The sequence below is a fragment of the Hippoglossus stenolepis genome, chromosome 20, assembly GCF_022539355.2.
Source record: "Hippoglossus stenolepis isolate QCI-W04-F060 chromosome 20, HSTE1.2, whole genome shotgun sequence".
NCBI lineage: Eukaryota > Metazoa > Chordata > Actinopteri > Pleuronectiformes > Pleuronectidae > Hippoglossus > Hippoglossus stenolepis.
In genome coordinates, this window is record NC_061502.1 from 5,248,696 (window position 1) to 5,392,874 (window position 144,179).

Below are 144,179 nucleotides of genomic sequence, written 5' to 3' on the forward strand. Positions count from 1 at the left end.
ACCAGCCACAGCAAAAGCCACCATAAGGTCATACTAGACCAAAGTATCCAAACCCACTTTATTGTGATGAATTGATTAATTCCTTTTTTTGTTTTATTTGAAAGAGGAAGAATGTGTAACTTCCTCCTTAAAAAGTTACAAGATCGTACTTTCTCTTCAGGAAAAGGGGTTTACTCGTATGGGTATGGACTGGAATGTGTTGGAAAATGAGTATGTTTTCACGTTTCTTTTACTTTTTCACTTAAATATGATTCGTGATGTGCTTTTCAATACTTCTGTAGGTCTTTATGGCTGCATTTGTCAATTATGTATGTACTGCAGAGAGGAACTATGGGAGACACGCGGTTGTTTTACAAGCATGCTGACAGCTTTCAAAACCAGCAGATATTTCCTCTTTTCAGAGGGAGAGGTCTCAGAGCTGCAGAGCAACTCCTCTGCTCAACGTTTTCACTGTTTTAACTTTGCACATCTATCACAGCACATTCAGTCATGTATCAGTGTATGTGACAAGTCCACATTTAGACTAATGAACACATGAGACTCACGACTATTATAGCTTTTACTGCCTTTATAAATGTTTGCATGTTCAAACATTCTGCTGTCAATTAGTTCACTCATTCCTTTTTTAGCACTGCAGTGAGTTTGTCTTGCTTTGACTTTTAGCTTAAACTAATCCTAGCTAAAGAAATGTTTTATATACAAGCAGACAGGAGATCTCTTTCAGTATGTAAACAACCTGATAAACTGCAGGGCTTTTGGAAAATTCACACAAACACTCTCAGCAGTGATTAAACTCAAGGTGAGGATGGAAAATTAAAACATTTGCACACATGCTGTATATGCTCCCAATCGGCCGATGCTTACCTTTTCATATTGTAATAATAGCATCGCATAATGATGTCATCATTATGTCATTTATAGCACATGATGATGGCTGATTGGTTAATCTAAATAAGGGGACCGTGGTGACAACAATACCCTGTTTGGATAAAAATCTACACCAACAGCAACTTTTGCTTGAGCACGCACACCCACACCATGTAATGTGATCCTGTGTGTGTTTTGCAGATTGGACGTTTGCAAATTGTGTATCATGAACAAAAGTGCAAAATGTTTGACACAACTCAGGAGGAAGTGTTATAACAATACAACAGAGTCGGCTGGAAGACACAGTGGAAAGATACAAAAAATCAGCTTGGAAAGCAAAGCAATAGGCCTGAAAGACGAAAACAAAATAAGGGACTTGCAGAGAGCCTAATGCAGCCCTGCAAAAAAACAAAATTACAGATCAGCTTGGCCTCGCCTCACATTTCTGGAACCACAAAAGATGATTTCCCGTTTATCTAAATGGGTAGAAAGAGAAGAGTTGAGGCATAATTTGAATCCATATTTCATCCGACTTTAACAGTTTTTTTTCCTGACTTGACATCTGTGCGGTGTCACAATCACAAGTCTTGTGATTCATTATTGTGTGTGTGTGTGTGTGTGTGTGTGTGTGTGTGTGTGTGTGTGTGTGTGTGTGTCATGCTGGGTTAGAGGTTATGATGTGCGCACACTGCGCGTCGGAGTCAGCGTCTGTCAGTGTGTGATGTATGGGTGGACGTGTGCGTTTGTCCACATTTTTAGCACTGACATTCCAGGTTTATTGTATGAACATGTAGACAGGAAGCTCTGCGGGGCATTTTCCCATCGTCCCCCTGATGAGCTTCGCTGCGACTGAGACAGAGGACAGTGATGGCAGCGCGAGGCAGGAGGAGAAGTAGCTCAGAGTCAAACACTGAAATGTAAGAACTCAGGTAGAATGCAAGCAGCGTATGTAACACATTCATAAGAAATACTAACTCAGAGCAGATGTGAACCTGTTGGTTAAGGTGAAGGCAGCGATATGAAAACACACCGTTTCAGCACAGATCCTTTTCAACAATGGTAAGGGTCAGTGACCAGTGGATAAGCACCGAGAGCAGACTTTATTCATTACTCAGAATTGCTTACGTCGACAATACATCATTTCACATCATCGCCTCGCTTGCCAGCCATGCTCGTACTTGTCCTTGCCTCTCAATCAAAAGGTTTTATTAAATACAGTATCTGCCTCAAGCCTTCTCTAATATGTTTTCAATAAGTGGAAACACTGGAATTTAGACCATCCCTCCTATCTCCCTTGAAGCAACTGTAATTATCTCGAGAACTTTACCCCGTTTTCTTCGCTGAACATCTTCCAACCTCGCAGGATGGCATGTTGTGCAAACACACGTTCTCAGGGCATAACCGTTGCACATAAACCTCATTAATTAGCACTGTGCCACAGAGGAGGTTAATATTTGATCAAGCGCAACCTTGGAGTTGATGTAAAAATACGCTGCCAAGCCGAATCACAGTTAATTACAGTGCCGAGGACCTCACAGAGCCGCTTTTGTTGTGTGACAGGAGTTTACGCAATCAGTCAGAAATGCAAAAGGTGAGTTTCCCTCAGGCATAGTCTCTGACAGCTTCAACTCTCACTGCTATCAAAATACATTGGCTTTTCCTGAGTGTGCGCCAGCGGCTAAACACAAGGCAAAGTCGCCCAGACTCCTGCATGAAACATTATACAATAGCCAATAAATTTTGAACCTAAGCCTTGGCCTTAAAACCTTAACGCATAAATGTAAAACGAGCTCACTTGTCAGGAAACACCCTTTTAGCACCGGCGGGATGGAGTGGGTGGGTGGGAAGGGGTTGTTGAAGTCAATCAAACAGCCTTGCCAAGGATCAGGCCCTCTCTGAAGAGGAAAACAGTTGGTCTGCTTAGTGTTCATTAATAAGTGGGTCAGTCATTCGAATGCTGTAGGGCTGTGCTGATGTCTACTTTAGTCAAATCAGCGACATACAGTAACCAAGCATCCCTGTCAGATGAGATCAGCCACACCTTCATTGAACTGACGCGTCATGTTCCAGATATAATAGTTTACAGCCTACGCTATATTTAATAACAATTTCACATTCACATACCAACAGAAATTGCAGCACATGTAAGATATTGAAGTTGCACAGAAATAAAACGTGTAGTACAGAGTCAAAGGAGGTTGCCCTTGAGTGAGTGTTTAGTGTAGTCCCAGAATTTGGTGCTTGTGGTTGAATAACACAATTTTTATATTGTATAACTATTTGGACTGTTCATTCATTGCTTTTATATAACTATTTCACCGCTGTTTATCCTCTGCTTTGAGATAATCACTTTTCAACTCTTTATTAAGCTGGTTATTTCAGCAGCATTCAACTGTTTAATTACGCCTGTTAACTGCCATGCAATATTTAGCCATGCCATTCCAGATTCATACCAGCTTATGTTCTCATAACAGACTATATATGCATATATATGTCAATATATCATACATAATGCACAAATACAGTTTACACCATCATGTAATCACCTTGTGCTACTGCACTTTACATCTGTCATGAAAGGTGTATGTAGTATTTACATATACTCTGCCATTATTTAATTGTTATTTAATCTACTTTTAAACTTTCCCTCGTCTACCTCTTTCTGACTATCTGCTGCTTTAATGAGTATATTTCCCTGGTGTGGGATCAATAAGGTTTATCTTAATTTATCTTTTCTTATCTCATCTCATCTTGAAATAGTTTTCTAGGGTAACTTCCAACTGTCCGTCCTCTCTGTTTAAACTATAGATCAGTGATTTGTAGCTGTCTCTCTGTTTGTGACTCTGTTGCTGACTAGCTTTGCGAACATGGCTTCCAGGCTTTGGGAGGTGGGACATATCGGCAGGTGCATCAAACCAATTCCAAACACTATTTGGATGTGTTTTTTCTCCTAAAGACAAATATTCCAATCACTGTATTTTCTGAATTAATTTCTGTCTAATAGAGTTACTCAACAGTATTTCCATGTGGCCTTTGGCAGCTTCACCCCCTGGGGTACCCCCGGTTGGGAATCAGTAATCGCTCCACCAACTGAGCAAACACAACCTGATTCCTAGCTTCGCCCTCCGGGAAAAATCGGTGTACGGCACTGACATCGGTAACAATAGCTTCGTGCCACATGCTCGGTGAACATGACACCACTGATTGGTTTATTAGACGCAGCCGTCTTTTAAGAGTCTAATATGGGAGTGGTGCAGTCGTATACCGCCACAGGGCAGCGTTCACTATGTGTGAACAGCAACAATAAATCAGCTGCCAGCTCTTTATCTCTGCACTGCCGCAGCAGTTAACAGGATTGGAGAGTGACAAATTCCATGCGGCATAATTACATCAATCTGATTACAAATTATGTTAATCCTATTACAAAAAAATAGTGATAATGGAATAGAATGGCCGTACTTTATGATATTCATTTGTTATATTTGAAGAGCTCAAGGCAAATTGATTGTAATCTCTCATGGTTGCAAATATTGACAAAACTGTTTCGAAGATAATCTGGAAATTGTTTAATCTTTTTGCCTTTTATCGTCCGTTTTCTGTTCAAACCTCGCCCAGATAAACTTAATACGACTCCCCTCAGCTGATATAATCTAATAATCATGGTTCCACGTAATGCTTTAGCAGGTACTAGTACTGAATTTCATTCTGAGAGTGACCTTGCCCTGTTTGAGCCCAGCAGCTGCTCAGTCTGTCAGGCTTCTCTCTCCGTGTGCCACAGCAGCAGCTGAGGAGCCATTTTGAGGCCTGATGCATTCAACAGCTGGTGGTGCCAAGCCCAGGGTGGGCGTAGGAGGGGGCAGCGCAGGGTTGTCTGTCTGTCGAGCCGTGGAAACACGGGAGGCGGAGCATGTCGGACGACAGGCACACAGCCAAAGGGCGAAACGATGTTCGCTGGAGGAACAGGAACGGCCCTTCACTGGCGTTGCTCCTCCCAGACCCAGGCCTGACCAAAAATCACTTTTAAACATATAGCTATAAACATCCCATCACTGAAAGTCCTGTGTAATGCATGCCATGGGAACGCTGCGTGTAGCCCAAACGCTGCCTGACTCAGGGACCAAAAATCTGGTTGGTTCACAACACTGTTCCCACCGTGGGCCAGGTATGTGTGTGTGTGTGCGTGTAGACATGGTGAGACAGTGCTTTGCTGGATTTTTGAGACATGAGCTTGACTTTACGACAGCGGGGAAAAAAAGTGGTGGATGGTATCCCAGTTTTCTTCTGATCCCAGGATGTGTTTACATGAAATCCACCTTAGTGGTGTCAGGTAAAGGAAAAATCTCTGCCGCTTTCAGTGTTTACAGATACGGGAAGAGGATGTGAGCGAGGGAGTCGTTTAGCCAATGACCTTTGTCTTGAAATATCTCAAACCTCCAGTTTCACTTCACTGCAACTCGCTCGCTCTGTAATGACGATACTCATCCACAGCCAGATGTTCTTCTCCGGTGCTGTTAGGATTGCTGCGGTGGGCACAGAGCATCGGTTTGGTTAAAGTAAAGAAGACAGTGTACACCACATGAAGGTGGAGTTTCCTGTAAAGTTGTTTTCCTCAGATGGAAATCGTCCTGCATCTCTGAAGTGACGCTCAGGGAAAGATTTCACCCGGCTTTCATGTTTCGCTCAATCACACAACCTGCTGTGTGCGTTAGAAAGATTCTCTCTCTCCTTTAAAAATTATTCGCTCTGTGTACCATCTGTGTGTATATATGCGTGTGTGTGTGTGTGTGTGAGTCCACAGAGATGACAAGACAGCTGAACAAATGAAGAAAGACATAAACATTTAGACAGGCCTCACCAGGTGGATGGTGACGTGTATCCAGGCAGCACTGGGCCGAATCACACTGTAACATACAGTTTGACGCAGATTTCTCAGGATATTCTTCTTCGAGCCCGAATTAAGGATTTTGAGGAAAATTCGGTCATAAGGAGTAGAGGCCATCAAAACAATTTCAAGCAGTTTTTGTAGACCATGTTTATCTTTCAAAAATCAAATACAAAGTTTACAGCCATGATTTTGTAGCATGTCCATCTGTGTGGTTGTCGGGGTTCAGGGCACAGATGCCCTTGTGGCAAATGTAATCGACTGTCATGCACACAGATAGGCATGCATCTGCCGTGCATACACACCAATTTACACACACGCACACATCTGTTTTATCTGCTCTGTTGTTACGTTGTATTAACACAAATTTAAAAGCTTAACCAGTGACAGATGCTGCAAATTAACTTCTGTTTGACACCTCATTCACACATGTTGCATCACTCTCACAATCTGTATTGTCCCTGTTAAATGAGCTAACATTAAGATAAGAATCTCGGGTCTAAGGGTTATTTCCTGTGTCCCACTTTCATTTCTGTTGATATATCAGAACTTTGTACATGACAAATAACTGCTTGCATCAGGGGTCATGGTGATATTGCGACATCAAAGTCCAACAAGTAAGGATATGTGAGCAGTCAGCCAAACAGAGAGATTTAAACAAGCTACAGTTAGTCACATCATCTAAGTGACTTTATTTGATGGTACATAGGATCCGAAATGTGAAGAAAAAAGGCCTCTTAACAGCAAGCATTTGATTTATAGTGGGAAATGCAGCATGCGTTGCTTGTAACTTTAACCATCTATTCATGTCTCCCAGTGAGCCATGACACAAAGTTTGTTTCCATTCACCTGATTTATGTGTATTTCTGCGGTGTGAACAGAAAACCCAGAGTGAAAAAAGCAGAAATCTGAAATCAAAATATCACAAAACTAATTTTACACTCTGTGGCAGAGGTGGAGAAGCTGATGCCTCAGTATAAACGATATGTGCAAATAAGTGCCATGGAAACAAACACTTAATGCTTGAAACTACTGACTGTACATAAAGATGGACGACATGAGAGCTCCAAAAAGTGAGGCCAAATCATCTTGATTGCCTCCTGGTGGCTGGCTGCGGTATAGTTCATAAGCCCCACCTCCTCTATGTTAGTGAATGGGACACCAACATAAACTTAAAGCAAAAATCTAAATAAATTCATTTGAGGTAGTTCTCATCACACTGATATGTGTTCAAGTGCTCAACCTTTCAATACGTTTTGTTTTTATTGTGATGATATAAAATTAGGATGAAATGAGCTGGGACTGACTCGCGGTTGGTGAAGTCCATGTATCGGTGGGACCTCGATACTCCTGCTCCACAAAACAATCACTAATGACATCAAAAACACGAGGAAGGAGCATGTGGAGACGTGTCGTCCATCTTATATGCTTAAAATGAATTGCATGATCTTGCCGTGCCTTCCTTCTCTGCAATGGTTTGTTGTCTTCCACCAACTATTTATTTCGATGAACCAACTCCTATTATTCACATAATTTCAGTAAATTGAATATTCTTTTACCAGTTTTCTGAGAAATATGACTCAGTTCCCTCTACATTTAGAAGGAAACCTGCCTGGTGTGGTTTCTCTTCAAAAGAAATGTGACTAAACTGTGTTGCCTGGGCCTTCAAACTTCCTTTTCGTGATGTTACCACGTTCCCAGAACCCTAGCAATTAATTTACTGAATACAATGTTATTATTACAGATAGAAATATCAGGATTCTGTGCAAGTCTTTCAAAAAAAACGACTCTACAGTGCAGATTTTCTCCACAGATACACGGACTACACACTTAACTATGCTTTTGTGCGTATGGACATCCGGACATCAGAAAGTTTACACCTCTTCCGCCGCAAACTAAAAACACACCTCTTCCGACTATACCTTGAATAATATTTTACAAATAAACAATTTAGTAGCACTTAAATGGCACTTACTTATAGCACTTTGTAGTTTTGCTTTTTTGAAGAAATTGTACTTTCTTGATTCTTGTTGTTCTGGGTTTGTACCCTCATGGTTGAATGCACTTATTGTAACTCGTTTTGGATAAAAGCGTCAGCTAAATGAAATGTAATAAAAAAAATGAAATGTAATAATGACAGATATGGATACCACATGTGTCATGAGTCATAGCCAACAAGTAAAACACAATTTCACATCAAGCGCGGCATGATAGGCGATATTCACTTTGAAGGTGTTGTATATACAGTGGGTTTTGTTATAGCTCCATTTACATGTAACTTACATGGAGGGAGAGGACATATCTAGCAGATAAGGGAAGAATAATGAGTCCACTAGAAGCTAGTTGGAGCCAAGGTCTGACTCCCCTTCTCTCTAATCAGTGTGTCAAACCAAACAGTGAGTGTTGGACCTACAGAATCTATTTCAGAGTACCTATTGCATGTATCACCCAATTACTCCTATGATGAAATGATTAAATCCTAAATGCGGTTACAGATATTTTTTCCAACTATGCATCTTCAACATTTACCCCCTCCGTTTTTCCGATGATTCACAGCAATTAACCGGCTAAAAGGAGTTGGACAAACGCAGCTGCCTTATCCTTAGTTGACACATCATACAGCTCCCCTGGTGCACCCTAGGTGTGCCAATGAATATTTCAGCCACTCAAAATGGATATTGCTCCGCAGTCAGACGTGCTGGCATAGACTGCGGTGCTACAGGTGGGGCATTAGTGCCAGGCACGCTCAGAGCTCAGGGGTAATATATCGGCATCATGGGTTTGGGTCATTTCATTTTTTTTAGGGGCTGATAAGGGAACGTCGCATGTGGAAGATTTAGCTGCAGGTAACAGGGGCATATTTCAGTTGGTGTCCGGGTGGCACTGGACCTAACTGGAATCTAATTGTCTAATTGTCCCCTGAGGTGCCCCCTCAGTTTAAAAAAATAATTACTTGCTAACATCTGTATCAATTTAAAAAAAAATTGTTTTGTTTATTTCCTATGTTTTTTGAACAATACTAGTGTGGCTTTGCTCAAAGTCATAGAGCAAACTGTAAACAAGGAATGACATGAATCTGCATCTTACTAAATCAAGAAGTGTGCATGGATGTTGGACATATAATTGGTCAATCTGTGTGAATTGTGGCCCTGTCATGGCCCCCAATTTATAAAAATCCTAGATCCACCACTGGTATGTACAGAGGACATTGAAGAGAATGTGGTTGATTTTCTCCGCCACCACAAATAAACTCAACTCTAATTAACGGATGGAGCACCATTTGACATTGGTAGCGTTTTTGATAGTGTGCCATCTCTTGCATAATGTCAACACATATTGCTGTGCATTTACATGTTGAGCTAAATTGCTTCATCTAAATATAGATGTTTTCTCCTTTGATGGAGCCCTCAAAATCACACCCATTCACTCACCTGCTCATGTATGATTAACACACTGTGTGGCATAATGAACATTCTAACGCTGACTTAGCTTTCAGGTTTCTCCGATTCTGGCTTCAGCTGCTCATGTGACATCCAGAGGGTTTTAGGCAATGGAGTCCTCACATGTCTCATCAAAATATAAACTCCTCTTACACTGTATTTCAGCTGAGAACTCGCTTCCCACAATTATAAAGCTGAGCACAGGAATTGCCTTTAACCAGTCACTGTACAAATACTTTGACGTAAGCCACGCATGAAAGAGCTGAATTCTTCCCCCAGCAGTATTTAATGAAAGAGAATGCACAAAGAGGAAACGTGACACTGTGCTTTTATATAAACCCCCGAAATCTATGCAGGCTTAACAAGTGATAACATTGGACTTGGTAAACTGTGTAGCCAGGATCTTATAAGGATGTGCAAAGCACAGCAGCTATTATTTAGACATGAGAGGCACATTATCCTTGGCTGCGGGCTCTGAATTTGCAAGAGGCACTTTGACTGCAGCTACAAAGGGGATATGGGCCCTAATCAGGGTTTTACTCATCCCTTTCACTCTTATTCATGACAATACATCTTATCGTCGAGTATCCATCCCCTTTCATGTCTCCCCTCAGGGACCGAACCAGCATCATAAGTGATATTCCATGCATCAAGTGTAGTTCTGCCAATTTATTTTCCATAAGACTCTGTCAGTCAGGCTCAAAAGTCATAAGCCAGTAGTGCTGGGAAAGACATTTGCAAAAATAAATAAGTCCTCCTTTCTGACACCACAAATGTGTGTATATGACTGCTGTCGCCATGGTAACGCTTGTCAGCATCGTTGTCACCCGTGTCGTCATGGCAGTGTGATGTTAACACTGTATTTGCTGCGGTTGTCACAGACTGTGGTGTGGGAACTCCTGCAGGGGTGTGGCAAACATCTGACTCAGCTACTGTTTGGGCAGAGGACCAGGAAGCAATAGAGGAATAGACAAAGTATTTAAAAAATATAAATATATTTTTTTATCTTTGTAATTTAATTTGTTTTAAAAGCATGTAGTTAAACAGTTTTACTGAAGGAAGGTTTTATTTTTAACCAAGTTAGGAGTGTGGCTCTGGGGAGGACTCTGGCGTGGTCGCCCTGACTGAAATATCTCATCAACTGTTGGATAGCTTGCCAGAAGGTGTTAGTCAGACATTCATTGCTTCCTCGAGGATTGAGTTCTAGTGACGTTGGTGATCTCCAGATTTTTCACCCTGCCAAAACTTTGGTCCCTATAGCCTCTACAAATACAGCATTAAGTTTATATGTGTGGTAATAGATTAATTACTATGATAGTTTCTCCACATTTTCAAATTGCCTACAGGATGAATTGCAATCCCTTTGCCAGGATTATGCATGTTTTACTGTACTTTGGTGAATAACCTAGTGCTTGCAACACTAATGACATCCCCACAGCTACAGCTATGCTTTGTACTAATTAGCAAATGTTAGCATGCTAACACACTAAACTAATGGGGGAAATGCTAAACATTACACCTGCTTTGCATCAGCAAATGATGGAAAGCAGCGGATGTTAGCATTTAAGTCAAAGCACAATTGGACATGAGTACAGACTCAGAGGGCTGTTAGCATGTCTGTAGGATCTTGAAGTGAATGGGAGATGAAGAGGTGTTAACAGACAAGTCCTCCACTGACAATGGGAGTAGGTGGAAGAATATGTCAGACATTTTTCTTTTCTTCACCTTCCTATTTGTTCAGTTCAGTCTGTTTCTGTCTCCTGGGGGAAACAGACCTGAGCCTGGAAACACATCTGGGATTGGACTGGACTGGTGTGGATTGGGCGCTGGAGAGAATCACCACTGTTTTCTTTTTCAGTAGCGTGCCCTGAACAGGTTTACACTGTAGCCGTGACATATGCTCTACCCAGGAAACGGGCTTCACGTTTCAGAGCACATCAAGCTTTGGTGACTTATGGACTATGTAAGCCAGTGTGAAGGTGCATTGTCGGCAACTTTTTACAAATAAAGACGGGGCAAAAGGGGGGGGGGGAAGACGGAAAGAAAAACATTCTCCAGGGGCCCCCGTGGATCAGGGGACTGGCGGGTTTCAGTCCTGTCACAGGGGCCTCTGTGTTCCAGGTGTTGCTTTTTAATTGGCAATTCCGTGAGCAATAAAGCATTTCACTTACTTTCGCTTGTAAAGTGCTTTCATTCCATCTCCAAATGATGTAATTACCCCGCCGTCCCAGGCGAGAGGGCGGCAGGAGAGGCGAGGCGTTTGGTCTCAGTGCGGCTCGCACTCTCAGCGAGAAGCCTGGTGAAGGGTTTCATCGGGTATGTTTTCATTTAGGAATCCAAACACCATAAACCGAGGCCATCGTTTGCACAATAAACGTACACTTTAATTTTATTTAGCTCTTTCCCTGCTCTGTGTGTGTCTAATATTTATGAAAACAAAAAAAAGATGATATATAGGTTGAGTGTTGTCTTTGATGTATGAGGGTCAGCGAGGGACATTTGTTCCTTGTTCCTGGACACAGATGGCGATAGATTTTGTTTTTACAGAATTAATCTTGTGTTGCCTTTCACAAAGCCGCAAGAGAATATTTTTGTTTTCATCACAGTTGGAGATTGACTTCTTTAAAAGATTGTGACTCAGTGCTTTTGTACATTTTCGCTTTGCCTCTAACTAGCTTGTTAATGACTAGCAGATACAGAGCCAGAACAAATAAGTCTTAAATCCTCACTGTTCTTCACCCTTCTACAGGGGATTTTTTAAAAGATAAGAGAGGTTTACAGTTACAAATATGCTAAGGAAGTCAGCTAACCCATGCCGTGATGTTATCATTTGAAATTTAATGGGAAGGGGAGATTTTAAGAAAGCTTATTTTCCTGTTTATGTGGTGTGGAATTCCTTGTGTTACACAGAAAGGTCAAAACCAATGCCAAGTGTCTGTCAGTCGAGCCTGTGGAGACGTGTAACACTAACCTGAAGTCATTTGACTAAAGCGGATGTCATGATCCACCTGAGGATTGTAAAACCCTTAAGAACAAGGTCAGCTTGTGGCACAGAGCAAGCTCTGAAATCAAAAAATCATTTGATCAACATCGCCTACCGATGAAGGTGAGAAACGTCAAATTCCACTGAAGCTGCATGACCAAATAACTCAGCATGGATGTAAAAACACACAGGAGAAAGTCAAAGGGAAAACATTCTTTTCGCATAAGCCCTACCTGGCAACGCTTTTACATATCAGACCTCCCCAGTGCCTGTCAGTACTCCAGCAGTGGCAACATTGCCAAAAAACACAAAAACAAGCTGTTCGCTATCACTGCCGTTCCCATGGGAACAGGCCCGCAGAGGGTGTGCCCGCGCCGACACTCATCTGCACAAACAAAATGCAAGCCTACTCCCCAGCATGCTACGCAAACCAGGAGAGGGGGGGGAGTGCAGCCCCCACACCAGACCAACCCCTGCCTCTTCCTCCAAGAACCAGGGCCTCATGCAGAACCCTGCTATCAGTGTAAGTGATTTGCTGGCCCTGCTTGTGAAAAGTGCCACAAGGGGAAAAAGGATCAAGATTCCTGAGACGCTGGGCCTGCAGTGCTCATTCGCACACTTCCTCCCCTTAATAAAGACCACACATTCCCAGCGGCTGGAGCAGAGCTGCAGTCCCAAGCCAGTCACGCCCGCAGAGGATAATGGGGGAGAGCTACGCGGCTGAGTCGACTGGCAAAATAATAAACAAATAATCACCAGGCCGCTTCAATCAGCCCGAGTTATTTTTGTTGCGCTGCTGAGGGAAAGTCAGTTTAATGACGCTGTCTTTAAAAAGCATCACTTTGTTCTCTTTGGCAATTGAATTGTGTTTTTAAGTTTGCCAACAGTGGAGTACAACCCCACTGCTCACACCTGCCACATGTGGCACAAACACTGTATTATCAGTATAGATTGTAGCCACAATATTATGGCAGCGAATGCACCACCAAGTCTCAGTGATTGCTAAGGTTTGTATATCCATATACAAACGGCTACAGCTCTACAGGATATAAACGTTCAAATTGTGACTATGAACTAAAGGCTTTTTGTTGCCATGGCTTCAATTTACAGATATATGAGAGTAAAAGAAAAGTGGCAATCCTAATTAATAAACTGATTCACCATAAAACTACACGGCCTTAAAGTGTTAATTCACCCATATTGCATAAAACAACATAATGTATACACGTTTGGATATTTCTGATGCTGAGGCATGTGCCTGCACTCTTGTATGATGGAGGTTAATCTTATTGTGGTTCTCTAAGTACTGAAAAATTACATTTGAAAACATTTAATAGCAACACCCGTTCCCAAGAGAAACGGTGGCCCTTTAATTCTAGATAATCCACAAAACACATCATCAGCGGTTTTCTTTGGAAGAAAAGTAGTTTCTACCAAATAATAGTCTCTAAGAAAACTGTTAACAACGTGTTTAAGACTGGTTGGAGGCAAGGAAATAATCTTAACAGCTGCCAGACTTTTAGATCCACCTAGTAAAAATGAATACAGTCTGATATAATCACCGTGAAATAAACCCAACGTCCATTGAGGTCATGGTGTTCAGTTTTCTGGGAACCAGAATGAACAAAGACATGTGTTGAGTCACCTTCAAGATCATTTTGTAGACTGTAGTTTGTGATGAATCAGGAAAAAATTGATGACACGGCTTTGGCTGCAGATGAATGTCATTATTTTTAATGATGTCAGTGTTGGTCCTAATTTCTTGAGGGAGATTGCTTCATTCTTAAGGATTGTAGGCAGCAACATTTATTGGGAACCAAACTCATTTTCCTAAAGTTTAAATTAAAAGCAGTAAAGTTTTGAGATGTGCGGTCGACTTCAAAACTGCCCAAATCATGTTCAGAACAAAAAAGTTGTTTCAAATGAGAGGAAGTAAACAGGATTTTAGAGGAATTTGCATGTTTTGCATTAGTAAGGACTAATGTTAAATGTCACTGAGTCACAATCACATGAAGTAAAATCATGAAACGAACGACTGCGGTGAGGAAATGAAAACATGTGGAACACTAATCAAATTTAAAATCTTCCTACTGAGCCTGGGTTACATTATCAGAATAACTTAGTACGAGGATTCTGACAAGTCTGATAGGGGTTTTGTTTGTTTGCTTTTCTTGCTTATGTTCTTATTTAGTTTTTAACATTTTTCCAAATAAAGCTGATAAATCAAATGTATGTTAGTTGTTTTGTACCCAAGGTATTTCACCCCATTGGTATTAATGAAGAAATGTAAAACTCTATATTAGCTTAACAAAGTTGTTTTAGATTCAAAGGAAAACAAATCAAACAACCACAGACATCGGTAAAAGCTCTAACCACACAAATGGAGACTGTCACTAAAGAAAACAACTTAATGAAAGGAACTATTGGACTCACAGTCAAAGAGCCAGTGTTAGTGGAAGGCGCTCAGTGGTTTCTACAGAGTTTTCTTGGCAGTGCTCCACACAACAAGAAACTTTGTGAAGAGCAGTATGGCTGCTGTCGCTAACAGGAGCTAGCTAATGTTAGCTAGTTTTACAATGAAAGTTGAGGGGGCAGGCAGTGCTTTAATGAAGACAGAAGTGGGAAATGAAAATAGATATTTTTCAGAAAATGAACTCTGTGAATCATAAATAATTCCTCACTGAGAATCGTTAGCTGTCGCTCAGATTGAGCAACCTCGTCCTTATGTCTGCCCGATCAGAACCATTCAGAAAATCTTTCTTGGCTTCCTATTCTGTTTTTCTTGTAGGTTATTAAAGACGCTGACACATTCTTGCCTTTATTTAAAGCCTATTCTTCTTTAACTATATTTTATGTTATTTTTTTCATTTTATTTCTGTTTTATCAAGATTGTAAAGCAGATGGTAACAATCCATTTTCAACATATATTATGCAAATAAAATTATTATTATTCCTGTGGTTATGGTCACTCTATTTATTTTGTGTTTTGACTGTATAATTCAAATTCATAGCAGTGTCAGGGCTGCTAAAATGTGAAAACAGCAACTCCACAAAACATTAAAAAAAAGTCTTTGTTTCCCAGAGGGAAACACCCCTCTCTCTAAGTGAGCAATAAATCTGGTACTTAAGAGAAGGTTGTCCATGTGAGTGTGTGTATTTGAGCGTGTAAATGTACTCAGTGTCCTCAAGTCCACAGCCTCTAGAGCTGTCAGATGTTGTCTGGCCCTGCAACATCCGTAACCCATGACCCCTGTAACTCCTGTTTTGTTCTCGGCACTCCAGGACCCTCAGATATCCCTCTACTGGAACTCCCCCAGATGACAGACACCGTTCTCCTCTCCATTCCTCCACACTACCCCAGTAGCCTTTGACCTCCCCGGCACCTCTGCCTCTCCGCTCGGCCGGCCTCGCATTCCAGTAAAGGAGCTGAAACCTGAGCCCCCGGTGAGCTCATCGCCGGGCCGTGGAATCAAGAGTTAAATGATACCAAAAAACCGAGAGGGGAGAGAATACGCAGACAGAAGGGGGAGAGGCAGCCGTTGGTGCGGGACAGGTCTGGAACTGGTTCTATGTGTGCGCTTGCCCGGGACTCCTCGGGGGTAAAGTTACACCAGAGAGAGCAAGGAGGAAGAGGAAGGAGAAACTGCTGGCGTCTTTGAATTATCTCTGCTTTTGTCTGTCTCTCCGCGGCCTGGCTGAGTGGTGCCTGCAGTTTCCTCTTGACACACTCCAGCGAGCCCGCCGACCTCCATCCGCGCTTTCAAGTTAACGAGCCCCGATGGTCTCGTCCTCGTGTCTGAGAGCCGGGCTGGGATGGGAGCGTAACGCTGCGAGGTCGCACTCTGCAGTCTCTCTGAGTCTCTGTTCTCCTCCGACCCTGCCATGACCACCAACTGTCCAAAGATGGTAAGTGTCCCTCTTTAAACAGTGTGTGTGCATGTGTGTGTAGTCTGGTGATTCTATGGCTATTCTGTCCGTACGTTACCAGTAAAGGTAGAGAAAGACAAATCTTTACCCTGAATGTCACATCTCAGCATCATTGTAATTCATGTCTCATATTGTGATGAGCACCATTAAGATGCTTAATCACTGCAAACATAATTAAACCAATCAGCGTCTCTCTCAAGCTGAGTTCGGAGGATGACTGCACTAAGTCGGAAAAAAAGGAGCTTTTTAGCCAAGAGCATCTCCAGCTGAAAGTAAAGATGAACTTTTAAAAGTTTTAAGAGAGCCATTAGATAAACCTTTCATTCATGCATTATTCATGGCTGCCGTGTTTCTTTCTAGTTCACTGCCTGTTGTTCGCCGTGTCTCTCCCTGACCTCATGCTCTTGTCTTGTCAACCTCTGGGGTGACAAATCCCTCTGAAGCAAACTTTTAAGCAGGGTTGATGATTTTAATGGGTGCCCTACAGGAGACACTAAATAAAAGGTTGAGTACACACAAACCCAATTTTTTTTTAAATAACCGCTCACTGCTGGTTTATTTTAAAAATTCAGAGCAGGGTAAGAGCCAGTTGTACTCTCTGAAATCTGCAAGCTGCTCTTCCTTCCTCCAGCAGAAAGTAGTTTAAAATAATTGTGAGCGTTTGCAGCAATAACTTTGTGGAAACGTCTGAGGTGAAACACTACCAATTATCTCTTTCGCAATGGACTCATTATTTAAATGGGTGTGAAGTGCTCCAGTGCTCCTCACAGGTAAACACAATATAAATATTAAAAGAAAATGACATCTCTACGATGAGAAACATTTTATTATCGTTATGCTGAGGCAAGCTTCCCTGAATGCACTCCATTTAAAAACAGGTTAAACTGAACACACTGCCAGCACACTAAATACTAACTACACCATGACTGTCAATGGATGCGATTAATGAGGAAACATTAGAGAGAATAACAGTACATAACTCACCAACATCACCATATAACCTCCAACATTAAATTATACAAATAAATGCAGTTATTTACTTTATAAAATAAGTATCATTTTTGTTGGTGTAGTTGTAGTTAATGTTTTATTTCCCTTGGTGAAATGTCAGATTTCTTTCCCAAAATGAGCCATTATAGTTTACAAATAGCCTTCAAATCATCAGATCAACAGAGGACATTTATTTTTTCAATTATCTAATTAGCTTTCACATCATCTCCATGGCAACAAGTTGCTTTAAGGTTCTACACAGACTCTGTTTGGTTGTTTTAACAGTGGAGTCATCCTGTTGTGGCTGATAGATCAATTCATGATTAAATAATTTTTTGTAAAAAACATTAGCATCACATGGTCGAATCATTTTATTCATAGAAGGACAGAAGTACAAAAATTCCCCACCATGATTAAAAGTGCTGTACTCAAGGTCTAAGTAAAAGCATTATCTAAACGCATTGAAAGTGTAAAGTTCTCATTATGAAGGTGGAATGGCCAGTATCATTTCTACACCCCATTGTTAAGTAACAAATACTTATTAGTACTGAGTAATAAGTAAGCAGCGTTTTATTGTTGCAGCTAATTGAGGCGAAGCTATTGTAATCATTTCAAGCAGAACACCACCCAGCTGCTTTTCTGACGTATAAATAAAAGACCTCAACGTGGCTCATGTGAAACTGTCACAGACGATTTTATTTTTGACATTCACAATTTTCTGCTTTAACAGTCCAAATGAATAATTGGTTACTGAAAGGAATCATTTCCAGATTCATTGACAAGGAAATATTTTTTTAGTTGTGGCACTGATTTTGAAGAGCATCCCATAGTTTGCTTAGAGAATCTTCATCCATACACCAACAAGTAACCATAGTTGCAGAATAAATGTCGTAGAGTAGAGTTGCAGGAGCCAGTCGAAGGTGACCTTTACGGATCTTTTCGGACTCACTACAACTTTCATGCGACGTGATTCATTCATCGGTTCTGAAAATGTGTCACTAATGTGTCAGCGCAGGTGACAGCTCAACATGCAGCTTCTGGAGCGTAGGTGCTGAAAGTAAACTCTTTCACCTATAATTGCTTTGGGCGACAGGCATGTAGTCAAAAATGGTTTGTATAGAGGGACATGAATGAATGTATTTGACAGCTGGAATGTGTTTTTGTACAGTGCAGGGGGAGGAGAGAGAGGCAAGGCTCTGTTTCAAACTCCATTTTAAACCATTTAGTATAGCAAGAATTATATTGTTATTTTGGCAGTCAGAATGACTCACTATATTTATATATACATATATATATATATATATGAATTAGGGTATCATAAGAATAAAAACACTGAGGTTGAGGTTTTTAATTATCAACCTGTTCTCTTAAATTACTTTCTTCTTTGGGCTCACTGACAGTACAATAGAATTGATCAGCGCCCTGGCAGGATATTGAATCAACCCTCAACAAGCCTGGTCTTATCGTACTACAGAGTCAGCTGACCGCAGTAGCTAACTTAGGGCATGAATCAGACGTTGTCTGGCGCTGGACATGGCCCGGGGGCACAGCTCAGATATGCGGCAAGGTAGCAAGAGGGGAGCGTTAAGAAAGAGAGCGTGAGGAGAGCATTGAGAGAGAAAGAGATCCGAGGGGGAGAAAGAAAGAGAGAGGGAGAGCGGACCACAGGCTGGTGCTCTGGCCAACTGGGAGATGTAGGACAAGGAGAAGCTTGTTCTTGCACTGTCGCACCTTTCTCCGGGCATGTAGCGGGAGGACATGGCCTCTCGTGGATGAAAGAAAAATAGATTCAAATACCAGAGGATAATGTGATTACAGGCAAATAGGAGAATGAAGGTTAATTGGAGTTAAGTGTCCATATAAAAAAGAGCCTATATATATACAACTGCAAGTCAACCTATACTCTGCCAGCAGGCCGTGAATTCTTTCTACTGCCCTTAAAATAAACACATAAGTCAATAGTTTAGAAAGAATGTTGTAAATGTATATTTTCTAAAGATAATACCTGGACATTTGAGGACCAATCATTCGATTATAGTCAATGGCTTAGACATATGGAATAGAATAACATGAGGACCAGTGTAAAAAAACATTATGCTGCTGTAGTGACCTCACTCCAAGTGTCTCACGTTTCTGGAGGTCGAACTGAACGACGCAGCGCAGTCCGTGATAAATCCCTCCTATAGCTGTTTTCATCAAACACTCGTAATCTTCCGCCTGTGTCCATTCGTGTCGTTTTTATGTGGGACAGACGAGCCTCCAAATGGGTCAAAAATACTTCACCTAAACAGTTCAGCCTTGATCTGGAAAACTCAGACTAAAGCTTTAACATGGGAGAAAAAAAAAGAAGACTTCCTCTTCATACTTCAGTTCCCAGGCTGCTTGTTCTGGCGAGTACACTGACATTCACGCCGTAACGGTAAATCCGAATGAATCAGTGAGCATTTACTGGTTCCTTTGATTGTTCTTTACGGAGAGGCATAAAAGGCCAATCACAGCCATGATTACTGTTGCAACAATGTTCAGAAAAAAAACCGCAATTCAAACTACTTAAGGATGAGGAAACAACCATAAACATTGAGAGCAGCCATTTAAATCTGGCTCTCGCGCCCTCGTGGAACAGACACGGCCACGCTGTGAATAACAGATTGCATTATCACAGTGGCATGTGATTGGGAAGGTTTTAAGTAAAGTATGCTTTTCAATTTGAGTGATGTGAAACATGACTGGAACATGCTACTGCTGAGTCAAATACAAATCTATGTGTACAAATCTATTTGTACAAATCTATTTGTATTTCAAATTACAAGTATAAATCTATTTGTATTTCAAATTACAAATACAAATCTATTTGTATTTCATATTCTGCCGTGAGTGCTCCCTACATTGGTGTTCCCCTCAGGCTTATTGATGCATTATGTGTGTGTGTGTGTGTGCTCCAGGAATTACTCATATTGTGGGAACCTAAATCTATTTACACAGTCTCATTATGGAGATTTGTCTTCCTTATGGGGACAAAAAGCTAGTCCCTGTAACGTGAATTATTACATTTTAAGGTGAAGACATATTTTAAGGTTAGGTGTATTTAAGATTGGGTTTAAACTAAGCTTAGGGTTAGAGTTAGGCAAGTAGTAATTATGGTGGAGGTTCAAGTAAATTCCTCTGAAATCAATGTACGTTGATGTAATGTCCTCTGAAGACATGGAGACATGACTGTGTGTGTTTATGGGTTTGCAATAAAAATAGGACTTCGTACTGTATACTACTTTAGAGACCATTAAAAAAAATGTAATTTCCTTCATAGGCAGTACATTCAATGACTCTATGACCCACTACATTATGTCACCAAGTTGTATGCACAGCAGTCCAGGCGAGCCAGTCAAGCAGGCACGTGGCAAGATCTCTGCTGCCCAACTGATTTCCTATTGGTTCCCCGTAAAACATGATCAAGATTTAATCAACTTTTGAAACCTTCTCTCTGCAATTTGAATGTCATGGGCCTGAGTGGATCATCAGTGAGTCATTTTGGAATGTTTAGTTTCCCTGTTTCAAAGCTTTACAATGCTGTCTGGGTCAGAGTGTGTCACATGATGCAATACCTGTTGTGGCCACCACATCCAAACCACCTAGGCTAACCGGCCTCCACTTTCTGAGTGGAGCTACTTAGCTTAGCTTTTTTACTATCAGTGTCACTTAACAGCACAATCTCAAACACTTTAAAATTATAAAGAGACCTATCATATGTCTTAAATCGTTTTGTAGGCTATGCGGAGCCATGACATGCTCCAGTCAGGCGTGTACCACAGATGACAGCGCGTCTCCTTGTGATACCGACGCTCAAATGTCAGTCAACAGCTGCCATGGAAAACACCCAGCCAGCTCAGGCTTGAAGTTGTTGCTGCAAATGTCACGAGACGATTTATCGTCCTTCGAAACCAATGTAAACGTGCACTATAGCTGCACCATCGTGACAGTTTATGTGTGTTTCCATAAAAAGTGGGAAGAATCCAAATTTTTTTCGTGTGGCTTTGAACGATTTTAAAAATAGCTTCTGTATTATAATTTGAAATCACATAATTATTTTGTATTCCGCTTCATGAGAAAATGTAAACAGCTCCGTGCCATTTTGTGGAGCACAGGGCTGAGGAGGCTGACGCACAAGTTTTATGGCCTGTAAGCGGGGGCCAGTCTTGTTTGCTTTGGAGCCGTCTGAAAGCAGCCGAAAAAGCATCTGCGAATGCCAGAGAAAGCGGCTGCCAGCAGGCGTACAGCACACAACACACAGAGCCCCGCTCCTTGATTTTATGCCTCAACCGCACTGAACTTTTAACGGGCCTCACGCTGGTGACGCAGTTTGGACCCAGCCACCCCCCGCCGTCACCTCTGCCCTCGTCCTCCCTTCCTTATCGTGGATTTTACGTTCACACCTCGTAAAAAACTGAATTTGTTGCTGAAGGTTGATCTTCGGGACAGGGGATGGTTGTCGTCGTTTGCAAGCGGCGTTGCATTTGGTGTTCAGACTCCGAAAAGACATTGTGAAGCTAACGTCTTTTCTCGGTTTTGGTAACGACATTGCTCGACTGGCACTGACTTGTTGACAGCAGGATACATACTAGATGAAGAACGGAGACCCACACTTTGACACCACAGCCGTGCAGGCAGCCTCAGACACCTGGAAGGTTCATATACTGTACAATTTCAATGTACTTCCAGCTTCTTTTCTACTCCACTACATTCCTGAGGGACATATTGTCCTTCCCACTCCTACTACTTAAATTTGATAGGCGCAGTTGCTTTTCAGATTAAGATCCTAACCATTTGGGATGTAACAAAAACAGCAGTGTCCAGATGGAGCTCTTTGTTGTGTTTCAGGTATCAGTCTGTTGTTAGCACTCACACCAGAGATGGTTTTTGACAGTTTCATTATTTGACTGTTAAAAGTGAATAAAATGTTTGTAGCAAAAACATTTTAATATCTTGTCCATACACTAAGAATCACTATATAATTATTATGTGTATGCAGTTGAATTTCCCATATATATGAATGAATAGAATTGTTACATATTATAATACATCTGTGACCGTTTAAAAGTAAAAGTAAATAATAAGTAAATACTACAACAAAGAAAGAAAGAAGTTATTATAATAATAATATAATAATAAACTTTATTGATATAGCACTTTTTAAAAACAGAGTTTACAAAGTGCTTTGACAACAAAGCAATAAAAGTAAATTAAAACTTGAATACGAAAAAGCAGTAAAATGACAATAAAAATACGTGAACAAGCAAAAAAAAAAGCTAAACAATAAAATCACAGTATCACAAGAGAGCAAGTCTATAAAAGTGGGTTTTAAGAAGTGATTTATAAGAAGTCACTGACTCTGTGAGCCTTATCTCCTCAGGTAGGCCGTTCCAAAGCCGAGGGGCCCAAATGGCAAAGGTACAGTACCGTGCTGCGAACGGATCGGGTCCAGTCTACATCCAGGACATGGTCAAACGTTACACCCCAGCCCGTTCACTGTGCTCTGCTTCGGCCAATCGGCTTGTTGCTCCCTCACTGCGAGCTAAACACTCATCAAAATCACGACTGTTTGCTGTCCTGGCTCCTAAATGGTGGAATGAGCTCCCCATTGACATCCGGACATCAGAAAGTTTACACATCTTCCGCCGCAAACTAAAAACACACCTCTTCCGACTATACCTTGAATAATATTTTTAAACTAACAATTTAGTAGCACTTAAATGGCACTTACTTATATCACTTTGTAGTTTTGCTTTTTTGAAGAAATTGTACTTTCTCTATTCTTGTTGTTCTGGGTTTGTACCCTCATGGTTGAATGCACTTATTGTAAGTCGCTTTGGATAAAAGCGTCAGCTAAATGAAATGTAATGTAATGTAATGTAATGTACAGTCACCTTTTGTTTTCAACCTCGACTTTGGAACTATAAAAGTGATGACTAATTACTTTATTTATCACCTTTGGAATGGAGAGATGTCACAAACAGTTAATCCTGTTTTTGTGAACAACCAGTAAATCAGAGACTGTAGAAACCTGCAGTAGATCAAAAATGTGGGCAGGAGCCTGAACATATAGAACCTAAAAGGTGATCACATGGACTTCTAATTGGATTCTGAAATTAATTATTACTACTCACAACCATATTAGCTTTGTCTCAATTCGCATCCTACGGAAGCCGCATTTGTAAACCAATTACGTCACAGCAGCAAGACTAGGCTGTCCCTATTCAAAGGCTCCTCTAAATACAAATGGTTTCTTCCATCGCCGAGCAACGGAAGCTCCACCAGGTGGATCCTCCTTGGCCCAACTTATCCCATGATTCATTGCGCTTCAGTGACAAACTGTTTTTTAAGGAGGTAATGGCGCCAAAAATCGGGGGAAATACATCCAAAGAATTTACTTCTAAATGTTAGTCCTCAACTGAACAGCGATCGTTACACATGTTAATAACACGTCTATTCTACGTTTTTTTGAAGAACATTTCCCTCCGTAGCTTTGTTGCTAGGCGACGGATGTAAAGGCTGGAGAAGCTGGTGACGCAACAGGTAGACGAGACTGCTTCAATTCTCAAGCTGAGAAGAAACTGGGAAGACATTTTGTGAAAGTTACCGGACAATAAATTAAAAAATATATACACTAGAATAGCTCTCAGCAGAGCACATTGCGCTGCCAAGGCCCAATAACCTCCTTAAATGCATTCAAGCTGCACCAAACTTCACACACTTAAATATATCGCTCCCTTAAATATGCAGGATTTTTTTTCATCAAGATCCATGAATTATTCTCTCGGAATACAGTGAAAATGTTGAACAATGCCAAATCTTACAACGTTAAAGACTTGGTAGATTAGCCCACTGCACCATATTTCAGTGAGTTCTTTACCTGACCCATATCACATCATTCCACCAACTTTAGGGGAATTCCATCAAGGATTTTTTGGTAGTGATACTGGCCAAAGTTAATGCAGTATTTTGTTGGTGGTATAACCCAGTGATTGTGTATATGGCATTGGGTTAACCTATGTTAGGCAAACACTGGGTTGAACAACATCATTGTATACATAAACATGTAAAAATTATAATTAACCCAAGTAACTGTCATTCATAATAATACTTATTTTTCTGCAAAACCACTCCTTTTACTTTCAACACTTAAAGTACCTTTACCTGATAGTATTTATTATACTTGCTCTAAATAGGTATTTCAGTTCAGGGCTTTATATCTTTATGCAGTTGCACTGGTACTATACGATCAGAGTATCTCTTCCACCGCTGCGTGTCAGTCACTGCCAGATGTGATGTCACCATCATGTGTTCTGTGTTACGCTCTGCGAGTGACGCAGAGGACAGTTTGCAATCTGATTTTAGTGGCTAGGCCTAAGTCATTTAAAATTTAATTTGAGTCAGATTTCAAACCACCTACAGTATGACTTCTACATGTTTGCTGCCATCCACACATGATAAAAGCAATCTGATTCCAATCTGGATACGCCAAGAATCTGATGTAGGCTGCCAGTCTGAACCCGAGGGCCCGTCTTTAGCCATATTCTCCATTCTACTCTTCTTTTTTTTTAAAGAAAAAAAATCATTTCTACCTTCTGCAAGGCTTTTTTCACTTTTTCTCTCACCAGACGTTGTGACATCATCCCTCAGTTAAGCTTCTGCAATACCCAAACCCATGACTTAGAGACGGATCACAGGCCTCGTCAACACAACACACCAGCTCCTCTTCCAAACTAAACATCACTCAGACATCATGCAACTCCCCGGCCCTCCTGCCATTGCTCACCTTAAAGTTTTCCTTTATTAAACTTTCGTACCCGCAGTCAAATCCACAGAATAATATAATGAAATGAAATATTCCACTCACACGGGAAACAAATTTAATCATTTTGTTCATATGTGCTGCTTTAACACTCGCTGGCACATGACTCACTCTGAGTGAAACTGTTGTGAACGTGTCTTTCCAGGCTGAGACTTCGCTGGCCGTCCTGCTTTCAGTCAGACAGGCTCAGTTGACGTCCAGGCTTTGACAGCACTCACTGGAGAGTGTGAACCTGTGGGTGTGTGTGTGTGTGTGTGTGTGTTGAATTATCTTTGGCTGTGTGTCTTTTTGTTAGTATACAATCCTTTCACCTGTCTTCACAAATAGTCTTTTTTTCCTCACCTATGCATTGCCTTCTCCTTGTTGTTTTATTGTACGGCTGTGATGACTTTCACTACTGGCTCCTCTGCACCATTATTTTCCTATTTGCATGTCACTTGCTGAGTTAGCTCATGTTGTCAGCCGCCTGCTGAGTGATGCATCCCCCTCCATCTCAAAAGCTGCACAGTAATTGCAAGATAATTGTTTGTCCACTAATGCAGCCAGGCAAAACCCTATTTTCATATTATGTCTGTTGAAACCTTGTCAAAACAGAACACCGTCTTAAAAAAAAAAAATTAGACATCTGAGATCTGTGGCAAAATATTGTCACAATCCCCCCCCAAAAAAAACCAATTATTCAAATAATCTGGACGATATGGAAACAGGGAGGAATAATGTCTCCCAGGTGGCGTACAGTTTTCACTTTGTTGTAAGAAAAATAAGCTTTCTTGACTTAACACAGCCTCCGGCGAACATCCAGCTCAGCCACATTCCACTTTCACATGACCTTCTCACAGACCTGCCCCCGAGCGAGAGCCGCACCGTCCGTCCCTGACCACACCTCCATTTGACTGGCCTAGATAATTCAAGGCCTGCTTATCTTTTTCCTCTTCTTCTGCCTCCTCCTCCTCCTCCTCCTCCTCCTCCTTCTCGTCCTTCTCCTCCTCCTCATTGTTTACAAGTTTGACTCAACTCCAGAGATGCACCCTGCTTGTAAATCCCACTGATGTATATTTACAGGTTTGTTTTACAAGGACAGATACAGCCCCCTCTCCAACACTCCAAGCCTTTGAAATTTATCAAAGTGTTGAGGTCGAGTCGGGCAGTGTTGGGTCTGTCTGTAGCAGGTTTGTACACACAGATGTTCTGTTCTGACAGTGCTAATGTCAGGAATCAATCAACTACTGCTGGATTCCTCTCCTGGCATTGATTAAACCCCTACAACCCACCTCTGTTGCTTAAAATTACACATTAAGGAGGGGGTTTGCCATGAAAAAATAATTCCTTGGGATCTAATGCCACACCATTGCTTTAGCTAATATTTGAGCATCTCTGAATATGCAGATCAGCCCCGCCTCTCTCTCCAACCAGCCCTCGGCGCCTCGCCTGCAGCTCTGCTCAACAAACACACACCTCTGCTTGTTTGCTGTTTGCTAGCTGCCGCACACTTCACAACTGCAAGTGGTAATACAGGAGTAAGAAGAGTGAATTGAGCAGATTGTAGAGTCGCCTATAAGTTGATTTATGAGAATAGTTATGTGCTTTATGTTGCATTCAGTGGGGCAGCCCCCACCCTCTGGAACTTCCTCCTGGCAGAGATCTGTAAGGACCCGTCTCTGGACACTTCAATTCTTACCTGGTTCGAAATCCCCAACTTTCTACTTTTCATTTACCTAACTCTCTAAAGTGGTCTTGGGGACCTGGAAGGGCATTATATAAATTAAAGTTATTAAAATATTGGAAACGTAACAGTAATAGATTACATGAGCCTTTGGTGTGACAATCATCACCGGTAATAATGATTTAACTAATGTTACATAAAACTTGGTCCTGATCACCTGCTCTGACTCAGCCAACATAACTTGTAAAATACCGGTTCTCAGCTACACCTGGTTTCTGCTCCGATAGTCTTCTAATAAATTATACCCAACCCGCAAGTTGCCAGGGTAGATTCCGTAGGAATGTAACCTATGAAACCATGGAAGTCTGAATCTGGTATTTCGATACTGTCATTGGTTCACTGCCGTTTCGTAAATGGACTGCATTTAGAACAGTTCTTAGTCTTAACGGCCAATTAAAGTGTGCTACACTACGAGTCACGTTCACTCATTCACACACACATTCACACAGTGCTTCACACATATTCCAAGCTTCTCTATCACATATCATCCTCATGTCAATTCTAGCCACTGATGGCGCTTTTCTGCAATTTTGCATTTTCTGCAGTTTACAGATTGCAGAATCTCATCGTCATCGTAATCGGTGGGAACTTGACATTTTATGATTGAAATGGTTAAAAAAATTCATTATTAATAGTTTACTGGTTAATGTAAATGATAATTATCCACAAACCTATGATGGAGACTGACTGCACAAGCAACACTCCTTCAATTCTAAACTTCCTGAACTCAGTTTCTCTTCATTTACTGAGTAACACGGGGAAAGCTGTGAAGCTATGGTTCTAAAACAGGAAATAAAATTGGCTTTTGTAAATGAGTGTGTGTGTGTGTGTATGAAAGAGTCGGGGAGACAGAGCCACGCATCACTTTAAAATCCCCAATAACCTTGGAGAGAGACAGGGCATCTGTTTGAGAATCCCACATCAAACGAGACGGCGTGTCAGCGGAGGGTTATGCATATATTTCCCTTGTTCTTCGCATCCAGCAGGAACGGTCGGCCGTACAGGGGGAAACTGATGAGTGGAAGGAGATATCCCACTGTTTTGATCAAGACCAGAGTGTGGACAGAGAAAACCAAACGGAGGAGATACATGAGCAAATACGTAGATACGGCGTCAAAACAACTATTACGGAAAAGCAAATCAATTATGTTATCTGGGTTCACTTCTCTGTTCTGGTTCCGCGGCAGTTACAGGGAGAGATGTTGTTTCCCTGCGAGGGCATCTGGAGGAGATTAGGGTCCAACCTGACACTGCAGCCCCGCTGAAACATGACTCAGGGATGAATGGAGGCTTTTAGACCAGTGTCTGTCTTCCCACACATTGTTCTGCTATTCTTTATTTTTCCTTCACCCTATAAAACACGCATGGCGTTATCTGATACCCACATGCTCAGCGAGCAAACAAGGTTCTGCCAATCTCGTTCTCCGCTGCCTCTTTTTTCCTAAACAAGCCTTTATTAGCACTTTCCACATAAGGTGTGTTTTACAAACGCAAAAACACAAGATTTCCTTTGAAGGAACAAGATGTAACTAATGATAATTTAAATTTCAAATCAGATGTTTGTGCAGACGACACATCATTGGGATGAGAATGTAATTTGTAAGGTCCCAGAATACAGTTTCTCTTGTATAAGCATTGAACCAGACTATAAGAGGGAACGTGAGGGAACGTGAGGGAATGTAACAGAATAACACAAGTTTAGACACAGCCAAGACCAAATTACCTGCAGAAAGTCCATATTCAGAGGCCTTGTTTTGATACAGTCTACATCGCTGTGGGTTCAACTCCCTTTAGATTTGGCCTGCGTTTCCACTTGTGGCTCAGATGGGGCCCTCCGACGGCCTTTATCCAGTTACGTCTGGGCCCCGGGCGCTCTGGGGAGCTCACATTTGCTCTCGTGTTATGGGGGCAGAGGGCGACTAATGCATGTCACTGATGCCACCTGCAGTCAGAGAAAACAGAGCTGACTGCCACTCAGTTGGACACTAATGCAGCAGAAAGAGGAGCAAGCTTAGAGCATTAGGAGGACTCTGTTACTACATCAACTGACCAAGGTCAGTTAGCTACGGATACATATATCTGTGTGTGTGTGTGTGTGTGTGGATCACAGTTTAGGTTTAAGGATAGGTTCAGGTTTGGTTAGGTTTAGTCTAGGTTAAGTTAGGTGTTGGGTTAGCTTTAGGTTACAGTTAGCTTTAGGTATAGGTGTAGGTTAGGTGTAGGGTTAGGTTTCAGTTAAGGTAAGGTTTAGAGTTGGCTTTTGGTTAAGGTTAGTATAAGCCTAGGTTTAAGGTTTACCAAGTAGTAACTATGGTTAAGGTTAGAATAATTCTCCAGGAAATACATTTAAGTGTGTGTGTGTCAAAAATTGTAATGATTTCCTGTATGCTCTACACTGCAGGTAGACCTGTGTATTTCTCCCTGAAACCTCTGTTGTTGCCTCTATAATTGCCAGACTAGATGCTGTCACTGTTGTCAATTGCATTTGTATTTTTCATTGTGTGAAAATAATGCGAGCAAGGGCAGCAACTTGACACGTTAACATATAGGCATATCTGCTGTCTTTCTTTTCTTGCTGAGCCTGACAAATATTTTCTGTGGCCACTGTGTGTGTGTCTGTGTGTGAGAAAAATCCAGCAATTGTACATTGTTTCCATTTCCTCAGCTAGTCAAAGGGAAGACTTTGTGCTGCTGTGCTGTTGGAGAGCGTGTGACTGTCCCTGCATGGGTTTCAATTTCAAAGCCCTCAGCACCTCAGCGACGCAATTGCTTCCTACTGCAATTTATTACAGGCAAATTGAGAGATTCCGTGGCTTGATTCCGTTTGTGTTGGCTCTGAATGTTGAGGTCGGTTACTTACACTCCTCCTCTCCATCTCCTGTACATGGCCGGAGCTGTGACTCGACCCCCATCTGGGTTTGTGAGAGCAGAAGTTGTTGTAACCAAGTCCCCGGGAAAGAGAAAAGAGAGAGAAAATAGGAATAGCTGCGTTTTCAAAGCAAAGCAGGAGGATGGCAGCGGTCCATTAGTTGACCCCCAGGCGAGCTCTCTCGAGGCATATAGGCTTACCCGCGTCAAAGCATAGGAATATGCGCCGGGCAGCATCAAAGCGGAGCACCGGGGGCAGCTGATAGCTCGTGGTGACATTGTGCTGTGGGACAGAAAACTGTCCGCCATCATTACCGCGGATCCCTCACATCATCTATTTATAATCAATTTTCCATTCTGAAGCATGTTACATATCTGTCTCCCATATGGTGTTGGATAAAGAAAAGGAGACGGGGATGTGGAGAGGAGAGGGGAAACTGGGAGCTGGTGGAGTAATGCAAACGCAGGAGGGAAATTATACAACAGGGACTGTTCACATAAATGGACCAAGACGCGTAAAAGTAGCAGCGGTTTAGTGAGGGCACTTCTTTAAAACCAGAGCGCAGATGAGGAATAAAACCACTCAATTCCTACTGGGTCACACTTCAGAATGGTGCCTTCTTAAATGAACTAGTAAACTGTGCAAAGCCGCATCATTATACGGGACAAAATGCACTCATTTACAATATATGCAGCCAGTCTGTGAGTAACGGTTTTTTCTGCTGCATCCATCCTACTCGTATTTATTATCAGGGGACATTTTAAACTCTGATTATTCTGAGTATCATTTTACACTCTTTTTTTTTTTTGTGAGCTCTGAAAACGCACTCATGAGTGGAATTTGTTTTGCTTTGGTTAAATGTCAAAGGAGACCACACTGTCGACGGAAGAATGCTGCGAAGACGCACGTATTTGTATGCCCAGATGAAAAACAGAGATGTGTGAAAGTGTGTGTGTGTGTTTGTTGACTCCCCTCCTGAAGATGAACTGCAGCATCTTTGATGGGGGTGATGAACCCACGTTGCAGTGACATTGCGAGTGTGTGCCCGTGTGTGCCTGCGCTGTTATGATTTGTCTCCGACACGCTGACGTGCTGGAGGAAATGGAGTTTAGCTGGTGCCCGTCTCTGTGACAGGGAAATGTGACCAAACACGGAGACAATGGAGGTCAAGTGCTCCTTGTTTTCCCTGCATCCTAATACCCAACTCCCATTCAGGGACACGTGGGTGAGTTTCCTGGCCTTGTGGAGCAATTTTACACCAACCCACCCCCCCTCCCTTCTGTGACGACAGTATGAGCCTGGAAGTGTGACCGGTTTCAGAATTAATGCAGGTTAAAGGAAATTAATTTTGGGATTGACCCTTTTTTGTTAATTTCTGTAAATAAATCCCATTTTTTTCCTGCTGCTTCAAGTCCACGGACACCATGAGACATTTGGTCCAAAGTGGGATTACCGTGCCCTCAGAGGCTTGTAGCTTTTAATACACGTTGAAGTAATAATACGTGACATTTGCTGTAAACATTTCTGCTCTGTTTTGCATATTATTTGCATACATAATTATTCTGCTTCACTGATGTAAACATGGTAAGAGAAGAAGGTCTCACTAGAGTGATTCGTTCTACTACCTATTAGAAAAATTACAGAAACACGTACAACTTTCCCTTATAATACAATTACATGGTCTTACAATAATTACTTCATATTTGTAGCTAAGAACATACTCAAGTCTATTGTTTAAGTTATGTTTCAAGCCAAAAAAAGACTATGCTGGTTCAAATGTGAGGATTTGAAACTTTTCTTTGTCTAAAGAACTGAATGTTTTATCAAAGACAGAACAATGAATCAATAAAGACTCATTGATAGTTCTTTTCATCTGTCAAATCCAATTTTCTTACATAGAATTATAAGTATTAGCCCTACACATTCATTATTCAGAAATGTGACTAAAACTGTGTGACCATAATATATAAGATCAAATATAAAAGAATATTCTATAATCTGTTCTGTCAGTGGCCGCTTCTCCCAGGCAGCTGGAGTTGTGTCATAGATTATCATGGAGGATGACGAGCAACACGTTCCAAACTGCTCCGAACCAAATGTTTGTCGACACCTCCGTTTTTTCAAGAGTGACGGACAATTTGACAAGACGCAGGCAATTTGCTAAATATGTCGTACTTGCTGCTGTAAAGTGTAGAAACAGGCCCGCTGCTCGAGTTGTTGAGTTCGCCAGCATGCGGAGTGTAACAGGAGACGGAGAACAGGAAAAGAGCGGCTGATTTCAGGCAAAGTCCAGGCCTGGAGTCATTTGATCTTTTTTGTACTAAAGGACTTGTGGAAATGCCTGTTGTGAAAGGGTATATATTTTTTTAGAAGTCAAAAAGAAACAAGATGCACATTTTTTGGGGGTTTATTCATGATTTTCTGTTTCCCTAAGAAGAAAAAAAGAATTCAAATCAAACTATCTGTACCTAATTTAATTGCATACCGTCAAATTCATTGGCATCGCTTAGTATCATGTTGAATTGCATCGTGTTGAATCGATTCATGTTGGACTGCACTGCATCGTAACACTGGTGAATCGAGTTGTGTCCAATTATATATTGTATAGTTGCATCTGTATGGTATCGTTGGAAATATGATCAATTCAAAGTGTACTGCTAAGGGGTCAGTGATGGAAAATGGAAAATTAATAATCAATATTATTTACCACTGTGAACTGTACTCATAACTCACACATATAGTATGTAAAGTATGTAACTAAAAATAGGAAATAATTATACAAAACTCCATATTGCACTCATTTGATTGATTGACAAGTGATCTCAGGGGTATTGGAATGTGAAAACAGCAGCTTATCTTCAAAGATGGTTCTAAAATAAACATACAGAGACAGATGTAACATTATTATTAGGAATATTATATCAAACATCCGACTGACAGGCATTGTCAATGCAACACCATAGCTCACCCTTTGATAGCTGTCACATCTGGGTCGTTTTGAGACCAAATTTAAAGCAAAGAGAACTTGGAAGAAACATTGTCCTAAAATGAATCACTGAACATTTCTGCTCTGTTAACCCAACTGGCAATCTAAAGAACAGACAGGTCTGTAATAAGGAAAGTTGCACAGAATGAAAAGAGAAAGAAATAACAGACAAACTTTCAATAAGCTTGAAAATAATTGAAATTATTAACCCTAAAAGAGGCTCCCATTCGCGACTAATGTTTCCATGGCAATGCAGCATTGCCGCAGGTGCAAAATGTCAAAAGAGAAAATTTAGAGAGAATAATGAATAATGTATGTAAGTCTAGTAAAACTGGATTACCAGAAGTTAATCACTGAACCTGGCAGAATCACGACTTCCACCTTGATTCACCTTTCTGAAGAATATTAGAAAGCTCTGAGGTTACTTAATAACGCAGGACAGCTTCACCGCTAATTACTCAATTAAAGGGGATCATTAATATTTTTGACACGGCACTCATTATTCAGGGATCACATTTGCATTAACATCGTAAAACCTGACAAACTGACAAAGGACGTTTTCCTTTGAATCTCTCCCGCAGGACTATAATAGGTTTTGGTTCGGAATGTTCAAAAGGTATCATGAAAGGCAGCGATAAGTAAACCTAATAAACGTGATCAAGCTTTCAAATGTTCTGCCCGACGCAATGTTTGACTCTTCAGAGATTTGAGTGTAAAGGCAGGGGGAAAAAATCAAATCAGCATGGACTCCCATCTGCTAACACTCGGCACGGCTATGCTTCCTGGACTTAGAGGCCCCGATCGCTCTGCCTATACTCTAGAATTATGGGACTGGTTGGTGAGTAGTTGTGTCGAGTTGAAAGGTCCTTGGCAAGAGGCCTTGGGCACCACTGGAAGACTATCAGAGTGCAGAGTCATTAGAAATCCCTCATTCTCACTCCGCTGTGTAAACGGCCCGGCGGCCTCCATCTGAACGCGTCCCGAGGAAGGATCACCTCTTGTCGGGCTGAAATTGGATCGTGCACAGAGGAGGGGAGCAGTGGGAGCTAAGAGGGGCCAAAAAATAAGTCATGTGTTCCTATTTATTGACTCGGCTGCAGAGATCACTAAACTGTTTCAGGGGAGAATAAAGTTTAGGGAGTTTTTCCCATAAGCACAACAGACATTAGGGGAGTGAGGAGTTGACTTCATAAAAGCCTTAAATGACTATGGAGAAAAGAACTCGATTGGAATTGTAATTAAACCAATATAAGGTTGACAATTGATTTATTTGTTTGTTTGCTTAACTCACATAGTACCCACATGAGAGACGTTCAGCTCAGTATCAGAACTGAAGCTGATTCACTCTGAACTTCAATTATTCTACTCTTTATAATAGTTGTTTTAGAATTAGAATCAATTACAATGCTGCATATCTCTATACAGATATTAAACGTATTATATTAGAGTATCTGAGTTTAATTCCAACACTTGAGCTTGTGTCTTTCCTTGAACCGAATGTTGCTTTAATTAATTATAAATATTAATATCTCATCATCCTGAAAGCAGTTCGAGGTGACTAGAGGAAATAAGAAAAGTCTCATTCACTGAAGGAAATAAAGTTCATAACTGATTCACTTTAATACCTTTACCCTCACAATTAGAACTGAGAAATGTCCTGGATACCACCTCTGCTGAATAATTCACTTACAGTCATTTTGATCCATTTTGACCCGTGTTGGTCAAAGTGTTACGATAAAATAAAAATGACATATCAATCATTGCAAAAACTGTTGCGTTACTAAATTTACTTTTGTTAATTTAAATACTGCAACAGTTTAGCAAGCAGCTTATCTATAGCCTGGAGATGTATTACCTGACCATCGAAAGCTAACGTTAGCTTAGCTCCTGTGAATATAGTACTTATAGCTAGCATTAGCTTAGCTCCAGTGACAGTGGTGACGGCGGGTAACGTTAGCTTAGCTCCAGTGACAGACATGCTGACAGCTAATCAATCCTTGAACTGTAATGTTTGACAGAATTTTAAATTGTGTAGCCTTAGATTCAATTTCTAATTGTGTAGTCATATAATATATGTTGTGATTTAGCACTAATACGAATACAATTGAATTGAATCATAGTCCGATGCAAATAATAGTATGTAAGTTTAATACTTATACTGACTAGAAAATAAAAATGTTGTCAGAAAATGTGTAACATGCAGAAAAGATGTCGCACACATTAAATTAGATTTGTTGTCATGGTAATATCGTAACAAGTTGTATTGTCAATATAGGCGACATGTCAATGAAAAACTATTCAGTTTCCCTATATGTTGCTCGAAGAAGAGCGGCCTTGCCAGAAGTGGAGGACGGCAATTCTCTATTTAATTCAATTCAATCCGGCTTTATTCATATAGCCACAAATCACAACATACATTATCCCAGGGCACTTTACAGAGGAAGGTCGAGCCCTTACAATATTGTTTAGTACCACTAAGGGATAAGAGGGATGTGGGTATGACAAATATCATCTTTTGTCTAAAGCACAAATTACATTTAAGTTGTAAAACAGAAACACAGCACTGTTTTTACCACAGGGAAAACAACACTGGTCTACCAGCTCCCAGAAACCAGGCTCCTGCTCAAAAAAGTGATATTTTTGCAGATTGTCTAATTCAATCCATCATTTTAGCCTCACTCGTGTATTTTGTCTTACGTAATTTTACTTTATCGCAATAACTGTGCTTGTAATCGTATCAAACTCTTTTCCGTCCTCGAATCGTTTTACTGCAAGTACTGTGACTGTGTAAGTGCTCAGTAATGGAAGAAGTGAAAATAGTCTGTCGTTAAACATGATAATGAGCTGTATGATTGGGTCACATCTGGAAAAAAAACCATGTGTTATTCAATAATGATAGAGTGTGATAGTCAAGGCAGCCGTAAGCTTCACGTTCTGCGAGCTGCTTTTAATGGATTTCTGAAAACAACGGGATCTTGTGACTTGTGGGATGTAAGGCAGAAAGCTGCAGCTGCACAGATGCAGCAGAAGATTGTGGCGAAACACACGGCAGAGCTTTTACACAGTTCCAGCAAGAATAGCGCGTTAGGTGGGGGGGGGGTATTAATGCCTTGCCTCCACACAGACCTGTACCCTTTGTTTGGTTACGTGACACAGAGTGTGAGTAATGCGGCACTTGGCCTTGGTGCTGCATTAGGATGGAAGCTGTATTTTACAGACGCTTTGTATGTTCGTGTGTATTTGAGCTGTGTGTGTGCACGCAGCGGCACAGGCTAGAAAAATCAAGGCTTTTTGCTGGTCGACTTGCAGTGGAAGTATGGAGAGGTGTGTGGGGGGAAAGCAACAGAGAGAACAGGAGAGACAAGTGCCTAATGCTGTTTGTAATTAAATTCTGTCAAAAAGCCTTTTCATTTAGGTGGGCCACGTTGAGAGATTAGCAGAGGAGTGGATGGCTGGGCACTGCTTTGTGCTTCACCCCACAGTCTGCAGGAGCGGCAGCCAAGGAGGTGACGGTGCCTTTCTCGCTTCCTGCTTTTACTACCATTACTCCTATCTGCCATTATGAACTGTGATCTCAGATTTCCTGTGTTCTCATCCTCCTTTCCGTTCTCCTGCCCGCGACTCTCTCGTCATCCTCACACACAAATATAGCTGTTACAACCGATTTACCGCACACCCCCCATAAAACATCCCCATAGCGAGACATGTTAGAATCTTTCATCTAATCCACGGGAGATTTTTTTTTAGCCTGACCTCGGCCTTTAAGGCAGTGCCTCCTCCCAGGCTTAAGTAAGTACCACCCTAAAATGTCAAGCCAGCTGAGCAGTGCGGCCTTAAAGCTGCACCACACGTTTTAGCCTCTTACAGCTCGTTGTTTTGGCTTTGAAAAACCACAGCTTATGCTGTTTGGGTTCAAGTCTCGCTGCTCTTCTCAGCCTTGTTTCCAGTAGCAGCACACAGCTGTTTTCAGTGAGAAGTCGGTGATAAACCCAACATGCTCAACCTGCCCAGCACCAAATTGCATACAGATACAGCTACAGTGGCTAGCTGCTGAGCACGGTGACGCATTTAACAGCTAAACAAATAGATATTTCACTCAGGAGTTGTGAGAAAGCAGATATTGAATATTGTGTGAGTGAATATTGGACTTACATTCACCAGGTGGTCAGAAACCTGACTCTAAATGAATGCTTATGGAGGCTGGATGTGTAAATAGGCACCTGTTTGCTGTCATCAACTTTATAGAGTGATAATAAGATAGTATCAGGATTACAGTTTGTTGCGCCGCACCCAAAAAAAATCAGGTGATGCAGGTTTGAAGGAAAATAATATTTAATTCTTTGCCCTGTTGTAAGAATGTAGACAATGATCACCTCATTAGTTCAGAGAAGACTCACTCATAAACAGTTACTTGCCAATAAACCTGAAGTTTGTTTTCACCGACATGTCATTAAGTGAAATGATACAAACTAATCAACATAAATGTTCAATGTCAAGCAAATAATTTGGTGGTAATGGTTCAAAATTACAATTCTTAATAGATCCACCTCATGTAACATGGTTTTGCCTGCTTTACTTGACATTACCTGAGCCACTTTTAATAAAATAAAGTATCTTTGTCAGTATCAAAAGAAATACTAGTACCCCTAGTAGTCCTAATCCTGAATAACACTAAATATACTGAGGGAACAGTATTCCGGCCACCTACCAAGACACCTCTATACTACTAACATAAACACACACACACACACACAAATCTCATGTATCTCTTTCTTTCCGCACCCTTTCTTTTACCCGTCCTGTTTTTCTTGGGTAATTCCTCCTGGTTGAAAGATTCAGTTTCCTCTTTCAAACAATAATAAGTGTGTGTGTGTGGTTGTGTGTGTCTGTTTGTGTGTGATGCTGCAATGAGAATCTCTAAGGGCATTCTTGATGTCAACACTGCCTTTGTACCCGAAGGTTATGAGTGTGTGTGTATGTGTGTGTGTCTTTCTGTCCATCTTTGTGCGTTTATTGGTCCCTGAGACATGTTTATGTGCATGTCTTTTGGTTAGTGAATGTGTTTGCATTTGTGTGCTTGTGTTTGTCTGTTAGTGAATTGTGTGTAGATGTGTGTCTGTCTCTGAGTTTATTGGACTCTTTGATGTTTGCATTTCTGTCTCTCTGTCTGAGTCTGTTGATGTGTCTGTGAGTCTGTTAATGTTTCTGGGTGTGTGTGTGTGTGTGTGTGTGTGTGTGTGTGTGTGTACAGCAGGAATAAAGCGCCCCATTGATAAGAACAAGTTCTTCTTGTTAACGTATCAGTAGAGTTGGTCCTGAGCCAGCGCTGAAGTCCCAGGGGCGTATTTCAATACAACCCCCGCTATGACACGGCAGTTACTATTCTGCAGCCCCAGACACACACACATACACACCGGGGTAGATAGCCCGGGAACGAAACATGTGTTAACACTCTCTTTCCAAGAGATACATTGAAGAGGACATTGAGCAATGTTTCGTCTTACATCTCTCTAGCGGCCGCCTCCTCTGCAGTCGTCTAAAATGCTTCCATGTGCAGTCTCCGCATTCCTACTACGTTTTCTGAGGCATTTCGAGACTCACCCCGAAGATACCCGACACCCAGGGGAAAGCAGATAGTCATGAGAAATACCTGCGAGCTCTGAACAGTTTTAAATAACAAGAGAGGGAATTTTTGCCATTCCCTTGGACTTCTTTTTATTATTATTTTTGCACATGTGCCAGCTATTGTTGTCCTGCTCTTATACACCAGGGAGATGGAGCCAAGGTTGTTTTATGACAGTCGTAATCGCCACCCCTGGCGGCTGCATAGGGGCATCATCTCCAATCGGCTGTTGCGGGGCAGCACCTCGTTGTCAAATAAAAGTGTCTGGATGAAGGTCGGTGGGAGAACAAAGAGGTTCAGTGTGCAGAATAAGCACCTACAAACCTCACTGTTCCAGCATGTGCATGCTCCACGTCTGGTCTGTGTGTTTAACCACTGCAGACCACTGTGAACGCTGGGTGTGTGCTCGCCAAACTGGTCTGCTCACTCATTCCTTGACAGCGGGGACTATCACAGTAAATCTGTGCAGGACCACACAATTAATCACAACAGTGCGTCGAACAAGTGGCTCGGCTTGACAAATGCGTGTGGGCAGTGCGCGCTGGGAGCCACACCATCGCATTTAGTGTAAGAATCACATACATTAGGCTATTTAATGAAAAACAAAATAGGTCCACGTTTGAACATAAGGCCACTGCACATGTGAATGCTCTCGTGAAGCTCCGTGTCGCAGACATCTGTTTTCTGTAGATAGATCAGGAAATGTGAGGGGATGAACACAACCACAGCGACAGAGAGGGGTTTAGTCTGCTGCATCTGAATTTAGCGTCATCATCCTCCTCCAACCATTTGAAGTGCAATCACATAGAACATTTGCATGAACTGATTTACTGACATGCCCCCTCAACCCAGAATGTAATGTGGAAATTCAAGAAGCGGGATTTAAAGGGCACAAACGCGCTTTTAGAGACAAGCGGGGACTTTTATTTTCCAGATGGCTTTGATAGCGATCACAGCAGTGTCACCACCAAAGCATGCTTTCCATTATTACGATTGTTTAAAAGCTTTAGCCCCTAAAGTTAATGCAAAGTGACAAATCCAAAAAGGTTCAGACAAAGAAGTGGGCAGGTCTTACAAATGGAATTGTCCCCATGGGCAAACCACATAATATTCATATCAAACCTGATACATCTACCACTTGGATTTCTAACCATGCAATCAAGGGCTCTGCCAAGTTAGTGAATACACCCTGATCAGTCAGACGATAAGAGGGGACCAACAGGGCACCGTGGCTTTGTGAGAGGCTGCGTTCTCGTCAGCTATCAGACGTCTTGAGGCAGCACTGAGTATTAGCTCATAGGCTGCAAACGCCTCCTGTGTTGCAGAACCCCCCAAAATCTCTTCTGACAGGAACAAAATAATCTCACAAGTTCAGCCTGGTCTCTCTTTAATGGTCTTCTCAGCTGTTGGAAAAGACCATTTTGAGTTGTGATATCTTGCTGAAAAATTACCTTTTCATGTGGCATCCATCCAGGACATTAGGGGCAGAAAATTCTTTTCTCCTAGTTGAGCGTGTTTATTCTAGAGTTCCCATATCATATTTAAGGGATGTCAATGTTAATCCATCAGTCCACCACTTTGACGGAAACTGATAGGTCTCAGCAACACATTCATGGTCCCCACAGGTTAAATAGTACTCTTTTTCCCCCCTGACAATGACTCCATGGAACTTGGTGCAGGAAATCGTGTTCCTTTTGACTAGAAATGTAATAAGTGTCCCTATCGCAGATCTTTCCTCCTGAATCATCACCAGGCAAAAAGATCAGATTGTATGAATAAATTCCTGAAAAAGTGATGAATTTCCCATCAGCTTTACATTCAGTGCTAGTTAGCTTGTCAGTATGCCACGCTCAGACATTGGACCTAGTAAACATCATACGCTACCATGTTGACGTGTTAGCGTGCTAAACAAAGATAGTGGACATGGAAAACATTGTACCTGTTAATCATCAGCGTGTTTGTCATCACATTAGTGTGCTGACATTAGCATTTAGCTAAACACACCTACACCTATAGTCTCTATTCGCTTGCATGGCTGTTTCTTTGTTTGATTTAGTTTTTAAATTCTTACTACACAGCAAATCTCACTTAAACCTCTCACCTCTTACCCTAAAAAATAAAACTAGTTTTACAAAAGCTGCACTGCATATTGTGTGACTTCTTCATGTGGTTACATTCATAAAAATAAATGTCCTGTTATTCACTGAAACTAAAAAAGAAATCATATTGTGTTCAGGTTGTCAAAGGTGTCATTTTATAAAAAAATAGAAATATTTAGTGAATGCTCAAAATTACGATACTGTGGAGCCAGTTGAAACAGAAATTATGATTTTTTTTTTCTGTTTTCTTAGTAAAAACCATTACCGGGTTAAAATAAACAACAGTAGTTCAAGATTCAACAAGACAAACGTGTGTTACAACCCACGCTGTGTTGACATGACAACCTGATGGAGCTCCCTGGCCTGACACTGTTGTTAATGTCTCATAGGTCAACATTCATCACTCTAATATATGACCTCCTTGTGGACGACGATGGCGACTTTTCACTATGTCTCCTTCCTTCTAGTGCTGTTATTCTGGGCAGTGGGTCTTATAAATAACTAATAAAGACCGAAGCTATGACACATTCATCTTAATGCTAGGTGGCATCAGGAACAGGTGCGCCGGCTCATTCCTACCTTTTGTACGACAACGCAATTAATCTGCTTTGTGCCAAGTTAAGAGTAAAGAGTGGACTGTGGGGGGAGACAAATGAAAAACCAAAAAGGAAAGTCATGAATTTTACAGTGAACCGAGACCAGCGAACACCTGACCTTGGCTACTTTTGCACTTTCTTCTTCTTCCTCTCTCTCGTTCGTGTTGACTTCCTCTAAAAATATACAAGGGAATGGGCATTGATTGAAGTCATCTGTTCCCGAAATAGAAAAACAAAGGCGGAAAGGTGAGGCTTGCGTGCGCTGGAGAGGGGAAATGTGTGCAGATATTAGCCATATGTGATTCATTTGCAACAGCATGCTTCAATTAATCTGGGCAGGGTGGCAGGCGCCAGGGTTGGGCCCCATGCCACCTGAGCGAGAGAGGAAGAGCGATCAGCTGCCGGGTGAGGGACGAGCAAGGAAAACAGATCTCTCTGAATTGATATGCTTTATATTATTGCTCACACCAAAATCGTTCCCTTCACTTTCCTCCTCCTTTCCCGTCTTCCGCTCTGAGCGCCTTTGTTCTCGCTCTTAAATGGAACGTAAAGACGAGGCCAACAAAGGCTGAACACGGCGCTCTGATTCATCAGGCGTCCCTGAAGCCCCCGCGGAGGGAGCTGTAATTCTCATGCAGGCTTCCACCTAGAGAAACCCCCAGGATGTTTTGTGAGACTGTTCTCAAACTGGGGCGGCACGCTGTGGCAGCAAGTGAAAGCAAAAGAGGAGGGGTGGGAGGGAGGGAGGACAAACTGGCGAGGGGGCAAAAACCACAGTGACCAGATGGAACCGCAGATTGTTTTAAAGGGGCTACTGCCTCAGCAAAACCATATGGGGCAAAAATGTAATATATCGAAATCTCATTTATGTTCTTCACGACATGGTGAGCAGCACTGGAGGATCTTGTAAACAAAAGATAAAGTACTCACGCTGTCAACACGTGATGGAAGCACAAAAAAAAAGACAGAGATACACAGCTGCCTCTTCTGCATCTGCACATCTCCGGGGCATGTTGTCGTTGGAAGTTTTATTTCAACTTGTGAGCAATATTCCAAAATAAGAGCAACGGAACACATGCCAGGCTTCACTACCATAAAGTATTAAGTTACATTAAAAGCTTGCCAAGGGTAATGCTGTGATTGTTTTAGAAAAAAAGGTTGTTGATGATGAATTAACCACAGGAGAGCAATGCATATTAAGACACAGCGTAAAATAATATTAAATTACGACACTAAATAGGAGAAGGCAAGCAATGGCAAAGGATTAAACAGTGTAGCTTAGCACTGTCTGACAGCGCTATTATATTTTTAGTCCTTGTTTTTCTGAGCTGTTTCACCTGGCTTCCGATGTAATCTGGATTTACCCAAATTCCTGCCTCATGCATCAGGGGGATTTTTCACATTGAAAAGACGAGGGGAGGGCTGCAATAGATAATGAGAGGCCCTTTCAAACATCCACTACAATGTATGCCTGCAGACATACTGCAAGCTAAAATGTCTCTTTGCTTCCCAGGCAATTAAAACTTTCCTCCAGGAATAAAGATTGGCGCAGTACTTAATCTGAAAGTGAAGACACAGGAGTATAGGAATAGAGTGAAAGTGAAGAACGTCCTCCCACCCCCCCACTGTGTGTGTGTGTGTGTGTGTGTGTGTGTGTGTGCGTGCACGCGCCTTTGTCTTTTCTGGATAATCTGTAATAATAATAATCATCTCCTCTTCGCTTTATACAGTGTTAAGTCAATAAGCTTTACAGTTATATCGGCCTATATACAAAATTTCATTATATGCACGATATTGTAATTATCTCTGATTAAAATACAGTAATTAACAAGTGTCTCAGGTCATGTGAGCGTAAATTGTTGTGAGACATTCACTCCACTCAGCACTAATTTGAAATTGTGCAATAATAAATCAGCTGCGGGGAGAAGCTGTCAGAGAGGGAAAGGTTCAGGGGACCGTGGTGTTTTGGTGTTTCAGGGCTCAGTTAATTAGTTGGAGGGGAAAGCCGAACATAAACACAGATTGTCATTCAAGCACAGGAAGAGGCTTTAAATAGCTGTCTGCAGCTGCGAGCTCCTGATCAGATCAAGGTGCTGGACGGTCACATGGAGCGGTACACGGACAGGATGTAGTTTCCAGTATGGCGTGCATTACACTTTGTGGTTTTTGTTTATTTGCAAAGACATAATGGATATTTTTAAGTTGCGGGTAATTTGAAGATGTTATTATTACACAACCTGTTTCTCAGTTATTGTGTTCTTTTATATCCTCATTTTTGTGTAATCCGCCAATTATTTTTAATTAACTGTAAAACATGGAAGACTCTATAAGAAATGAACTTGTATTTTCTCTAGCTTAAATTTATGTGAAATAACATTAAAAACCTGAGTTTGGTGGTATCCGCTGGTAAAGCCCCCCGTACACCCCCCTGAAGGAACTTTTCTAGGAGCCCAGGAACCGTTTTTTACGATTTGACTTTCAACTGAAGGAACCAGAAAATAGACGTGGTTCAGTGTAGCAAATAAAAACTTCATGGTGTCATTAAATAATAATTACTTTACACAATTTAGAGTTAAGAATATTTCATGTTAATTACTTGTATGTGTCAAAACAGGTTTTATCATTACTATAAAACATGTGTAATTGTGTTTTAATTGTTTTTATAACTAATTTAACAAAAGAGTTTAGCACAGGACTTTCTGAGCTCTTTTTACGTGACTTTTGAGATGAAGTGCGAAGCAGCAGAGGCTGAGCTTGAGCCCAGTGGACGGGTCAAACTCAAAAACAAAAAGTGTTCCATTTACGATTCCCATAATGCAACATTTAGGGAATCTCAGGCAAAGTATTATAGGCTACTCTTAATGACAAGTAAACTGATCCTTGTGTAAAATCAGTAGGGGTCCCTTTAATATAACCCACAAGTCATATATCAAAAGAAAAAGAAAAAATATAGTGACATTAATTGGTCGACATTTTACATGATATAATGTATGCCACAACATTTTGTCTTTGCTGTTAAACACATAGAGCAGTGGCTCCCAGTCTTTACTGCTTGCTCTTATAAAAAAAAGCAGTGTCTACTCATAGACAACGAAATGCAGAAATTGTATTTTCTTAATTACCATTGCTTTATTTAGAAAAGATCCAGCATGGAGAAGTGAAAATATAACGTTTTTTTTAGCGACTAATCAGACAAAGTTAGAGGAAGTTAAGTTAAGTAAATGTAATTTTGTGTTTTCAAATCGAGGGGTCGTGGCCTCTCGGATTCATCTCATGACCCCTCATGGTGGGTCCGACCCCAGGTTGGGAACCTTTGAACTAAAGCCTATTCAGCAGTAAACGAAAGCTGTTGTTCTTGGTCAGCAGAAGAACATGTAGTTTAAGACTGATGAGACAGTTTTTTTGCTTTTAATACCTTATCCAGGAATGTGCAGTCTTACCTGAGGTGGTGTGGTAACTGTTCTATTTACAGATTTAAAGTGATTGTTGTTTTACCCCTCACATCCACAATTGAAACTGTTAACACTCTGACAGTGCAGATTAATCTTACATGCTAAGTCATAACATACCTTTGCCCACATGTGTCTGAATGAGTGATAGGAGTATTCATCATGGATCCACGATGATGAGCTCTGAATCAGGGTCTGGATGTATGTTTGTTCAGTCGCTGCTTTAATGACTCATGGATCTACAGTATTTGTACAGTTTATCCTGGGAGGCAGGAATGGCCCTGAGCCCCCGTCCACCCACCCAGAAGACTTCCTCTTTGCTCGAGTCAGGAGGGGAAATTTAGCCCAGATGTGACTTCAAACAAAAGAAAAGCTGCAGGGATCTGAGGTGGGATCAGGCCCATCTTTCGCGTGACCCTGAGACCTGCTTCTTCCTGGCATCTGTCTATTTTTCTCCTTTTCTGTTCTGTGTCTGATGATCTCTTGTAAGTTGCTGTCTCGCGGGTCCTTTTACTTTTCCTCCTCGACAGCACAGCTGTTTTCAGCAAGCAGCGCAGCATCAGTTTTACTTGGGTTGTGTAGTTGCCCAACATTGTGTGCATGAAACGATATTAGATCCTGTGGAACAACACATTTTCACCAAACAAGGTGAAAAGCAGGAATTTGTAAAGTTATCAGAAAACACCCACTTAAACCTTTTTAGCACTTCACAGTTTTCTGCCTCGTGTTGTATCTTTCTCTGATTATTCTCATATCTGACCGACTGAAGACAACACTACGACACAACTCTATTTCCAGGAAAAACTTCAGTGAAGATTTAGCCGAAAAACGTTTAGCTGTAAATTAATTAAACAATAGGTTTTTAGAGATAAAACAGCAGAATGAAAAATTCAAGGACTTCTTTCTTGTCCTAGATGAACACACGGGAAGGAACATATTTCCGTAATTGTGTTTGAAATGCAAATGTTGATGACGTTTGTTCTAATTTGAAGAATCAGGACATTGCCACTCTCACTTTTCCCTCATCTTCGCTTGGCCATATGTGTAAAAAAACGAATTGTTGATTTAAGTGTAAATGACTGTAAACTGTAATGGCTCATGACACAGGCTCTTTTTGTGCCTCAAATGCTTTACCATTATGTTTGAGACACAGGGTCCAATTTAAAGAAAAAGTTAAAAAAAAAAATGTAAGCGCTATTTGAAAGTTGTTTACAAAAATCCTCCGTCATCTAGTGATTAAAAATAATGATCTATTGGTTACACAATAAAATGCAATTTTACTTTCCCAATATGTTTCTGTGTTTCCTAAAGCAGTGCTCTTTTTGTGAAACACAAGCAAAATATGAATTTTGTATTAAATATAGAATGTTTTTTAAAAAATGCATCAGTGTAATCAAATATAACTAACACTATTATAATTTTTTTTTCTTGGTTCATGTTGTAAAAATAAATGAATTTACTTCTACCAGCCTAAATGCTAAGACATTTAAGTTTAGCATCTGCAGGTATTGGGTTGTAAACCAAAGTACAATTTAATTCCAATAGTAATGAATACATAAATACATATACATAAGCAGGGGCCCCTTACATGCAGCAATTGCATCTGGTTTAACCGATCTTCACTTTTTTGTGAAAAAAAAGTGCCGGCACCAATTTGATTAACGCAACAGGAAGTCAGCCATTTTGGATTTTGTGCCCATTTTGGCTGTTTTACACGTTGTGTATTTTAACAAACTTCTCCTAGAGCTTTTATCAGATTAACTTCAACTTTCGGTGAGTGTCATCTTAACAAGATGGAGAATAAAACTAAATCAAATTGTGAGTTTTCGTCACATGGTGTGACCGTGGCGTGGCATCCAATTTTGATGAATCACCATCAAAACAAGAGGGTGTTTAGCAGAGCTGGATATTGAGGTCAGCACTGCAAGTCTTTTCCTGTACCAGCAATTCAAAGAGCTCCAGATTTTGATTAAGCAGATTCTCTTTCTCCTGTCTGAGTTCTGATTCCTGCTCACTTGCCTCTAGAATTATAGTGTCATCTGCCACCTTTTTCTCATTTTTCATTGTCGCCACTTCCTCACTGGTCTCCTAATAGTCATCGTACAAGATGAACATTTCTTTCATCTTCTGTAGTTCTTGTCTGCTCTGCTCTTCTCTTCATTCTCCTTTGCCCTCAGTTCTGCAAGGTACAGCAGAAAATGTTTCAGCTGTTGGTCATTCATCGCGTGTGCCGTTATGGTCTTTTCCTCGATATACTGCACTGTTGAGTTTAGGAGAGCTGGATTCCAAGACACACCCTGGATTCCAGCTAAATCCTGTAGAACATAGTCTAGGTCCTAAGCATCAGAGATTTCAGCCAGAAAAGAAGCTAGCTGAACAGATCTATTAGTCTGTATGTATTGATAGTGATCAATACACCTACTGCCAAAAGGAGGTAAGCCTCGTTTTTACAACTTTAATTCGATTTACATACAATTTTCACTGTGTGGTCTACACTTGATTGCGTGGACCGTAATGCGTGATTAGTGGGCGTGGTCCAGCGTCGGGTGACAGACGCAGGAAGTGACGTGTTTATCCTTCCTGCGATGCACAAAACACACGCAACACGGAGCCATTTCGCCCGGTCCCTGTTCACCCTCCACCGCAGCCGCATCATGTCCTGAGATCGCAAGTGCTCGGGCCCGCACAGTGCTGCTCGCCGCCCTAGTTCTGGATTATGTTTCTTCTTTTATTTTTATTTCTTAATTTGTTTTCCCCTTTTAATTTCAATGAAGGTACTTCTTATCTTATCTTATCCTAAAACAGCTAACGTGAGGCGCAACTTGAAAAACGCTTTTTAAAATCGTCTTTATTGTGCAACAGACCGAATACTTCTTTTCATCCAGATGGTTTCGCGAGTCTTTGAAGATTATGGAAAAAGCAGCAGTAAGTGTTGTTAAATGACTTCCTGGGTTTTACACCAGGTATTTATTTTTCAGACAATCAGACACTCTGCTATGAGACTGGAATGTAATGATGATGAATGAGGCTCAAATGGGGCCACACTTGACCATAATATACTTGAAGGGATGCATTAAATGTCACAGGCTGATGGGGTTAAATCAAATATGATTTTTCCAAGTGTGAATTGCTCCTCTAAGCTGTATTATTTGTTATAGCACATGTCAGCACAAAATGGCCACCACATATCTTAACAATTGCTAAGCAGTTGTCGGAGGTATTAAATCTCGGGATGCCGTGGCAGCCACATGTCAAAAACAGCAATAATCCACAATCCTCTCGTCCTGTCCTCTTTTGAGCCATTTCAAACCTCCCTATCTCCTTTCTTCTGTCGCTCGCCCCTTCTTTCTCCCCCTGCACTCCTCCGCTTGCTTCTCTCTACCCCCCCATCCATCCCTCCCTCCCTCAGCAGAACTACAGGGGCTTGCTTGTTGTCAACTTAGTGTTTTTACAGCCTGGCATTAGCACAGGGCAGCATTCAGTCAGGACCCTGCATTCACTTTGCCTTCCACTATAATTCACATGCTCATGTGAGAGTGCCGCCTTCGCTACTACTCACCGAATGACCCTGATTGAGCATCGTTGGCCTTTTGACAGCTCCACAGACCATTTCACACTTCCTATAAAAAACTTCGAGCCTTACAACAACCTCTTTTATACATTTTTATTTGTCACATATAACAGCGCACATGACAACAGCATGGATCTGATGAAGCGCCGCCGTAGTGAGTTTTCCTACTGGAGGGTCAGGACGATTTGTTCGACTTTAACAAGCAGGGAAGGTGGGGAGGTAAATGTTGTTTACTCTAACGCTACCATCATTTGGGAGACACCAAATGATGAAACAATAATTGTGTTGTGTGTAGTGCACAGACTGTATACGCTACTGTATTTTCCAGTGTCTGTCAGCCACGATATGCTTGCACAGAGAGCAATAAAAAAAAAATCTGAAGGTGGAGGGAAAAATGAATTTTAGGTCTAGTGGGGCTCAGGAGCTGGTGCAATCCTCTTGACTCCCCCGTCTCTCCCCCACTCTCACTCCTCGAGTAAAACACACAGTACGCTCTTGGCTGACTGGTTTCCTCGGCTGTGAAAACGCGTTCTCTTCTGGGAGCCATGCTGTATTAGATGCATGTAGATTGATAATCGACGGGGGTAAACATAATTACATCGCCTTAGAAATTAATGAACGCATTGATCGCCCACTCTAAACATAATAAGCATATTTTTCTTTAAGCCACCGAACTCTCAGGCGACGGGCCTGATTATATCATGCTTTCACAATTTGCAATATTGTTTCCCACAGTTAGTTCTTTCAAAGATGTTGCCAATAGTTGCGGGCTGGATTTTAAACACTGATGTTGTTGGCATCTTTGAAGTGCCTTTCAGTGTCCAGATGAAAATTCATGCAGGGAGAAATGTGATAAGCTAATGATGTCTCCAGAGACTGGAGTGAATATAACCATGGGATAAACATTTCTGCATATCTGAGTGGACTTTTTCCCCATACCCTCCTTCAGCATAGTTTGGGGTCTTGAACAGCAGCAGATGGACAGAGGAGGCTTTGATGTGTTCTGGGGTCATGTGTATCTGCAGCGTTATCAAGGTACACAAGCGTGTAGAGTAAATATACCACGCCAGAAACTCTGGGAAGGTCTCTGGGCAAGGCAGAGAAGGGGAATTTCCACTTTAGAGAGGGTGTAGGCTGAAATATTTCTCTGCAATTATGCACTGTGGACCTCAGATATGTACAATATATCCTCACCAAAATTACACGCTGGTTTAAAAACACGATCATTTTTCCAGTTTGTATTGATATTTAAATAATTCAAGCCCAAAAAACTGGATACCATGTACATTTCTTATAAACAGGCATATTTCAGGGATTATGAATTTGGTAACCGTAGAGCTTTCCTGCAGCAAGGAAGGAAGTGAAGCCTTGAAAGTTAATGCGAACTATACCTACAGGTGCCTCTGTGTTGTTCTTATAAAACCTCAGTGTGAAGAAAGGCAGCGTTGGAGCAAACTGTGTTATTATGCCCGCAATGCATAATTAGGACAATATTGTACTGCATGAAGTAATTCTGTAGTTCTTCAGAATGGTGAGGGAAAAAACGAGCTACAAAGAGAGACAATCTGCTGCTTCCTCCTACAGCAAGATAAAGACACAGACAGTGGTCTTGAAGCCACATGAAGAGCCGCTCAGGTTACATCCAAACCACTGTGTTTTAATTTTTCAAACTGAAGCAATTTCTGTTCTCATTCAGTTTTAATCCCCGTCCATACAAACGCGCCTGAAGGCATGCACATCCTGCCGGACACAGGAATGTCGCAGATTGCTCGAATAATAGCTTGTGTCATACGCATGTTGTTTTATTGTAAAATGCAGAACAACCGTTAGCGAAGAGAAAAGGGTCAGCAATGCGTGTAATTGATCATCCATGTTGTGTTCAACATCGGTAACTGAGGCTAATGCAGATTTTTTCTTCTTCCGTAAATTGGTCATGGGATTGGAGCCTGACCAATCAGCAAAGGCTAAATTGTGACGGAAAAGATCCAATCAGCAAGCGGTTGTGAACGTCTACGTCATCGTTTCCAAACATCTCTGTTTATGTCTGTCAAGACTAAAACGTGGCCCCAGAGTTTTCAAACTAAAACAGGGCGAGCAGCGTTTACAAACGTTTTAGAATCTTTAAAACTGAGGAGTGGTGTGGACGTCAGGCGTATCCGTAGCAGAGTTGATGTGGTGTCAAACGAAAATGTAGTAATGTGGATGTAGCCTCCATCTCCAGGCCTAAACCTCACGGAGCTGTTTGAATAAACTGGACAGAAGGTGAAAGCAAAGCAAAGTAGCAGTGCAGCACATTTGTGGGAACTTCTGCACCAGTGTTGAGACAAACCTTCTGAGCCATGCTTCATTCTCATAGTGGAAAAAAACGTCAGTGTGTTCAGCTGCTGAATAATAACATTCCATGATCCCTTGTTTATAAAATCACCAACTGTTTATTTGTTCTATGGTTTAATTTCCGAAACACTGAGACAGTGAATCATGTAAATTTAAATAACAGCTAGAAAAATTGAGGAACTCTACATTTTGCACGAGAGGCAAGAGGAAGGCGCATTACAGATAGTTCACTATTCCACTTTCAGAAGCTGAGATTTAATTGAGCTTCATTTTAAAGTACTTTTCGATGAAGTACAATCAGTTTTTTCTCTCTATTTTACATCTCACTACTGCTCCGTTATTTTTTCAGACAACAATGAGCAAATCAAATTAACACGCAGGATAATAGCTTGAGCATATTTGCCTATAGGCCCATTGAAAAGTGTCATTTTATCCCCATTCGTGTGCCAGGAAGAGACATTCCGGAGCGCTGCACCAACAGCAAAACATGTCCATCAAGGAGACAATAAGAATAGGCCGTTTCCTCTAAATTCACTCAATCAATAATTCATGCCGTGCACAGAAGCTTGATTTATGAAGGAATTAAATGTTGTGGACTGGGCCTCGCATCGGCCGTCCATCTCAGGGACGTTGCGGCTGAAATTAAACATGAAAGGCAAACACAGAACAACCAAATCATCTCACGGAGAGAGCTGACGTATCAGGAGACTTGAAGTGGCACGTGCGCCAGACGGCCCGATTGCACAAAATGACATCGGTGATTTGAACAGGAGCCACATGATTTGTTGGGAAAGTTTTTCATGAGCTGCCTGCGTTGGAGTGGGTTCAGCAGAAGTCAAAGAGCGATATTAAAAGTAGAGGCCGAGATCAAAGCGAAATGTGCACCTGCTGACCTGCTGGATCTGGTGACTCCTGTTTGCCTTTATGATCCTCGCTTTGCCTATAAAGTAACATGGAAAACACAGAACATGACAGCTTTAGTATTTCCCCAGCCAAACTGAAACCTGAAATTTCTCCCTAGTCAGGAATTTATATTACCGTCCTGTGGCGGAACATTGTGTAGCTACTCTACTTTCAAAGGACAAAGCATTTGTCCTCAGCTTCAAGATAATAGTACATAATAGTAACAGATGATTATCTGCAATGCTAGCAGACCCGCTGTCATGATTTGTGGAGCTCCGGAGCACGTCATAAACCCTCTGAAGACCACAAACATTGATCTATTTCATTTTATCACCTCCTTTTTTTTTTTTTACAACCCCCATTTTGTAGTTTACTATTACTTGACTGTCGCATTGTAAATTTCAACATTTAGCAGAAGCTAATGTTCTATTATGTTTGTATTTCTCTCCGAAAGTGAAAACTAGCGAAGTATGCAAGCTTCGTAACATTAGCTCAAGTGGACACCCAACCTGACGTTACCCATTTGTTCATGAATTTCTGTTTTAAAGTTTTGAGTTTGACATTTCGGCCAGGGCCATTTAGATTTTAAAAAACAGAAGTGTGGTTCCTTCTGCTGTTCGTGTGGAAGCTTACAGGTTGCAAGTACTTCTGCTTCACTTTCTGGACCTGCAGTATACTTTGACTGGTTGTTTTTCATATTACTAAAACAGTAAACTTGTTTTTTAGGGATGCCAGCCAGGTTTCTCTCCTAGCATACAAGATTTGTCGATTTTAACCCTCACAAATAATATACACATAAAATACATATTGTCACAGTACATCTATTTTTATACATCGTCAATGCCACAGGACATGGCAGTTGGTATCACTAATTCATTTCTTTGGCGAACACTATTGTAGGAGGCACTATCGATACAAGACATAAATAATATAAAAACAAATAAATAAATAATAAACACAGATCAACAAAAACTTGATATCTATGTAAATGTTCATTTTAAATTTAGGAGGTAACTTTAGCTTAACAGCAGCTTTGGAGACAATGAGGCCATTGTGGAGTAAAAGCTTAAACATAAGCACAAGAAAAAGACAACAAAGTCAGACAATTGATTGGTTAGTATCCGTTATCTATTGAAAGTTCACAAAACATTAGCAAACATTCGTTACCACATTCAACTACTGCTCACATACCAGACCAAGCATAAGGATTTACTGAGCGAGGATGTGACTCATTACTTATGGATTGAACCTTTCTAAGAGTAAGACTGTGATCATTTTTCTTTTAAAAGTTTTCAGCAGTCTGACTGTGGAAGATAATTATGTCTGAGAGAGAGAGAGAGAGAGAGAGAGAGAGAGAGAGAGAGAGAGAGAGCAGAGAGTGTGTGTTTGAGAAAGAGAGATAGAAAGAAAAACAGAGGGGGGGGGGCAGAGAGAGAGAGACAGACAGTGAGAGAGAGAAAGAGAGGGAGGTGGGTAGACAGGAGAGGGAGAAACAACACACACGCATAGTGTGTGTCCAGCAAAACACAACAAAATATTTTAATATTATTCCCTGTGTATAGCCTGTACAGTAGGTGTGTGAGCGCGTCCTTGCCACCAGTTATGATAATGAAAAGCGTGTGCGCGCACAGAGGTGGTGAGCAGAGTGCTGCACGACCACATGCATGACCATGTGTGCGTGCGTGCGTGTGTGTGTGTGCGTGTGGCCCTGCTGAATCAGGTGGCCATTAACCATGAAGTCAGATGAAATGACTTCGGATGTCAGTGCGCGTGTAAACACCTCAAATCACTGCGAGAGAAGTAGAAGTCAGGACGGGACGGAGCTCTTCGCTCGGGGCTAATTATCCAGCAGTAATTAAAAAAAGGAAAAGCCATCGAAAAGAGGCAGCAGGGTTATAGTGGTCGTAAAATATCCTGGAGAAGGGTCCAGATAGATAATAAGGCCCTGCGGGGACACGCTGCGACCCTGAGGATACAGTCCCACATCCAGGAATATTAAAGCCGCGTGTCCCTGTGCGTGTGTGTGTGTGTGTGTGTGTGTGTGCGTGTGTGTGTGTGTGGGGGGGTGTATTTTATTTATTGAGGCATGTGACTCCGGGCTTTTTGTGATTAAAATGGCAGCTCAGACATCGCGGACGTCGGGTGAGGTGTAGTGCCAGGCGGAGGGCACGCAGGGGTAAAAGTGCGCGGAGAGACAAACTATTTTCTGCAGTGAGGGAGGAGGAGGATCTGTGGCCGGGAGCCATCCGAGGAGCTGCTGGAGGAGATGCATTCTTTATTCTGAGGAGGGGGAGGAGGGGGAGAGAGAGAGAGAGAGAGAGGGGGAGAGAGAGAGAGAGAGAGAGAGAGAGGGAGGGAGAGGTGAGCAAGGCACACACGTCGCACTATCAACTGAGCCCATCTAAGAAAACAACTCGCAGGGAGTCCGGCTCTGCGGATCTGCGCTGCGTAAAATTACCACCAAGTTTGAGCGCCCGACCGGAGGAGCGCAGCGCACGGACGCGGCTGGCCGTCATGGCCCCTGGCGGATCAGGCTCAGGCGGCGGACACCTCGGCGAGTGCGGAGCGGGAGAAGTGGACGCTGCGATCGCCCTGCCGCCGCTTCGCTTGCTGCTGCAGACAGTGTTGAGTTGAAGGCGCAGCGGCTCCGTTTGCCGTGTGGAGCTTGGGCAAGTACAACCAAAAAAAAAAAAAAGAGAGAAAGAAAGAAAGAAAGAAGGGAGAAAAGTGCGGACGGAGCGGACGCGCAGCCACGACCGCGGGGCTTGGGGGACGCAGGCGGGCAAGGCGGGGGAAATATGCTGTTTTGTGGACTCGCCGGGTCCGAGCTGGTGCTGATCGGAACCGAGGATCCACGGTGTCACCGAGCGGAGCTTTGCAGCGGCACCGCTTGAAGGACAGACGCGTAAAGACAGAGGGGGGAAGTTGAACGCGGTCGCAGGGTTTTATAATGGATAAAGGCTCGCCAAAGGTACGGTGGATGTTTCTCTGTAACCCGGGACGCAGACATGTAGAGGAGACAATATGAGATTTAGCCTTGGCTTAAGTTCTGTCTCAATCGACTACTTTTCCAATTCAAATCGGATTTAAATGTCGCCTTTAAAATATGCACCTCATCCTAAAAAACCAAAGCGTTCTGCGGCCACAGATATTCACAAACTGACTGCTCCACCAATTCCCACTCACTTTTATAGATTAATTAAAAATCTTGGTCTATGTATTTACAGGCTGATTATAGACGTGTATGTCTCCCAGTTACATATTAGAGCGCCACAAAGCGCACAGCTCCACATTTCTCACCCCGGAGAAAACCTGACTCTTTTTCCTTTTTTTTTCTCTTCTCCTTTCACTCTCAATGCACTGCACGGTTTTCAATTCCCCCTTTGAAATAATTCATTCAAATGAACACCGCTCGCTGGGCCGACTTTGAAGTATACCTGATCCGCCTCTTATCGCCCCTTTAAGACCCTATCCATTTTAAACTTTTAATTGCGTTTCTGTCGCCAAATCCACTCCTAATCGGATTGTCCTGGCCACATAGCTATCTCCGCGTTCATCTGGCGGCGAGGAACTGTGCTCCCTCATCTGGAAATTAAATAAAAAGAGAAGGGAGGGAGAGAAAAAAAAAAAGAAGTCTTTTCGATGCACTTTCCCTCCTTGATCCATGCGTGTCCACAGTTTATCAGCCCGGGTGTTTGCCGAACCAGGTCTTCTTGATGCCGTGCCTCGTTTTAAGGTTATTATTTGGGTTCCCAGTCACATTTTATTCATGCAGCTATAATAATCTTGATGCTGCTGCCTTCTGCTGTTGATTCTGCTGCTGTGGCAGCACATTTCATCGCCTCATGTGCTTGCTTATTCCCCCACCCCTGAAGCTTATTTGATTAAATTTAGCTCTTTCAATTTAGAAAAGTAGATCACAGATGTGTGTCAAAGGATTGTTTCTCTATCTCTGCCACAATGAGCCAGCGTTGGCAGCATCTCGTCCACACAACAACACAGGGAATTTGGAGAAGCTCGCAGGCAAATGGTTAGAATCACTAATGTTTATAACCAACTTTTAAAATTCTCGCATCTTGTTCTTTTCTTCTGAAAAAAATATTCTGTACCAATTGCTGCCTGACATTTGAAATCTAGCTTGAAAAAAAGAAATGGACTGATTCAGGAATCGTATGTGCTCTGGGAGTTGTGTTGCTCAGTGGCTGCTCCAGGCTTGACAAACCCGGTAGGACACCTTAATCCACGCTCATGGCTGTTCCTGTGTTTAAGATTGAACCCATCCTACCCATTATTGTGTGTCATCTAACTCCGGCCTAGGGAGTGGAGGTGGGGGGTTCAGTTAAGCTGAAAGCAACCGATGACAAACAGTATCTTTCAATCATGTGGGGGAGACGGAGGGAGGGGGGTGTTTGATGGGTCATAAAACTTGGAATAATGGATCTAGGGTTCTACTGTAATCCGGTGGCCTTGTGCTTTACCACTGGCCACCCCATGTTGAAAAACGGCCTGTATTGATCATTTATCGCAGTCGGGAGAACTAAATTATTTTCCAATCCCATTTCATTTGACAGCGTGTGTATGTCACTCTGGCGAGGGGAGTGGGCTGATATGCAGGGGGTCTCTATTCCTCGACTGTCCCCCCCTTTGTTTTGTAATTCCTCTCCACACAGCTTTAAATCTGGAGTTTGATGATGGTGTGTTCAGGCCCGACACGTAATAACTAACTCCTCCTTAGGCCACCAGCAAAACAATCCACTCTGTTTACTGTAAGCGCTTTGTTTACTCGTGTACCTCTGCCCACAAGACAGTCGTAACTTGTTTTTTGTTTTTTTCCCCTTCCAAGAAATATCCTGTGCATCCATGTTGGCCCGCAAAGGGCAGATGTATTATTAGCCTTATCTCTTTTTAGCAATTCTTCCATTAAGCAACCGTGATGTTGCTGAGAACCTCTGCGAATCCATGACTCTCTGTCCTTGCAGTGGTCTATTCCCTCCTTTGATAGAGCAGAAGGGATGAAAAGCCCTCTTTATGTCTGCGAAACCGGATGTGCAAAGAGCTGTTCTGAATATTTATCAGATGGTTTGAGTCTTTTTTTTAAATATCCAGTGCATAATTTGAGATCAGCGTTGAACGGTATGTTGTGTGACTCTGTCTTTGTGTTTGGGGGAGAAGGGCAGGGGGAGAGAGAGAGGGAAACACAGTTGGTATGCGTGTATGTTTGTATGTCAAATAAAGAGACAGAGGAAGAAAGGGAAAGGAGAAGCCCTTTTTCCCCCCCCAAGAACAGGCCACCCCTGAAAATACTAATCTAGCATTTCTTTGTTTTCCCACAGGTCTCTGGATCCAAATGTCACCCCCCTTGGACTCTGCCCCAGTTGGGGACCAGCAGTGTGTGACGGACAGGCAAGTGGAGCCTGTGGTGGCTCTCTTCTGCGTGGCTTCAAATTGGCCCTGGCTGAGCTCTGCATGGGTGAACGAGTGAAGAGTCCTGCTATGGTCTGATGTCTCAGCATGGATGGAGTCAGTCAGAGGACTGGCCACCACTAATGAGACCATCGCTCTTCAGCTGAGGACTAGCATTTACAGGATTACTCCCACGGTTTCCTGCTCTTTTCCCAGCTAACTGCATCATTATTTAACTCTCCTCATTGGACTTTTCCTGAGTCTAGTTTTCAGTGGATATATATATATACGTCATTGCTTTTTTTCCCCCACCCAGTTCTTTTTATTGTTGTTTCCACCTTCCCATTTTTTTTCCACTATGGAGTTTCTGGCTGGACCCTGGAATAAAGATTGGGCTTCATTCTTGCAGTTTTGGTTGACTGTCATACTAAGCCTCCAAATGCAATTCAGCCCAGTTGCCACTTGCCCGGATGAGTGTCGTTGTGACAAATTATTTGTGTACTGCAATGAACGCAGCCTGACATCAGTGCCTCTTGGGATAGAGGAGGGCTTCAAGGTCCTCTACCTACATAACAACCAGATCAACAGTGCTGGCTTCCCTATGGAACTTCACAATCTGGCCTCTGTGGAGACAGTCTATCTCTATGGCAACCAGCTGGACGAGTTTCCGATCAATTTGCCCAAAAACACCAAGATCTTGCACCTCCAGGAGAACAATATCCAAACGATCTCCAAGGCAGCCCTGGCTCAGCTAACTAAATTAGAGGAGCTGCACCTTGATGATAACTCCATCTCCACAGTGGGGGTGGAAGAAGGCGCCTTTAGGGAGGCATTAAGCCTCAAACTCCTTTTCCTCACCAAGAACCACTTAAGCAGCGTTCCCATTGGCCTTCCTGAGGACCTGAAGGAGCTGCGGTTGGATGAGAACCGCATTGCTATCATTGCAGAGGAGGCCTTCCAGAATGTGACGCGCCTGCAGCGCCTCCTGCTGGATGGGAACCTGTTGACGGATGAGGGCATTGCGCCAGGGACCTTCCAGGACCTAGCCAACCTCCGCGAGCTGGCTCTGGCCCGCAATTCACTCACTTTCCCCCCTCCCCTCCTACCCAGCCAGGCACTGGTCAAACTCAACTTGCAGGAGAACCAGATTAACCAGATCCCTGTTGCAGCGTTCGCTGACCTAAACAGGCTGGAAAAACTGGATGTCTCCGGCAACCAGCTCCAGACTCTAACACAGGGTGTGTTTGACGGCCTGTCAAGCCTAAGGCATCTCATAGTCCGTAACAACCCCTGGCACTGTGACTGTGCAGTGAAATGGGTGGTGGTGTGGCTCAAGTCTTTGCCCACCGCCATCAACGCCCGGGGGTTTGTGTGCCTGAGTCCAGACAAGGTGCGTGGCATGGCAATCAGAGAGCTCACGCTGGATATTATTGAGTGCCCAGTTGAAGCCGATCAGCCACCCTGGCCCACACTCCGCTCTACACCCCCTCCCCCACCCACCACCACCCCTATCACCACCATGATCTCCAATGTCATCACAACATCCGTCCCTTACTACTTTGACTCACCCTCCCCACCCTTACCCCCAATCCATATTAACCCTCCTGGCCCCCTTCCTCCATATGAGGACCCCCTTCAGATCTCCTTCAATGTGGTCAACGCCACCAATATTGAGGTTAGCTGGGATTCCTATTTCACTGTCACAGGCTACAAGGTCACTTGGGTCAAAAGGGGCCAAACCCAAATAAACGAAGGAATGCGGGAGCAGACGGTGAGTGGGGGCCGGCGGCATATTAGCCTCCTTGACCTGGAGCCCCGGTCTGTGTATCGGATCTGTGTACACGTGCTGGACACCCTTAACTCCTACAGGCCTGGAGAGGATACTATATGCTCCGAGGCCAGGACCAAGCCTGCTTTGTCATCTAAGATTCCTGGTAGAGACCAAGCTCCTCAGGAGAGCATCAATTCAACTCTGCTAATGGCTGGGATCATAGGTGGGGCGGTTCTTATCATCCTGGTAACGCTGCTCAGTCTGTTCTGCTGGCATATGCACAGGAAGAGCCGGTCAGCTTCGACCAAGTGGAAATACAACCGCGGCAGGAGAAAAGACGACTACTGCGAGGCAGGAACCAAGAAGGATAACTCCATTCTGGAGATGACTGAGACCAGTTTTCAGATAGTGGCGCTGAACAATGAGCAGCTTCTCAAGGGAGATTTCCGCATTCAACCCATCTATACGCCCAATGGGGGCATTGGATTTAGAGAGTGTCACCTCAGTAACAACAGTATAGTCTACTGCAAGAGCAGCAACGTGCCCAGTACAGAGTTCTGCCAAACGTGATGCAGCAGCAAACAGTACAGAGGCATTCACACATACATACACACACACAAGAAACCCTTCACAATACATGCATAAATACACACACATACACTGTTTGTGTAGACAACAAAAAACATAAAAAACCTAGTGAAATATAACTGTACTATATATATTTCCAAGTTCTGTCTACAATGTAATTTATACTGTGGATAATAATGTTGGATTCTCTGCTATCTTTTTTATTCTTAGAAAAGAGATACAAGTGTTTCTTTTTTTATAATCAGCAGGGTTTTGAAAGTTGTTTTAATGGTCAGTACTGTACATGAACATGGATTTGTACAATCACGGCACCCTGGGTGTAGCTTCTGACAAACGCTGTCGGCCTTGGAAATGTTTGGGGGCTTTTAGGGCTGGGATCCTTTGCTAACCACAGAAGCAAAAAATGGCCTTTTTACGCTTTGACACAGTGAAAACACTCCCCAGTACAACAGAACAGTAGTAAAGACAACACAGCACAGGGGAAATCCAAACACGGCTGATTAGAGCGCTGTGGAAATAAAGCACTGGTTCATAGGTGGCATGTTGTAAAAAAGAATTGAAGTGCACTTTTCTTATTAACGGAAGCACGGCAGGAAATGAGCAGTGGTGGGGATCACATGTAAGGGACTGTGGCTGCTTGTGTTAGGGAGAATGTCACTGGTGCTGTTAGAAAGCCTGCTCTGAGATTTCCCTAAAGTACCCTAACACCAAAAGTATCTTTGTTCGGTTGTTTTACAACCGAACAAAGGTGCGCTTAGTTAAGGGATGCGTTTGGAAAACTCTGGGAAAGAGCACATTTTCAGTTTTTCTGGTGAGGACGTGCAATTATTAACATGAGCTTAAAAAGCAACAAAGGATTATTGTCCCTAATGGGGTGCATGGATGTGCTGAGACATCCAGAGCCTTTTGAAGAAATTCTCTCATTTGTTCTGCTTCTTTTTTTTAATGCATTTTTCCTCTGTTTGGGCAAGTGAGGCCACAAGGGGGCAGTTTCTCTCATCGTCATGTGTGGGACAGAGGAACAGAGGGCGAGACAGAGGGATCACTTTACCGCCACCATTCCCTTTGAGTCCATTACACAGACAGCATTACTCATGGTCAAACAGCATTGTTTGGAGTATTATTGCTCATCGAGCTACTTAATGATGTGGAAACATTAAAAACTAACTGTGTTTTCTGTGTTTGGTGGCTAAATAATATGGATTTTCACCGCTGTGGTCTATCATGAGGGGGGGGCCCTGTTCCTCTGTGTTTGTGTGTGTGTGCATGGAGTGTGTGATGAATTTACAGAGGACAAACACATAATGCTAATTAAACACCCACTTATTTCAGCCTTGTCTCAGCGTTCATTAGGCTTTTTGATAAATTAGGAAATTACAACAATGAGATCGCACTCCACCCATAATCCTCGCAGTGCACAGTTGTGACTGAGCAGCTCATCTCGCCTCCCATCATTTATCCTTTTGTCTCCGACTATGAGACTGTCTCCTTCATTTATGGTTTGCACACCTGAACAATGCACAAGCTCACCTCCCCTACATTAGTTCCCGCAATGACGACCCTGAAACCGTTTCCCCTCGCTTCCTGTGTTTTCCCCGTCCCTGGTCTGTCTCGCTGTCTCCCTGTCCGTCACCGCACCTCTGATCCCTGCGGGGGTCTCAATTAAAAGAGTTTTCCCTGCCCCCCAGCTCATGGGTGGTGTAGGCAGCTCTTTGCATGTGAGGTGCCAGTGAGAGCTCTCCATTATGCACTTCTTAAGGAGACTTTATTTGATTTGACAAGATTTTATTTTGAGGGGCCAAGCTTACAGAATTCCCACCGCCGACCCCGTCGCTCACCCCCCCTCCCCTGCTCATAATCCTCGACCAAAAAAGGGAGAAAAATATGTAGACCTTATTTTCACTTGGCTGCGTGGAGCTCACACTGGGAGAGCGAGTGTGTTAACTCTTTGTGAGGCTGCTTGAACTGAATGACTGCAAACTAGGCCAAACAATTTACAGTGAAATGATTTTTAAGGGCTTGTACTCGAGTTACTCCTGAGTGTCGAGATTATCTCTGAGAGGATTTACCTCAGAGGTCAGAACATCTCAAAAGTAACTGCACTTACCGTAACTTCAGCAATAGCTCCGACCACGACTTTAATTTGAAGTGGTCCACAGTTAAATTTTGATCAAGCAAACGAATATTCATGAACACAGCTAATTAATGAAATGATCTATATTCACATTATGCTGTTGTGTCCTAGAGTCTTATTTGTATTGACACATTCTATTTATTGGGGCTTCATTTCTGTAACTTTTATTTCAGGCAATTGGCAACAGCTTGAAAAAAAAAAATCTATTTATTGATAAAAAATTTAAGAAGAAGGTTAACAAAAGTTCAACTATTCTCATGTCTGTATGCTAAATATGAAGCTACCACTCCAAGCCACTCATCTTAGCTTAGCATAAAGACTGGAAACAGGAGAAAACAGCGAGCCTGGCTCTTTCTTGCCATGAAACCACTTTGTGTCAGTTTTCTACATTCGCGTTTGCACGCATTAAACAAAAAAGATATATTATATGTTAATCTGTGAGCTTTAAAATTGCTGGAAGGCAGATTTTTTTTTTTTTTTACCTTTGGAGAGACAGGTTCATATTTGCCTTACAGACATGAAAGTGGGTTACATTTTCTCTGTCTTGGGAATTGGTGAAGCAAATTGTTCTTTAAGTGGGAAAATTTAAATAAACGGAATTATATAGGAATGAAGTTAATTTAGTAATGATCTCATTCCCCTGGCAAATTACATACGCTTTAAAGGCTAAAACTTTTACCATGAATACATTTTAATACAAGACTTGTGTAGATGTTTTTATTTTCATGTTGGGTTTACTGTTACTGTGATCTTCTGTGGTTACCAAAGCATCTCCACTTTTTATTTTACTCCTTTTCTACTAATGTCCACATATCAGCACACCCAGTACACGGACCCACCAGGTTGCCCTGGCCTGCGTGTTGATTTACCCTGCTTAACAATCATGAAGCTAACTAGCTGAGCACCTAACCCATCAACGGTTCACCAGCTGACCATAACCCCCACGCGTAGAGACATTTACATACGATTTCCTTTGAAGATTAAAGCCCTCTCTCGAGTCACATGCTGACATGTCAGGTCAAACTATTGCACCATATATTATCTCCCCCCATGTCTGTGAATGTGTAACGGAGACAGATATTTGCCTTACCTTTTATGCAGGACTGAATGATTAGCTCGAGAGAGTTTTGAGTAGGAGGAGGAAAAGGAGCGAGGAAAAAGAGAAAAGATGAGACACAAAGAGACGGCAGAACAGAAAGCACATTTCTCCAAAAGATTGCAGCCACGGTGGCAACAATAACAGTATTAACAAGGAGAACAACACTAAACATGACACCGAGTAGCTAACGAGAGACTGTTCATCCATAGTGCCAGACCTTAAGCGGTGCATGGATAAGGATTCAACCGGGAACGGGAAGGAGCATGGTGTTTGCGTCGCAGCGTACATTACTCTTAATTTTCTACTTGCTTGATGAAAGAACGCGGCAGCAGCGCCGTGACCAATGGAATTACACAAAATGTATTAGAGTCTGCAAGCGTCGGTTTATTACTGTTTCAGGGTGCCGAGAAGTAATTTCCCTTAAAGCTCATTGATTCACGTTGAAATAATTATGTTCAATCACCGAGAGGTCAGTTCAGACTAAACACACAAGAGGCTGAAACCGAATACGTTTTTAAGTCATCTTTTCTTCCTATAGGCAAAACCCTTCACTGCAAATAGCGATTATAGCCAGTGACATTCATTCAAGGATTTTTGCATGTACTGTATTTAGCTTCGTAGCCTTTCATTTTGTCATACCAGGTTTTGAACTTTAAAGTTTGTTTGTTTTTTTTGTGTTTTTCCAAGCAATCACCCAGTGGTGGTTGAGATACAGTATGAGCTGGAACTTTACAGTGCATGTAAAACAGCTGGGTCGGGATACTCTGCCATTCTGGCTTCTCATCGAGACGATCGCAGTGTTAACGTTGGCCATCCACACCGAGACGTTTTCTTAGGAACCAAAGTTAAATTTCTGTTCTCATGACGAAATATTGATGTTGTTCCATGTATGTGCCTTGAGGTTGAACTTACAATGTAAAGTCCTTGAAACCTTTAAATGTTTTTGCACAAACTGTAAATACTTAAGTGAAGCTTTTTGAAAATAAAAGAGCCATTGGATTTGAGCGATCACTCCTTTTCATTCAGAAAGAAAAAGAAAAAACATTCCCTGTATTTAACAAAGAAATTGAAGTTTACTGTGTGTGTGCTAATGAACGATCTGACATTCTTTTTCTTTTGAATTAGTTTTGTGCTTAAGTGTTTTTACAGAAACCCAGATAAGTCTATTTTGTGTCAGACACTGGGGATTCTGGGTCAAAGATTTGTGCTGCACCACACCATTCCAACTTATCCTCTTATTTCTACACAGGAAGCTTGAGACACCACAGCTTAGTGTTTAGCTTGGGAAAATCCAGGATACTCTTTCATTCTACATGTATGGCACAACTAAATCCCAGAATGGGCTGTTTCTCCAAATCCCTGTGTTCTGCAGAAGTCCATCATTTTGACTTCCCCATGACCACATCCCAGTGTTGCTTTTGCAACCTCCAGCCTGCCGAGAAACCCGCACTAGGCCCAGTCTTAATTCACTATGACAATTAACCACATGTATTCGACTGAAACGCAAGAGGGTGTGCCATTCTGGTATTTTGAGTGGTAAATTGGTATTTTCTCAAAATCCCCAAATGTCAAAATGTGATTTGTTATTGCAGAATTGAAGCTTTCTGAGGGAGGCCAAGTGGGTTGAGAGAGAACTGAGGCTTTATTGGCACGAAACATCTTTTGCTTTGCCATCGCCCGCTCCGTGTGTGTTGTGTAACCAGCACCATGAAAAATTCAGAATGTGATCTCTCCCACGGTGCATTCATCAGGATTCAATAGTAAGTCCATTGCTTTCAACCTGGCTTCACTATTTACCCTTTTTGTTTTTGGGCCATAAAACGTTTGAAATGACTTACTGAGTAAACCCCCAGTTTTAATTTGTCGACAGGAAGTGTTGTAACACTGTCTAATAACATCAATCGACTATGCATGCTATATGTTGCCCTTTGTTTAATTTATAAATGCATACAGAAATAAATCTAGTATTCATTCAGTTTTAAAAAGAGGTTAATATACATATATGATGAGTGTAACGTAGCTTAAATTATAAGGTCTTACAGCTTTTTGTAAAATGTATTATAAATATATACTTCCCATTTACATCATGGCTAGACCACATTTCATCAAATCAGATGAGTCAACCAAGTTTTCATGTCCTTTTTTCTGATTAATTTAAACAATTAAACAATTTTCAGTTGTGCCAGTTACATGAGTCAACTACACAGCAGTTCCATTTGGTATTTAGGAAGCTGACTAATAAACAAATATAGAGCTCCTTGTTTTTTATTTTAATCCACTGAACTTCTATGACTATCATTGTCATGACTATATGACAATATCATTAAAGATGCTGTTAAAAGCCCAGTAAACAGTAAAACAGTAAAATCCCTTTTACATTTGAACATACTAGTAATAATAAAAATACACTAATATAAATCATTGTCATTTTTCCACATAGCAAGTTGTGTTCTTTTTTTATGCATTTAGCCTATTTGACTTAAGTAGCATTTCCAGTGCAAGATTATTAATGCAATACAATTCAGTTTTTGTACATATATATATATATGTATGTATGTATGTAAAGAAACTGAATAAGTCCTCCACTGCACGTTATAACTATGTACACATCAGTTGGTTTGGTGCAACCTATTTTAAATCAGCTATGTCTAAATCTCTACTGAGTGAACAATGAACCCATAAGCAGGTCAATCTCAAATTTAAAACTGGTGCAGTCAGCTTCAAGTAACAAAGTTAAATGTAAAAACAGTCTGCAGTGTTTTCTATCACCATTTGTGTCCTAACATTTGTGAATGTTGTGGTTCATTAAAATGAAAGCGGTGGTGTTTATTATATTCCATATGCCACCGACGGAAGAAATATGGACTTCTGCCTCTGAAATGTTCACTGAGCAGGTGTTAGCTTTAAGTAGCAGGTTTTTTTTTTCTTTTTTAATCTTTCTCTGCCAAAAGAACATTTCATTTTCTTCTGGTTTCTGGCTCCCTAACAGCTTCACTTTGTGATCCTCATTTAAGCATCGTCTAATCAGACTCAATATGGAGGTAAAGTCATTAAAGGATGCAATTTAACGCAGTCTTATTGCAGGTATTACAAATATCGACACCTGGTCGACTGCACATTGAAGTGACTGGTTCAGAGCGGTGTTCTGTTGTTATTCCCTCCGTTCATTGCCCTCAGTAGCCTTTAATTAAAGACTGAATGCAGGTGAAGCCTTTGCCTCTTTCACAGTGCGTCAGGCTAATGCGTGTCAGGATGGGTCACTGGAATCCTGCCCATGCAGGAGTGAATGCCATGAACATTAAGTAAAAGCAGACTAAATCAATTTAGTATCACCTTCATCTGCTTCATTATATGAAAATGCTAATGAACAGCAACGTGCTTAGCTTTTCTTTCCCGTGTGCTGCTGGAAGAAAGTTCTGTTTCTCTGCTGTTTACCGAATGTGCTTACTATATTTGATGTGAGTCATTAAAATGTGATTTTCACGACATGAAATAGACCGAAACACATCACAGACTCAGTAGAAATTCATCTGACAGCATTTAAATATTGAAGATTGGGGATATTTCAAACAAGCACAGATAAGGTGGCTGGTTTAAATTAAATTTGTCCTCTCGGTTTTATATTACAGAAGTGAAGATTACCATGTGGGGGGGAATGCAAACAGCATTCACGTCAGTTTTTCTCTCTCAGTGGCAAAGAAAGATTCAGATAAGCAAGGGTTTTTTTCCCTTTAGCCCACCGAAATGAATCGTGCCTGACAAGGCTTTAGTGTCTGCAGAGAGACTCGCTATCCAAACAGGGAAAACCACAGCACTTTCTTCCAAAAAAAAATGTACACAATAAAAATTGTTTACTTCCCTTTTACAACTTATGAGAAGTGACTCACCGGCCGTCTGGGCCTCTAATTGGTGACAAAGTGAGTTTTACACTGTCTAACTGCCTGGATCCTTTCAGGCCCAGGAGGTATTTACAGGTGTCAACACAATAAAAGGCAACCCTTGCTGTTTACAGTATGATGCAACCCACTAACACAGTCCTGCAACAAATGCGACCACTGTGCAGCGTGCGATGCTCAGTTGGTGTTACTGTGTCCTGGAGGCACGGATTCAACTGTCAACTGGTTCTCTTGAATTCTGGGTTGCAGTTTATTCTAAGCGAGGGGTTTGACACCAGTGATCCCAGCTCAGACAAAATCAAACTGTGGCCACTCTTACACCACTGCACCCAACACCTCGTCCATCACTGGGTTTATGTACGTTTTATGGACATAAATTCACAATGACGCCCTCAGAAAGTGTAACTCACAATGATTGAAGAAATGTGAGTATCATATCTGAGTGGGCAGGTTTGAGTTTTGATTTGGATTCTAACGGAAATTGCTGCGATTGAGAGTGAAGGGTTTCAACGTGCTTTAATGGTCTGTCACAGCCGGTGCTGGCGCTGACTGTGTTTGTGTGCAGAGCAAACGATAATGACTAACTTCCTTTTTTTTTTTTTTTTACGAATAGCAGTGTGCACCTGGTCCTTTCACCCCATGCGTTTTCTCTCTCCGGCTTCCGGCACACAGTTAGAAACCCTGTGTTTTGATTACCTACAGCATCTTCTCTTCAGCGACAAACTACATTGAGCCAATGTTTAATGAGCTCACGGAGGTACATACATTTATCATTCTCCAGACACATAATTAGGTTTCATAACTCTAAAAAAAGAAAAGAAATACCCTTACAGGTCAAAGATTTTATAAATGTGCCTTCCACTTGTTACTAAAAATTACATAGAGTGACGTTGTTTTAAATAAGAACAAATAAGCAATAAAGACAAGAGTAAAAAAAAAAGGGACTATACAACTTTAAATTCTAAAATGTAATCTTTATTATGCTTATTATCTAGTTGTTATTATCTTGGTGTAGGATAAAGCTCAGACCAACCAGTCTGTCTGTCATTGTTAATTTGTGTTTTTCTCTCCATTCTTACACTAGATTAATTTAAATGAGCCTCACATTGACCTTCTAGAACAATCTCATGACTCTACAATATAGAGTATAACTTTAGTTGGTGACTTACAAACCCTCTGTTTGTACAAAGGCAGTATTAGACTTCATCTACTGAAGGTGTTGCTTCATTTACTTCCATTTCTTCAGGGAAGCTGTGGGTTAACTATTTATTAATCCCTAAAAAAAAAGCCTCTTTTCCATCAGGTTGATTGATGGTTTTTCAATTTTTTGTTGGCCTGGACTTTTTTTTCTTACCTTGGCCACTTCTCTGTTTCCCTTTGTACCGTTTGAGGTTATTCACTGGACTTGAATGGTTTAAATTTCAGTCGAAACGGGGAAAAAAGCTGTGTGTGTGTGCATGTGTGCGCTCTTGCGTGTGTTAAGCTGCCGTCGTTGTGGTAACGACAATCTCTCCACTTCTTTCTATGTAAGACCGAATGAGATGATAGTGTCAAGTGATGCAGTGGGGGGAAGAAGAAATTAGATCTTTTAATATGAACATGACATTCTAATCTTACTTAGGTAAGATTATTATCAGTGAAATGTCCTCAAACAATCGAGTCAAAGTACTGGCAGTGCAGAAATTTGGTCCCTGGGTTACTTACTTATCTGTTGTTGGATTCCTGATACTGATGCATTCAGGTGTAAGAAGCATTTTGCTGTTCCAGCTGGTCAAGGTGAGGCTCATTCAATTTAATTTAATACTACTTTACATAGTGTTGAGCCAGCATTCTCACGTAAATGAATGAAGTACAACATTCCCCTCTAAAGTTTAGTGGAGCAGAAATTAGCATAGAAAAGTAAAGTTCAAGATACTCCAAACTGTATTTGAGTAAACCAGTGCAGTTTCTAAAGCTCCCCGTTCTCTTGTCCAGTGTTGAAGCTCCACAGCTACTTCAGAATTATTCCTCGTCATTACTGAGTCCTCCTCAAACAGTTTTACTATATACTGTCACTTTTTATTGTTTGTGTGCTGGACGTTGGGTGCAGTGCTTTTTATAAATATGTCTATGTTGCAGAGTGAAGTTAGAAAACTTTGTGTTTATCCTACCTGGTTTATCTGCAGTGAAGATTTGATAGTCAATGTTTTTCATAAAATGAAACAAAATTAGTTTTATTACTGTTCGCGTGTGTGGTTTATATACAAATTTAAATTATTTACTGAACCCATGTTATTATGTCTGTCAAGCAATCGACAAAAGTTTTCAAAATAAAAGCTCTGTAATTCAGCTCGATATAAAGCATTGCTGCAACAAAACGACTGCTGTGCTTCTGCTTTGAAACACAAAGCTATCCTATGAATGTTGTTGCCATGATGGAGACCAGCATCTGTCACTGGTCAGTTCAATGTGAGGAAATTAAATCATTAAATTATCATAATGATGTGGCAGCAATTTTGACCCATGAAGAAGACATGTTTCAACTCCGCTGACTGCTTCAGAGAACTGGTCGCCTGTTTATTCAATTGTTATTCATATTAAACTTATCGCACGTCCAAATCGCACCAAGGTCGACTCTGCACTTCCCCGGGCAGTGTAGACCTGTTAGGATGAATGATACGTGAGATCTTTACTCCACATACAGGCAGACAGATGTTTGTGAAATAAGTATGTAGATGTACCAGGTGTTCCATTGGGCCGTTATAGCTTCAACATTATACAATACCAAGAATCTGGTTCATTAGACATACAGTGATTCTCTTAAACAGTCAGTGTCCTATATCCACAACCATATGGTCGGCTTCAAATATGCATTATGAATTTCCTCATTATGCATGTACCTGGTGCGTGTCATGCTTGGTGCCGTGAGCTCAGTCATTAAGAGAGATCACAGAGCAGACTGGTACAATGTGTGGATATCAACCTGCTACGTTGCACAGATCTTTGTTTTGATATACCGGTGCATAATTTCCCTCATCTGCATAAAAATGTTTGCATCCATAACTGAGTGGTGCTGAGCCGACTCAGTTCATCTGCCGCGTAAACTACCGAGTTCTCCGAGTAGTTTTTCAAACTAACAATATATATACGCCTCCACTGTCTCTGACACATTTTTTTCTTTGGTATAAAATTCAGCTTCAGATGTTTACACATGAAGCTACACAAAGGGATCCTTGTGCATATTTGTATGCTAATTGGTGATTTCTCCACCGAGCGTGCATTGCGGCGTCGGGTGCCGTAGAGAGGCTGTTATCATGGGGAAGGTCATTTCTCCACGCGTCGATGTAGAAAAATAATTGACATGGATCTAAACAGCATTTCCTCTTTGTCTGCTTTCCCTGATTGAGAGGAAATGTGCTTCTACCGACAGCCACCTGAATTTTGCAGGCATATATAATATTAATGTTGTGGAGGGGCGAGCTGGATGAGACGCTCAATAGAGAAGACGTCCGTGCATGCACGGCACATAACAGCACAACAGGGAGAGAGAGGCAGAAACCCTCCAAATTACTCCACATTTGCAGGAAGTTCATAGCTCTGCCTGCAAGTTGTTTTTTCTTGATGAAAAAGTTATTCGTGGCTCAACTAAAAATGAACCAAGCATTTTCAATAATTAAAACACCACCTGTCAAGGGAAACTTAGCGCAAATTCCCCAGTAGCCGGCCAGATTAAAGTTTAACTCTCTCCCCTTCACCACATGGAGCATGGTAGCGCCTCCATATGTTGAGCCGGTGGGTCAGAGGAGTCACAGTTCCAGGTGGGACGGAGCAGCTGTGACCTTGTGGGAGACTCAGCGTCTGGTAAGGCCTGTAATGAATGAAGACGGTGATGAATAGTGAAGGCGCAAGGCTCCGCCGCTTTCTGTAGGTGACCAGGGGGGAAACTAAAAATGGTTTCTCCTTTTTTTATGTTCATGTTCATTACAAGTTCAGAGAGTGCAAGGCTCCAGTCCAGGGACATTTATTGGCACTATTGAAATATCACACCAACACTCTGCAAAGGTACAAGCTGAAGGGAGAAGGAGGATTAATCATTGGGCCAAACTCGAATATCTGTGTACATTTCAACCCTTTGTTTCAGTTTCATTGCTTTTTGTCCTAATGAAAACATCTGAAAGGGCTAGAGAGTGGCTGGATAAATACTAGGTGACAACAAAATCACTGAAATAAAAAAAAAAAAGCTGCAAATTGAACTGCTTAGAATTTATTTGTGACATATAAACATATAAATAGCCAAAGAGGGCCTTATGAGATGTATTTATGACACCGATTTACATTCTCTGGCACAAATAAGTATGGCAGGTGGTTATGACTTGGAAATAAAAAAAAATGCAGCATTTACAGGAAAACACAAATCGTTATACAAACACGCCAGACTGGTGGAGTTAGTGGTCGAATGCTGACTCTCTCTGTGACTCATCCACACTGTAAATGCATACTAATCAGTCATGTTAAATTTACTCTTCTTTTATCATTAGATCAGTGTCATTAGATACATTCTTTTTTTATTAATTAATTTAATTAAACTGTAATAATGTTAACATTAAACTATAGCCTAGATAATGAGTCAAATTAAGTGTCCAATGGAAAATGAAACTGAGTTGATGTCTTCTTGTGTTTGATGCTGTTTTATCAACTTTTTTCAGCTTTGCACTGCAGTCAGCTGATGTATGTGAAGTAAAGGCTGTGGGATCCAGTTTCAACATACTTCCATTGTTTTCAGAGTCTTTTCCCCCTGATCATGCAACTGTAATGTTAGAGCAGAGTGAGCACTGTCCTGAGTCATAACGTCTCCTGAACTCCTTGCTCTCAGCTGCATTCTTCGAGCTAGAGTCACAAAGACAAAGTTCAGGGAAAGTAAAGTGTGGTGCTGCAGAGCTTTCATGAGCAAAACATCGTCTCCCATTTGTATTGGAAAGAGAGCGCTGAGTGTTTGTTTGTTCCCTGGCAAACATCGCCAGTTGATGTAACACTGGAAAATAGCTTTGGATGTGCACTCAGTCATAGTCAGTCCGAAATTAGAATTCACTTTTGCTGAGAAATCAGTATATGATGAGTAATTGTTTTGACTTTTGCCGTTAATGTCCAAAAAAGAAGACATTTTAAGGATAATTTATTCCGCTGTCATGATAGCGCTCCCAACATTAGCGATCTCCGAGGACTGTGAAGGCTGACTGACAACAAGGGTACACATAATCTGATTAGTGCAATATCTGTGTCAGGCCAACTAAAAATAGTTTGTTATATCACTTCAGTCCCAACAGCCACACACAGGCGGTTAATCAGCTGTCAGCAAATGTTAGGGCGAAAACACACCACCACCAAGCGGGGTACATGAACACAGCAGCATCGAAGCAACCACCTTACCAGTGGAGCTCTATAAGTGCATGTGTTGATGCACTGCCCCCTTGACACTTAAAGCCACTGTCCTATTTCCAGCCTCGCCGCTCCGGAAAACACTTTGTGTTTTTGTCCTGCTATGACGCTTCCTAATGTTTCCAGGGTGACGGCGTCGTGTGCTGCACCGTGGCAACATGTTTTCAGTTCTGCTTTGTACCATCACTGATTTGAGCTCTCCTACGTGAGTTCAACTCTGTATGTTAGCTGCTCCTCCTTGTTGTGAATGGAATTATGCTGTGGTCACAGGATTTTAACCACTTCCTGTGACAGTGGTTCAAATCCTGGTTTGGTCTATACCTCCCTGCGTAGAGTTTACATGTTCCCCCCATGTCTCTGTGGGTTTTCTACTCTGGTTTCCTACAAAGACATGCAGATTGGGGTTTGGTCAATTGGAGACTCTAAATTTGAAGTTAGTGTTTGTTTCTAGATGTTGGCCCCGACCCTGGTGACCCGTCCAAATACCTTAGAATAGACGGTCTGAAGGGTGGGAGACATTTGTACAAATTATAAGGAATTAGTTACGTCTGTTAAGATTTAGCATATAGCATTAAGGTGTTATTTCACCTCTAAGTTTAGGCTGGAGGGTCTCTTCCTGGAAATTCAAAAAATGCCTTTGAAACACACACACACATACACAAACAGACAGTAAACACACGCACACACACAAACATACATACCTACCAATTAGCTTGCCAAAGCTAAGTTATCTAGGTTGTCCAGCTGTTAGCGATGACTCCAGCTGCAGTAGACACACTGTAACAATAGAAATGTGGTATGAAGTAGAGGGCTTCTTGCCTCCAGATGTCTGGCGACCTGTCCAGGGTGTAGCCCGCCTCTTACCAAATGTCAGCTGGGGTAGTCCCCCCCCACCAACCCGCAACCCTCAAAGTTATAGATGAGGGATGGATGAATGCGAGTTTTGACAATCTGGTCATTTACCACAATTTGATCAGGCTCGTTTTGAATTTAACACTCAGTACACAACTGCACCTCCAATCCTCATTGTTAAATATTTTAAATATGAAACAATTTAACAATGTGCACAATAGCAGAAACATATTTAGCTCACATTTATTTTCACAAAAAGGGAAAACAATTTGTGTTTTACTTTAACTTATTTCAGGAAATCAATTTAAGAATCCAGTCTAAGTTGACACTTCATTTTGTTCATTTCAATTCTACCTGCCATGTTGTAATCATATTGGCTCTACTTCATGTGGAACATTTCTATTACAGTTTCTGTAAGGAAATTAAAAAATATAAGCGCTGTTCATTTCGTGATGTGCAGTGATTGGTTTCCTTCTCATTTCGCCTGCAATTCAAATAAACTCTAAACTCCTCACATGGTTTTAATAGAATCATAGAACAGCAGGATCATGTGTTTGGTAACTACAGTAAGTGTTTTAACCACAGGGAAATTATTGCAGTCTAGTTCTGTGCTTGGCTGCAGGAAATAAACAGGATATGTACTTCGGCTGCTCCCACTTCTCTCCCGCCACCTTCTGACAACTTCAACCTTTTAGACATGTTGAAAATTCACGTGCGTCTCATTCCCTCCCTTTTCCAGTTTCAACGCTGCTCTCAGAGAAGGAAAAAATTCTCACAGTCCCAAACAAACATTTCTGTCTAAATTGGGAGCTCATTAGAGTCTCACACATCCACTGAGAGCACAAGGAAAAGCGAGACATTGTAAATTGATTCTCTCTGTATCCGGACCATAAAAGCTGAGTGCATTAGCATTAGACAAGATGAATGTTGCATTTGAGATCAGCACAGGGGTGAGAGTGGTGTTGAATTAAACAGACATGTTTAACAAGCTGTTAACAACTCTCACCATCCCGACTCTCCCTGTTTCTCTTCATCCCCCCTTTTCTCGCTGTAAGCGGCGCAGACAAAAGACAGCCGTGGCCTGAACGGGAGCGAGATCCCACGAGAAAGCGTGGGGAGAAGGGTCCTGCTGTGGCGAGGCGGTGACAGTTCACACAGCGCGACTGGAGAGGAGTCCACCCGAGACAAAAAGCAGAAGCCCTTTGTCTCACAGCTGGGGAAAGTGCGGCTCAAAGCTGTTTAAATGTTATGGCGAGTAGGAGCGGTTCTTACGAGCCCCGGGTCCGTAGCGCACATTACATGTTAATGACTTGGAACACAGACAGCAGAGCAGAGGCTCAAACTGCCAATTAAGCATATGCTGCAGACGCCACTGGTGTTCAGACACCACCATCTGATAGCGTTCAGGCTTGGCCTGCAGATCTGAATCTCTCCATGGGACGTGGAGGCACTCCAATGGTGAGTCATTAGCCACAGACATCCCTGAAAACCACTGAGGAGTGTAAGCAGCTGCTGATTGGATATCACTCATTCCGCTCCACTCTCTGCCGACGCTTTCTTGTTTTGTAGGGCGCACCACTGTCTCTCTGTTTCTCGCTCATCTGTTTAGTCTTACACTCGGTGATGATGTTGTTTGTCTGTGAACAAGTAAACAAACTGTACTCCAGCGCCTCAGTACTTCAGTGATTCTGTGCAAGTGCCAAGCAGCTGAGGAATGACTTGCCTTTAAAGTGGCTTTCAGTCGGTGAAGTGTTATTACTGATGTGGAAAGAATTCCACAGTTATTAAAATACATTAGAATGGAGGCTCTGAAGGGTGGGGCACTTTTGCAAAAGTAAGCTGAGACTCAATTCAACACCTGGTTCTAGGCAGTAATAAACTGTGCATTATTAATAGATGCACCTTTTTTGTCTGTGTAATATTTTTTCCCCAAACAAATAACCAAATAACCAAAGAACCGTAAATTTTAAATAAAAAGGGAAATAAACCAAGACGTTCTTGTGCCACTCAGCTTGATGAAGCCCAGTGTGCTGCCAGGCGTAGGTGCATTTTCTATCTTTGCCGTGTATTAGCCCACTAATAAAGGTTTTTAATTTGTCCACAGCAAGAGATCCTTGGTTTGTTTCCTTTTTTTCTCCTTCAAAATCTACCACCCAAGAGCACCTTGTTGAATAATTGTTACTCTTAGTTCTCCAAACAGACGTGCTAATGTTTATGCCTCAAAGCAACTGTAAATATTTTAATATGAAATGATTTATTTATTATGATTAATAAATTGATTAAATTATAAACTTCAGACAGATTACGACATTTTAGAGGTTTTTAGACATGAGCTCCGCAGAATGGGGTCCGGACATTCTCCGTAGTTTGCCTTTCACATATGTAGAACACAGCAGGAGATTCTCCTTTCAGACACATTCACAACAACAGAGAAGTGTCTGGAATGTTCCGACGAGGGGTGACAGGGCATGCAGGAATCAGGACGTATAAATGCCACTGCTGAGCTCATGTGTGTTTGTTTACAGAACATCGACACCGCCATCTTTCCATATCACCAAAACCTCTCTTTTTTGGCATCTTCTACATGTATGGCATCACTATTTATCCTGAGGTGTTTGTAATCTATTTTTAATTTTAAATATTATGTCCCTCACATGTGCTTGTGGTGTCTCCTGCGGATGATCTCCTGTTGTTTTCTCACATGACATCATCGGACATTATCTGGAGTTTTTACTGGGGGTCTTGCAGGAGAAACTGCGGAGAACGTCTGCAGCTACGGTCTCGGACACTTGTGTTCTCGCTTACATCACCTGAACTCGAGATAATCTGAAATTATGCGGAGTTCAGTGCCTGTCCGAAAGCAGTTGGTTTGGCCCCTGGTCCCTTCACCCCTCCCACACAGACTGAAACAATTGTATGACTTAAAATGACACATCCCTTTATGGTTATATAATGTTTCTTTGATTGACTTTCTAAAAATAGAAGTCATTTAATACAGAGGTTTTACCTTAGAGGAGGTGAGTAATCCATCCATGATACTAATGTGCCAACTGGCTTTCACATTCTGACTCAGATTCAGGAATGTAGCTCCGGCCACCCCTGGTCCTCCGAGAAACTAATGTGCCAAATAAATATGAATGAAAGTTCAGTCGGGTTCTGGAGTCTCCCAAGTCTCATGCACATGCAGTTCCTGCTCATTCTCTCTTTTCATCCAACCACAACCTGACGCGCCTGCCTTGAGCCTATCACCTGTAAGCTGTCAAAGTTTAAAAATGCTCTGTCAGTTCAGTATAGCGAACACAGAGTAGCCCACCTCCACCCCCTGCACCAACTCATACTGGCTCATCTCCCTTCAACCGTCCAATCAGAAGCTCTTTGTGAGACGTCTCCGCTGGGGTCTGCAACGAAGTCTATGGATTGAATTTTATTGTAATTTACTCATTTTCCTTAGTTTCTCTCTAGGTCTTTACTGACTGAACTGCCTTTCACCCTCTGACTCTGGTGGAGCGGGCACCATTCAGACTCCAGGAGGAGGCTCATGCCACCCCTGGCCCCCTCTCTGGTTTACACCAGCCTTGTTTACATTATCGACTAACAGTGTGTGTGATTAAGCTTTTTCTGATGGAAGAAAAAAAAACTCAAAGTGAAAAGAAATCTCTACACATTGATTTAATTTGAGACCAAGGATAAAACACTAAACAACTGATGGCATAATTCCCCCACTTTGAGTCGATACTCAGCAGAGGCTCCCTCTTGCAGCAGCTACAGACTTTGACTCTATGCATAACCGTCTGTTTCAGTTTGCACGTCTGGACACTGCAAATTTCCTTCCTGGTTTCTTTGCCATACTGCTCACGCTCAATCAGGCTGCATGAGGTAAATGGATGAACAGCGTATTTTTTTCCATATGCAGCCACAAATTCTGGATTTGATGAGGTCTGGACTCTTCAGGTCAAAACCGGCTTTGCCGCTTTTGAAACCTTTTCTTTGTAGTTTTTTTTTGTTTACCGTCTCCTTCAAACTTGCAACACACACTTTTTGTGTGCTTTGCTGAATTCTATTGATCTTTTCCTTCACAAGCACTCTGGGCCTGCTGCAGGGAGGCTCCCCCACAGCATGGTGCTGCGACCATGGGGATGATGGTTTTTTTTTTACCCTGGCACCCTACAAAGCGTGTATTATTGTCATGGGATGTTTCATCAGACCATGAAACTCTCTGTCATTTGAGTTATTTCTTTTCTCTTCGTCACTCTAAAAGCAGCAGCCCTTGAAGGCCCCAGGCAACAGTTTTTAAATACACAGTTTCTCACAACCCAGCACCAAAATTTGCCGCTCCTTCAAAGAAGCATCGTTTTTTTTTGTGTGTGTTGTTGGCCTCTCTTACACCGTGCGATTGGAGACTGATTTGATGTGATTTTCAGCTTCACGGACCGATTTTCAGCTTACTCGAGCGTCGTTTGTCGCGCGGTATAAAGGGGAGTGCGAGAAGTGATCCGATTTTTGACATGTGAGAAATTTGGTCGGCCATCCTCAGGCTCTCACTGTGTTTGTCCGAAATGATAAGACACGATATTAGGAAATGTAGTTCATGGCTGGAAGCAATTGCACAGTAAGAAAGAAAAAGCGGGCGATAGAGGGGTTCTTACAGTAATCAGCGTGTAGCTAATGATCAATTTACAACATAGGAGCCTAAAATGTAGTTTTAGTTCTCTCTGCTCAATCGCCAAACCATATCCATGTCTTCCAAGCCACCTGCTTGTCCATATGCTGACGCCTCTTTTCGTGGAGATTTCAGCAGCAGCCTTCAGCAGTCAGGTCGTGTCAGACGTTCAGATCATAAGGTGTGAGAACATAAATCGTGAGCTTTGGCTTCGCATCTGAGACAATTTACTCGTACAGTGTGAGGTGGAATTTAACAACATTGGTAAAGTCACTCAGTGTATGCCCAGCTTTACTGGCGTCCTTCTCACACAGGTTCTTGCACCTGCAGATTTACTGCCGTGCTGTATTATTCACCATTTTCTCCAAGTGACCTTTCTGTACTCTGATGTGCATCGTCTATGCAATTGTCCTGCACTCCTTCCCTGATTGGTGCTTTTCTGTAAACTTGTAGTGGATTTGTTTGCAGCCTCATAACATGAACGCAGCATGCCATGTGCTTGTTTGGTGATTTGGTTAGGTGGTGTGACAGCTCTGACCTGATAACGTGGGTACCTAAATAAAAACAAGACATTCCTTGACAAAGACGCCACTCACGCAGCCAGTGTGGCCCGGGTGTAATATGTTGCTTCAAGATCTCACGCAGGTGTTTCATTGGGTACTGGGAGATCTGATAAGTGTAAAGGCCATAGAATATATAGTTATAAATGTAGGCTCATTAAACCATTTGGTGACGCCTTGTGCTCTGTATAGAACATAGTAATTATTTTATTCTAGAACATAGGACAAGATGGAGAATATCCCTTAAACGTTTGAAGTCTTCAGCACTATAGTTAAGATGCCAACCACCAGTGGATGTTAGCGGATGTTAGTGACCACCAGCGGATGTAGGGGACATATCTTTAGTTGTTTACGTTACTGCCGAAAGGTGTTTCGGCCTTTTAATCCCAAGACACCCACTTTTATGGCAGGCCCACCACAGGTTGATCCCTAACATCTTGGGGCCCAGTTGGGCTCTTTCCTCCTGATCCACAACAATTGGCTGCAGCGTTCTGCAGTCTGTGATGTTTTTTATGGTATGGCACTGGGCTTGTCCATTGATTCCCAGATCTCTGAGCAACCTGATGGTGGATGTTGCAATAAAGCCCTGGTGGCCACACTTCACGGGGTGAACTATTGCCCTCCAGCCACATTGTTCTGCCTCAAATGCCATCTCCGCATACCACAGCCTCTTCCTCTCATTTGCTTCATCAACCACATTCTACCATATTGATTATAAATATGGCCGACAAGGTAAATAAATAAAGTAGATGTCACTGCATGAATAATGTAGATCTCACTGAACGAATAAAGTAGATCTCACTGAATCTCAGTGACAAAGACATGCAGGCAGTGATCCAACCCTCTGAGGATACTCTAGATCTTTGTTGTACAAGGCACATACCAGGACCTCATATTGTGCTATTGTTGAAAGAACATTCTCTCCCTGATATGCAAGCAGCAAAATCAACAGTGACAATTCAATTTTCCACCTTCCACGACTGTTCAGCCACTCCTGAGCCTAAACCACACACATCTGCTGATAAGCATCTCCACACACCGAGGAAAGTTGGTGCCAAAAGCAGTTTGCACAGCATCTCTTTGACCTTGGCATGATTGCCTGTGAGGCACTTTAATTTAATCAGCTTCCCCAAGCTTGAAGCTGTGCTCATTGTTAAGGCGAGCGGGACCAGGGTGCACTTTCCTTGCATTTACACATACACACGCACATACACATTCACACTCACTCTCACACACACACACACACACACACACACACACACGAAGGAATACTGCTCCTCATGCTGAGGCAAGGTTAGCAACCGAGCAAAGCTCCTGGGACCTGGGCCTCAAATCCACACAAAGGCCAAACAGACAGAGGAGCTTGCCAGGCATCTCCATCAAACAGGCCCGTCTCTAATTATGTCATCAATCAGGGACGAGATGACGGGCAGGTACTCAATTAATGGCCATTGGAATGCAGCGCAGGGTCTTCGGGCACGGTGCCATCTCTGTCATCTTAGGCAGGCAACAGGACACACACTTGGAAAATGCATGAGGCTGGGCCGAGGGCAGACACATGCAGCCATTGTATGAGACACAAAGAATGTTGAGGCTGCATTCTTCTAATATTAACCTGCTTCAGAGAGCGGGTGTAATTACATGTCTGCATGATCATAAAGCCGAATTTGTTAGTTAGTAGCGGGATGGCCTTCGTTTGGTTTCCATGTGTGCAGTCTTAATGGATGTGGCGGTGGCTGCTTGTCCACCTGTTCCACATGCTTCAGAGGATGAAGAGATAATGTAATGTCACTATTTAATGGAATTTAGAATTGGCCCAGTGAGGCAGCAAATACTGTTTTTCATTCAGCACATTGTAAAAAATAATCCTGATGAAGACGGTACATGTAACTGTCCTCCCTAGTTACTGTCAAAACAAGCCAAACTCCAATGACAGCAGGCTAATGCTAAATGCATGCTACCCAAACTGTTAACAAAAGGCAACAATGAAAACATTTGACATGAATGCTCTTAAGCGTAGGATGTTAAGCACAAAGAAAATGTAACTTACAAATTTACAGCCACAGTTTTTTTTAACCTAACAATCCAGAAATAAAATAACCTCTTTGATGATGACCTTTGATGATGATAATTATTATTAAGTAGAACCGCATTGTGCCATTTAAAGGTACCATCTTTAAATGGATGCTAAACAGAGTATGTGTCATTCAAGTCATTGTCTGACTGAGCTGGCTCTCTACATGTTGGCTCATTAATTAAATAAATAACTCATAGGACTCTTCAAATTGTATTTAATCAGGTTTCCTACATTTTTGATTACATATTATTAATTAGCAATGCTAAGAAGAATGTAGTTATAATTTTACAGCCGTTCTTTTTGTAATGATTGTGTATGGGAAAAATAGATTTTTGGGTCGGTGTGCTTTATGTGATTTGTAATCCCCGGCTATGACCACTGCACTATTTTAAAGCCTACAGACGCATGGCAGCACAAGCATGTGGGTGACACAACTGCAGAGGGCGGTAATGAAAATGTGTGTGCGGTGCATACCAGGCCCAATATTTCACCCATTGACAGTTGGTGGTAATAATGGAACAAAATGGAAAAGCTGTGAGAAGACACAAAGGGATTTCAACAACACAAGTTCCCAAATATTAAGAAAAAAAAAAGTGTTTACAAATATCCCACAATGCACCCTTAGTGTTAAGTACATAATGCGTTTCAATGGGTGCAATATGTTATATATAATTTCCATGTTTCATCTTCACAATAATAGCTGTAGTTAATGAAACTTGTGAAAAATGATCCACTCCTAGTTTGGTAATCCTTTTAGCAGTTACTTTTTAGCACTGGAGGACGTGTTAGTTAAATAATAGAATCTATATATAATATTATATAATCTAATAATAATGCGTTAGGGCCACAGACTCAATCATTTGGCATTCCTTTGTGTTGGCAAATGTGACACCATTACATGCACTTTTGTAGAATGAGAGAAATAATTTAATTTACAAATTGACAACAGTATTGAACCTTACATGTTATCATTGTCATTTGATCTAACAAACAGATGTGGAATCTACATAATTTGTGTACTGAGATGCAGAGGTGCGCCATCAGGGCATCATTTGGAGCGAGCTCAAATGGACTTTGATCAGTGATTTGGTAACGGAATGAATCGCACTGGAAATTAATGATGTTCGATTACTGAGCTAGCCCACATGCGAGATGCTAACTGCACTCATTAGCCCCTGAACTGGGCAGGCGTGAAATGGGCACCCACGGTGTGTCAGTGCTAGCGTCTGCCTCAATATGCAGCGCACAGCATTATCAGCTGCTGTTTAGACAGGGCCAGCTGATATATAGGAGAGCAGAAATGCACTTAAACTGATTCATTTGATTAGTATTGGGTGTGTGTTATTTGTGTGCAGACGACCTGTGCCGTTCTGCGATGGGTTTGAGCCTGTGTGTGTGTGTGTGTGTGTGTGTGTGTGTGTGTGTGTGTGTTGTTGTTGACAGATCTTCTTGCAGTCAAACCATGAAAATACCTCCCCAACAAGTGAATTAAGGAGAGGCCAATACTTATGCTCACACAACAAATTCTTTATTTTAGCTGGATCAATACTTTTCTGCAGTGCACAGATATCCTGGGAATGCTGCGCTGGAAATTCCTTTTTGCCTCTAGAACTTTATATATAATTTACCATTTGAATTAAAATTACTGCTCACAAAAACGTGGGGTTATATAGAAGCCACAGATAATTGAACATTTGTCCAGCCCCAAATACAAATTACTGTATTATGTAAGTTAGAAATTATCCCGAAAAAAATCACTCATCAATAATTTAATATCAGGCAGTGAGCCATGCATTTTTTTTTACTACTATTTACTACTATTCTTTCACTGTATTTTCACTGAGACACACTAGAAGCACTGTCATGTACCCCAACCTGATAAGAAGCTCAAAAGTCAAATGTTTGCTGCCTATTATTTGCCCGATGTAACCAAGCTCGACCTAAACCTTTTGGTGTGAACCCAGTGCAACCCATCTGCAAAACAATCTGCAAAACAATGTAAACAAAGTATGCATGTGAATAATGTGAGAACTGTTGGGTTTCTCTATAAACTTAAGGTCTTGACCATATTATGTTATGATTTGGCTCTTTAATTGGACTGAACAGAATATCTTTATTACAATCAATTCTTCATTTTGCCATAGACTTTTGTGTGAAGCACTCTGGAACCTCGTTTACATAAGTGCTATACTAATAAAGTTAACTCATATTATAATGTATGTCATGCAGAGGAGTAGTTTTCACAGCTCAGACTGATAAACAAATGCCCCACCATCCCCTGATTTACTCTCCTTCTATTCATCCTTTCCATACCTTTGTTACGATAAAACTTCCTGACAATGTGATCGTCTTCATGTTTTACTTTGGCCCTGTGTCAGTCAACAGGTAATAGTTTTGGACCACTTCCATGGATATGTAGAGGGCTGAGTTAACCTTTAATTACAGCCTTATAGTGCAAAGTGTTGACAGGCAGCAATCCATGGACTCTAATAACCAATGCACTACACGATAGCTGGGTATTCATGACACACACTAACAGGGATATTATCAGAGATTCAAAGGAACATAACCGGACTGCAACCAAAAAAAAAAACGACCATGCCGCTCCTTAACCATGTTACGAGTAAGAGGGAATCAGGGACAACTAGAGAGGAAACATGATAAATACCTTCAAAAAGTGGTGGTGCAAAATTGTTTAACTCCACTGTGATTAATTCAGAGCCATGAATCATATGTCCGCCTGCTCCTCGCTCCTCTCTCTCCCTGACACTCTCCTCCTCTGGGGATGCAAGCTCAGCCCGTCTCAATGAGACACGAGGGCAGACACAGATGGGTGAGGTCTTAACATAATGATACAGTCGGGGCCCTGATAAAGATGATCAAAAAAGCTGCATTGACATAAAAAATACAGATAATGCACAGATTGCTGTTTAATAAATAAATGCATGCTTGGATTTCTCAGTTTCATATATTGTCTATCAACACCTACATAAAAGCTGGCTCCCAAACACCTCTTTATAGGTTCGAACAGAGTGTTCTACCGACAACAACAACCAACATGCTGACTCACTGCTAATGTTGATAAAAGGTGCTTAGCAAATTAAGGATGTTGTAAGCCACATTAAAAGCAGGGCCGGATCTAGGACTTTACCCCGTAAAGGGGACACAGTTTACACAAAAGGTCCAATTATATGTCCAACATTTATGCACAACTCCTGATTTAGTAAGGTGCACATTTAAGTTGTTCCTTATTTACTGTTAGCTCTATAGGTTTGAGCATAGCCACACATCATTGAATATATTTATTTGGCATCAGAGAAGAGCTAGCTGGCTAATCACTTAGAAAAGTTTACAAATGCTTGTCTAAACCAACTTGTTTGCGCAATGTGTTCGGTAGATCCTATGACCTCTCCACATGGTAAGAGGGATTTTTACAACTAGCTTGCTAGTTGGCAAACTACGCCATGTGTTCACACAAGTTGCTAGCCGTACCTGAATTTGAGCATGCAGAATTTGTTTTATTCCAATGTTACCAAGATATAATTGCAAATTGATTTGTCCTCCAGTCAATTATTTATTCAAATTGATCAAGGGGATCTTATTGGGTTCCTAGACTCAACAGTAGCATAGCCTGATGCCAGCCAGCTCTTTTTTTTTCAGATGTACTATTTTATCAAGATATTGCGCTCAAAGAAGGAGGAGTTTTAAGATATGATTGGGCAAACCCAGTTTCAAAAAATAATCTACCAGTTTTATGAGCCCTTCAGAAAAAAAGAAAAAGTTGTGTTGGCCTAAAAGACCCATCGGCCCTTTGGGAAAATGCCAGGTCTGCCAGATGGCCAGTCCAGCCCCAGGCACAGATTGATAATTTAAAATGTTATGAATCTGTGCTGCAGAGCAGAGGTCCACCTGACAGCAACACAATGCACAAAACAATCAGTTTCACTTCATGACTTGACTAGCACAGGTTGTGATAAAGGTTCAGAGGTTCTCTCCTATCAGTCCCCACTGCTATGCTAAACTAGCACAAACTATTGCTTTGACTGGTATTGATCCGTGTGATGCCTTTTCAAATTAATTGGAATACTAAATTAGGTGATCTTGGTATTTTCAGCTTTTTGTTTGTAGTTATCAGATGAGACACAAATAGAACCCCCAGTGATTTTTGAAAAAAAGTGTGGAAGCATCAAATTTGTATAGTACCAGCCTATATTCTTTATTTGTCTTATAAACTTCTGTATGTTTTATGTCTGCTAGATATTTTACTCTCAGTTTATTTTATTTGCTAACTACCTTGGCTAGCCCTTTTCTCTGTGCTGATTAATCTCTCCTGACTTGACTGCTGAATTTTCAAAGACCTCAATCTTTGTATTTAAGGCTGTATTAGCACCGGCTTAGATACTGATTCTGGAGCACTTAATTTGGGCTTTTAACGAACTGTGTGCTGAAAAGGTCAAACAGATTAGTTTACGTGTATGTCAAAGCAGTGTTGTTAAAGCAGTGCTTGTGCAATCCTGTTACCAAATGGGAATTGGTAACATAGAAGATTATGTAAACCCCTGAATTACAACTAATTTTGATGCAAGTGTTTTTTAATCCACACATTTATAACCATAAAGCTTCAGTACTGTACATGCAATCAAATTGGCTTCACATCCCCCTTTCCTCACAGTCTAATTTCTGACAATTCATCTGCAATATGACATTCTGAAATGATGGCCTGAGGGCACAAGCAGCACTCCAACACATAACAATTCATCGCATACTCCAAACAGCTGTCACTGTTAGTTATACTTTAACTCAGGGCACCATACATTATACAAATGAGACATTGCACCTTTTTATTTGACATGTAATAATTTCATTGGAGCCACAAAGTCTCTACACCACTGTTGCAATGAAGGTTGTATTTTCAATGTTTGATGAAATAAAAAATACCTTATGACATAGGATAGACAAACATCCTAGATTTCAGTATATATATTATTAGTTATCACTTAACGTTATGTTACATTATGTTAGATTTGTTTTTGATTTACCTCTTGTCAAATAGAGCCTAATACTCATGAGTAGCAGAGATGTATTCATTAATTAGCAGTTTCCAACATAACTACTCTGAACTACTGATAATTTAATGTAATTTATTGTAGTGTTAGTATACTGAATCCAACCATCAGGAAATCTGGATGAGAGGAATGTTGCGGTGTAGGCTAATGAAGGCTGACTGGGTGAAAGAGCAGAATGGCGCCAGGGAGCTCGCCTGGCCTCAGCCCCTCTTGGGAATCACAAAAGACCTGCAAGTAGAGGGGATCATGGCCCTGCCAATCCCTGATACCCTTTGAAAAGGACAGACATTGTCTGGCGTGCGCTCTGATGCCTGAAAATAAGCATTCCTCTGGGCAATTTGAGCTGTTTTGGGTGCCAGGAAGGAAAAAGGATCTGGCGATGCAAGGGTAACGTTGGCAGATTGAGAAGACTTATTCACAGCTGGTGTTGTTTGTGCAGGTGAATTCATGCATTTGGGCAAGTTTTATTTGAAATATGGATACTTATTCACTGATCTTCAGGAAGCCGAGTTTAAGGAATTCATTATTATTATTATTATGACTTTATATGTATAATATGTACATATTCTGAAGGTGAATAGGTTACTTTACACATATAGTATTTCATAATGGTTCAACAAATGAAGCATCACGTTAGTTCATGCGGGACACAAAGTCATGTGCTCAGCTGTCAGCTGCTGATTCTGGTTTATGGGTGCTCGTCAGTCACTCACCAATCACAGACCATTCTCTCAACAAAGCGGTCCCTTTAAATACGCCGTCCTTCTCACTGATCCCTGCTCAGCTACACTGCCACTCATTCTCTGCCACCGGCAATTTGCCTCCACCACACCAGCCTCCACCATTTAGCACTGAGTCCAAACATGGTTGTGGTAAATAGTATTCATCCAGAACAAAATGTATCTTGCCTGCTACGCTCACTGGGGGGTTTTGCATGTGTTCCGTGTTTTATCTTAGCATGCTGCATGGCTAATCCAGGGAACATCCAAAGAATGGAGCCATCCGCGCCTAGAATAACTGTATTCCCATTGTGCATTAAATGGGTAAATCATGACAAACTGTTCCTGACTGAACTAAACAGATGGTCACATTATTCGTTAACTGCCTTACTTAACTTTACGCAGCACAGCACCATTTAAACAAACCAACATGTCACATCAGCTGAATACCTCTCACCTCACCCTCCCCTTCCAAACATGAAAGAGAACCTGTGGAAACCTTCAGTTGTTATAAAAACTCAAGGTGTTTAGTTTGTCCGGTTTGGACGACTGTAGAAAACATTGTGGCCTCCGGAGAGAGGACGTGCTCCTGATATAAATGTAAATTATTTAAATATGTAGGGTAATGAAAACAACAATTTGTACAATTTAGATGATCACACACTAGTTATTTTATATTAAATAAAATAGATCCCTTTCACCCAAATCTTACACACTGAACCCTATAATGTTATCTTAGGCTACCTTACATTACATTACTACATTACTACATTTTCATTTGAAAAAGCATCAACTTTGCTATGCCTGGCATTCACACTACTCTGGAGTTTTAGAGCGGAGAAATGTGGAAACTCAGAGGCAGCGTTATATATTTGAACTGACAGAAATGTGTCATGACTCGTTGGACTTTAACTCTTAGATGACGAGTAATGTGGATTTTGTTGTTTTAGTTCTGTTTGTGGACCTTTTCCCTGTGTTTCCTGTTTTATTTTGAAGTTTTTGCTCGTGTGTCTCTGCCTTGACTTCCTGTCTTTTTCCTGTTTCCTGCCCTTGTGATTGTCTCCACCTGTTCCTCATGTGTTTCACCTGTGTTCAATCAGCCCTGCCTCCCCTGTGTATATAAGTCTCTGTGCTTCCCTGAGTCAGTCTGTCGTCTTACATGGTCACCACAAGTCACCACTCTGTTGTCATTCCTTCACCTTTATCCATCCCTTGTGAGTTTTTCCTTGTTGCTACTGTTTTATTTTTGATCACAGTGTTTTTTCGGTTCATGGATCTTTGCATTTTGTTTGTTTTGTAAGAACTGTGCCTTTATTAAAGGACACTTTTACCTATCCTCACTCCTGCATTTTTGGGTCCACCTGCTCCCTAAAACCCTGACAGAAATGGAGATGTTAGGAAATTATGACAGACACTCTCCCCAAACACTTGCTGATTTGGTCTTTTCACTCAGGACGTAGCTTTTGCTGACTCGTCAGGCTCCTATCACATGAAGAAAACAACCTGCATTAGCCTCAGCTACCAGTGTAGAATGCAACATGGATAATCAATCACAAGACTTGGTGACCTCATGTTGTGCAGTTAAATTCTGCCCTTTACAATGATACAACTGCTTACATGGGTAGAAGCTGACCTATTATTCGAGCAATCTGTGTACAGCGGCAAGCACATGCCTTCCTATTGTCACTGGCACATGCATGACCAGTGTATGTGAGCAGTCCTTGATATGCATGTTCAGAAATGGGATCAAAACTGATGCGGAGCCGAAACACTTGTGAGGACAGAAATTAAAACGTAGTAGGACGTAGCCTCAATGGGACCTTATCATGTCCTTACAGTAATGCTGTGGAATTCAAACACTCTGCAGCTCTTAACAAACCCTGTTAATCCTATACAGTAGGCTTCCCAGTGGCTAATGTTAGCAAGCCTTATTACACACATCAAGTCTGGCTCCCCATACGCATCCCCTATGACAACCTAATGCAGGCGTGTCAGCTCATATCAAACTCCCAGTAAAAAAGCAAACAAGCCAAACTCCAAATTATCAAGTATTGGAGGTTTAAGTGTAATATAACCACTAATAAAAAAGGTATTTACTGTACTTTGAAGGAAGAGGGTAAAAGCAATTATACTATTGAATAATTGGTGTTAAACTCCAGACCTTGTAGTTATCAGAGATAACATGACAATCACATAATGAAACTGGTCATTTGGACACGGTGCCCGTCAGGTAGCGGCACGTTGTTGCAATTCCACAGCAACGTGGAACGGGACCAGACAGTCCAGCTGGAGGAAGTATTACTGCATGACAAGAGTGGTTCAATGATTGCCATAATCACAGAGAACGCATCTCAATCACTGATAGTATAGCTGACTCAGAAGCTTGACCGAAACGGTTAGCAGGTTAGAACAGCTGGCGTGTCTCTGAACGCAGCAGCTGAAAGGGATTTACTCAGAGAGGATGAAAACACCGCCGGCGCTCATCCACATATCAATCACTGTTCTGAGTGCTTTCACATGCAGTCATGAGCTGTGGATGAGCCGAGATGTCAGAGGAAATTGTTCAGGCCAAAGGGAAATGGAAGCACTCATCACAGGCATCAGAAAATTGTGGAATAATTTGATCTAGCATGTCGGGAATATATTTAATTTATGCAATGTCTGCTGTTTGGGTGCTATCTCTTTATGTCTTTTGTCTATTTTGTAAAGGGACACTGAACACCATCAATCAGAATAAAGATATAGGTTTATGAGTTTACCGCTCCTTTCTCTTTTTTTCCCTCTCCTTGCCATATTGGGCCATAGATCTACAAGGCCTGACACTTCGATGAGCCCATTCCAAGCGAGTGATATTGCACCATAGATTTTAACAACGTGACAGAAACACCAATACAGTGCTGAACAAAAAGGCATTAAGGCAAAGATAAACCTCTGTGAAAAGCACATAAATCTGCGAGGGCCCTGGTTTAAGATGGAGCCCAGAAGGGTGAAGGCAACCCTTAATCAATAAGAACCTCATCAGAAACGGTTTCTGTCACAAAGATGAAACTTATACCAACACTGCTTTTTAAGGTACAGTTAGTTTTGCAGGCCAAATTATTTACAAATTGTAAAGGCACAATTTATCAGTATTTATAGACCCTACACTTTAAAAAAAAAAAGGGGGGAAACCCTTTCTTCTTTCTTTAGATTATTTAATCCATCCAAAATGGTTCTTCTTGGTGACTGATGATGTAGTGGAGCTATTCTCCGAGGTGAAGTTAGAAAAAAAGGTGAAAAATTCAATGTATGTCATTGAAAAGGATTTATATGCAATTTTATAGTATTGCTTTCTACAATATTCAATATTTCAATTTGGCTGTCAACAGGATTTCTCTCAACAGACATGTGACAAGTATCCTGTTAACCAATATTATGCCAGAAAGGTCATCTCAAGTGCTAATCCCCAGACTCCATCACTTAAGTGGACACTGGTTGGCCACTGAGCCGAAGGTTCAATGTGAGACCTGGGATCAGCTGATGCCGCTATCAGCTCTCCATCTTAGTCAATATAAGGTCGACACTGTGATTGGCATTAGTCAGACTAGTTTATCCCATTATGTATTAGGGTTGGGGTTGTATTGTCCAGATCTATCAACAAGGCCTTGGTCATTTTAAGATATACAGTTACAGAAAGTACTATGCCTACAATCACTTAACTGTTTATGTACTGGATGCAGTTGTGGCCAGAGGCATTATTTTCTGGGGCACGTTTATGGTCCTCAGAGGACGATAGTCAATGAATTTGGTGATTCCATGACTATAATTTTTCGGGAAATTTGTTTCAGACATTAATGTTTTGTTATCTCCCTTTTTGCTATACGTCAGCTGCAGATAAATGTGTTTAGGTCTAACTGGCAAATAATGCCAAACTAAGATGGTGATAAACGTAAACCTCAGCATCTTGGCACTTTTATTGTTTGGATGTTTGCTTGATGCTGTGTGCATCCTTATCTAACTGCCAACATGGCTGTGGGCACTTGAGGCTTGTTTGACCTTTGTACCTTTTAGACTGAGCACTAATATTCCTTCTTGTTGAGAATCTTATTGGTCATTTTGTCATGACTCTGGACTCGAGACGTTACTTTGGACTCTTAAATGAGGAGTATTTTAGTTTTGATCTTGTCTTCAGGTTCTTCTAAACATATCCGTCTCTGTTTGGCGAATTTGCTACAGTCATTACCAAAATAACTGTGAGTGCATATTTTCACAATGTTCCTGGATTCAAATCAACAGAAAAGCATATTGATGGGGATTTTTGTAGGAAAGGCAGCATCCAATGGTTCACATCCAGAGGGGGCACAGAACTACACAGACAGCTCTCTTTAGTGCTTTAGGCTTTTGTGCCTTGTGGTCAATTGTCATGTTGTATTAAACATGGGAAAGAAATGTCGTGTGAAGAATCATCTGAAGGAGGCCTTTGAAGAAACCTTCAAATGCATCTTTTGAAGGTGCATTGATCTGGAAAAGTGAGCCAAGGCAGAGAGATCAGCGGTCAACTTGTGTCAGTTTGGAAACAAACATTCAAACCATGTAATTATCCAGCGCTCTGATCTCCCAGTAATTGCAATGATTATTTTAGTAGCAGTTTACACCAATCTTGCCTACAGCTAGCTCAGATCAACACTATGTTGATCTCATTTTGGTGGTTGTCAAAAATATGTGTGTGATACGGGTCTTTGTACAAAGTAGGGCAGCATATTTGAAGTGTGAATAAAGGCAGAGCAAATATTTAACCAAGGATGCTTTCACACATGTAGTTTGGTTCATTTGATCAGTCCACAAAAAAAACAAGCGCTGTATGAAGTCATGCTGACCAACACCTTTTGATGACGTCATCCTCCATCAACGGCACGACATGGACCCAGACGGGGAAATCCATTCCCAGTGACTGACATCAGGTCATGTGGCACTTTACTGCACCATTCATTGTGTTTATTTATCTTCTCTGTCACAATAACCATATGAAGAATGAATTTATTATTGATAATACTGTAATTGAAACATGTGACCAAAATGAGCCATTGGATCCAGAGTTGCTGTCTGGCTTTTATATTTCTCCAATTCTTTTAGTGGAGAATTTCTAAAATGGAAAGGATACGATGAGCCCAATATCTTTATGGCCTCTGCTTTTTACTTTTTGAAGTATTTGGAAAAACTCCTGCATCTGCCGAGACACGTATATACTTGTTTTGATTGGAAACTTACAAGAAAAATCCAGCCCTGCATAAATGATATTTTGCCCATTTATACAAGATCATCCTGTAACCATGGTAACATTATCCTTGATTAATCAGAAGGGGAAACAGAGTTGAACCAGAAGTGTAATAACCTTGTGTCACAATAACAACATAAAATACATCTTTTGTCCTGTTTCTTTCTGGTTGGCACAATTTATTATAAGGTCCACTTACACTCTTAACTAGCAATGCTTAGGATCAGGGAGCATAAATTCCATTTAATTTCTTATCATGGGTCTATGTAGCACTGACAGTGCAGATGTCACCAAAAACAGTCAAGTCAGTGGTTTACGTCATCAGTGAATAAGACTTAGTGCTTCTGGCTGTTGCTTCATTATGGAACTTTTTCTTTTGGTCCAACCATTGACATATAATGATGGATGACATGACAACTCCCAAAAGTGAAGCCAAAACATCACAATAACCCCCTTGTGGCTGGTTCAATTATTGGTCCTAGACTTTGCCTTTTTCACATTAGCAGATAGGACATAGACCAACTAAAAAATGTTTTAGTTGATAGTTTGATGTTTTTAGTTTGGTCTTAATTAGTTCATTCTACAAAAATGGGATGAGATGCATGAAGGACAAAAATATAACATATGTATCTTTAGATGAATTCAGAGATAAAAAAAATAAAGTACAAAATAAATAGAGTTGGCAAAAAACAAGGCTATAAATGAATTAACAAATGTAGACATTAATCAATAAATAAATGTAGCAAATACAGACTTTTTCACCGCAGGCTGTATTTTTAAATTTTATTTATGTATTCAGTTTATTTTTTCTGTATAAACGTTTTCATTTAATTATACTCGTGTAATCATGAGTCAGTATTGACTCATGATTGGTTGACTAAAGTCAAACTGCGGCTCCACTCCACCATCTCCACTTTGCAGACTCTGGCTCTAAATGGCATCAGCAGCGCATATGGCAGAGTTCGTATTCCATAGCTTTTAACTTCATTTATTGTACAGTGAGAAGTGGAGACATGTTTTGCATTTTTACATACAGTATCAATCAGATTAACCAAACTACAAGTGTGAACATTCCTAATTTATACATTTCAAACCAGTGTTCCATAAGCTGGTAATAACAAAGCGATAAGAAATAGATAACTAGGAGATTAACAGTAGATTACCAGTACTGACAGGATGATCAACATTCACATAGATTAAGAGGCCACGTGTAAGGGAAAAAGAGCTGAGGAACATTTCTGACCAAATTACATTCCGTGTATAATTATTACTATTTTCCACATTGGAAGTACAGAAATGTAGCCCTCACAGCAGATGGCATATCATTTATTCATCTCACATATAAAGCTATTATAAAGCTATATTCAGAAGGTCTTAAAATATAATTTTCAGTCTCACATCATGGCAAAGTCATACAGAGGGTCTCTTCAATCAAACTGCAGTCTGAGTTTACAGATCATTTGTCTGACCAACGATAGAAGAAGATGTAAAGGCGTACAGTCCATGAAGGTCAAGGCCAGAGACATTTCTGACAGGCACCAGCAGGATTCTTTTTTTCCCCCTGAATTTTACAGCATACTAGTTTTGACAGCTCTGGGACCCCGTATGTCGTCAGTATTTCATGTAATTCCACAGGGTCAGCACAGCCCTCGGAAGCCTTGTGTCCTTCCTGAGCCCACTACACATGGACCGCAAACACCTCGCGGCTGAGGTGACCTTATCCCCGGGCTTCAAACAGGAGGGTATCAGAAAAGGCCAACAACTGCAGATAAATCAGATGGTGGGAACGACAAGCGTCTGTCAACTGACAAAAGCGTTTTGTGCTTTGACAAGAATGATGAAGATAAAAATACGTTTGAGTAATCTCTCCAATCGGATTAGGTTTCACCCCTTGCCGCAGCGGAGTGACGGCGGTGTTGTGTATCGCGGCTGTAGGCTTTCATAATAAAATGTTTCAGCGTCTCCATGATGAAAAGGAAAAAAAACTAAAACATGTTGGCATCTTTGATTTTTGCCCGGGTTTCTCATCTTCAGTAGTTAAATCCCACCAGCATGTCTGCATGCTTATTGTCTTGGAAAGCTGCCTGGCACAAATCTAATATCAACCAAGAGACACCAGTGAAGTGAACACAAAGGCGAGAGATGTTTGTGAAACATGATGAAAGATCTCTGACAGCAGCAGGTGGCTTTGGGTGGAAAACCCCAGAATTCAGCTAATGGTTCTATAGAGTCCAACATGGCCCCAAAATCTTTTAAGAGAATATCACATGGGGAAAGACAGGACATTAGCACATCCATTCAAATTCATTTTTCGTTGTACAATCAAGACTGAATCTACATTTTTAATTCATAAACCTTTTGCATAAGGAACATAATAGAGACCATCTTTGATGAATTCTCAGTGGTATTGTGATACAAATGAGAGTGGAAGTGGATTGATATTTGCCGTAGCAGCAGAACAAGTGGGAGTCATTCGGCACAAACATGATGCTCTGTAATTATCAGCCTGCAAATATCACCCATCTGTGCTTTAATGTGTCCACTTTTTTTCCCAGCAAACATTTCTAAAAAGACAGTAATTAGTTTGTACTCTGCTGAGAATGTGGGTCCCATTATGTTTTGGTTTTGGCAGATCCACTGCAACGGCACCCTCTCAACGCTGCAGCTGAGATTTATTAAAGTTCGTCTGGTGATGCTGCACACTGTCAGGGAGTTTTAGAAGAGATCATCAGATGTATTGGTCTATGTTTCCGAACATATGTTGAGTCAATTTCCGCCCATATGGCCTCCATAACTGAGATACTTGAGGATTATCTGGTGTAAGCGTATATATATCCAAGATGCAGTAAAGGTGGTGTTTTATCGTAAGTCGTTACAGGCCGCAGGGTGTTAGTCAATACTCCTTACATCTTTGTATAAATTGAATTGACAGTGTGCTGAGGCCTGGCCGCCTTAGTTATGGTTGCTCCCCTCCGAGAGTTCTGTTCAATGTGCTGTACACAATTTACACAGACGATGGTGGCAGATTTATTGCTTAAAATTATTACAGATTTTCCAAACAATGGATCCTTGAGTTCAGACAACAGTAGATAAAAGCATGTGTTTTAATTTCTACCCACAAAATGTTGATTTATTTTGCCACCTGAAATGAACTGTTGTCTGCAGACACGCATATATTACATACCGTGTATAACACCTTCCGAATACCTTAAGTATTGAGTATCAAACTCAGATTCAGGCACCACACAAGAGCATGTGTTGATCTGGGTTCACAGCAAGTAAACCAGCATTTACTGTTTATGGATGTGTGTGTGTGTGTGTTTGCTTGTTACCTGTTTTGTGTGTGTGTCAGCACGTTTGTGTACATATTGTAAGCTGGTTACTCGCTGTTAACCCTTCAAAGGGGACCAGTGCGTGTGCTGTACGTGTCAACTGGATAAGACCTAATCTAAGAACATACAACACAATCGCCCACTCATTTCCGACTGTCAGTCAAGTGCGATCTAGCTGTGCCGCAATAAATCACTCACTGACACACAATGTAATTGGCCATGTGATGCAATGAAGTATGCTCGAGTATCTGATGGCCGGAGGGGGCCAGCTCTTAAGACAGCTCTCACTTTGCTTTCCAGCACATCATAATTACTCTGTTTCCCTACTGGCTTGCAATCCGTCTCCATAGCGATCCATCTTTTAGCATTCAGGGAGTGTTGGGTTACACATATAGGTACGCACGCACACACATGTACACACGCATGTACACACACAAACACACGCACATCTCTCCCTGTGCATTCCTCTAAACCCCCAATTAATCGCCGTCGCAGACCTTTCACATTCATTTTTCACACGTGTTCATATTCAAACGTTTATAGCATCGGTAAATGAGTATCAACATCACGCTCCGCTCATGCAAATGAAACATGGGGGGGGGGACTGGGACTGGTAATTCATTATGAAAGGTTTTCAATCTATCAGGCTGGATCTGAACTTTAATAGCGACTCGTGAATCCTACTGGCTGGTATCTGGGGATGCCTAAACGCTGCAGTGTTTTGTATCTATAATGCATCACAGTATACGTCCGGGTACCAGCGTTCACGTTACATCCAATGATTTCCATTTGACATGTTTGAATATTCAAGGGACAGAATCAGTGTAATCAGAAGCTCGTGGATGAAGTAGTTCACTATTACAACCTTATGAAGACTGTAATCTACACTTCATGGGGAGATAGCTTCAATGATAGCCCAGGGAAAGGCTTAGTACGACTTGTACTCATCATTTATAAGATTATATAGACTTTCAAGGGTAACTTTTTGGAGTAATTTTTGCTCATCACATCTCCTTTTTAAAATGATTCCTTAAGGCTTTTCCCATTACATGGTTTCATTGTCATGGTTTTTGGGGATGGGCTCAGTTTAATCATAGGTCATTTACTGCTGATATCCTGAGGTTGTGCATGACAGGAGGAATAGCAGTCTTTTCGGAGGGAGCCGACAATTACTGCCAGTTAAAGGCGGAAAACAAAAAAAGAGTATTAACAAAAAACAACAGCAATATATCAGCGAAGGATGTGGGCAGGTGAGTCAAGGAGGTAAAAAATGAAAATGTACAATTTCTCTGTTCATATAAACTAATTCGCTTTTTTGAGACTCATTGGTTCACTGCAGTTTCAAGGTGGAAACACTCCGCCATGGTGTTGGCAGCCCATCTTGCTCATATGTTTTATATCATATTAAAAAACACTTATAGACACGTTAACAAGTTTTCTTATTTTCATTGGTGTGAGTTTTTAATAGAATATGTTTTAAATACATTTAAGCAGGGTAAACAAAACATTAATCTCAAGCTACAGTGTATATATAAAAGTCACATTTATCACCAGCGCTTCTCCCTCAGTCAATGAATAAGTGTTTTTTCTGTTGTAATATGGAAAATATATACAAACAGAAAAGTCCCAACTGCAGAACTCAACTCAATTAATAATAATACCCCAAAAATGAAAGAAGAGAAGAGATTAAAAAAGAAAAGTAGAACTATCTGCCACACAAAATTAATTCAAAAACTTAAATTTGCAGTTTTGGATTAGAGTTTCTGGTTTGGAGAGGCGTAGCATTTAATTGGCAGGATATTTGATGGACTTAAAGAGAGTGCATGAAAAGGCTTGAATTATGCAAAACGATTGCAAAGTGTCAGATGTTGCTCTACACTCTGTTAGGCAACATATCCAGTAACAGCGGCGCAGCGCCTCGCCTCTTTGTTGTGTCACAGCTGCCGCGACTTAAGACCTGAGGTAGAGGTCGGGGAAAAAACTAACTCAGTGAAGTAGAAATTGAAATGGAGACTGAAGAAGAGGAGGATGTGTGGGTTTTGGCAAACATCAACAAATTCATTCTCCTTGTGAGGCCTTTGAAATGTGACAGTTTGACAAGTGGAAACCTCTGGAGAGATGCTTCCCATAACACTGCAGGAAATGAAATATGGATTGTCAGGAGCCATCCATGAAGGACACCATTGGCCAGACGTGGGAAGCACACTTACACTGTGTGTGTGTGTGTGTGTGTGTGTGTGTGTGTGTGTGCGCGTGCGCGGTCAAATTAGTTGCACAGCCTTAATAAGCAACATCTGTACATGTCTACGGTCAAAAATCCATTGATGTTTTCAGCCTGTCAAACCTCTTTAATCATGTAGCCACAGATCTGTACTGATCACGTCACTCTTGTCCTGAGACTTCAACAGTAACAGAGACACGGAGCATGTTGCAGTAGTACAGTACATGTGTTTGAAGAACTGGGATTAAAATCAGGGCTGCGTTTTAGTAGTAATATTAAACAATGCTTTTTAGTCACACTAGGAATGTGCACGGGATAGCAATGTTGATCAGGTCAACACTGTGTTTTGTTTGATCCATGTCCCATCCACAAACATGGAGGATGCTGGATTTATGATCAATACTGCAGCCAGCCACCAGGGGGCAACTGAGATGCTTGAAACTCACTTTTGGCGAGCTGCCATATCGTCCATCTTTATATAATGTCTATGATTAAAACAGCTCACTGATTTTAATGTGGTGGCTGATCGCTGCAGTGAGTTTTTTCTGAGCCATCACTGAAGTGATTCTGAACGTTTTGCTATAATTCATTCATTTCCTGAAGCTTCATGGCTTCATCAAGTCAAAAAAAGTGAAAACAGATGTGCAACAATATTGAGCCCGGTTTTACCTGTTTCTCGAGACTGTGCTGCGAATGGAATTGTTATAATGTGGTTCCAGTTCCCCTGAAAACCTCCTCCAGTGGGCACCATAACCTTGGATAGAATATTTTTTTTCTTACCTTCTTTTTCATTTACTAGTTTATTCATTAGTTTAATAAAAGGCCAATGTGGCAAATGATTGAGATGCTCATGAGTTTTAAGAGCGCTCTCTGCTGAGCTTGTCTGTTCTGCTTGAATGTAGAAGTAGAATTTTGACCAGGAATAGGTTATTACCACATTTTCCCCATGTTGGAACAAATGTTTGAATTTTAAATGTGCGACAGCCCCCTAATGCAGATATGCATTGTTCCAAGAGGATTCATCTAACAGAGTGTTAGAGTGACCGCCCAGTTTATAAGTCAGGTATATTTCTCATTCATTTTCTTCATTGTAATTTCAGCAAATCCTTATAAAAAGAGCTACAAGATAAATCGTGACCATAAAACCAAAAAGGTAAATGTAGTAGACTGGGTACATAATTGTTTTAAGATTCAATGAACTATGCATCCCATTAATCATTTGAAAGTTATCCCTTTCCGGAAATCGTCCAGCATGCCTCTACTTGACTTTAACCTTGTTGTGCTGCATTTCACCTCCTTTCTCTATTCGTGAAATCATGGTTGTTCTGTGGTAAATGTAATGTAGCACTGGACGATACGATTGTAGCCACCATGATTATTCACGGTTGTGGTAAACATTTCTCAGTCACAAAGCTTGTGGTGACTCTGCATAAGATGGTTGCACTTTTATGGCTGATAAACAAAATCTCTATTCAGAATATTTATATTTCCAGAACCCGGCTGTTGAGCTCTATTGGCTCTGATTATCACCTGACTTGTGCTCATAGGTGAAAGTAATCACACACCCTGAGAAATATGTCCCCATCTAACAAGTTTGGTTTAAAAAGAAATAGTGTGTGTCCAATTCCCATTTGCAATAAGTTACCATTGTCCTGTGTTGTATGTTGGTTTTGTCATGAACCAACTCTCCCACCTGCCACCATGATCCCACTAAAGTAGGCCACCACTCCAGATTCAATCAGAGTGCCCTGCGAGGAGGTGAGGGGTTGAATAGTTCCCCGCTCTTAGCCATAAGCCTGAGTGACTGTCGGAGAGCAGCGGAGCCAGCTCCCTCTCGTCACTGAAGTGAGAGGACCGGGACTCTGTGGTCCTAATAACAAGTCCAAGATGAATCATAAGTTCAGCACATAAACACTGTGTACTTTACTTTAATTTCAGGAGTCAAAGTGTCAGAACAAGCATAATTTGGTTTGAATTATGAATCATTCAGACACTTGGATGCCACTGTAGTTCGTTTTCTGTAGAAGCTTGATCTCTGAAACCCAGCAGTTCTATAAAACCCAGCAGCAAAAATTGATGAGTGATGTATTTTTAGTTCTGTGTGGGTGTCATCAAAATAATTTAAATTTTTGTTTACAAAAGCTTTAATGTATGACTGGTTCTTATGCATAATATTACATACTTTATGATACATTATCTTTTATCACTTATGTAATGAAACTAATAACACACTCAAAATAGCAATGAATTACAGGCACAATAAATAGTTTCTAAGCGCATAAATCTCAGATTGATATATAAAGTGGTATTTGTCGCAAATATATTAAACATATTAGTCTAAAGGGGCTAAATTAGCAGTAACATGACCCAGTATGTATTATTAAACTTATGTCTGCTCTCTGTAATAAAAGTATTTAAAAGCCTAGATTTGAGTCCTGGTTGATATGGAAACAGCTGTGATTACCTGCACTGGTGGTAACTGAGCAACTGGTTTATGTGTTAACCAAACACAGCGTGGTGACTTATACATTTCATATACTGCTGCCGCTTCACAATTTGAATTTGTTTTGAAACAAAAAACTAATTGTTGTTGAAGTTCTTTTACTCCTTTTTTGTTTTGAAAAGTAAACTAACGTTTATGTGACTTGCGTTTATTGTTTCAAATCAAAAACAAACTGCCTGATCTGCCTCGTCATTCTTCAGTCCCAAAAGAAAAATGAGAAAAGGAATAGAGAGAATCCTAAAACGGTTTTGGATTCGTTTTTTGATTCTGACCCCAAAACGTTTTTTTTGTTTTGAGACAAATAACAGATTTCCATTTTTTTTTTCTTTTTATAATTACTAATGAATTACACATTATCCAATGATACCCAGACACTAACCCTAACGCACCAGTGTTAGGAGATGTTGGATTAGCATTAGCAGTGATTTAATGCAGGTATGAAAGTGTTGAATGATGCCAAAGAAATAAATGCAATGAATTACTTGTGCATGTGAATTCAAATTTGAATCCATGGTGAGAATGATATTAACTTTATTTAAAGAATGTAAAGACAACGAATGGCTAATGATGAAAGAAATCTTACCGTAGATCGTATCAACAATGACGTCTATTGTGTGAAAATCGTATAAAAGCCTAACTTGCCCTTGTATCCTTGAAATATTAGATGAAAAACATGCCCCTTGGTATCTTGTTCCTTTCTATAATTGAGTAAAATGCCCAAAGCTGTCAGAGGATTACTGGCCTGAGCGTCCCACTGCTGCTCTCTGCATCAGTGGACAACATCTGGCTCAGTGACCTCTGAGACAGGACTCACTGGACTTTCAACAGCTCCTTCTGGTGCTTCGTGTGTGTGTGTGTGTTTATAAGAGAGTCTGCCTGCTCTCACCCGAATGTGTGTCTTTGCATCTTGTCATGCACGTATGCAACCGCCTGGTAAAGCACCCGACATGAGATCTCAAAACTGCACACACTCCCCCCTGCCTTCAGGCCTGTGCGTCCCAGCCTCCAGAACCTGCAGATGAAACAGAATATTAACTCAATGCAAATTAGCATTTCTCCCCCTTCAGCTCCCAGCCATCCCGACCTCACATACCTGAATTTCCCCTTCAGTCTCAGATATTGAGTGTGTCGTAAAGGCGTGGCACTGGAGGATGGATCGGAGGAAGAAATGTGCATGAGGAATATGGAACGCTCTGCAGCGGTTAGTGAGATAAGTGGCATTTGTGTTTCCTCCCGTGGCTAATTATGCTATTTATACCCCGGCAATGGAGGAGACGCTCTGAGCTGGTACACCAAGATTAGTATTCTCACTAACATTGTTTATCCTCCTGGAAGTGATAACAGCACACACCTCTTGCTTTAGGGGTGATAGCTGTGTTTGTTTCAGTGCGTATGTTTGAGTGTCTGGATGTGTCTTTCTTTTGGATTTTTTTTTTCGACAAATAAATCAGATTTTCTAAGTGTTTCTATCATAGACTGTATATAAAGATGGATGACCTCTCTCACTATCCAGAAATGAAGCCAAAATATCCCAGATATGAATGCCGCCATCTTTGGCGCCAAATTCTTTGCAGTAGTGATAAGGGGATTGAGCCTTGGTATGGAGGTCCAGCGTCGGTCAGTCTATGTTGTCAATCTTTTTTTTAAAGATATTCTTTGGGCATTTCAACTGTATTGATTGGACAGAGCAACTATAAAACAGGAAGAGCGAATTGGACAGCTAAAGGACAATGTCTCTATTTATCTATCTCGCTATCTATCTATTTATTTCTCTCTCTCTCTCTCTCTCTCTCTCTCTCTCTCTCTCAAGGTGAGAGAGGAGTGAGCGGGGGTGGTTGATGACCCTCTGTAGGTCTGTCACTGTGAGTGACCTCCCTCACGCTGCAAAGAAATTAGATCAATTGTTAATTTAAAAATATTGAGTATAGCAGCTTTAATGTCATGGAGGAAGTTGCCGTGGAACAGCTTTAAGAACAATATGGAGTGTGATAAAAGTGGCCTCGGGCTGTTCGAAATATAATAACACCCCATCTACAGTATATCATATCTTATAGATATCTACTTACTGCATACTCTGCTAGACGGCTGCTGCAGCGTCCCTCCATTCATCACCAGGATGAATTGAAAAATTCATACTGTTCCTTCCCTTTTCACACTCTATGCTAAAAAGCAGGCGCAGCAATCTGACAGCTGGTCCAGATAGTGTAGCTTTGTGTGACACTGCAGAGTTTAGTATTAATATTCTCAAATTTTATATACTGCAGGGGGAAAACAAGACAGGACTGTATGAATAGTATTCCTAAAGCAAACTGTTACATTATTTATAATTCAGTCAATATGCAGGGTCAGTGAAAATGAAGCCAATGTATCTCTCTCCCTGATGGGCCATCTGAAACACTTTCTCAGCTCTGACACCATGTATACTCTAATCACTGCTGTGGTGCCGGCTTAAATCCACCAGAGCCTAGAACCAGGGACCGATTTACATAGTGTTGCTCCTCTGTTGAATTTGGTTAAATTTGAAGCAACAGAAAATCTCTATACCTCTAAGGAAACTAATGAAAACAAGGCTTAGAGTTGTGCATGCTCCGATGACCACAATTTAACAGTGGCTGACCATCATAACGTCGAGGTAGTTTGTCTCACTTGGGCTTATATTTGCCGTTTTCAGATATGAACCTCCAAACGTTTAAATTCCGGTACGGAGATGACATGTTTTGGTTTATATTCGTCTCAGTCTTCCACTTGTATGTCTTCTCTTTTTCATCCTAAGATATTTGTCTTCTTTTTTTCCCTCAGTTTTGTATCTTTAGCGTGTTAGAAGCGCCATCAACACGCCCACTCGTTCGCTCTGAATCCTGCGGAGGATCACCTGCTGTATTTTCACATTTTAATTCAGAGTTCTTATCAGGTGACTGGGTGGAGAAACTCCAGAGAATGTCCACAGCAACGGACTGTGATATCATATTCCCACATACAGCCCTTACGCAAAATCTCTGGAGATTATCAGGAGTTCAGTGCATGACTGAAAGTCCATCAATCTAATGTCAGACTGATAAACGCTTTCTTTCAAGGGTTGAGATTCGTGTGTCAAAGTGAGGCACTCCTATATATTTTTATTTTCCCGACAACATTATCCCAGCAGAGGCAGGTAACATAAATATCACTGAGCCTGTCTTTACTTTCTTCACTGACACAGAGGGAAGTGGAAAGACGGCATCAATCACAGCTCAGCTTATGGAAGGGGAAGACACTGGTGAAGATGATGGAGAAAGAGAGGAGTGATGGAGATGAGGAAGAGTGGGTACTGGCCCAGATGTAGGACAGACCTGATCCCATGAACAATGTATGCAACTACTACCACTCACATACAAACCTGTTGCTCTAATATTTGGTTACAGTTGGATTTCAGAGGTGTTTGAAGTGTAAATTTCCCTTAAATAATTTAATACGTTTTAGGATCATTTTAACCTTCCCTGTATTTCCAGATAATAGTGTGGCTCATTAATGCAACTTTCAACTTGATGCTAATTCATTAGTTTGACAGTTATCATGTCCACTAACATGGTTTTAATGCTGTTCTTATCAAATGTTTGCCCTTGCAATTTTGACCTGATGATGGTGCTACAGATTAAAATCTAAGTGATCCTTCAATGTATTACTGAAGAAACACTAATACACATTAACATGTAACAGGAATCTCCATAAGAAATCTGATGGGATGATTTATTCAATAGCTGTTGAGACAAAAACAGACAGAAACACCTATATTTCCTGAAACCTTTCTGCTAGCATGACTAAAAACATGCATTATATCTCTGTGTGCCTGATCCTTAACCCTCACGTTTAGTATGTTGCTCCTGCTTCTCCCATGCTGATGCAGAATTGGGTACCAGGTTGTGTAAGTGAAACTTTCATATAATCTGCACGAGTCTCTTGAGATTTTATATTTAGCACAGAGACCCGATATGTGAATTGCAACAGCCTTGAAGCTCCATGTTTTTCACGTGTTATATGTTGCTCACGTGTTGGACATAATCATTACAACACAATGCAACACGCTACTCAGGCCAGATACAGTGCACGACAAGTAGCTTCACGGTAGTTGTGTGAAAGCCGTCCTTGTATAAGGACACACATCGGCATATGCTTCACATCACTCCTCAGCTGGGGACCTGAGGACAATTTGAAATACTGTCCATCAAAATCAGTCCTACTGCAAAGGCAAAATAGACGACTCAAAAAGCAGCAGTCCTTCCACTCGTGACAATATCCCCAAGAAGAACACCTGTGTCCAGTTCAATTTCTGCAAAGCCAAAAAAACAAGTTACTGCCAAGACCTCAACTTCTAATCCTTCTCAGTCAGTAAGCTAACAATGCTAAACATGTAAGACGGCTTTAGTTTTGTCTTTGCAATTTTTGCCTTGAGTCCGAATTTTGTAAAAATTCCCTTAAGTGCTCATAGGCTCATTTGCATCTGCCTGACTGTATATAAAGATGAAGCCAAAGCATAGTGAGCGCCCCCTGTTGGCTTGCAGCATGAATCCTACCTTGTCCTTGTTAGCGGATGGGACATGGAACAAACCGTAAAGGACGCATCATCAAATACGTTTTTCTCAAAGATGTCTTCTATCATTTGAAGGTGTACATATCACACTGACGTATGTTCCAGTGCGTCATTTTTGTTTTAATTAGTTGTTTGATGCTGTTAATTTGGGGTGAGACGTCATGATTGACAGCTGACACTGACTCATGATTGGTCGAGCATATATATTGGGGCAACCTCGATACAGTGGCTCCACTAACGCTAGTGTGCAGAGTCTGGCTCCAAATGACATCACCAGTGCTTAAAAGTCCCCAGCATACATGGGAGATTTGGGTTTTATTTTTGAGCAATGGGAGAAAGGGAAAACATGTCTTTTCATTGGTCTGCAACAGATTGAATATGCAGAATGCACTTTATTTGTTATTTGAGATGAAGGGGGGAAAAAAACAACAATATATAACAAAAAAAATCCCAGAGAATATGGTTAAGGGTAGATAATGGATTCTGCAGCCGCTCAATGCTATGAAAGGCTACACAGCTGAGTCATGTGGTATCAGCTCTTTGTGTTCAATGTGCAGGACAGATCATCCCACTACACTGACAGAACCCCATTGTCTCTTCCCCCCCTCTCTGAAAAAGAATTCTGATTTACAATTCCATTGATACAGAAAAGGTTTCCGAACAGGATTTCCAGACAAAAAAATCCTGCTGCAAATGAGTCATATGAATCAACAGTTCTGCTCGTCCTCTGCCTCTTTATTCACGTTATGGAGGAGTTAAGATTAGGAATGCCTTCTTTAAACATTACAAGGTCTGGCTCAGGCAAACTCGAATTACAGTAAATTGTTCGTAAAATTAAACTGTAACAACGCAGCAAGCACAATTAAATTTTGTGTTGGGGCCATAAATTGTCTCTCCCCGACAAGAACTGTTTAGTTTTTATGTTGTTTGGGCTTGTTTCAGGTTCTAAGCAGAATTTAATCAACCACTGCAGGTGCATAAAACAGAGACGAGCGTGGTTTTGCAAGACAATAGCAAAAACGCAAATTGGATTTTCCATTCGCTTCTACAATTAAACAGTTGAGCGGCTGATTAACACTTTTCAATTTCCTTCCTCCCCGGCTGCAGCTGCTCTCTATCCCTCGCTCCCTTGCTCTATCTATCTATCTGTCTATCTGTCTGTCTGTCTGTCTGTCTGTCTGTCTGTCTGTCTGATTGTCTGTCTGTCTGTCTGTCTCGACAAACACATTGATTTGATATTTTATGCAAAAAATTCTAACTTAATGCACAGAAACCGCAGTCACCTCTTCTCACTCATGATATAATCCTCATTCAGATTTGCATAGACTACAGTATCACCACTGGCTCTGTGTGGCTGACTCCTGTGACATAGAACAATTGTGCTGCATCTGTTTGCATCATGATTGACGCAAGCAATGAAAATCCATTTTGCTGTTTTCACAGACAATATGAAAAAGCAGCTGTCGTATCGTGTGTTGGCCGATGAATAATGTTATTGGGAGTGCAATCGTTTTTTTTTTAGCCGGCATGTGTGTAACCGATTAAATTAGCTTTCTGTCAATTGTTGCTTTTCTCATTTTCGGCCTCACGCTGCTCTAAAGCGATGTGGCGTATCATTATTATTATGATTTAATAAAAAACCCAAATCAATTTAGTTGATCTCTGTATTTTGGTGTAATTACCTCTTCAAATCCAGAAAGCTTTTGATAATACAAAGAAAGTCTCAGAGCTGCACGATGAATGAAGACACTATTGACATTCATATACAGCAAAATTTAATAAATCAAAAATCCAGTGTGACAGTTTTATGAAAGTGATAGTTATGTACCTCCAGAGACAACGCGTCCCTTAATGGAAATGTACATTGCCTTATAGCAATACCTGATTTTCTGATATAAGCACTAATAATGTTTGTTATGGTAGCATATCTCACAAAATATCCAATGAAAAAAAAAAACATATTCCAACTCCAATAACTGTCATATATTCTTAAATTAAGTTGCAATCTCACAGTTTATTCAAAGGATTGGTTTCACACATTAGAAATAAACCCACTCACCCTGTGTAGTGGCCAGATAGTTAGAGTTTCTCCCACCAAGGCTTTGCGATAAACATCTCGAAGATTTCTGGCACCACCACGGAACAATGGAGGTTTGTGTTTTTGCTGCTCAAAGCATAAGAAAGGCATTCAAGAATTCAACAGGAGCTTGTCTTACCTGAGGACAATGTTCGATTGTCAGGAGCGTGCATGAAATTCCAACGTGTTGGGGTGGCTGCGCAGGGACAGACACTGATACTTAGACATGTGGAAAACACACTAATTTGTTTTCTCGAGTTACGAAGAAAAAATCCGATACCACTCTAATGTATGAACGTGGGTTTGATATGAAGCTACAAGTGGCAGTACATTATGTGATTTGCACACTGAAACTAAACAAAGGTAATACTTTAACAGAGATTAAAACTTGTGCAGTTAAATATTTTTTTTCTCAAAGATGTTACAACACTGCTATATGTTTAAGTTTACATTTTTTTCGGGTTTTAATTAGTCACTTAGTAAAATCAGGGAGAAACATCAGGATTGACAGCTGCAGCAGATTTGCGATCGGTAGAGCGTGTGTATTGGAAGAATCTTGATATTGCGGCTCCACACATCATCACCATCCTGCAGCCTGCATCTCTGTCATTGAAGGATTTTGGTACTACGATAGTTTTTTATTTCTTAATACAGCGTCTGACTTTGCAAACTTTGTTTTGCGTTACCGTTTGCGTATGTCTGACAGAAGGATGTGAATCTCCACAGTGAGAAATTCTCCTTTTCACTTTAGTCTGACAGTTTTTGTGAATGAAACGTGTATTTAATTTATGCTAATGTTCCAATCTCACAGACGTGCAGCTCCTCGTGAACAGATGGCATTTATCAGTCTGTGATTCAGGACAATTTTGTGTTAAGAGAGGTTGGTGAGTCTGATTTGGAACACTTATCTGAACGAGCCTCACAGAAAAAGGTAAGATGACTACAAGGGCAATGGAATGTTCTTGCACGAGGCCGATGATCCTTTGTAGGTGATCTGACTGACTAAACCGTCAGCAACATGTGTTACAGTGTTTCCTGTTTCAACTCTTTGTCCTGAGATAAGCTTCCAAAACCATCTCCAGCTTCAAATTTACTGCACAGACACGAGAATAGCATCTCCTCAAATAACTGCACAAAAAAAGGAATGTGCTTATTTCCAGAGACATCGAAGAATTCCATCCAAAGCTCATATAATTTCTACCCCCTGAAGAAATAAAATATGAGTTTAAGATGTGTTTCGTAAAAGAGGCCTCTGGGCCTGCAACCTTTTCTGTTGTGTTAGGGGGAAAAAAGCCAATTAGAGGGCAGAGGGCAAATATAGCGTTCACATTCAAAAGCTTTTGACAGCCTCCCTAACAACTTCACAGTCACTGGCCGCTAGTCCACAGGCTCAAACACACACTCAGATTTTTGCCCAAGCGTGATAAGGATCTGGTGAAGGTCGTGAGAGGGATCTCATTCTCAGCAGAGATGAGCCCACCGATAGCGTCAGTCCTGCGGGCAGATTAGCACAGTCTGATTCCAGTGCTGCCCCAGTCGTCCCAGTGGTGTCATAGCTGCTGCGCTGATGCTATCTCATCCAGCCAGATACCGATGACCCTTAAAGTCCATTAAAGATTCAACAACGCCGTGTGCCTGTGTGTCTGTGTGTGTGTGCAGAGTAGGAGTCTGTAGTTTTCTGCATGTCTGCATATCTTATTCATCTCATTGGCTTCACACTTGGACTGTGTATTCTTGATTGCTCGAGGAAGTGCAGGGTCGAATTTGGTGCCATTTGGACAGACTGCATTCAATATTAATACAAATTTGAATAAACAGGCGACCAGCGCTCTGAATCAATCAGTGGGGTTGGGGCAGTGTGCCCTCAGTCTGAGGACCAAGTTGAACATGTCCTCTGATAAACTCCAGCAGTGGCTGTCAACTGGCGGCAGGCAGGTCAAAACCGCTGCCAGGTCATTTCGATTAGTAGTGTTTTTTATTCCATCATATCGGACTGACACAGACATTCATGGGTGCTGAACTCTGTCATGGCAGCAACATTCATAGAAGAACTTCCACTGAATTTGTCTTCAAAGTAAAAGCACAATGTTGGATTTGGCGCCGCAATGCTTTGTATCGAGCTGAATTACAGGGCTTTTATTTAGAAAAGTTGTTCGCTTGTGTCTGAAGATTGTGTCGATTCCTTTACAGACCTCTGATATAGTGACATGTCCGAAGAAATAACACCCTTTCAGCAAATCATTAAAACTTAGAAATAAACCACACACATGAACAGTAACAAAGAAAATTCACTTTGACAAAAATATCTTCATTGCAGATAAACCAGGCAGGAAGTTTTTTAACTTCACTCTGCACATTAGACATGCTCAAAAAAAGCTCTGCACACAACGTCCATACAATAAACAAACAATCCTCATAAACAATAAAAAGTGAGAGTATATAGTTGAACTGTTTAAGAGGGACTCACTATTGACAAAGACTGATTCTGTAGCTCCGGAGCATTAACACAGGACAAGAGAACAGAACATTCCAAACAGGAAGGTTTAGAACGGGCGCTGCACTACTTTACTGAAATGGAAGCTGCCGAGGAAAAAATCTAAATCTTCTGAGCTGCTCAAGTGGAGTAATTCAGGGTTTATGTCTTGCTGAAGGCACATCAAGGCTGGTTGCTGAGGGACGGGTGTCTGTTTCTCTCCCAGTCGTCCCCTCCTATAGAGCTCCCCAGCCGAAATGGGATTCAGGAATAATAATAATGTGGAGGTCAGAGAAGTGGCTGCACTGACAGCCTGAAGGTGAAAAGACAGACATGAGAACGGAGGAAACATTGTCTTGTCTGCAGTTATTGTAGCTATTACATTGTGGAACTTGGATGTTGAAAGAGAGGCTGTTTCACTTTGATGTCATTTCGCTGATTCAAACTCGACAAGCCGATCTATTTTAATCATGAAGATCTTAGGACACACAGTGCACCTCGCTACTTTGAATATCACATTATTCACCGCATACCGCAAGTTGTTGTTGTTTTTCACACCCAAAAACGTGCTTTTGTGCAGGGGTGACAAAAAGCCAAGTTTAAAAATAAAATAGTGGCTAGAGGGTGCTCATTAGAGCTGCTGCCAAAGAAAAAAAAAATCAAGACCCCTTCATTCTTTGTCAATAATTAAACTGCTTTTGTTGAGGTGTCGTTGAGACATGGGTATTTAAAACCATATTTGGACACAAATACTTGTTTTGGCTTCATCATCGCATTATCAGTGACAAATATATTTTTGTGTTATAATTAAGGAAGGATATTATGGCGGATATACCCCATCATCCATTAGGTATGAACGGCCTTTAGTAATGGATTACACAGGTTTATAAAGTGGATTATTAAAAAAGGGTTTTGTGGCATTTATAAATTGGCGAAGGATTAAACTGGAAGGAATAACTGACAATTATATTTACATTTTGCAGGACTGTAGTGTTGGATTGTGATAATCCCTTTGGTTCTGCTCTTGTTTGTTGTGCTTTTTCCTTATTTGTACATTTTTCTCAGCCTGATTCATAGAGAAAGCATTTTCTTCAGGTGTATGTATTTTTCAAATTACTTGAAGTGTAATCTCCGATGAAATTGTACCTCTATTATTATAGGGTGGGTTTGATTTGACAAAGTAAGCATTAGGCATGCAAGTTGTCTTAAGTTAACATGACTTTTTCTGGTAATATTACAGTAAATAATTACACGTAAGAGCCACAATAAGAACTATTCAACAGAAACCTAATAAACGTCTATGAGAATGTTTTTAATATAAATTAAATGTGAATTAAAAAACAGCTACTTTTCAAAATATGTCCATATTAATGTTGAATCCAATGTTGAGGTGTAAACAATAAGTAGAACTCACAGCATTTGTTTCAAGATCAGAAGCTCTGAGTTTAAGCCTCTGGATTAAGCAGAAGCCTGGCTATTATGTAAAATAGTTGATTAAAGAAAGCTTATAAACAAAAGGATTTTCTAGTATTTTCAAATGTTATTGGACATAATGGACACAGAGTTGTCGCTGTTTTATAGCTGCTCATTCTCTAATGATGGAAAATTGATTCTCACACAAATATGCGGTGCGAATGAAAACCTTACAATTTGCAATACCCTGTGTGGCCACTATGCCAAAATCACAAACTAGCCCGGTACATGGATGTATTAAAAGAGATGGATATGGCTTTTTAACGTATAAGTCCCGGTGGATAATCTTGGTATTGCAACTACAAATGTCCCGTTGCCCAAAAATCATTGTTTGAAATTTTCCCAACAGGAATCTGTTAAACTGTTAACAGGACAACTTAACTTTGTAAAATATCTTATCAGTTTTGAAACTATGTTGGTTGGGTGTTTGTGACATCATCATAATGTAAAGTTAATGCTCCCAGAAACACCAATGCACATGTTCAGTGAGCTACACGAATAGGTTTTTCTCTGGTTTATATAATACATTAATTACAGTGCTCATTATGCTGGCCACTTACAAGTAATGACATTGTGGGTGGAATTGTTGCTTTTGAGGGGGAAAAAAGGAATAAAAAAATTACAATTTCAGGTTTGTACACAATAGAACTTGATATAACACAATTATATTAAAGTTCATGTTTCATTGTTTTTACAGAACTAATGTGGCTATTGTTACAGGACCTATGAGCCTAAGTCTATTAGTCTCAAGTCTTTACCCTAATAATAAAATGCATTTGAAAATAAATGAATACAGTTACATTTACAATATATCCCGGCAACAATCTTCCCTGTACTTCTTCCCATGTACCAGTAGGTGTGAATCAGTGTGAGACAGTGATGGGACACTAACCACATTGTGGTACAAGATAAAAACATTAAAGACATGTATACCCCAGACAAATCGTAGTGCGACTTGCTCCTGGTTCTTCACACAATCCAGAAATATCATTAATTCCAGGTCCGAAGAAACCTTAAAATAAGATGTGAAAATATTACAAAGCTACAGCACGACAGCATTCTGTGAATACTCATAGCTGTTTTGCATTTTTCAAAAATTGCATTATCAGGGCTAAACCTAAGTGTGTTATATGACATTCAAAGGGATGTACAATATTTATATTTAGAGCCAACCTGATTGAAAAAAGAATTCTAAGATATCTAAAGACCCTCTCTCCCCTTTCTTCCTCACAGATGTTTGAAAGCAAAGTCTCCACCAAAGTGACCATCAAAGAAAAGGTAATTTCTTTGAAAATGGGACATATTCTCTATCCTGTTTTTTTTTTTTACTTTACTTTATTTTATTTTGTTGAACGGACATTTTCCATTTCAAAACAAAATACTGCCATATGTTTCTTCCCCAAGGAAGTGCTATGCTCTCTGAGTGTATCAACCACCAACTCATATTCACAGTGGGTCTGGCCTTCACTGAGAAACATTCTCAAAGAATGCATTCAGTTATGAAACCCACTCCTTTCATGCGTGCACTACAGTCTGTATGACCCCTGTACATTTCCATCCTCGTCTGTTGGCGACAGTGGAGGGAGGAAACAGTTATTTACGAAGGTTGAAGATTTACGGGGAACATATAATTGCGTGTTATTCATTGCAGCCGCCAACAGTGACTCGTACATCCATCAAGTGTTCAAATCTTTGCTTTGTTTTTTAAAGATAATTTCACACTCTTTGAAGAAAACAATCATTCCGGAGCTACGGCTAATTGGTTTGGAGCATCAGGAAAGGCCACTCCTAACAATCCCCACTGAGTATTACTAACAGGTAATCACCTCTTGTGCCAACTTCTTCTTGTATGTTGGCTGTAGAGATGAATGACAGGCTAGTCTCCCCCCTGCTGTTTTACTGAGGCAATTTGCTGGTAGAACAAATTCCTCTCACACGCAGAGCCGTTTTTTGTTAAGCTGTAAATTATCCGCTTTTTCTTGTATCGATGATGTAAAACAAGCAACTTCAGAGATGGCAATCAAAACATTGTGACAACCATCGGCTTTCTTGAGTTTCCACATATGCTGTTTCCATAAAGTTATATACCAGGCTTTAATGATGCATTTAATTTCATACGCCAACTCTGTACACTGCACTACAAGTACATGACACATGACACACACTCAAAACATGACACTAGCATCATTTAACATGTATTTGAGAGTTTTGACATTTCAAGTACCTAACCTCTGCCCTCCCAATATTTTAATATGTATCCCCACCTGCATGTTGCCAAAACCTCCAACTGCCAAAAGCACATGACCTCATCGTCCTGGCTGTGATATGCTAACCTCTCCTTTTGCGCGTGAGATGGCAGCACCGACGAGAGCTCGGAATCAGTTCAGCAAACATTTGTTCTTTTACTTTTTCTCTTTGCACACACAGTTTTCACGATATTACACACCCCGTGAATTGTATTGTTTGCTTATGTTTTTATTTTATTAATGTACTGCCGAGCTGACCCGTTTCTTCTTGACCATCATTGTACCGTTGAACCAGAGCCTGTGCATTGTGCTATCATGTTACCATGTGACAGTCACGTCTGACAGCCCTGTGTGGTTTGCTCCATCGCTCTGTACTAATATTTATTAAATTAACATATATCCTATAGAATCTTAAGACAAGTGGAAGCACTAAACAGTAGCGTAAATAAGAAATTGTAGAAAAGGGATAATGTAGAAAACAATGGAAATAAAACCCTGATTTTGGCTCTGCTGCTGGTGGTTATTAGCACTGGTTGATGATCCAGTATCTCCTCTACTGACAAACATAAGCAGCACTTGTGTATTATAAATAACATCATTATTTTTTTTTTTTATTGTATCAGCTGTATCAGGCCCATTTGAAAGCTGCTCCCCAGATTTCCTTTTATACACATTTAAATATAAAATCCTATTTATACAATGGATTGGTTAATAACTTGGAGTGTTCAATATTTAGCCAGTAATAAATGTCAATCCATTGCTCTTCATCTTACATTAGTCCAGCTCTGACTCCACTGAGGTCGCCGCTGGAAAGCTCGAGTTTCATTTGGTGCACGTGCATATAAACGCATGTTGATGCGTGACATTGTTATCTTCTCCAAGCTGCACTTTATACACCGTTGCCTATTGGCATTCATCAAATGGAATACGTGTTTCACCCTGACATTTGTTAAAGCACAAAATAACTGGCAGACAGGAAAAACAACTGACCGAGAGATGCAGAGCAGCTGGAGCCAGACTGGAGAGAGAGATGCACTGCACGCACACACATCAACTTAATGTTGCTTTAATTTGCTGACATTAAACTTGGAGAGGAGAGAATGCAAGTTAACCTCATTGCTCTTTCTGCAGTTCACTCTCGTTTGTGTTTTTTCCTCCCTCTTCTTTCTTTTTTTATCCTTTCCTCATAAGCATGGTTCTGCTTTATCCTCTCATCCGAGTCATAAACATTGACACACACTTTGACATGAGGAGGAGATGGATTCCTTGTGTAATTTGAGAGCAGAGGGGTCTGGACACTGGGTGTTTTTAATAGAAATGACCGAGGCTACCACTTCTAACTGCTGTGCTGATGCTTCCTCACGTTTTATATGAGAAAACAGAGGCAGTTGAAAAAAAGCCACAATCCTCCTGGTGTCACGCTCCTCTTCCCTCTTCTCTGAGTGTCACAAAGCACATTTCATTAATGTTTCATAAGTCATGATGACATGTATTCATATTTATTTTGTAATGAATACTAAATCTGCGACTCAGACAAATTTCCATTGGGATAAATTAAGTTCTTTTTAATATAATTTGTCAGGTTGTAGCTGCATGCTGTGAACATAAATCAGTCTGCTGCTGTCATTTGTTATTTATAACTTTAATCACTTTCAAAAATTAGAGTTGAACCTGAATGCAGAATGCTGTGCTGTCCTTAGATCCAGAGTAAATCCCATATTTCATACATTTATTTGTTCCTTTACTAATCTTTCGTCATTGTTTTTATTGCAATCCTTTTTTTAGTGATAGATGTTAAATTGTTAAAAGTTTTGTATGCAGTTGATGTAGTCATAAACCCCCACACCTGTGCATATGATGCACGTGCACAGAAACAGTATGCACGAGCTCAAAGCCATACTTGGTAAGGAGCATTTCTGCTCCTTGCACAAAACTGCGATTCGCTAATCCCTCGCGTATGCTCAACATCACTCGCCAGTCTTTCACTCGCCAATTTGAATTTTGAGACTTTGGAGGCGGTCCAGTTGCTGTTGCTCCCCTCCCTTGATAGGTCAATGCGAACACACCAGTCCCCATCTCATCTCCGATCTTCTAACCAATCTTCTCCAATTACATTGAGCCAACCACTTCTATAATGCCCTTAACACAAGTAAATAGTGCAGAAACAACATGGAGCACGTATATATGATCCACAAAGTTTACAATAGTTATAGAAAAATTAAGGGAAGGCAGATATTGTTCTGTGCACTCATATCATATGCATGGGTGTGATTTTTACGAGCGGAAATTTCGAGAATAAATAAACTCTATACTTTCGCCTGTGCCCCTAAATGTAAAGGTAAACTGTGGATAAACCCCCGAGGCATGTGCTACTCTAAACTTTACACCATGCGACATCGGCTGTTGTTGACGCGGCACTTTAGTAGAAAATGAAGTTAGACGATCGCTTCTTCTAAAGTTAGAAATAATTGACATTACAAAATGCTCATTCAAGGACAAACCAGCCATGGCCTCCAGCCAAAGGGGCCGCACATCTGACTTCGACACACACACTCACACACACGCACACGGTGGGAAAGAACAGGCGCTGTGGGATGTGAATATCAATCAGCACTATATTAGCCAAGATATTAAATATTCAAGTGTTAGAAAGTATTGAAAGGTAACGAAAATTCTGTTGATCAAAAAGCATTTTATGATGATTTCCACTTGGGTAAATATGGGATGTTAGTAGTCAACACTGAAAAATCTTAAGTCCTTTATCTTAATAAAAATTATCACAAGAATAAAATGGGAAAAACCTACGTCAGCACGAGATGATAAAGATGGCAAACTGCATATTTTTATATAAAATTAATATTATGAAGTGACATGAGGGGTAAAAAAAATAAAAACACCCTCTAAAAATCTTTCATGCATTAAGCATACTCATAGTCCTAGTGGCATAAATCATCCTGTCAGAGTTTGGATCAAGTACATTTATCATTAATAAATTAGTCGGTGATGAGGAGGAGGAGGAGGGTGGCACTCGGGTCTATGCATGTGCGGTTTAAGGATTTTGTGTCTAATTAGATCCTGGAGAACATGATGAGCTGGGATGAGGGACTGTAATATGTCTGATTGTGTGTCTCGGCAGGTCGCAGGAGCTAAAGCCTCGGCAGGACCACCGTGACATTTGAGAACAGCTGGCTGGCCTTTTCTGATCCGCACACGCTCTGCTTCATATCACAGGTGTCACAGAGCAAATATCCGACGGTCAACTGTCTGGAAGGTGATTTGAGGCCAGCGCATGTGAAGACTGGAATAGTTTTAATTCTACAGCCGTGCACGTTTTCGTCTTGCGTGCCCGTGTCCAACGTCCACGTCCAGTTCACGCTATTGGCAGAACATCTTGTCGTGCGGGAGGAGTGCAGCGTTCATGGTTCAGTGTTTTCTTGCTGAAACTTAATGAGTGTTTTGTTGCTCGACTCGAGGCAAGACGACCGTTGTTGAGTCCAATTCAATTTTATGATCAGATCCAGTCTTGTTTCGGTCTCGGCCGTGACCAAAGAAAAATCCTGAGGTTTATTAGTTTACAGTTTCCTGTAGCGCTGTATGGAGCAAGCAGAGGGAAATAAAACTGTGGGAAAATAAGTGCATTTATTGTTTTGTTCTGTCTATTTATATATCAGGAGGAATATTAGAAACATGTTGATGTGGTTCAATCGAAACACCAGAAATGGCCGTAGTGTTCCCAGTAACCTGGTAGCTCGTTGTTTATGTAACTTTATTGTCAACCTTTGTCAGGGCCAAACCCTCGCTCTGTGGCTGATCTACAGATCCAAACAGAAATGCAAATCAAATATCAACATCGCTACATCTGTTCTGTATCTGCGACTGTGTTTGTTTACTCTGCATATTTCTCCTGCTCGTGGGGATTTGTCTTTTTTGATCACTGATTGAGATGCACGAACATCACACACTGTGAAATATGTATCCTCAGAGCCTCACCACAGAGGTTTGGACAGGATCCTCTCAGAGGTCTGTGTGTTCAGCAGCAACTGACTGACAGAGAGAGTGTCAGTGGGTTTGTTTGCGATTTGAGTACAAGCCCCAGCGCTGCACAATCAAGCTAACATGAGAAACTTTAGCCTTTAGTGTGTCAGTGCACGATAGCATTAGGCTGTGATCAACCAACTGAAGCTGCGTTTATGCTTGACGGATTGATCGACGCAACACCTTTCCCTCTATTCTTGCGTTTGAGGTGCAAGACTTGGTGCAGTCTTCTCCATAAAAAGGCAAAGAAACAGGCAGAACAGTTTTGGAACTGGGTCGTTTCCTCCAGGAGCACGTTTTTGCAGGAGCACATCTTTGCCCTGACAAACCAGTTGCCGAGTTCTTTCCATAGTGTCCTGCAGAATGTCTCGAGACTGGATCTGTAATCTCCCTCTAGGAGTCATCGGAGTTTGTGAATGGGCTGGCTGAGGGTGGCAGGTGCTGTGTTAAAAAAGTCGAGAAGTGCGCAACCAGCTAACACAGAAGGGTGCGATCGTGGAAATTATGAATTATTATTATTCCTATTAATAAGCCAGGCATAATAAAAAAAAAATAAAGAGGATAATTGCATTCTGCATACCAAGAATAAAGTGTGAATGTGGGTAATGAAGTCAACTCCTCTGGTTCATATATCCAGGTGTAGGAGTGACTGACAGCTATGTGAGCTGCAGAGCTTTAAATCCTCAGACCGTTGAGGTGTAAACATCAATATCCTGGAATTTGTCCATCCCCTACTTCAGTTTACATGAATGCGGCCACCTCCTCCGATCTTGTGTAGTTTCTCCCTCTGAATAGTTTTCAGCGCCATCTTTTCAAATTCCTAATACTGATAACTGCACTGTGTTTAGGCACCAAAAGAAATTTCCTTGCGACTAAAACCGATTCTGAAGAATAATAATACAAATACATCTGGCATTTTATGGCGGCAGTCAAATACGATAGTAGTTTGAAATATTCTTGAAGGTTAGACTCTAATGTTGAAATTTCAAGTTTATTCTCGACATTTTAATTTTTTCATCGTTATCCGAAAATTGAAAACAAATCTTCTAATTTAGTTCAACTTTATACTCCAAGTTTGGACTTTTTTCTGGACATGCTACACCTTCAAATTAATCTTTTACTTTGCCCCAAGACTCCTCCATACATTTACAACAGTGTGCAAGGAAAACATGTGCAGAATTAATTAGGTGTCAACACCTTTATGACGTTTACAAGTAAACCTCACTGAAGAATAATGAAGCTTTAATTAATTAATTTCCAGTGCGTGTCGGCACTTTGTGTGAGTGTGTCCTGTAGCTCTGCTGGTGCACAGGGACTGAAACTGACACAGACACACAATAAATATATTCTCTTCTGGTCAGTAGACAAGACAATGGTGTATGATGTTATCAGATAATTGATGTTAGGATGTCGCCTTTAAGCAAAAGATTCCCCTCAAAAGTTGAGTTGGATACATTTGCTACTTTCCCAGGAGGTAAAGTTTTGTGGTGAAGTTTTACTGAGAGGAGAAGCAGTAGTTTATCCCATCATCAAATATTGCTACGGCTTTTCAGTTCCATTTCATCTATGGTTCTCGAGATTAGATTTTTATGGATCCTCGAGATCACTGAGATATTGCATTGTCCTTGATACAGCAGCTACAGTATGTACTCGCAGCCTGCAGATAGTTTTTAAAGTCGGTAATCTATAACAGTGAAATATACTTTACTTTCCCCCCCCCCTCTGTTGCCTCGTGGTGTCCTTAAAAGTGCAGACTCATTTGGTGCATGTGCTGATGAAAGGCTATAAAAGCTGAGATATGAAAGTTTGCTGTGAGCAGCGTGTGCGTGAGCTGCGCTGCTGGAAAATCAAACCCAGGAAGACGTTGTGGATTTGAGAGTTGAAAGTGTAATGTGAGAGTGACAGCTCCTTTGAATAACACCGGTGTTGTTGAGCAGCTGTGTGTTGTTTTGCGCTGGTGTGAGAACCAGATGATTGTCGAACATCAGAATCCCTAATGTAACGACGTCAGCGACAAAAGCCTCCAGTTTTCCTGCGTTTACCTTTTATTCTTTTTCCTGCATGAATCCTCCCTTAGTGCAGCCTCCTGTTTATACTCCTGGATCAATACATTTCTCCGCTCTAAGTATCATCTCCTAATATCAGCAAATACACTTTTTCTAGTTTCAACACCTTTTCAAATATATGAAGCTGTAACACAGATATAGTATATAAACAGGTAATGGATCTATTTTTCTGTAATTTTATACAGCAAAATCTCATACTGAATTTGATTATGTTGCTAGGAAACAACAGGAAACTATGAGAACTGTCAGCTTCACAAAGCCACTTCACAACTTGGTCCTCTCTGCCAGCTGTCAGTCAAACTGGATCAGCTTATCATCCGATGTCCCTGTCAGACTCGCTGGTTTAATGGTTAATACTTTGCTCGTATAATAATTCAATCAAGCAGTCATTACACTGACGTTTAGATTCCACCACTTGTCATTTCCCCGTCTCTACACTTGTAAATCCAAGTAGCCATGAAGTAATTTATTCTGAAAAGCTCTGGAAATGGAGAATTCATATTACATGGCGTTCATGATGTCTTCGCTTACCCTCTCTCTGCATAATTGGTAAATCTGGTCTTACTCTGCTGCTCGAGAGGAAAATTCTCAGGCGCTTTACTGCAGCTACGTCAGCCGAAGGACTCACATGACACTGACTAAAAAAACATCAGATGTGGCCAAAAATATCACTTGGACTCACATGTTCATCTCCATTAGCCAAATTACAGATATGATCACAGTCTTTATTAGTAAAGCATCGGAGGCTGTTGTCTAAGAAAGTCATGTGAGTGCAGCGTGGAGACATAAAGCAGGAGAGCAGGTGGCTGTTTAGTCCTCGCATTTATCAATGTTCTTGCACAATGTCTGGGTGGTTAAAAAAAACAACTCACTCAGGCCTGACAAACAACAAACCGCAACAGTTGCAATGCAGAACTAACTAAGACCCACACACTTTCTCCCAACTCCCTTACTCCACCAACCAGCAGCGTGCACTCTTACATGCACCCATCTGATTGGCCGAGTGCACGGAAGCTAGCCAGGCAGACTTGAACAGGCACGCGACAAGAGGTATAATCTACAATTGGACATGTCTCTATTTCCTTCCACAGAAATGGCAGAAATATACCCCAAAGAATCCCGGATACGGGCGATGCCATCTTGTGCATTTGTAGCCAAAGTCTGCGCAGTAGCAGTCGGGGGATGGAGCCGTAGAAGATCCTGTTGATACACGCGCTCAGCCAATCGTGAGTCTGTCTTAGCTGTCAATCATGAAGAGTCACCCCGTTTTTACAACATCAAAAAACTAAACAAAAAACCAAACTTGCCAGAAAAATGGACTTTGTCAAAGTAACCATCTTTGACATTATTTGACGTGTACTTTGCTTTTTAGTTAGGTCCAAGTCCCGTCCACTAACATGGAGAAGGGGAGGGGGTTGACCCATACTGTAGCCAGCCACCAGGTGGTAATTGAGACACTTTGGCTTCACTTTTGGGGAGAAACTGCTTTAATTGCTTTTCCTCCATAGAAAGCACTGCTCTCTGGCCCACAGAGATCATGCTGGACTAAAATGTATCAGACCAACGATACGACACGATCGACATTACTCTTTCTGTGGGGATATTGTGTGACTATTAAAAAATCACTAGAAGGACTTTCTTCCTTGCGCTTTAATGAGACAGCGGAAACTTCAGTCACTTCCATTATACTGTAATTAGCCACTGAATAGATGGCGTCTCCGAGGATTTCGGCTAAGATAACCTTGATTACATCATCAGGGGGTTTTCTCAGTGTTGCTGAAAGTCCAGCAGAGCCACAGAGGATGTTATACAACTGTTTTTACAGGGTGAGCGGAACTCAGTTTAACGACTTAAGAAGATGCTCTGATTAGGATTTTTTTTTTTTGAAAAAGGTCTTTTTGAGGCCATTTATCATTGAGCAATATTTATGTATTAAACTCTACATTAAGCATTACCACACTCAGTCTGGTTTATTTTTTCCTATTCATCATTACGTTGCCTCATCTCAACTTTGTCATACATAGTCAATTTATAGACAGAGTTTTTTTCTGCGCAACCTGGGCTGTCACAATATGTGTGCTGCAGGCATGCCACATTAGATCCTTAAATAGTTATGTGATAAAGACAAAGGAGAAAATAAAACACAACTGTAATGAAATCACAATCAATTGTATTTTGGAAATTGTTCCTCCTTATACCCATTACTTTGTGTTCTGCTGTAATACATCTATACATAGGTGAATCTATTGCACAGTGAATTTGAGATCAGAGCTGCCACACACACACATATTGAGGAACACAGTCACCGATTGGTTGACACATCAACACAAGGCATCATGGGGAGTGAATGTACCACAACAACACAAGGCTTCAACACAGAAAACCTAGTAAATATTCCCAGTCAACATTCAGTGCTGTATTTACAGAGTCTTCAAAAAGAGAGCAGTTCAAGGCGGAATTAAAATGCCTCTGAAACAAATAGTCACATCAGAGGCCTCATTTAAAAGGCAAAACACTTCCCTTCTGATGAAAAACACAACGCAATTCTCTAGTTCACAGCATTCAAGATAATTAGTCAGTCTTACATGACATGAAGGATTCATCTTAAAATGCTCCCAGGTCGATGATGTCGTATACAAATACAGGAAGAGATGTGATGTATCATGAATTGAAAACTGCCAGTTTTTAGCTGCGCATAAAGAAATTGTATCAGGATTTTTTTTATCTGATTATCTCTTCTGATTAAGCTCTACAGAGACTGTCAATCAAGTTATTTAGAATGAATAATGTTCAATAATGATCAGTAGCCGATTGATTTCTCAGGACTCTTACTAGGAAACAGACCTTTATGTGAAAGCGCCAGAGCCACACACTGTGGACATAAAACACACAACAGACATTTCACTTGAGCTTAAGCACCACTCTACAGCGGTATTAACCAACTTCCCGACATGACTTGTGACTTGAGTGTATGGAAAAATAATGTTTTGTCTAACAGCATATAAAGCATTCCTCACACTTATCATGACGACCGGTATTGTCCCTCAGAGAGCCGTGAGGGAGCTCCAGAGCTGTACGACAGCAGAGGACGGCGCTGGCTCACTCTGTTCCGAGGGAAGTCATTACTTATGCATTAGCGAAGTGAAACTAATTGTATTCATCGCCACCTCGCACGAGCCCATGGAGCCGACTCGTCATTTGAATTTAACATACTGAGCCATTTACATATACAGTACCTGCCAACAGCAGCACTCGTTCATGCATGGGCGCCCGGATTGAAGTCTCCAAACTGACCGCTGTTTTCTCAGCGCTATTTTCCGCTTCTGTAAACTTTATTAGTACGATACCGTTTGCATTGAGTCCGGAGCGCACTTTAAGTGTCGCAGGATGAAAGAAAAATGTTGACAAGCGCTCATGTGTGTACAAATTGTAATAGATGACCCTAATAAAGTGAACAAAGAAATAAAGCATCACTAAACCTGGATTAGAAACAGTGTACACCCGCATCTTGGTGCTGCGCTGATGGCCCGTGCGGCATCGAAATGTTAATGCACTGGAACCTTCCAAAGTGGAAGTCGTTGCCCTTGTTTGCTCAAACAACATAAAACCAGGAAAATAATACAGTGGCAATTTTGGCAAAACAAGTATCACAAACTTGGCAGACGTGTGCGCGTGCAATAACCTTATATCTTCTCCAAACTAGTGGCCCAGAGCTTCATCTGCGCAATGGGCTGTGACTGGCAAAGCTCACTGGAGAGAGAGAGGGAGAGAGAGAGGGAGAGGGAGGGAGGGAGGGAGAGACAATAGGATGAAATGTGCTGGCAACAGAACGGAGCGGGAGCCAGTTTGGCTCTCTGCCCCCACCCTCCCAAATCCCTATCTCTGTCTCGATCTTTCCTGATGCTACACCTCCATTCTGACTCGCCCCCCCTCTCCGCTGAGCAGCATTGCTCCCCTTTGAACCACCTCACAATTAGACAAAGATGAGTGTCGCCCTCGATGCGTTGTAGTTACAACCACTCGCCACACACAGACGTTGATCCCTTAAACACTGGAGCTAAACGCCGGGCGGCTCCCATACAGTAGACCGTCGCCTCATTGGGCACCGCCATGCAGATGCACTCCATTCAGATCAGTCTGACAGCGCGCCCCCCGCCGCCTCTGAGGCCTGGTGTCAAGCGAACATGGAGACTCCCACACCCACTCTGGGTAAAGAAATATGGTAAAGCTCGTTAAGCAACAAAATAAATGGTGGCATCAGTATTTTAAAGGCTGTCACTTTGTGAGGAGTTCACACAGGCTGTAATCTAGCACTTTACCTGACACACCCTGGCAGGATGGGCCGGATAAACTCGGCACAGATGTAAGCACCGCAATAACAGCATCCTTTGAAGATGGGAGTGACTGGTGAGCTAGTAAATTGCTCTCCCCATGTTCCGCGGTGGCAGAGACCGTTGTAGAGCATTTGTCGGCGACCTCTATGACAGAGAAGTGTTTGGCTTTCTATTAAGAAGAAAGAAGATTTTCAGAAAATAGGAAAGCTGAGATTTAAACCACTGTAGTTTCAAGTCGAATAGAAAACATGTGATACCAAATCAGCATTGCCAGATGGGAAATGTTGAAGTATCGTACCAGAAGCTTAAAATGATCTCACGCTGTGGCGGTTACCTTCATCATCACAACATGCATGATTTGCTGGAAAGACGCCACATGAGAAGAGACGTGATCTATATTTTACCATCCAGATTACAACTGATAATACTAAGTGTCGCAAAATGATCAAATTATCGTACATCAAGCATTATTGATCGTACATTGTACACAGGGCACAATTATCGTACGAATACAATAATTATCCTGCATGTGGCAACGCTGTACCAAATTCAAAATAAAGAAGAAAAATTTCATTTTGTAGTTGGCTGCTGGAGCAGTTACCTGGAATAAATAAGACCGAGGAGACAAAAAGAGTTTATTTCCAATTATTGAAATGCTTTAAAGAAATCATCTACAGCTGTCATGTGTGAGTATCACTTATTTATACCTATTCAAACCAGCACACCTCTACGACACTGTCAACTCGTCAGTAAAATCAACTTTTCACTTCAACTTTTGATGCCAAACTATTAACTACAATATTTTTCAGTGGTGATTAACAAACTAGCAGAGAAGAAACATGACTTGATAAAGGCATTCTGAAGCAAAGCTGTTGTCAAGCCTTGAAATGGTGATGGCACGGTGCTGCAGAGAAACTATACTGAAAAATCTGTCCACTGCATTTTTTACAGTGTAGGCAAAAACACCTTGCAGAGGCCTGAAGGCCGGGGTCCATTTTTGCAAACATGGACCCACAAAGCATTGAACCGGACCAGCTGACCTGTTGACCGGCACCCCGGCCCATCACCTGCGATTAAACACTCAAGCTACATACAAAGTCGCTAACATCAAATGGGTTACGGCCTCCTCATCCTCTTGTTTTGGTGGTTTAATTGTGTTCTCAGAAAAGTATCTTTGAATTGTCGTGGCACCTGTGCTCCTGCAGCTGTCTTTGTGTTCCCTGGGCGACAACGTGCCTCGCTTGCGGCTAAAAAAAGCTAATAAATTGTTGCACTTTTTACAAGCAGCAAAGCCACTGAGAATTTATTCAACACAGGGTATTTTTCTCTTTGTATTCTATCTACTAGTGACAGTTATCTGAGTGGCAGTAAAGTGGACACAAATTCTTGCAGCTGACTAGTTTTCATATGAGCATATTTAGATGTTAAAAATACTGCACAATTTTAATTTCTTAATTAATTCAGAAAAAAAACACACTTTAGTTTTCACCTGCTCCCATCATTTTTACCCATGCACATGTTTTTGTATATCTTTTACCTGCGGGTAACCTCAGATACCTGAACCGGTGCAGGACTCCTAGCGCTTGCTGCAAAATACCAGATTTATTCGTTGAAATGCAGAAAAAAATAGCTTTTATTAGTCCTGCATGTAGAACTATCTTTGTAGAAGACCAAAGGAAATGGCTATTGTGAGTTTAGCTTCAACGTATTTCAAGCTCCAGCGAAATAAAAATCGATACCACCACGGTTCATTTAAGGATAAGCTCAAGGTTCTTATAGACAGAATTTAACTGAAAACGGATGTTGGCTTTTCCCAACCTGGAACAGAAAGGAATCCTTTTCTCCTCCCTCTGTTGACTCTCTCTGGCTCACACGTATAGAGCAGTGAAGCAGGTTAGAGCTATTTCAGGTAACACTGGTTCCACAAGTTAAAGTCCCATTCGTTTCTCCCATAGACAGTGTTACCTAACTCACATTCACTTCTGCAGCCCAGATCGATACGGATCTCTCCAGGCTGAATCACCAGTTCTAAAGATTGATAACTGCGTCGTGATATTCTTGATTTTGTTGAAAGAATGTAAGGTACAGGGCTGTGCAGAAAAACAACCTCTTCAAGGGCAGAAGTAAACTGTCTTTTGGGTACATTTCAGCAATAAACATTTCATCTCTAAACTCAGAATTCTGTGAGAAGAGGCGCTGAGATTACATCTTTGAGAAAAGTGAGGACAACCTGCAGCTTTAACCAATTTACTTCGACTTCTGCGACAGTTTTGGATGATCTTAAAGACTTTGTCTGCGTGTTCTGTTCAACTGCACCAACAAAGCTTTTCAAATTGGCCACCGCTCCGATCCTCACCTCTGTCGGGCTTTTTTACCATGACAACACAGGCTCGTGAGGCCGTCTGCCATGGAAAAAAAACATGATTCCTTCCATTTTTACTAAGAAATAATTAAAACTGCAGTAACCTGAGCCTGTAGGGTCATTACAGCTCCCAGGAGAGTCAGTTTTTTTAATGTGAAGTAATATAAGGGATATTGTTAGGAGGAAAACAGAATGGAGCCACTTAATATCTCTATTGTGGACTGATATTCACCCCTTTACAATAAAAAATGTAAACGTTACATCATTTTCTTTCAGACACTTTTAGATATTAAAAGTAATTAACGTTGTCGGAAATTTGCATTTCCTATAACACTCTCACAAATGGGGTTACATGTGGCTTTGATTTCATGAGGCCACACTAGACAACTTCTATTTTCTGAATGCATATTTTATGCAGGAGTGGAAAACCAAACATTGGGACAGAACAAACGATCCAGTAAAAACTGTGGGTTTCATGATGCTGTCTGTTCTGGTCCGGCCTCATTTTCTCAAAATCTGGTCACATCTTTTAAACGTCAGCACAAATTGTTACTCTACTTAAACATCCAACAAATTCACTTCTTTACTGATTCTAAATTCTGTGCTGCTAAGAAGTAAGTAAAGCTGTCAGACCGCAGCTTGAAATGCTTTGGCTGCATTATGCTGCCGTTCATCATGAGGTTAAATAACATGTGTTTATTAAATCTGCTCCCAGCTTAATTTATTATGTCAGTGTTTACTCTGCTATCTGAGGGAAAACCCCCAAAAAATAAATAAATAAATAAAAGATCTTGGAAGTGTTAATTTGTTGCGTCTTCAGTTTGCATGAGCGCTCGATAATCCCTGCTTCAGCCATAAATTAACTGGAAGCAGCAGCAAAACTGATTGAAGCCTCGGCCGGTTCAATAAATCTCCCCGGCTGCATCCAGCAGAGCTCGGGCATGCAGCCTGCGAAGAGCAGAATGTTTGCACGGCTAAAAGACCTGGAGCTGAGGAGCAGTTTCCTGAATTCATAAATTTTCTTTGTTTACGCCTTCAACAACAACAACAAAAAAGCTTAATTACAACTAATTACCCTCACAAGGCATTTGAGGCTGCGGAGATGATGAAACAACAGCCACGTTAACCATTCCTTTTGATTCTGGCATCCTTTTTTGAAACAAACCAGATCTTCCGTGTTTGGTGCTCCAACGACTTATGACTAATGAATGAGCAATATTTTAACCCCTGAAATATTTACAGAAGAAAAAAAAACATTTATTTTGTGACACTTTTATCATCTTTATAACATAAGTAAGAAAGTGAGTCACAAAATCACAGTGGAGAGAATTCAAAACACTTTTCATACACGGAATAAAACCAAAGTTTGATATGTTTTTTATGTTATATAAAAAATGGGCGAGTCTATAGGATTAAATGTTTTGTTTCTGGTATCTGGTGAGCCAAGTATGGGCATGAACTGAGGACAGAATTTGGAGCTATTCATCCCGGCTCAAAGCGTGTTGTTAACCTCTGTGGAAAATGCGGCTTACAGGAGTAAGCTGTAATAATACAGCAATGCTACAGCAGCAATATGTGTGCTATAAAGGGATTTCACAAATCCAGAATTCTATCACTGGGGCAACAATCTTCACTTTCGAATGTATGAAGAAAAAAAAAAGAGAGAAAAAACCAAGAGAGGACTCCTTCAAAAAACTGCCTGCAGATCCTGAACCTGCAGGTTTACTGTTTACAGAGTATATAACCCAGTGTTTGAATGGTACTTTGCATTCTGCACCAGTGCTAAAAAGTAGATGTTTAAACGAAAAACACACAAAGAAATAAACACGTAGATAAAAATACATCAAGTAAAAGCTTGAAACAAACCAATAAAGTGTGAAATATTGAATAAATGATTACAAGTCAGCCCATTGCTATGAAATACTGGTTTATAAGCCTCGCTTTCATAAAAACAAAGATGTATCATTAAATTTTTCATCAAAGATATTTATTTCAAAGAGCATTTATATGTTATGTTATAACAGTTATTTCAAAATGTCACTGTTCTTTGACTGAGAGCTCATCACTGCTCAGTTTTCAGCCAATCACCTTTTCTTTTTGTCTTAACATGCTCTTTTATCTGTTTTATGAACAAGAGCTCAGCATACAATATTGACATTTGAAGGCTAATTTATTCACACGATGTTGCCTAGTTTACCGAGCGCACTGCTGTGCAACTGCTGTGCAACTGCTGTGCTGCCATCTAGTAAGCTGCAGCTGCCATCAGAGTCAGTTATGCAGTTTAAGTTCATTAAACACATTTTAAGTTATCAAAAGTTATTAAAAAGATAATTTATGTTTTAGCTAAAGATATTTTCTGTTAAATATATAATGGGGTCTAAATGGACGTATCTTATGCTTTCATCGTGGTCCTAATTATTGGCGTGATGCTGTGAGGTCAGGGCCTTAATGTTGCCAAACCCTGCTGGTTTCTTCCTTACTCCCCTCAGGTCACGCAGCCAATGAGGTTTTATTTATGTAATTAAACATAAATAAAAGATGAAAGGCATTCACAGTATAGCAGCGTGACACACTTTCGTTTGCTTGCTGATATCCTGTAGCTGAATTATGTAAGCTGTATTTTCTGTATAGTTTGGTTGATTATTATTCTCTTTATGACTTTTATATTTTATTTTGTTTACTTCTGATGGCATTTTGACGACGTGTTTGATGGAAACAAACGCCCGCAACCCACAAGAAACAGCTTGTGTTTGAGTTTCTACTGGAGGGGAGCTATACTAGCTAGCTCCTGTGGGCCAAATGATTCACTTCTTTAGAGATTTTTAAGTGTATTGCACATTAATGCATGTATACATGTGAGGACGATTGTTTCCGAGCCAAAAGCACACATAAGTGCACTTTCTGTCGGCATGGACACCTTGAACACCGGATTTGGGACCCGGGACTGAAGCCGGGGCGTCTGGCCACAGTATAATAACTCTCACTTGGGTAAAATAACTACTCTCACTGAACTGCTGGCAAACAGCTGCAAAGCCTCCATTACTGTCTGTTACATTTACATTTAAAATGAGCTATATTTGTGTTTGGTTTCACACAGGAAAAACTATTTTACGCAATTTAAGCTATATGATTACAGAATACTTATCTATCTGTATATATCATTTTCTCTCATGTAATTGGTGAACATCACAAAGTCAGAATGACAGGAGCTGTTCCTGTTCTTTAACATCAAGACTGCAGTATCTGTTTAGTTGCAGAACATAGAGCTAGTTGGTTGAATTTGGCCTTGTTGCACATTTTTGAACGGATACAAAACGGATAAAAATATCCATCCACACAACATTCGTTATTCCCAAGTATCTCCGTCAAGACGAAAACCGAAAAGTAACTGCACATGCTCTGCAAAGCATTTGCCTGGCCAGTAGGTGGCGATGAAGTTTACAGCAACGATTAGTCAAATACCAGAGAAGAATGTTGTGCCTCAACAGGTGGACAAGGGACCCAAACTTAGAGGACAAAGAATGTTTTCAAAATATCCTCATTAGTGTGGACAGCACGTCGGAGTAACTAGCTGGTACCATCCTCCTGTAGCTGAGGCTGCATGGTGGCATGTGATTGGCTGAAAGTTTGAAGAACTGGGACATTACCACTGACGTGAAATTATTGAAAATGTGATAGTGAGATAAAAAAAAAAAACTCCATAATGAAATGGAGAATCTAAATAATATTTCATTAGCATAATTATTTTTTATTCATAATGTCTCATTCATTTCATAATGAACACTTGGGGCCTCCATATTTAGCTGGAACATTGAACAATTAGATATGTCTCAGCCTGCAGGACAGTTTAATTCCCATGTTCTGCTCACTCTGACAATAGAAGAAAAATGTGCCAGAGTAAGGTCAAAGGCAGCCATCAGGCACCTGACGTGAAATCTACTTTCCTTCCCGAGGTGCGTTTGTTCTTTAGAGATACTTAACTTTCTCCTCAACACCTTGTTACCCCCCCCCAAAAAAAAATGGAGGAAATTAATTTTTCTCTTTATTCTTTCCCCCCCTCCCTCTTTTTCAGAGAGTCCACACTATCACACTTGCTCTCATTCCATTAAAGCGACGTGAATGTGCTCGATGGGGCAGAGACATCGAGGGTAATTGATCATCTCCATGTCCCGGGTACAGTCACACGTTTGGCGAGTGAAGAGAGGGGAACCGCAGCGCCTCATTGTCAGAGAGACAGGAGAGAAAAGGCAATAGAACTGCTGATAAGAGATTGTCTGCCCTCATTTCCCTTGCCAGCTCAATTGTAGGAAGCTCTGTGTGTCGGTCTGCGGCGCACGGGGGGGGCTCGTGGTGACTAAAGGAGGTCTGGATCCTTATCTGTTAAAGAGAAGGGAAGCGTCGAGTTTCGCCCCCGTCAGCAGGTTTCCTCAGCAGACGGCAGGTGGGGCAGGGTGCTGTCGTCGGCTCGAAGCCTGACGGGCTCGTGTCTTGTCGTAATGTGCGATAAATAGTTATCCTGCTCGGTCTCCCCCCCGAGCCAGCATCAGCCGGGCCGGAGCTCAGGCGACATTATGAATAAAACAAGGCAAGTTGCCCATGGAGATAACATATGAGATAAACAAACTCCACACACACACATGATGAATTACAGTGGACTGGGTACACTTTTACTCCCCAGCTCTGACTTTTGCTGGAACATGTTGAAATTTGTCTCAGTGGGGGAATGTGACGCACGGTTTAAATGATTACCATCCAGACTATGTGGGTGGTGAAATACGATCTGCTCTCTGTTCTGTGCTGGTTTGATTTATTCGTCGGAGGAGCGGCCGAATCAAAAGAAAAGTAATTGATCCCAAAAAATGTGCCTTATTAATTACGTCTGGAGTCTGCATGGAAAAAGAAAAAGGAATGAAAATATCTGTGCATGTGAGGTATGTGCATGTGTGGTATGAGCATACATGCCTCCTTAACGCTGCATGCACCCAGCAGGGAGGGCAACAGGACAGAAAAAGATGTAGCTTTATTGACATATTGATTTCAAGGCCTTGCGGTGATGGAAATGCTAGGCATTCTCTAAATTGTATGGACTAAGGAGTAATCTTCCAATTTAAAGGGCCGGTGAGTGCTGTAAATAGATTTGGCAGAGAAAGAAACTGAAAATGGCTTCAGGCGCAGCATTAAATTTTGGGTATTATTTGGGCTGAGATGTGCAGCAGACACGGCCATTGCCCACATGGATAATTTCTAAAGTGGAAAGCACAGTGAGTACATCATTTTCAGTTAATTCCCTGGGTGTGCATATGAACTCTTATTGTCTCCGCGGAGCTGCAGTGTCAGGCAACTGTTGCCAGAACAAAACAAAAAAAAAGGAAAAAGTTTTGTCTTTGCCCGGGATGGAGGAACAACACTAAATCCTTATTTTACGACTGAGCAGACGTGAGCAGCGTGCTCATGAAATCTTCTGTTGCGAACAACACAATAAAAATATTTATTGAGCTGTGCGTTGATGATAAAAACAATGATTCCCTCTGTAGCTTTGATAATACATGGGAAATAACGTTTGAATTACGAAACAAAAGCATTTGATACCTGACTTTAATATTTCACTGCTTCAGATAAAATATATGTCCATATGGGATTCTACTGTTTAGTGAAGAACATTGTTATCGTCAATTTGTATCTGTTGTTCAGATAATCTTCAGTGTAGGTCGGCCTGAAACAGAAGCCAGAACTCGCTCCAAGTGGTTTTACACATACATTGCAGTCAACCACCATCATGGAACATCGCAAAACATTATACATTTTCTCACTTGTTAGTAGATCAGGGTTTTCAGTGTTTGATTTATTTCATTCATTACTGTCCACAGTCCATAGCCAGGCCATTACAGCACACTGCCTCCACTCCGTCTCTTTTCCTGCTTCTCGTTGGCTGCTGCACATCTGCTCCTGAAATGTGACAACAGCTGAGTGACAGGACTCAAATGCAGAGATGACACAGGGGACCGGCGGTTTGATAAAAAGGCAGAATCTTCACTCACAGTGAAAATAATAAGACAAGAGGTAAAAGGTGACATCCAAAAACCGGGGGGTTTTCAGGGGAAAACACAAAGAGGTTGAGAGAGGTAGAGGTAGAGAGAGAGAGAGAGAGGTAGAGAGAGAGGTAGAGAGAGGTAGAGAGAGAGAGAGAGAGAGAGAGAGAGAGAGAGAGAGAGAGAGAGAGAGAGAGAGAGAGAGAATGTTAGTGACATGTCAAAATGAAACAGGATATGAAATGAGCAGAACTAGTGAGATGTTCCATGAAATCAAATTGAAATACATGCTGAAACTCCGGCTGTCTGAAGTATTTTCTCAAGTATTTTTTGATCAATCTTTAATGCAGACACTTACACTAGACACTTACTGCAGGTCCACTGTAGCTTTCTTACAAAAACAGTGCTTATATCTGTGGACTTAGCAGCATAAAGCCTCCTTCCATTCACCTGTTTTTATGACTAAACTGCCAGAAATGCAGGCGAAACGGATGAAAAAGATTTTTATTTTCCACATCAACAAGTCATATGGGCAGTAAAATGCAAATTGACATGTTCCTATTGTGCTAAAGGACAAGTGTAAAAAAATAAGTGTAATAATAACTTATAAGGGATAGAGGGACAAAAAACAGAAAATATAGAAATGTCACAAAGGGAAAGCATTCGCTGTGCAGTTCATAGAAACCTGAAGGAAACTGATTTTGTATACACCTTTGTCATGTTGTCAATACACACCTTCACTTCACTCCTGTGAGCGGCTGTGGCTCAGGGAGCATAGCGGGTCGTCCACTAACCACAGGGTTGGCGGTTTAATTTGGTGGTTTGATTCCCGGCAAAGTGTATGATGGAGAAATTGCTGGGTGCAAAAGTGTACTGTAAAGTGCTTTGAGTGATCATCAAGACTAGTTAAGAGCTACATTAATACAGACCATTTACCATTTGAAGACAAAGAAAAGAACATTATAAAAAGTCCTGGGGTGTTGTCCTAGTTTATACAAAATTATATATTTTTTATACTTTATGTCAAGGAGCCTCCACACAGTCGTGTTCCAGATTCGAGGCTGATTATCTTTGAGGGCTTTACAAATGTAAACTTAATGATACACATTGGATTGGAGTCTCCTCGATTCCAACTTGAAATCCTGTCATGTGACTATGAAAAGTACAACCAGCTGAGGGTCATCTTAGATCACACAAGTTTCTGTGACTCCAAGTGTGTGGTCCTGCGTCATGATCGTGTGTGCATTCTTATAATGACACATTTAACCGATTGTTTTGTGTTTCAATTGTGTCTTTGGTCTCCCACGTTGTTTAAAAATTGGTTCAGATTTGGAAATCCTCTTGTGTGCACCGTGAGTCAACTTCCAGACTCCTTGTGTCGCCATAGCAGCTGATAACACCAAAAAGCACATGTGAATGAAAAGAGACAGATTTATTCATAAAAACAAAAACAAATTGTCAAGTGAGAAGCAGCAGTGTAATAGCACAAGTTACTGGCCTTCGCATGAAGGTCGCTGCTGATTCACATTTTATTTTGATGGAACTGCAGAAATTCCCTCTGATGACCTTGCTCTACAGAGGAAGGCATAAGGGTATAAGAGATTTTAGGCTGCCGGGTGCTTTTGAAAACAAAATAGGTATTTTTGGCATTGCTTTTCTTCAGCTAATGTAGCAACATGAAAAGTACTTCCCCTCGGACCCAAAATCAAGGAGAAAAGACAACAGACAGCAGCGAGTGAGGAGTTCATAGTGACACTGAGCGCGCTCAGGAGACAGGAGTTACAGGAGAAAATGTGGCGTGTGTGAGTCGTTGTGAACCATCTGCACACCTCTCACCCGCAGCGCCTCGTTGCTCGGCTTCTCTGAGCTCCTCCGCTGCCTCTGAGCGCTGAGGCTGGCGTGTGATGCTCCGCCAGCTCCATGTGATTGCTCTGATCGGATCTAGGCACAGCCAGATGTGACCCTGATGCTCGTGTGCAAGGGTGTCACGGCAAGACACTGCCAAGAAGGCCGCGCCAGCATGTCTCCAGGAGCAGATGACGAGACTTCTAGTGCCACTTTCGAGTCATTTTGGAAGCATTTTGATCATCCAAATGCTCAATATATATTTAATCGGAGATGAAATAATTACAATTTTTATATTCAAGTCGCAGCAAGCTTCATAAATAATGGAGGGAGCTTTATCTGTAACAAGATGATTCATCTATTATGTCAACTTTGAGCGCTTCTCCCGGATGCTCGAGGAGATCGCAGAGGAAGGCCTGAAGGACCTGGAGCGCAACCAGCGCTCGTGCGAAGAGGATGTGGCAGGAGCTGCATGCGCTTCCAGACCCAACGCAAATTTGGGCGCCTGGAAAACCCCTACAATGTCCTGGCTGAGCAGGTCGCCTCTGAGGTCCGCTGGGTGGAGGAGCTGGTCAAGTCCATATCTGCAGAGAGGGAAGGGCTCAGCTCTGGGAGCACGCCCTGAGCTGGGCTCACGTCCAACAATGACACTTTGATTTTACAATGATAGTTAATCAAGTATCGTCCTGTCCGTCTCCTCCGCATGCGTTACACAGCAGCGTTTAGGTGGGTCAGTCGTCATCATAAACTAGGCTGCTGCTTCCAATCAGGAAAAAATGTTCCGCCATTTTTATGTTACATCGAGAGAAACCAGTAAGAAGCAGAGAGGCAATATACTGAACCCATTCCCCATTGAAGAGGCTCATTCCTGTGTTTATACATTCATTTATAATTTTTTAGATTTTTTTTGTGTTTTTATGACCCTGTGCCAAGGACGTCATGTTTTCACACACCACTATGCAATGCATTACACAATATTTAACATTTTAAAATATTGTCATTTTTGTGTATTTGGTGTGCCTTTAGTAAAAGTCATCAAATATCAGGCCAAAAAAAAGACATTTAGGGTATTTTTACTGATTTCAAATGACAAAAAGGGTCAAATTTTAACACTATGTAAGAATTAACTGGCAAATTGTGTGACTAAGGACTAATAAAGGATTATTTTACACACACAAAGACAAAAGCAACTACAAGTGTTTTAAAGAGTTTTAAACATTATTATTATTTCAAATGTAAATCAAATGTAGTGATCAAAATAGCTTAGTAAAAAAGTATTTACTGAAATAAATGATTTGCAAAACTTCCTCATCAGTAGGTGTTTCGATCACCATAGCAACCAGATGCTCAGATTTTAATTTGAAGCTGATTTTGATTGACTGGGACACTCCCTCAATACCTCCACTGTTGCTGTGACAACAGGACGAATCTGATTGGACAACTTTGACAGGAGACCTCTGATTGGCTGTTGATTGCCTTAAATACTGTTAAAGTTTAAAACAGTTGGCTATTGCAATCTGACCTTGACTGAGGTAAGTCATGTCTCACTCTCTCTCTGTATTTACCCAGCATGCTAACCGATACAAGTCAGGCTCATAATTTAAGTTTGAAATGAAACTACTGTAAAATATGAAGTTGCTGCTGTTAAATGTTGATAATGTGCTGTTTTCTGTGCTGGTTTCTGTTGTCATGACGTGACAACATACATACGTGACATACGTGATAACGTGATGCTAAGTAGCGTTAGGTCTTTAGCACCAGGATATTTTCACATTTCACTTATTCTACCAAACGTCAATGTGATTTTTGTAACAGTGGGAAGATTAACCTTGGTATTTAACTATAGTATTTAAGGCAAAGTCAAAAAAAACAACAGCTATCACTGCCAATCAAATTCAGATTCAAATCAAAGCATCTGGTTGCCATGGTGATTGATAAGGGAAATTTTCCCAGTCATTTATTTCAGTTAATCCTTTTTTTTAACGGTGAGTTTTAATTGGTTTATGTGGAGTTTGAATGTGTTTAAGGACAAGTTGACGGGAGCTTAAGCTAATGCTAGGAGCACGTTACATGAGGTGTGTAGCTCCTTTAAGGAAAAACCAATCCCTCTCCATTGGATCTAATGTTATTTCAGAGAAAACATTTCTGGAAGGAGCATCAACTCGCATAACTCGCTCCCACGGTCCGATTTTTTAACTCTCACCAATCCAACATATATCTTCTCACATGGATTCTCACTGTGTTTTTATTTCACAGATAGGACTTATAGTTTTTGAATTAAAGTTGTTTGAGTGCTGCACTCAGAATTTAGATGTGTCTCTTCCCAGTCGGAGAGGAGAGGTGCATTCAGTATGTGAGTTTCCATGGTAACCAGATAAACAGGTAGCAGGAGGGGAGTGTCTCTCTCTCTCTCTCTCTCTCTCTCTCTCTCTCTCTCTCATGTTTACAAATGATACAAAAATTTGTTGGAACCATTTTGAAACAAATGAATAAGTGGAGCTGTAATCACTATGATAGAATGATCGGAGGTAATAGAATCAAACTGCTCATCTTTCTGAGTGGACTTCAATCTGACAAACAGCTGGAAACCGCTGCAGGTGTCAGGAGGGAAATCCTTGGCAGTGGTCTCAGGAAAATCTGTGCGTCCTTTTATCAGGTGGAATCGGAGGACGATCCAGAAAAACTGTTTTTCTTCATCCTGGTCCCGAGCAACACAAACTCGCTGTGGGCGAGTAGGAATGTTAAAGGCTCATGCTGTCAGGTTTAGTTAAAGCAGGAGGACCCAAGATGTAGAGACAAAAACGATTAAACAAAAAGTGTCCTCTTAATGAGGCAGAGTTCTTTACAAAACAAAATCCAAAAAGTCCACAGTTCTCAAAAAACACAAAAGAGAAAAACAGAAAGAGCAAGGGAACACAATAAGACACTAACAAGTGAGGGATGATGGAGGAGAAATGGCAACGGGTGGAGAGACGACGATGTACGACGACGAAGGTAAGCACAGAGACTCATACACAGGGGAGGCCGGGGTAATTGGACACAGGTGAAACACGTGTGTAGACAAACACAAGGTCGGGAAACAGGACAAAGACAGGAAGTAAAAGGTGGAAACACACAAGGAGCAGAAACCACAAACTCAGGGAGAAAACATAAATCCAAACACAAGGAAAACTCAGGTACAGGCAAAAACCAACAAACAATCTATAATCAAAATGATTTATTAAAGCTCCAACTAACAATTACATTCCTCAACTGATGTAATGATTTATTTACTAATTAATATTTTTTTCTCGAAAGTAAATGAATAAACGCCTAATACATTTTTTCCACAGTTCAAGTTGATTCATATTATTTATACCCTGAGCCTCAGTTTATTAGAAATTATATTTTATTTCATGTGGCATGGAAATCTGAATATTTGTAGAAATTTCAATAGATTAGTAAACAGCAGGTAGTTACCAAATAAACACTTTGAGAATCAGTCCTCCATTATTATTCAGTTTGTTTTTTTATTGTGTTATTTGTAAGCACTGTGGAGTGAAGCCAGACACAGTTTGTAAAACATGGGCTTTCCTGACTTTTTGTTTATCCTTACACACACAGTATATAACCAGCAGCGCTTTTATCAGGGGCAGCTGGTCCATAGGGGGCGATAGGGCCCCGCCCTCCCAAAGAAAAAAAGGAAAAAAGATGAAAGTGATAAATGTATCTCTCTATACTGTTAGTAGTTTATTTTACAACAATGCATTGTATTTAACTTTACTTTTCTTTATAAAATCTGAATCTTAAAAGTAACTAGAAACTTAAGTAAGTTATCAAATGAAGTAAAAATAGTAAAAAGTAAAAATTTCCTCTGAGATGTATTGTAGTAGGAGTATAAAGTAGCATGAAATGGAAATCATCAGGTAAAGTACAAGTACCTAAAAACTGTACTGAAGTACAGTACTTGTAATTGTAGCCTAAGGAACAATCCTTGTCTTATGTTGCCATCTAGTGGATACTTTGTGATCTGCACTGCTAGCCGTAGTAAATAGAAAGCGATGCCAACATTAATTTCTTTGTTTAATAACAACACAGCTAGCTACAAAATAAATGTTCTTGATTTGCTGAACCTTAAATAAAATGTTATCTGATGACTGACTTATTTTATCAATGGCAAAACAGGTCTCTCTTCATATTCAAAGGTACTGATGGAAGACATTTTATCTGTTGACCACAGTGGATTTTCAGTCATTTTAGAGCCAAATTAATTCCAATGAAGACCTGTCTACAAAATGAGTGTACAGTATGTAGCCTCAGGAACGATCCTAGTCTTGTGGTTACTGGTGGTATCGCTATGTGAGGTGAAACAATTATTTACCTGAACCACTGATTCTAAGGTGTAACTGAACGCCACTAATGACCTTTTAAATTTTTAAATTCTGACCTTTAATAAGCGTCCCCATGAGGAGCATCCGTCTAATGTTTGAAAGCTGTTGCAACCATCCATCAGCTTCCTCTCATGCAGCCTGATGGGGTCTGGACTATCACCTGAGATGACGGACACAAAAAACAAAAACAAATCACAAATTTCGCAGCGACCCAACTCTCCTCTCCCATGACAATAGCGATAATGTTGCTCATTTACAAGTTCATAGGCTCATGAATTTGCGTCGGAACATCTGTCAGCGTCTTTAATATGCTGTTCATCTGCATATTTTAATGGGGAGATGAAAGTGTCTTGATGTTTCACCGATGGTCACTCGCTACATGAACATGCTGCATGAATGTGTGCAGAACTCAATGGCTGAGTTTGTTTTCCCTCCTGCTTATTTCTCATATTTACTCAGCACACAGTCAACAGACAATTATGACCGAATGGAGATTTAAATAATTTGGTCACATTTCCAACAGCCTCTACTCACCCTGGTGTGAACCTGGGTTTGAGTTTCTAAATGGTATAAATAAATGCAGCATTTTCACAAATAGTAAAGAGAACTTTTCTGCAACAGTTTTGACCGTTAGCGAAGCTCAGCCCTGGTTACTATGACAACACCTGTCCTTTCCAGTTTGGACAAGTGATATCTTCAATATATATAAAAATAGATAAACAGGTGACCAGTGTTCTGTAGCAGTCAGTGTGTGTTTGTGTGTGTTTAGGGGGCGGGGCAGCGTGCCTTCACAGTCAGTGTGTGGACCGAATTGAACATCTTCTTCTATGCTCTTTTTGTTGCTGCAATGTTTTATATTGAGCTACATAACAGAGCTTTTATATTGAAAAGTTGTGAACTTGTATCTGAAGATAGAAATACCTGACGTGATGTTTGAAAAATATCAGCAGTTCAGTAAATCTCTCAGATTTATATATAAACCACACACGTGAACAGTAATGAAGCAAATTAAGTTTCATTTTACAGGAAACAGTGAGTATAAAATCAGCATTGCAGATAAACCAGGTAGGATGAACACAAATGTAGAAATATGGCTCCTTGATTTTAGACAGAAGTGGACAAATGTCAGCCAACTGGTCCCCAGGTGTAACTGTTGAGGTTTTGGTTTGTTTTGGCCCTGGACACAGACACAGGTCAGGACGGTGGGTTTCTTTGGAGTTTAGAGGAGTTGGTTACGACGATGGAAGTAAGGCCAAATACGGGCAGGCTGATGAGTGAGGTGACTGAAGCTGAAAGGCAGAGGGCTGGTCGGCTGAACTGGTGTCGTGAGACAAGGAGACACAATCAGAAACGAGCGCAAAGGTATCCTTAACACAGGAGATGGCGTTTAGTTACGGGTACGGAGAAAAATTAAGCGATGATGAACAGCTTCGGTTCTTCTACTGCCTAGTGATGGGATAGAAGTGTGGAGGTCAACCAAGAGTCAGGTATAGAGCCCCACACACACACACACACACACACACACACACACACACACACACACACACACACTCACACTCACACTCATAGACAATTCTTATCCTCAATGGAAAATGTCATGAGGTCAGATGTGAAGGAGAATTCATAAAGACTTAGGAAAAGACAGCTGCTGCGCTCTGAGAGTTTGACTCCACTTACACTGAGCTGTGTAATTATGCGACGAAGGAGGTTATTGATATGGGTCAATAGATTTTGCTACCATAAGGAACTGTGGGAGGGCATTATCTTTTTCTCTTGTGAGGGATGGACCAGTGCATTCTGTGCTAAAGGGGACAAGAAAGGACCTTTCATCAGCATTTGGAGAATTCAACCAGGTTTTCATGACTGACACTATAGATATGTCTGCGTCATTACACCCAGTTTGGAACACGGACTGTATATAAAGATGGACGACATGACAGCTCCCCAAAGTGAATCGCCTCCTGGTGACTGGCTGCACTGTAGATCATAAACCCTGCCTCTTCCATGTTGGTGGCTGGGACATGGACCAAACTAGAGTAAATTGTTTTCCCAAACATAGTTTCTGTCATTTTAGGTAGTTCTTATCACATTGATTCAAATACTTATTTTATTATTATTAGTTTGATTTCAATTAGTTGCTGTAAAAATGTATTGTTTGACATTTCTGGATAGTAGGAGGAGATAGAGACACTATATTCCTTTAAATTCAATCTATAAGTCGGAACCTTCCTGAATGTAAAAGACTTGGGAGACACATGGACAAAATGGAGTCATGGCCAGATTTAAGATGCTAACAACCCAGCAAAGTTATGTTAGCTCCGGAAGTCAGTTGACAACTACATTTCTCCTGAGTGAAGTCAGCATTATCATTAAAGAGCTTGTCTAATAATATTCAATTGGCAGATTTACGTTTTTAAAAAAGATGAAAAGATTTAGACTAAATCTAACGGGTCCCAGAATAATACACTCAACAAAAATGTTGGACTAAAATGTTGACTTAAATTAAAATTCCATGTTACTTTATAACATAGGTTCAATTATATGGGTCACTATCATGGTGAGTTGAGTGATCAATGTTTAACTTATACATAAAAATATACGTTAAACACAAACTGTATCTTATCAAATCCCTCTCAAGTTAATATCTCTCATTATTCTCTATCATATATTACTTTATTTTACCAGGTAAAAAGTGTGAGGTTAAAGTCTGTATTCAATGGGGCCTGGCAAAGAGCCCAACATAAAGACTATTGCAACTAGAGGAGAACTAGGAGAGTTCAAACCTCTATGCACACACCCTATCTTGCCATGTTAAAGAAAGTGAAAAACAAATTCAAACATCCGCCCGTTTATTCAAAACCCACTTAGAAATTCAATGGGTTCTTCTTTAAATCATGTCCCAAGCCTCCACCAAATTTAGTGGAAATTGGTTCAGTAACTTATGAGTAATCCTGCTAAGTAATGATAATAAACACAATTCTACATTGATACCAACCCCCTAAATATGTACAAGTCTATAAACTACTCCCTGAGAAATTAATGAAAATATTGACACTTTATATCACAGTGTTAAAGAAAGTGGAAAATATTATTCCTGAATCCTCCCCCTGATCTGGATCTGCTCGAAATGGGTTTGGACCTGACCAATAACGGCTCCTTCCACCAAGTTTCGTGGTAATCGGACATCCAGTAGTTTTTTACATAATGCTGCGAACAAACTGACAAACAGACAAATTGTGAAACCACGTTAAATGTCACTAGATCCAGGTTGTTCTTTGAATCTGCACCAAATTGCATAGGCAAGAAGCATATTTTACAAAGGTGTTGAAAAACGTATCTTGCAATGTTGATCCAGATCCCCACCAAAATGTAGGTTGAGTAGTTTTTACATAATCCTGCAAACAAACAAACAAATAAACAATTAATACAAGCCGGTTAACACGATATCTAGTTAAAATGCAAAGATAGATCAAGAACAAGTATCCAGCTATGATGCATTAACAAGTACAGGTTCAGTAAAAACTATTGATCCTTCACAACTGACTTTCCCAAAGTAACCAGCTCTGACAGTTCAGATTTTTTTCCTGTACACTATTCTGGGAAGAAAGGACTCCACATCTAAAACTCATGTTTTTTTGGACTAATCCTGTTTTCACTCTGGGGACCAGCATTGGTATTGTGAGAGCGCAGGTCATATTGATTTTTTTTTTTTTTTACACATTCGGTACAAATGAAACAGCCCAGGAAGAGATTTGTATATAAAAGCCAACCAATGTGAAAGTGAGCACACATAAAGACGTCGCCATTAAGCAGCAGCATACAGGGAACAGTGGTGTGTGAGATTTCCACAGCCAGTAATAAAATATTAAACAAATAAAAATATGAAATCAAATGATTCCTTGCCTGGACTTTATTTGAGTTAAGTTTACAAAGTTCTGATTGATAATAATACGAACACATGAGAACTGATCCTGAGTATATATGTGATGTCTTCTGATGATCTATATCTGCCAGTCAGAGATGAGACCTAAATACTGTTATTTCACTTTAGTTGATTTTTTACTTTACTTTTTACTATAATTTATTTTTCTGCAGACTTTGTACTTTGACTCCCTACAGAGGCGAGTTATCTGTGGGTTTTTTTTATCATCAAGCATCGCCTTCCCAACATCAAGACAGATCTCAACCTAAATGGATGGAACAATAACACAGAAAAGATGGTTCCTTGTTTTTATTTTATTTGTTTTATATTAAATATTCTTCACTATATCTATAAATGTGACATGATTCTCAGTTTTCTTTGCACAGATACAGCCGTTAGAAATGGTCTTCAGAGGGGAACTTTTATATTTTAAGAACGTCTCAGAGCATTTCTGTACTTTTAGTACCTTTACCTTCAGTAAATAGTTTCAGTACTTTTGCTTGAGTTACTTTTAACTCAAGTGTCTGTACTTCTACTTGAGTAATGACTGTTTGTACTTTTGCCACCTCTGCTGTCAATGTATCTGTCCTTCAACTGCTGACAACTCACGGTCCCCTCAGAGACGATATGCCCCTGTCAGGGAGAGGATAATCACTGCAACTATTTAACAATTCAACAATGACCTAATCCATGACTACATAATCAAAGTTTTTTACTTGAAAAAGTTGGCCCACCCTAAAAACTAATTATACATATGAAGCAGGCCAATTAGACTGTCAGCCTTTGCCAAAAGCCTAAATCTGAAAAATTCTCATTGCATAAACTGCTCACACACTAATCCCCAGGACTGGGTTGTCTGCGAGGGCTTTAGGAGGCTCTCAGGCACCATATGTTGTGTATCATCACCTTAACCAGAGGCATGTGTCTAATGGTGTGTGTGTGTGTGTGTGGATGCGTTTCCATGTGTGCAAGTGCTCGGATGTGTTTGCTTGTGTAGCTACATGCTGCATGCGTCTCGGATGTTTTGTTGTGGATATGATGCGTTACGGCTGAGGTAGACGAGCTGAACAGGTGGTCTTTTAATGACTCGCTCATGGCTTGCTCGGTCTTGTTACTTCAGTGATGGAGGAAAGAGCTCTCGCTGTGCTCCCTCTTTCCCACTGTCTTGATATTCCGAGTGCTGCCTGCCGCGGGTGTGAATGCTAACTGGCTAAGGGTAAACTCTCTGCAGGCCGCCGAACTCTAATCTACATGCAGATCTCTTTGATGTGCTGTCTTGGGAGCACCGGAAGGAATTACTCACTCAACCTCAGAGCTCATTGCTCATGGCCAAGGTGACTGCACCTGGGTGAGGTGAAACGTTTTCTCAGCGTCCTGTGAACTTGGTCGGCGAGAGAGCTGTTTGTCACAGTTGATCAGCCCACGATTCAATATGATTGACCCGGACAGGAAATCTTTAAGTTGCTTATGCATGGATGGAGAAGGGGAGACGGCGGCACATCAAAGCGTAAGGGATGCAGATCGCTCATGCATGCAAAACGTGGCAGCCAAGGTCAGGAGTTGCTAAGTGACGGCTCCGAATCCAGCCCCTGAAAATGAGAGTGGACATTGATTTAACGCTACTGTTAAGTGATTGGCTGATGTGATGTTTAAACTGTTGAAAACTGACAGAAAAACAACAGAGCAACAAGCAGCAATTTGTTTCTTAATTTTTCTTGGTCAGAGATGATCCAATCCAAACTTTTTAACTTTTAAAAAAATCCTTCACATAAGACTTAAACAATAATACAAATCTAATAAAACATTTAAATCAAATAAGATTCAATTAATTAAATTAAGATTAAACTTTTTTACTTTTATTTAAAGACATATACAGATGTAGCATGTCTGATCTGAGCTGCTGAGTCATTCCCGAGTACGGGGGCCTGTACGATAGTCACCAATCAGGCTCTGGGAACTATCAGTAGACCACTATCTGGCTCATAGCAAGTTAGTAAATCCTTGATATACACTGTGACTCCGTTGTGTAAAAAAAGCTCAAATTGAAAAGGAAGGAAATGCAGTGGGGCCATGATCTTTATTACGTGGTTACATTTTCTTGAGCGAGTAATAAGTAGTCAGCACTAAGAATCCTAACAGCAGCATTTTGAACCAATTGATGGGAAAGCATGGAAGCCTGGGTAATAACTACTGCTGTATTTTTGAATTAAAGATGATCGACCTTGTGTGATTGAACCTTTTGTATTTAGTGTTAGTTTCAATGGGCCTCATTCACAAACAGATCTGTGCTTAAATCGTGCGTATGAATGTTTTACGCACAAATCTGGGATTCATCAATATGTTCGCACCGAAATTTGTTCGCAGAGTACGAACAAATTTAGAACTTCCTCAGACCATGCGTATGCACAAATGAAGGCCTGGCTGTTCTAGAAAATGTAAACACACACCCTTTTCACTAAATGCATTGCATAATATAGTAGAACTAGATATAAAAGTCTTTAAAAGAATGTTCATACTTAAGTGTAACTGTTTTGGCTTTTGTTAAATTGTTTATTGGCCTATAATTGATTGTATTCACCTGTAGTGTCTCCCCTAAACCTGTATGCCATAACTTATTACATTAGTAGCTCATGCGTCACATTAGCAAGACACAAGTTAACTATACTTGTTTTTGTCGTTTGGCTAATTAGCTGTTAACTGGAGAGCACTGGTAGCTTAGTGCTTTGTTCATCACCACTCAGCTCCACACAAGAAAAACCAGCACAACTGGGACAGGAATTCAGTGGTGATTTTTATCGATAAAAAAATGAATTGCAAAGATCAAACCCAGCAATGAGTTTATTTTCAGTTCACCATCCTGCTGCTGTAAATACTAACTACAGCACTGCATGGGTATTAGCCCACATCTGAAAATAGGCCAACAATTTCACAAACTATTTGGTACAATCAGCCATTCTTTTATTGGGCCTTTTTCAATCACCAGATTATTATCTTAAATGCAATTTTTCTGGTATAAAAAAGTTTAACAGTGTGGTATTATTTATAGAGTATGATGCATAAATAAAAGACCTAAAAAGACAGTGTTGAAGCACAGCTTCTCTTAGAGCAGTAAGAGACAAAAGAGGAAAATTAGTTTTCTTTGATCAGGAATAGAAAAAACATTCGGTGGTGTTTGTGTTAATACATTTTATTAATCATACTTTAAGTTCAATTTTAAGATACATTTTTTAATTTGACTACTATTGATTTTCGATTCAGATAAAAAATCCATAGTAAGTTCTTTGCTTTGATATAAGTATGAATTGGAGGATTTTTGGAAAAAATCTCTGGTCCTAAAATAAGATTCAAAATGTATTTCTGCTTCTACAATTAATATTGTCATCTATTCTTAAGTGAGTAATTTGTCACCATTCATCATACACATTTACCAGTATAATTTCCATCTCATAACATCAGGTTTTATGTTCAACATTTTCAAAGAACTGCCATTCTCTATGGACCACATTCAAATATGACAGTCAGTGACTCAGATACTCTAAATGAGCTCCCTTGTGAATACAGTCCTTATTTTCTCTTTTAAAAAAATTCAGTATTTATTGACAAACTTAAAATGAAATCCCACAATACCAAGTCAAGTCTGAACATGAAAAACAATAATCAATCTGAAAAAAAAAATCCAGACACTTTCCTTTGACTGTCACACTCACTATGTCTTCATGATATATTGTGATGAAAATATAAT

At 41.0% G+C, this 144,179-nt stretch overlaps 1 protein-coding gene across 2 annotated transcripts; it reads left to right on the plus strand.

Annotated features, from left to right (window-relative positions):
* The first annotated feature begins 4,903 nt into the window (after positions 1-4,903).
* On the plus strand, positions 4,904-63,087 carry flrt2 (fibronectin leucine rich transmembrane protein 2). Of its 2 annotated transcripts, XM_035143829.2 has the most exons (3): positions 4,904-5,029; positions 15,455-16,078; positions 56,422-63,087. In XM_035143829.2, the coding sequence occupies exon 3, from the start codon at positions 56,850-56,852 to the stop codon at positions 58,830-58,832; it is 1,983 nt and encodes a 660-aa protein (XP_034999720.1). In that variant the 5' UTR covers positions 4,904-5,029; positions 15,455-16,078; positions 56,422-56,849; the 3' UTR covers positions 58,833-63,087. The 2 variants fall into 2 exon arrangements, with proteins under 2 accessions (XP_034999720.1, XP_034999719.1); XM_035143828.2 differs by lacking the exons at positions 4,904-5,029; positions 15,455-16,078 and adding an exon at positions 53,423-54,059.
* The last annotated feature ends 81,092 nt before the right edge of the window (positions 63,088-144,179 follow it).

Excerpts from the sequence above, each read along its gene's own strand:
- flrt2 (XM_035143829.2), top strand. The coding sequence starts at position 56,850 with ATGGAGTTTCTGGCTGGACCCTGGAATAAAGATTGGGCTTCATTCTTG.